The 144,179-nt window shown below is 36.6% G+C and overlaps 8 protein-coding genes and 2 long non-coding RNA genes across 19 annotated transcripts; 3 read left to right on the plus strand and 7 right to left on the minus strand.

The window, feature by feature from the left end:
• The first annotated feature begins 6,811 nt into the window (after positions 1-6,811).
• Positions 6,812-8,747, plus strand: LOC113326543. The gene is made up of 4 exons (XM_026574251.1): positions 6,812-7,327; positions 7,412-7,564; positions 7,668-7,847; positions 7,973-8,747. Exons 2-4 carry the CDS (start codon positions 7,414-7,416, stop codon positions 8,593-8,595), a joined length of 954 nt encoding a protein of 317 aa, XP_026430036.1. The 5' UTR covers positions 6,812-7,327; positions 7,412-7,413; the 3' UTR covers positions 8,596-8,747.
• A 35,767-nt stretch (positions 8,748-44,514) lies between these two features.
• Positions 44,515-47,646, minus strand: LOC113325960 (serine carboxypeptidase-like 26). The gene is made up of 10 exons (XM_026573787.1): positions 47,290-47,646; positions 47,060-47,167; positions 46,716-46,811; positions 46,531-46,623; positions 46,359-46,447; positions 46,005-46,265; positions 45,763-45,902; positions 45,531-45,626; positions 45,215-45,320; positions 44,515-44,904 (listed from the first exon to the last, which is right to left on the minus strand). Exons 1-10 carry the CDS (start codon positions 47,564-47,566, stop codon positions 44,749-44,751), a joined length of 1,422 nt encoding a protein of 473 aa, XP_026429572.1. The 5' UTR covers positions 47,567-47,646; the 3' UTR covers positions 44,515-44,748.
• Positions 47,647-48,370: 724 nt separating this feature from the next.
• Positions 48,371-53,311, minus strand: LOC113325958 (beta-glucosidase-like SFR2, chloroplastic). Of its 2 annotated transcripts, none has more exons than XM_026573786.1 (10): positions 53,045-53,311; positions 51,577-51,940; positions 51,255-51,393; positions 50,995-51,161; positions 50,499-50,720; positions 50,068-50,236; positions 49,742-49,975; positions 49,476-49,625; positions 49,230-49,359; positions 48,371-48,812 (listed from the first exon to the last, which is right to left on the minus strand). In XM_026573786.1, exons 1-10 carry the CDS (start codon positions 53,214-53,216, stop codon positions 48,625-48,627), a joined length of 1,935 nt encoding a protein of 644 aa, XP_026429571.1. In that variant the 5' UTR covers positions 53,217-53,311; the 3' UTR covers positions 48,371-48,624. The 2 variants fall into 2 exon arrangements, with proteins under 2 accessions (XP_026429571.1, XP_026429570.1); XM_026573785.1 differs by having other exon boundaries at positions 50,068-50,239.
• Positions 53,312-73,297: 19,986 nt separating this feature from the next.
• Positions 73,298-77,977, plus strand: LOC113326920. 2 transcript variants are annotated; one of them, XR_003348598.1, is made up of 5 exons: positions 73,298-73,702; positions 74,299-74,484; positions 74,575-74,842; positions 77,187-77,287; positions 77,476-77,977. It is a non-coding gene; the product is annotated as an uncharacterized LOC113326920 (long non-coding RNA). The 2 variants fall into 2 exon arrangements; XR_003348597.1 differs by having other exon boundaries at positions 74,299-74,448.
• A 1,770-nt stretch (positions 77,978-79,747) lies between these two features.
• On the minus strand, positions 79,748-81,285 carry LOC113326727 (dormancy-associated protein homolog 3-like). Of its 2 annotated transcripts, none has more exons than XM_026574392.1 (3): positions 81,064-81,285; positions 80,766-80,972; positions 79,748-80,325 (listed from the first exon to the last, which is right to left on the minus strand). In XM_026574392.1, exons 1-3 carry the CDS (start codon positions 81,179-81,181, stop codon positions 80,189-80,191), a joined length of 462 nt encoding a protein of 153 aa, XP_026430177.1. In that variant the 5' UTR covers positions 81,182-81,285; the 3' UTR covers positions 79,748-80,188. The 2 variants fall into 2 exon arrangements, with proteins under 2 accessions (XP_026430177.1, XP_026430176.1); XM_026574391.1 differs by having other exon boundaries at positions 79,748-80,356; positions 81,064-81,283.
• A 1,431-nt stretch (positions 81,286-82,716) lies between these two features.
• Positions 82,717-88,333, minus strand: LOC113326728. Its single transcript, XR_003348501.1, has 7 exons — positions 87,636-88,333; positions 85,217-86,627; positions 84,920-85,009; positions 84,684-84,829; positions 84,264-84,304; positions 84,084-84,179; positions 82,717-83,946 (listed from the first exon to the last, which is right to left on the minus strand). It is a non-coding gene; the product is annotated as an uncharacterized LOC113326728 (long non-coding RNA).
• Positions 88,334-107,462: 19,129 nt separating this feature from the next.
• On the minus strand, positions 107,463-108,446 carry LOC113326157 (putative glucan endo-1,3-beta-glucosidase GVI; the record flags this gene model as incomplete). Its single annotated transcript, XM_026573933.1, has 1 exon — positions 107,463-108,446. A coding segment is annotated over one exon (984 nt), but the record flags the coding sequence as incomplete, so codon positions are not given.
• A 2,521-nt stretch (positions 108,447-110,967) lies between these two features.
• On the plus strand, positions 110,968-117,760 carry LOC113326818. Of its 7 annotated transcripts, XM_026574491.1 has the most exons (4): positions 110,968-111,656; positions 112,022-112,120; positions 112,558-112,640; positions 112,970-116,230. In XM_026574491.1, the coding sequence occupies exon 4, from the start codon at positions 113,491-113,493 to the stop codon at positions 114,682-114,684; it is 1,194 nt and encodes a 397-aa protein (XP_026430276.1). In that variant the 5' UTR covers positions 110,968-111,656; positions 112,022-112,120; positions 112,558-112,640; positions 112,970-113,490; the 3' UTR covers positions 114,685-116,230. The 7 variants fall into 7 exon arrangements, with proteins under 7 accessions (XP_026430276.1, XP_026430275.1, XP_026430274.1 ...); XM_026574489.1 differs by having other exon boundaries at positions 110,977-111,656; positions 112,558-116,230; XM_026574486.1 differs by having other exon boundaries at positions 110,980-111,656; positions 112,502-116,230.
• Positions 117,761-127,630: 9,870 nt separating this feature from the next.
• On the minus strand, positions 127,631-129,324 carry LOC113326831 (MDIS1-interacting receptor like kinase 2-like). The gene is made up of 2 exons (XM_026574505.1): positions 128,222-129,324; positions 127,631-128,105 (listed from the first exon to the last, which is right to left on the minus strand). The coding sequence occupies exons 1-2, from the start codon at positions 128,484-128,486 to the stop codon at positions 127,705-127,707; spliced, it is 666 nt and encodes a 221-aa protein (XP_026430290.1). The 5' UTR covers positions 128,487-129,324; the 3' UTR covers positions 127,631-127,704.
• LOC113326158 (probable leucine-rich repeat receptor-like protein kinase At1g35710) lies at positions 128,489-130,753 on the minus strand. Its single transcript, XM_026573934.1, has 4 exons — positions 130,494-130,753; positions 129,008-130,377; positions 128,571-128,908; positions 128,489-128,503 (listed from the first exon to the last, which is right to left on the minus strand). The coding sequence occupies exons 1-4, from the start codon at positions 130,751-130,753 to the stop codon at positions 128,489-128,491; spliced, it is 1,983 nt and encodes a 660-aa protein (XP_026429719.1).
• Positions 130,754-144,179: the final 13,426 nt, after the last annotated feature.

The raw sequence follows: 144,179 nt of genomic DNA on the forward strand, positions 1-144,179 counted from the left end.
TATGAATAATCATTTGAAGATATGTAAGTAGAAGCCCAAGGAGGAAAAAGGACAGCAAACTCTTGATTTTCAACCGGCTAGGCTAGGAGAAGAAGGAAAATTGGTTGCGGCAACTTTTAATCAAGATGCATGTACAAAGGCAGTGATTTTATTTGTGATTTTAGATGAGCAGCCGTTTAGAGTGGTTGAAGGAGAAGGGTTCAAGGAACTTTGTAGGGTACTTGAATTCAGATTCAAGATCCCTTCTCGTATGACCATTTCGCGGGGTGTATTAAATTTGTACGAAGCTGAAAAGGAGAAGATGAAGAACTACTTCAAGGAAAACAATGTGAGAGTTTGTCTCACCACTGACACATGAACCTCAAATGCCCAAAATAAAAGCTACATGGTTATAACTGCGAATTTTATTGATAAATATTGGAAGCTGCACAAACTGGTAATCAACTTTTTCCAAATTTTAGGTCATTCATGTGAGGTAATTGGGAAGATGTTAGAGGAATGTTTGTTAGATTGGGAACTTCCTGGGGTTTTTACTATTACGCTTGACAATGTTAGTGCTAATGATTTAGCTATTGATTATCTAAGGGAGGATGGTCATTTAAAGGAGCAAGTGATTAGTTCAAATGGTGTACTGAATACTAAGTTTATGCAAGTTAGATGTGCTGCTCATGTGCTTGCACTTGTTGCGAATGCTGGCTTGGGAGAGTATCACATGGCTATTAAGAGAGTAAGGGCAGTGGTGAAGCATGTGATGAGCTCTCCTTCTAGGTTGAGTAAGTTTATGGATTGTGCTAAACAAGAAAAGATAGATTGCAGAAAAGGTTTAGTTTTAGATGTGGATACAAGATGGAATTCCACTTACATGATGTTGGAAGCTGCTTGTAGATATCAGAAAGCTTTTGAAAGGCTAGCACGGGAAGATAAGGCTTTCAAAAAGAAGTTTTGTTTCAACGAAAGATCCATCCCTCCTGTATTTTCTACTTCTACCGGTGCTAGTTATGATGTTGACATGGAAGAAGCTTGTACTCTTGCTCATAACAAAGGCAAGAAGAAGGCCCCTCCTCCGCCTCCTATACATGCTCCATATATGGAAGATTGGGCCAATGCAAGATCATTTGGAAAAATTTTAAAGGTATTCTATGATTTGACTGTCAAGTGTTCTTACTGTACTCGTGTTATTTCACATGAGTTCTTGTTTAACGTAAGTGTCATTCATAGATCAATGAACACATGGGTAAAAAGTTCAGATCCATTTCTCTCTGGTATGGGCACTAAAATGCTAGACAAGTTTAATAACTATTGGGGAAAATATGAGAAAATGAACACTCTCATGTTCATTGTTGTTTTGCTTGATCCACGTGAGAAAATGAAAGGTTTAAATTTTATTCTTGATACTTTAGATATCACAGGTCCGTCATTACGTAAACACTTATCGACTTATGTGAGAACTCATTTTCAAGAACTTTTAGAAGAGTACAAGTGTCTCTATGCAAATGATGAAAACATGTCTAGTGCCACAAGTGATTGTAATAATGTTACTCAATCTTCTGGGGTTACTGATGATGAATATTCCGCGTATGCTAGTCTAATAGCAGAGAGAGCAAGAGAAGATGAGGAGGATGACAATGTTGAGGGGAAAACTGAGTTGGAGTTATATTTAGAGGAGAAACGTGAATCGAGAATTAGCCCTACCGGTGTTCAGTTTGAAATTTTAGGTTGGTGGAGGACTAATAGTACAAGGTATCCTGTATTATCACACATGGCGAGAGATATACTAGCCATACCAGTCTCTTATGTTGCCTCGGAATCTGCCTTTAGTACTGGAAGGCAAGTTATTGATTCATATCGAAGTTCACTGCTACCTAAGACAGTTGAGGCGTTGATTTGCACGCAAAGCTGGTTACGGACACCGGTTGATCTTGATCCAAACACCTTAGGAACTGATGATGCCGGAGATGTTTCAGGTATTTTCTCTACTCACTTTTGTAAAATTCTGATTTGTTATTTTCTCTACTCATTGTTTCTCACTTATTGATGTAATTTCTTGCAGAATTTTTAGGTTCTCTTGCAACTTCTAAGTTCATCCGCATTGATATAGATGATGAAGAAGAAGAAGATTCAACTTTGTTATCGTGAAGTTGATTATAAATGATTTAATGGGTTAGCGGTAAGTTTTTCTAGTAGCACTATGACACACAACAGTATGATCATCCAAAACACCACTTTATGTTGGGCTTGTGTACTTACTTGTTTTCCATATGCATATTCCTTTTAATGAACCTTAAACTTTATATCCTATGAACTTCATAGTGCCCTAAGATATTGTGAATAGATTTGTCTTTGATTTTTTATATTAAGTTGAGAAATACTTGCCTATAAATGTTGGTTAGCATCAGGTTATAGTTGTTAGTTACCTCAGTTTGACTAATCAGTAGCTGTTAATTGCTTATTCATAGCTTTGACTAGGTAGTAGACTCTTGACATTGTTTTCCTGCGAAATCCCCATTATGCCAATGAGAATGATTTACACCTGGTAGTTCAACTAGGTTGGAAGTTTTGATTCTTGGTAGGCCGTATTATGTACTCTGAGTATGGTTTGGGTTTGGTAGATCAATTAAAAGAGTGAAGAGAAGTGATCAGTCCTTGCTGCGAAAGACTTAGCTTATCGACTGAAAATGATTGGAAATATGTCGACCATGTGCTGCTGATCTTGTTTATTTTGCTTGGGAATGTTGTTATTTGTTATTGTTGTTATTGCTTGGGAATATTGAAAATGATTTGTGAATCCACCATTTGTATGCTCTCTGTTTGTTTATCATTCGCAGGAGTTCCCGTGGAAGGAGGAGAGGTAGCTTGGGAGCCAGCAACTGCACTAGTTTTGTTTCAATTAATATGTAATTAAAATATGTTTGGGGTTTTTCTTAGCTCGATACTGCGAACCTCTATTATTTTTCAATTTCTCATAGCAGAATGAATCTTTTCACACTGATGAATTGTAGTTAATGAATGGTTAGGACTCTTAGGAGGATTATTCGAGTTAAAGCACTGACACATTATTGTTTACAAATCATTCGGTTAACCAAAAACCGTCTGGTTTTTAACAAAACCGAGAGGAAACCGAAACCAAATAAACCGAATAGGCTATACGGTTTCATTGATTTTAATTATTGGAAAACCGAGTACATTGGTTTCGGTTTAGGTTTTGCCAAAAACCGATAAAAACCGAACCATGTGCAGCCCTAGTACCAGGTATGGAGACCCCGGTATAACATGTATCTACGATTTACTATTAATTGATGGGTAATTTCCATCCAATCTATAAGGGCCCAAATCTGACATGATATATGAAGGCAAACAAGTGGGAATGTTATAAATACCCTCCATATTTGTTAACCTTGCACAAATATTTCCGAAGGGTAAAAAATAATTTTTTTGGAGTCAATTTGAGAAAGTTTCTTCCACTTTTCTGGTTGCGTCCACTTCTGAGAGCAACTTGTGCTGGTTGCTTCCACTTTTCAGAAGGTAGGGTATTTTTAAAAATTGAATAAGGGTATATTTTATGGTGCGAATTTTTAGGGGTATTTAAATAATGTTCCCGGCAAACAAATGTGCACGTGTATATGTGTTTATTTTTATTTTCTTTATTTTATTTGTTTTTGGAAAATATGAACTTTTTCATTAACTTTAATACAGGGTTAAATTGGGTTTAAAATAAAAATTTGGAGAATACTAGGTAACAAGAACATGTCATACAAGTACAATACCGATAAATCCGACAAGAAAAAAGAAAATGATTAACGGAAAAAATGATGAATATAAGAATGAATAAGACTGATTAAATCAATGGAGTAATGGTTTTTTTTTCGGAATTAAATTCTAGCCATTTTGTTTGGTTTCCTTCTTAAGAAAGAAATGCTCCTAAAATTGGAGTGATTTGTTCAAGTCTCTTAAAAAATGTGATGAAGCTTCTGTCATCAAAATCACCTTTGGTGAAGACTCCGATGAAGACCTCGTCACCGGATGATTCAAAGATGAAGATTCCGGTGAAAATTTCGCCAATGGATAACACCACTGGTGATCTTAAAACCCATAATAACCAAGAACGACCAATTAAAGCCGAGATGAACCTCTCTAGTAGAGGATAAAAAACCATCATAACAGTGCACAAAACTTACCAAATAAAGCTAGCTAAAACAAAGATATAGTTAAATGCAAAGAAAGGGGATGAAAATTCTGCTCAGATCCGGCCCAAAAACGGACCAAATTTGAGCAGGAAAGAGTTCCGGTGAGTGAGGGTTTTTTCTCTTTATCGGGGAGTGAGATATGGAAGAGGGATTGTTCTAGTGGAACAGAACAAACTATGTCGAGCGAAGACCACCTTCATTCCTATATAAAATGGTGGATGTAAGAATCCACAACAATACTCACTCATGGGGGCTTTTTATTTGTATTCTAGCTCCTGGTTACAATTCGGAGTACGGAAAACATTCGGAACAGGATATGTACGAGTATTATATGGATTCGCAAGAGTCAAAATTCGGTCAAAAACTCGGCCAATGGTTCGTGATTCGACAATAATCTGGAACGGCACACATACGTTTATAATCCGTTTTAGACATTTGAATTCGCAATACAAAATTCGGCATATATTAACATGTAAAAAAATCATCTTTAACATAATTTGTCCTTGGATATTATAATTTAATAATTTTTATGAACTATACATATGACATGTTACAATCAACAAATAACAGGTTCATTGGTGGTATTGGAATTAGGTTGGTGTATTAAGATTTTAAAAGTCAAAAATATAATAAAAAATATAAATTTAGTGGTGATTCGGTAATTCGTAAATACACGGATAATTTGTTTTGGCTTAGAAATTCGTGAAACTAAAGCGGGTGATACGTGCGAATTCCGTCGATACTGATATAATTCGTGAACTTATTGACTAGGAGTTGGAAATAAAACTATTTTGCTTCACAAAAAAACTGAATTTTCTTCCTCTAGAAGTCGTTCTGAAAAATTATTGTCAAATCAATTTCTAATTTCTCGATTTCTAAAAGTCGAGAAGTAACTTCGGAGTGTTCATCCAAATATTGAAGAAATTTTTGTACACTTCCATTATTAGTGGTGAACATAGGACTTTCCAAGGTGCCATAGATTAGTTTATTCTAGTGCCATGAAAAACTGTGCCTTTTGTTTTTTCTTTTTCTTTTTTCCTAAGCATCGTTCCACGTGACGTTTAGTTCACCCAACGTGGATATTCACTCCATTTGGCTTATAATAATCAATGCAACTTTAGACTTAGTTACAGGGGATATAGGGTAATAAATTTTTCTATGGATTAGTTAGTTAAACAAGGATTGAGATCTTGTTAATATGTATACCCGTATATATATTAAAATTCACTAAAATAACAATTTTTTGTATTGGAAACAAGATTTATTTGTTTTATTGCATTGAAAACAATAATTATTTACATTCACTAAATAAATAAAATAATTCTTTATTAAACCTTAACATATATACGGGTATACAGGCTAACAAAAACCATATAAGAATCACACGACCAATTATTAAGCATATTAATGATCGTATCCACATTAGCTGGAATACTCATATCTTTCAAAAGTTTGACTTGAGAAATTTTATATTTAGATCATAAAATACTAAAATCCAGCTGGTTCAACATTCAGAATTCCCTGGATGTTGCGGGGGTATATATTGGATGGATACCCGTAACAGTTGCCATACACCTCTCTCTCTCTCTTAAAAATCACATCCAGCACCATGTCCGCTAAACCATTAGGTGATGCCAGTGATGCTCCATCTCAGAAAGATATAGGTAAGCTGCTTCTGGAATCTCAAGAACTGATGGTTAATAGGCTTGAAGGCCTACTTTCGAACGTGCTCATTGAATCACAGGCGAAACTAGTTGAATCCCTAACTAGAGTTTTAGAGTCTCAATTATCTAAACTATTAGAATCCCAAGCTAAACAGTTAGAATTTCAAGAAAACACTCAACCCCAAGTGTCAGAGATAGTAAGAAGAAGCATCAGCGATACTGCATGGGATGAATACTTGGAGGAAGAAAAAGAAGAAGGTAACCGTACCCTTTTGTTTGATTATATAGCTGGTATTATCTTTTTTTTTTCTTTTTTTTCCTGAGATGGTGTTTCTAAAGCATGTTAAGAGTTAGCTGATTTATTTTATTTTAAACGCAGAAAATGCACAATTTTATTAGAGTATGTTAATTAGAGTTAGCTGACCATACACAATTTTATCAGAGTATGTTAGAGTTAGCTGATCACACACAATTTTCTAGTAACTATTAGTCATATCAATATAGTCGATCTCGATTTCGGCTCTCAGGGGAATTCTGGGTGTTTTCCGGTGCTTGTGTCGAATTTTATTCCTTAACATATATATCGTCTTATATGCGCTTAAATCTCATCACCAGATTCACCGCCAAAAACAAAATGCTTTCTTCTTTGATTAGTTTCTATAAAGAGATTTATGCTTATTCTTCTCTATATTAATTTCACGGATAAGATTAGAACGACAAATTCTCTTCTTCCATCAATCAATCAGGAACTTTTAATTCTTGTTTGTGAATGAAATCTACCTATGAATTACTTTTATCAATTTGACTTTTTTTTTTTTTTTTTTGACATTAGAGATAAGTTATATCTGTAGTCTTAACTTTCTTCGATTTGGTGTAATATGGAAAACTCGATCAAGTTTTAAGCTAGTTCGCCGTGATAATCATTAATTAATCCATGTTTCTTCCTGTCGTGTTATCAAGAAGAGGATGATGGAGTGGCAATATACATCGAGGATGACACCTGTTACGAACTCGTGGATGCAGTGACGAAAAACGACTGGGAAGCAGCTAAAAGGATTTACGAGGCGGATCCTGAAGCTATTAATCGAGGGCTCACAAATATCTCATCTACAATGCTGCATTTAGCTGTAGGTTATAATGCAGGTATGACTTTCGTGGAGGAAGTTGTGAAGCGCATGACACCAACCGCGGTTGCATATAGATCAACCGAGTGTGGTGACACAGCACTTCATACTGCTGGCTTTTACTATGGGCGTACTGAAGCTGCTAAATTGATGGTAAATAAAAATCCTAAGTTGACTCAGATACGTAACAAGGAAGGACTGGCACCACTCGAATATGCTTTGCATTATGTTACAATCGGTTAGAAAGAGATAGTCGAGTATCTTTACTCTGTAACGGAAGATATAGACCCAAATCCGTTCGTGGGCCATGATGGTGCTAGGTTATTATGCACTGCAATTGATGCCAATTTCTATGGTAGGGAAACAAAAAATTTGCTTTATTACTTTTAAAATGGTTTTCCATATCAGATACTAATATACTAACCATTATAAACTGCAGGTATGGCACTATCTCTTGTGGAACGGTTTCCAAAATTAGTTATGGAGAAATCATTAGTACACTGTATGTGTGCATTAGAGTTACTGGCTCAAAGGCCTTTCACATTTCGGAGCGGAGCTAGGCTGACATGGTGGCAGAACTGCATGTATTCAAGTTTGTTAGCAATTTCCCCAACCATATGTTATACATTTGAAATGATATTTTCTTAGGGAAGTGTATTATACATATCTAAATGCAAATACCATATGGGGTGCAGTTATTCAAGTGGATCATGTACGCAACGATGACACGGAAAACGAATGGGACGAAGAGAACCTTTTAGAAAACTCAGGAGGCACCAAAGCAGTTGAAGGGTTAATTAGTTCATCACAGAGAAAAGTTACACGAATAGTAGCCAATTTTTTTTCATCGTGTCTCAAGCCTTGCTTAACACGAGGTATTTATTCCTTGAGATAATAGCTCGGATTTAATTTAATTTTAGGTTGATGTGCCATGCATATTTAACAACGCATATATCATGGCTTCTATTTTAATGCGGCTTGGTTTGACTCTTTATCTCAGCGCTTCCTATCAAGAATCTGCAAAACCAAAAATTGATGCATCAACAAACTACAGCACTGCTTAAACAAATGATCGTGAAAATCCTTAAAGTAACACGCAGCAGGTCGGAGATACTAGATTTTCTGAAAGATAACCCTAATATCATGAAGACAGCTATAAAGCATGGAATCACAGAATTCATGGTGGAGTGTCTAGAACAGTTCAGTTTCTTCTTGACTTACTATAGGTTACCAGAACATAACGTCTTAGAAATGGCTGTTGCGGAACGGAATGAACTGATAGTGAGTCTCACATGTGAAAGCACTAACGACAAAAACGATTTGGTATCTAAAACAGATAATGACGGGAACACAATCTTGCATCACGCTGCCAAGTTAGCGCGTCCCTCTCAACTCAATTCGATCCCAGGTGTAGCTATTCAGATGCAACGGGAATTGCAGTGGTTTAAGGTAAAGGTCACAATTTCCTTTTCCATCTTAAACTTTTTATGGAAGAGTTTAAGCCCAGAGGTTATATTAATAGCTAGGAAAAGAAAGAAAGGAAATAAAAACCCGATAGTGAAGAGTTTTGAGCATAAGGCGCTGGCCACAACGACTTTACCAGAGAACAGTACAAATAATTAGAGTTTTAGGAACAAATACTACAATTAGAGTTTTTAACTACTCCCTCTATCTTTTTAGCAGAGAACTAGTTTTTACTTGTCCGCTTATAGCTTTATTTCCTCGACGACTCTTTCCAATGCCCCTATTTATGGTTACGATGCTTATTTACAAAATTCTCTAAAAATTATGGTTACGGTGGTTATTTACAAAATTCTCTAGAAGCATGACACTTGCATAATTTTCCCATCGTTGTTATGGGGATGGCAATTCGCTTGGCGGCTCCCAATCCAGTAATTCTAGTGGTTAAGATTGTTTTTTTTTACATGGATTTGTTAACCCCAAACAATTTGGTATCCTGTAGGCTGTGACAGTGTTATACTTTTCATGACACCACATAGTTGCAATTTTAAGTTATGTTTGTTTTGGACTTATCATGAAGCACTTTGATAATCTAGTAGTATCATATCATTCAGGGGATAGAAAGCATTATGTCAGAAAATGATAAATTTAAGAGAAACAAAAAAGGGGAAACAGCTCATTTTCTCTTCACTGAAGAACACAAAAAATTGGTCAAAGAAGGTGAAGATTGGATGAAAGATACCTCTGGATCGTGCATGATAGCTACGGCCCTCATTGCTACTGTAGCATTTGCAGCTGCCTTTACCGTACCTGGGGGCAATGTTAGTGACAGTAACAGCACTAAGAACGGTACCCCGGTGTTCTTGGGACATGCCTCATTTACAGTGTTTGTTGTAGCAGACGCCTTAGCCTTAACCTCTTCCGTTACATCAGTACTCATGTTCTTAGCTATATACACTTCAAGATATGCAGAAACAGATTTCCTCAAGTCCCTACCGCGAAAGTTAATTATTGGTCTTGCAACTTTATTCATATCTATGGCTGCGATATTAGTAGCTTTTTGTGCCTCACTCTTCATCGTGGTTAAAGACAAATATCCCCAGGGTCTAATTCCCATAACGTTGTTTGGTTGTGCTCCTGCTGCTTTGTTTGCATGGCTGCAATTACCATTGTTTTATGAAATGGTTCGTTCTACATACTGGGGCGGCGTCCTTGGAAACCATAGATATATGGATCCTAGATTTGAGAAGAAAAACTACAATAAGAAAGAAAATATAGTAAGCCGGGTTAAAAAATTTATTACATCGTTCTGTCGACAACGAAGTTTGCCCTGAAAACTTGGGAGGTGTAACGGAAAAAATTATACCTTTTTCTTTTGATGCAAAACAGGGGATTTTATTAACTTAATAAATCAGTAACAGAAGTATTCATATCTTCCAATATTGCAGCTGCAATAAAACTTGGAGGATAGTTATACCAAGTTCGAATAATACTGTGAATTATAGCATGTTTAGCCAACCTATCTGTTGGCTTATTTATTTTCCTACTAATGTAATTGTATATCCAGAAAGAATGTGTTTCAAGCTTGGATTTTATGTCTTGAATCAACATCTGGTTCTCCCAAGCAGCATCATGAAGACTCCCATTTACTGCCTTGATTACCAACTCTGCATCCATTTCAAAAACCGCAAACTGTATATTTAAATCTTCTGCACACTGCATTGCATACAGAAGTCCCCTGCATTCCGCTTCTTCAGCACTTATGAGTCCATTGGAGTAGCCGCATCTTGCTTGGATAAAATCTCCTGCAAAAGAACGGATAATTAGTCCCCATCCTGAATAAGTTATGTGCTTAACAACACCCCCACACTTATATTTTGCTAGTCCTCGAACAAAACAAAAAAATATATCCGCTCCACAGCTGGATAAAGAGTGATGTCTGCTAAACAGCGAGACTGATCTGTTAAACAACGAGATCGAGAAATGTCTGCTAAACAGAGAGACGAAACCACTAAACAGTGGTAGAATATGTCTGCTAAACAGCAAGAAGAATCCACTAAACAGTGGATAGAGATGTGTCTGCTAAACAACGAGACGGATCCGCTAAACAACAAGATCGAGAGATGTTTGCTAAACAGCTAGACAAAAAGACCTGCTAAACAGCTGGTCATATCATGCAACTTTTTTTTCTTTTTTTTTTCTTTTTCTTTTTAAGACCCGCTAAACAGCTGGTCATATCATTTTTTTTAAAAGTAGAAATTCCTAATGAAAGTACCACACCCCCACATTTAAACATTACATTGTCCTCAATGTAATTGAGTTATCCAACGTAGAAATTAAGATGGGAGATTTAAAAAATAAAAATAAACTATAGAGTAAAGGGAACAAATCTGATGGGTTGACTCCCATGAAGCGAAAGGTGTTTGTTTCCCTGTTTTCCAGCAGCACGTAAGCTGCAAATCATATATGTAAAGTCTGAAAAGTTGGGGATCAATCCAACAAATCAGGTCAGCTGCAAATATGAACCTGCAAACACTATAAACCTCCGAAAAGATATGTAAGTCCATTCTCAATAGAAAACAGTCCTTAGTCGAGATAAGTAAATCACTCACATGGACAATAAATATAGAATGTATATTAGTTTCTATTCGGGAAGCGCATTCTAAATAAGGTTGTAAATCAGCTGAAATACATTCAGTTGACACATTATCTTCACTAGAAATCATAGGAAGCAATGTATTGACAACGTAAAAAGGTATAGGATTATCAAACTGAGCACAATGATCTATGCATGCATCTAATGGTTCAGGTTCATCAAAATCAGTAACTCCTAAATCTGGTTCTAAGTCCGCAGAAATAACTTCCGTGGTTGAGTTACCTTGATTAACCATTGGAGGGTACAATGCATTGACAATGTCAATAATCATAGGATCGTCAGAATCTGCAAAGTGAGCTAAACAAACTGAGATTGGTTCAAAATCAGCAGTTACCTGACCAGTACCAATCGCCTCCACATTCACATCAGCAATCCGGAAATCACAAGATGGGTCGACAAAAAAGGAGCTCAGTGGAGCAACAATATCATGAGTAATCTCCTCATTATTTTCTGCAACTAAGTGACTTATATGACTCTCATTATTCAAATGATTAGAAGGTATCTCATTATGAACGTATATTGTCTCGTCATTAGTCTCAACAATAGTATCTTCTGTATAAACATGTTCTTCTAAATCATCATTATCTGAATAAATATTGTCTCTAATACAACTCTCATCCTTTTGAATCGGCAAATGATCAGTAATATGATCACGAGTTGGATAAGATAAAATAGATTCAGAATTCCTAAAATCACAACCAGTGTCAAGTCCATCATCATTCTCAAAGAAAATTGATTCATCATCTACAACAGTTTCATTATTAGTGCAATCAATATGAGAAAAATCAGAACTTGAATCATCGTATAGATGACGATCCTCTACTGATTTCATAAGTTCAGCAATCATTCTATCAGTTTGAGCACATCTCTCAGCAGTTGCAATCGCAAATAATTCAGTTTGTTTGGTCAATTGTTCCAGGCTAGATACGAGAGACGGGGATAGTTCACCGTACAATCGATTATCTCTTTCATACGGTGACTCTTGTGTGTGGGAAAAATAGTTGGAATCTGTATAATGTGACTCATAACCTGGGTAAGTTTGGTAATGATCATAACCTTCACAAGGTCCGAAATGATCATACCTATGAGAATAATTCCAGTAATTATTTACACACTCGGCTCTAACAGGTTCCTGAAAATTTGAAGGTGCACATGCATACTCCTCAGGTGAAATATCAGATGACTCCCCTGTCTCAACTCTTTTGGTAAGATTCGAAAAAGCTATAAAAGAAGCCAACTCACTGGAAACCATTAATACAAAGTAAAATTTACCCAATAACTCACCTTGCAAAAGCTTTGCGTGAATATCATATACTTACTTTCTAGCCCGTTATTGACTGCAATCGCCGCACCTCAGACTAAGGTACCTAAAAAGAGTCAAACAAACTGCGTAAAAAGGAACTAAAGAAAAACAAAAATAAAATATATACAAAAATAAAATAATTATGTGAAAAAAATTGATATCAACAAGAGAGTATTTTGCAACCACTCCCCGGCAGCGGCGCCAAAAATTGATAGGATCCGTAGATGCCTATATATATAACTGCAATCGCACGGTGTCTAACTAGTAGCCAGAGGCAAGTACAGGTCATTTCCACAGGGAGCGGTGGAAATACCGTAATCAATATCTCTAATAAAACTAACGATGAACAATATTTTTGGATTTTTGGAATTGGAAACGAAATAATAAAGTTAAACCAATAAAATAGATTCAATAAGAAAAATGAACCGGGTTTTATCGTATCCACCACTATTTCTATTCAATTACTGAAATGAAACATAATTATGAGTATATGTTTATCTTTCGTTCTATCGACATCGCCTATTATAATTATTAGAATCGCAAATATCACTGGGATACCCTAAGCATGACACATCAAAAGTTTAAACCAAAGCATGCACCATCAAATTGTATTAGCGAGAAAATAATACGAAACTAAATTTTAGTTCACAAATATTATTTGGCTATACTAAGCATAACCCATCAAAGAAATGAATCCAAACATGGACTATCAAACAATGAGACAAATATAATTGCAAAACTACCGATTATGCGCACAAGGTTTTGAACCCGCGAAGCAACAACTCATGTTTTTAATTAATCGATAAACAATAATCAATAACTAGTCTATTCAAATCATAATAGTCTTTGCTCGATTAATCAATTCGAAATAGCCTACACTCCAAGTGGTTTCCACATAAAACCCTAGTCACAAGAAAAATCTAACAAAACATGGAGATGGGTTTCTTAAAACCCATAAAAATAATTAACAAAATGATAAGAAGATTAAACCGTTAAGTCGTCTTCTTCCCGTTTGTTTTCCACTCCAAGTAACTTCCAAGGACGCCGCACTTCTTCCTCTCTGTCTGTCACTAAAAGAGAATAACAAAAACCTCACTCCAAACCGGCCTCCTCCCCTCTTTCTTCTGTTCTGTCGAGATGAATATAATCTCTCAATTCTCCTAGGTCGAATTTCCGCCTCCAGCAACGCCCAGCCCAGTAACTACCGAATTCCGGCCCACTATCAAAGTCCAACTTCTGTTTAACCCATCAGCTGCAACTTCTGTTCGGACACCAGTTAGCTTCAGCTTGCTCCCATCTTTGCCAATGCATTCCATATAAGAACAGTTTTATATTCACCCCACAGTAACTCTCAAATTAGTCACTACTCATCTCTGCCAGAAGCTTTCTCTACCTCGGCCATTCGAGAAAGCACCAGCTAAGCCACTGCAACCACCATCAGCCTTGCATGCAAATGTTGAGTCGAGCTTCCTCTTCAATCGATTCCAGAGAGCAGGCCACAACACCGTTCTTTCCTCCCAGAATTCCAGTTCAACTCCAACTGCAACTTCAGGTAATTAACAAATCTCATCTCCATCCAAACTGACCACAACAACCAACCCCAGTAATGTTTTATTTTTTGTGTTTGATTATGAATTTTTAATGTGTTTCCTTTGTGACACCGCATTTGCACCCTTGTATCTTTTTTACGGTGGCCATCACGTAAGATAATTATCTAAAATAAAATAAATGGATGAAAAGATAATTATCTAAAATAAGTGGATGAAAAATTTGGAATAACGATTCGTTTCCATTTCCATAATGGTAATGTTTAATTAAATTGGTGAAAAATACAGTCGGTACATCTAAGGCTGCACAACGGGTAGGGTGGGTAGGATATGGCCTATACCCGCCACCCTACCCGTTTACTGGCGGTTAAGAAAAATTTTATCCGCCACCCTATCCGCCATTAAACGGGTAAGATCCTACCCAACTCATTCTCTGGCGGGTCGGGTAGGGTAGGGTGACGGGTATAACCGTTTTTCCCCCTTCTCCATGACTTTCTGAAGTCTGAATTTCAGACTCTGAACAAGAAAAGGGTTGAATGAGAAAGGTGGATCAAGTTCATATGCAATCGTCAAGTACATGGAAAAGAAACACAAAGATGTATTACCTGCAAGTTACAAGAAAACGTTAGGTGTCCAATTGAAGAATTGTGTTACTAATCGGAAATTGATTAAGGTTGAAGCTTCTTCTTTCAGCTCAACAGAAAAAGGGTTGGTAAGATCTGGTAAGAAAAATTTGGATCTTGATTGAAAAAAAAAATTGAAATCTTATTTTGTCCAAACAACAACAACCCACTTCTTCAAACTTGTTGTTCTTCACATACACCTCCACACCAACCCTTTATTCTAAAATCAATCCAAAAAAAAAAACACAAGAATGAAAAATCAATTAAACCAGTTTATCTCTAAACACAAAAAGAAAAGAAAAAAACCCATAAAGAGATCATGAGAAAGAACCTAGGAAAGACAACAAAAGGTATGAATATGGTTTTATTTCTTCACATTAAACTTGGGTTTACCCTGAATCAAAGGAAACCCATTTCAACCTCACCCAACTACTACTGATGTTGTTCCAACTACCTTCAAGAAATCTGAAACTACTACTGCTGCACCTAAGAAGAAGAAAACTGGTGCTCCTGCAAAGAAAGTTGTTGCTACTACTCCTACAAAGAAAGTACAATTTGCAAAATGAAGAACACATGAGAAAATCAAAAAAAATAAAAATTAAGAAAAAATTGTAATAACAATGAGGTTTATACCTGAGGAGATCTTGTTCTTGGGTCTTCATCACCACCAGAAATAACAGCAATAAGAGTATATGATGTCGTCGATGATAGATCTATATCTTAATATCGAATTAAAAATACCAATCAAATCTGATCTAATCAAATAATGATAATCTCAAGTAAAAACTAAATCAAAGTTAAAAATTAGTTCAGTGATCTCTAGTTCAATATCTTCTTCTTCCCAATAATCAAACTAGATTTTGGGTTACAATAAAAAGAGTTTGATTTTGATTTCTGCTGATTCACGAGTTTTGATTTGAGATGGGGTTATGAATAAGCTTCGATTTGTGAGATTAAGGTTTGATTGAATTTGAGATGGGATTATGAATAATCTTCGATTTCTGAGATTGAGATAGAAATTCGATATGTGAGAGAGGGGTTTCATTAGGAAACCAAGAGAGAGCTGAGGCTGTGAGAAAGAGAGAAGTGATGGAAGAGGCAGACCGATAGAAACAATGTAGATAGGATTTGTTTCTAGAAACGAAAACCAACGGCAGAGATTAAACGAAAACCAACGGCAGAGATCAATAGTATAAATAGGCGGGTAGGCTGGTAGGGTAGGATAATTTCGAGCTTTACCCGGCACCCTACCCGTTTATTGGCGGTTAAGAAAATATTCACCCGCCACCCTACCCGCCAAATAGTGGATAGGGTAGGATACGGTTAAAAAACTGGCGGGTAGGATAGGGTTGGCGGGTATGGGTAGGGTATGTGCACCCCTAGGTACATCAATGTAAACCGTATAGCAGATTCTATTAAAAAAAAGTGCAGTTGATATGCAGAAAACTAACTTCATTCTTATTGTACTCTTCACATCAAGGAAACAGGATCGGTTTCACTTGTTGCCTTCACCTTCTTTTTTGATCGGTAAAAAATTTGATGTCGACGAGTTTCGAACATCAAAGAAATAGGGATATCGGTTTCACTTGTTGCCTTCACCTTCTTTTTGATCGATAAAATATTTGATGCTGGCGAGTTTCGAACTCGGATCAATGATATCATCATCCAATAACTTTATCAATGTATTACGGTGACACCGTCTTGGAATCGGTTTCTTTGATACTGCACCACCAGGATCTGGTAGCTCCACTACCTCTTCCAAGTGATCCTAACAATTCCAAGCCGTCCACTCAAGCAATTTTAACAAAAATGCTAATGGGATTTGGACCTTGTCTAATCTGTACATATCTCATCAAATATATAAGTCCTGGTACAATGACATTAAGAGACCCTTTTTGTCGAGTAATACAGAGGCATATATGCACCGTTTTGTATTATTATCACTTTATGTTTAATAGCTAGATAACAAAAGTATAGTTGTACAGAAGTACCTTCCCATATGGTCTGTGATGGTGCCATGTTTCAATCCGTCCAAAACTTTTACCAAAAGCATCAAAAGCAAAATAACTAATTAGTCATCCATATTAACCTGGCGTCATTAGGGGACCGTCCAAAGAATTAAAGGCCGCTTTTTTATTCCCAATCCATAGATACGGTTACGGGATGTCTTAATTTTCGGAGATTACCTAATTGCCCTTCTACAATCGGTCGTTAGTATAGGGGTATTATCTACCGATTGTTAAAGTATAAAACTCGAAATGGAACTTGTGATCATTAGCAATCGGTAGATAGGTGAAGTTCATAAATAACTTCATAAACTGTCGATTACTCTGACCCAATTTCGAAAATTTTGCCAACTTATTAATCGGACGTTTGGTGAAGTTCGTATACTACCGATTTTTGTAGTTTCCAAATTCGAAAAAAATAGAGATTTTGGCAAAAACAAAATTTGGGGAAACTTCATAATCGGAGGTTACGTTACCTTATTAACCTACCGATTATTGTAGTTCCCAAATTCGAAAAATTAGAGATTCCGGCAAAAACAAAATTTGGGGAAACTTTATAATCGGAAGTTAGATTAACTTATTAACCTACCGATTATTGTAGTTCCCAAATATGAAAAATTAGAGATTTCGACAAAAAAAAAGGGGGCAACTTTATAATCGGAAGTTAGGTTAACTTATTAACCTACCGATTATGTAGTCGGTCATCTACAAAATAGAGTCGTTGGTACTCTAAACTATATAAGGATGGTATCCTTTTACCCTCTATGCAACACAAATACATTTAAACTCCCTCCAACATCAAAGAAATCATCTTCAACATAATGGCTCAACCATTCATTAATCCTACAGAGTTCACGATAGAAGAAGATTTATCTTTACGTAGGCGCTATGTTGAATTCTATCCGAGACGAGGAGAAGAACTAGGCAAGGAGGCGTAATGAGTATGAGTTATTTGGGGAGAATTCACGAAAAATTCTGCGCCGACACCGGTAACCCAAATAACCGTCACTCGGCTAATCTTTTTTTGCCGAGTTGGTTCAATAAATGGACACGTCGAGAATTCGTCCATTTAACTTATCTTGTGAATCAATATCGATTTAGAGGTGAAACCAATGATGAGGTTATAGCACGATCTCACGGGGAATCGCGGAGATGGAAAGATCAAGTTTCCGTTATGAAGCTCATTTCAGAATCCTTAAGGAGATGGAGATATTTAATCCGTTTAGGGATCGTCCAACACGTCCACGACGCTAATCACAAGTCATTGTAATAGAATTGTGGAAGTTCAATCAATAGTTATGATTGTAAAATTATTAAGATTTGTAGGTGATATAGTTATGATTTTCAAATTATTTATAACAATCAAAAGTTTTAATTCTTTATCTAACTACCGATTATACTCCACTGACTATTTCGCTCAAAATAAACTAGCCGTGCCTCGAAAACCACACAAATCGGTGAATAATACATATTCATAATCCTCCGATTATAGGTGTTGAATGAAACTGAGAAATTTGTTGACAAAACTGCAACTAATCGACAATACATAACGTCCGATCATAGATAATCGGTAAGAAGTGTTCCATAAAATTTGATGAAAGAATTGAGCCAATTGGATCATCAAAGGATGTGCCAAGAAAATACGTACCACTTTACCATCTTTTTCTTCCTTTCACAACGTGTAGTCATGTAACTCCGCTAACCACTTTGATGGTTGCATAATCGTTCTACCATCTCATTCCATTCTTTTGATCATAGATAGGGCCGACTTGATCGTATCAAAGCAGAAAGGTTCTCGGGGTCGTCCGCCTTTATCTTACTTAAGATCGCCCTCGCTTAACAAATCCTCATAGACCTCACTGTATCCATTTCATGTGGTTTTAACTTCGCAACCATTACATGTCCAATAAGAGTATCCGGATCATCATGGTTGTGAAAGAACGCGCAATTGGGGGATATGAATTACTTCCCCCAACCAATAATGTATGTTAAGGGGTGATTTATGGGGGTAGAAATACTAAAATACCCTTTGGTTAATTCAAAAACATTATGAAAATACTATTATACCCTTCCCACAAAATATAATCAAAATCAAAAACCAAAATTTATCCCTAATTTTCATCTTCAGTTCCGGCACACTCGGTTAGGATTAGGTTTTGGAAAAAAATATCTTCATTTGTTCTTCCTCTTCATCGTTCTTCATCGACGATTAATCGTCGATTCAAAAATTTCTTCGTCGATTAACCTACCTGAATCCATAACCATGCCTTCACGAAAGAAATCAGAAGCCCAATCGAGTCAATATCGATTGCTCAACAAAAATTAGACCAAAGGCTTTCTTTGATTGCTCAAGAGCAATAAGAAGAAGAACAAGAGGCTTCGGACGATCAACCTCTCGTAAACATGGCTTCTATGAGAAGGTAAGTGATTTTGAACTGTTTTATAAGTGTTTGAATCGATTTATAGTAGTGGGTTTAGGTTAAAATCGCGAAACCTAACTCAATCAGTTGAGTTTCAGTAAGTTCCGGCATTGAAATTTGTATGCATACAATGGCGGTACTAAGTTATGGCATTGAATTTTGGATGAAGGCAAAGCCAGTATGGAGTTACGGCATTGATTTTAGTATGAATACTATGCCGGCGACAAAGCTAAAATCACCTGAAACTGAATTTTCTGTCCCGACATTGATTTTAGATGCGATATCATGCTGGTAGTTTGTTACGGCATTGATTTAAATTTATTCGATTATGTCGGCAGTGCACTTTTAATATACAAGAAAACCCCTAGGAATTTGTTATCAGTACCGGCATTGATTTTAGGTTGAATACCATGCCGGTACCTGCTTACGGCATGGATTTGATATTTATTCGACAATACCAGCATTTGGTTACGTCATGGTGTGTTTGTTAAATTACTGTGCTCTTTGTAGGTATCGGCATGGTTGAATTTCATGAACCAATGCCGGTACTGATGATTCTATGTCGTTATTTAGTATATCTATGCCGGTATTAAAAATGAAAGTAAGTTGTCTTATATTTATTTCGTGTTTCTTTTGATATAGGGCTAAAGCCAAGGAAGCTAATAAAGCAAAAGCTAAATATGTTGGCATTAAGAAAAGAAAGAGGAACGATCTTGGTACTCCTCAGTCTCTGCATCCTCGAGGGAAAGAACAAGGTCGCAAAAAGCGTTTGGGGGCAGTCTCTACAAGAGGGAAAATTTGGGAGAATGACCGTAATCGACTCGTAATCCGTGAACCTATAGGAACAGTTGAGCACGATGAGCAAGATGAAGAGGAAAGTGAGGAGAAAGATAATGAGGTTGATCCAAGTCAATTAGCAACCCAAAGCGAAGTTGTAGAGGAAATTGTTAGGCCAACTTAACAATCGACACCAGGTGAAGGTGAGGGGGATAAAGAAAAGAATAAGGTAGTCAAAGTAAAAGTTAAAGGTTCTCACCTTCCTCATCTTGATGACATGATACCTGACCTTGATCGTGGTAGAATTTGGAGTGAAGCTTCGGATCTGAGAATGCTATTTGGCTACAAGGACACATGGGCTCGTACTATCTATCAAACCTATGTAAGAATTTTTATCTTGTGCATATGTATTTTTGTGTATTTATGTAAAATCTCTTAATCGTATTATCTCCTAATTGTATGATCATAAGAAGGTTGTGCGTGTTTGTCGAAACCAAGCCACGTCTCATTGGGATTTTTCTATGGAATGTGAAGAGGTCCAAACATTAGTAAGGGAGTGTGGTCTATATGGTATGGTTGAAAATTATGTGAAGTGTGATTCCATGACAGTCAATTTCTTCGTCGAAAGGTATCATGGTGAAACTGATACCACGCACTTCCCATTTGGGGAGATGACATTGATCTCTGATTATGCTCAGAACATTCTAGGCTTGAGTGTTACCGGAAAATCAGTTGCAAAAGGAGATAAGTGTCCGGACCTAGAATAGTCGAAGTTGCACGCTCACTAATAAGTTGTTGGGTTGGGACTAAAAAAATTCCGTGGAAAGCTTTTATGTATCTAAGAATAGTAGGAAAAATACTATTAAGCTGAAGTTGCTTAAGGAGAAGTTTGAAAACATGCAGGCAAGAAGTTTGAAGGATGGATAGGACCCCGCACAGATTCGTTATACAGCCGTTGCGTACCTGTTATATACTCATCTTGGGCACTAAGGTATTCCCTGACACTAGTGGCAACAAGGTTAGTGCAAACCACCTTCAATATGCTTGGATCCATTGGAATAGGTCTATAACTATTCTTGGGGCACCATGGTAATGGCACATTTGATGGCGGAGATGAGAAGGGACTCTAAGGCTATTACAAACCAATTTGTCAGAAATTTCACTCTACTCCAGGTAATTTTGTTTTTAAACTTATGTTCTTATACATATTATTCACATGTACCCTTATTTTGAACTTAGAAACAAAATTTATTGCTTCTTATATGTATCATTCCACATTGGTATAGGTGTGGGCTTATGAACACTTCCCAACATTGTTCAAGAACTACCCCTTCTTGGAGATCAAAAACCTATCCTAACCCGAGGAGCATAGAGCTAAGATATACGAGTTCAACAATATTCTGAATCCCGGTAACAATCGTCGATTGACAAATATGAGATTGGCTCTGGACGCGGTGACTACCAAAGAGGTTGTGTTCGACCCTTACAAGGAGGATAGAGAGAACCACCAAATTTATATGTATAATAACGTTTCACTCATGCCGACAGTGTCGGTTAAATCTCTGTACAAATTTCCCATATTACCGGCATAGTTTATCTGTAAATAGAGACGCCGGTACTCATGCCAGCAGTGTCGTTTTTTTAACATCCATCCTGGTTTTGATTTCATTCTTTTGTTAAATCTCTGTACAAAATTCCCAGAATACCGGCTTTGTTGTTCAGTTGTTTACTAGCCCGGCACATCTGCCGACACTACTTTATGTATATAACTCAGTTGACATATTGGGACGTAGGCCTAGAGCATCATAAATCAAGAAAGGAAAGGGCAAAGCTGTTGAAGAACGTAAACCTAAGTCTTCTCGGCCTTTACGTAGTCGATCTGATCCGGAACGTGGTAAGGTCATCTTTCGGGATCCTACGGGGGACACAAGCAGCAGTGATGATGAACAGTAGGAAAACTTTCCACCTCCTAAACCAGCCCGAGCAGGTGGCTCATCTTCACAAGGCTTAAGAGAAGCTGCAGTTGAAGTTGAATCCGGTGAGAAAAAAGGAAAAGGAACTCCCATCCCACCTTCCTAGAAGATATGACATGATTCCAGACCGCAATGACGAAAAACAGTGGGGTGAAGCGAGAAACCCGCAACTTTTATTTGACTACACGCACTCTGGGGCTCGTTGGATCTATCAAACTTATGTAAGACATTTGCATCTTGTTATTATATTATTTATCTATGATCAAGTGAATTTAATTTAGTTTGATGTTTTTATAGGACAACAAGAAATCCTTCCGTGTTAGCCGCCATCAATCAATGGATATATGGTCGTTGGATTTTGAGTGTGACGTTGTTCAAGCATTAGTCATATAAGGAACCTCAAGCTCGTCAACGCTATTTGACTGGTCTAGCGATGGTCAAGTGACGAATTAGCCGATAATAATTCGATTAGTTTAACTCGAACGTTAATTATTAGAAATTAATCTAACAATGATCTAGATATGAATCTAGTACCACTAGATAGATCTCGAAAAGTTAGGCGGAATGGGCTACTTGAACGTGTCATACGGATATTGGACGAAGAAGATATCATCACGCTTGTTGAAGGGGCATCTTAACCGACCTGGGCTTCCCATATCGAAGTAATGGGTGCCTTTATAGATTTCTTGGTCTTATCTTCACCCGGTCGAGAAGATAACTCTTATTTCTTCTTTCTCTCATTTCTTTTCTTCTCCTCTGTTCGTGTCCCTGCTGAAGGCGATTGATGTTGTTGAGATGATCTTGTGATGAGAAAGAACAAATTAAGTACAAGGTGTTACTGCTGGTGACGAAGCGGTGATTGAAAAAGAGGATGGTTAGAGATTTAAGTATCAAATCACAGAGCATTGAATTAGGTTTTCACCGTTTTCTTGAGAAAGCGATGAAGATGATTATGAGACTGAAGTTGGGTTATGATCAATTATTAGATATGTTGTTGATTCAGTCGATTATGCAAACTCAAGAAAAGGAAGAAAGGGTAAATTAAGGTTTCTGTAATTCAGTGAAGGTATGATTGAAGGTGATTAAGAAGAAATTATAGGATGGGTGTGATTGATATGAGCAGTTGGATTTATGTTTTGAATACGAATTGGAAAATAGGGGATCGAGAATCAAGTTTAGGGTTTCTAAGAATCAGTGAAGAGGATGAAGATTGATGAGAGTTGGTTGAGTTGAAGTGATGGATTGATAGTGGGTTTGAGGTGATTTGCTGATTCAAGTCGAAGTAAAGAAGAATCTGAATCAGTCGAGTGAACGAAATCATCTCGAGGTAATTTCCTTTCTCCGTAAATTTAGTAAAGTTGTTATTTGAGTTTTGGAGATTGTTAATGAGCTAGGATTGAAATGGTTATGTGTATCTGCAATGGAATTGTAGTTGTAGGTTAGTTTATGTTGTGTTGATGTATGAGCTGAGGATATTGGATCTGAAATGGTGGTAAGTGATTTTGATATATTGGTTTGTGCAACCGAAGATATGGTGATGGTTGTATTTTAAGTTATAGTTGGGAGGTGCGTAGCTGGTAGTGTTTTTTGCTGGTTGTCTGAAATGAGAAGATGGATTGGTTAAGGCCTGATGAATGTATAGGAGGAAAAGTTGCTGGGAAGATAGAAAGAAACTATAGTAAGAGATGATGGTAATGTTTGTGTGTTTGTGGTTTACAAGCAGGGAAGGTGTAACTGATATTGCTTGTGGTGATGGGTTTGTTTATGCCGAAGGTTGAGAATGGATTAGAGATTGTTGGGTTGAGTTATATATCGAAGTGGTAATTTAATGAGTTACAGAGCTATGGAAATGGTGGTCTGCAGCGACAGTGGTGTTGCAGGGGTTATCGTGTTGTTTGCATATTGTTGGTGGGTTATGCTGAAGTTAAATTATAGTTGAGGTGGAACCATAGTGTGTATGGAATTAGTGCAGGGTTGTTGGAGTTACTAGTGGTGCTGGTGGAGGAAATTGTAGGCAATATGAAGTGAGTGTGATCTCAATTGAAGTGCAGATGGAGTCATAGTGTTATGATGGAACTATAATTGGAGATTGTATGGAACAGTGTTTGTGATGAAGTTGTGGTTAGAGTAGAGCTGAAACTGAGTTAAATTGTGCTGGTACTGAAATATATGGAATGTAGTTGAAGAGTGTTAACTGAACTTGGAGGTGGTAATGTAATAGTTGAGGTCTGCTGGTTTGTTTGTTTTGAGAAGCTGATGTTATGTGACTGAATCATAGGAATGAAGGTTTGGTTAGTGTGTGGAGTTGAATCTCTCTTGTAAAATCTTAGAGCTGCAACTACAGGTAATCAAGCTGTGATTGTGTTTGTAATTTGATTATGAAGTTTGCTTAAGATTATATGAGTTAGTTATATTTGAGTTTTGATTTGTGCAAGTCTTAGACTGAGTTCTTTCAGCTTAGCTGACTAGACCTAGTGTTTCTGACTCAGTCTATCTGACTGAGTAAATAATGTGAATCTGATTTACCTGAATCTATTGAAAAGCCAGGACTTCATGGTTCTTATGGACCTAATTCATTGAAATCAGTCTTCTGACTGAGTTGACTCGGTAACCAGGATTTGACCCGATCTGACTTAGTGACCTGACCAGTGGACCATTGACTTGACTTAGACTTTGACTCAGACTTAGACGTTAACCCATGACCGTTAGTTTGACCGTTAGTGACCGTTATTTGACCCATATGGGCCAGGCCTTAGATTAATGGGTCTGATTAGTAGGCTTGGGATTAGAGTCAGATTTCCTATTGAACATGAGTTGGACCTTTGTGGTCTGAATTAGACTTTGGTTTCTTCTACAAACTTGTAGATATTCATTAGATGTAGTTAGTGGACTATAGAACCAACCTAATTGAATTAGTAAACCTTAGATTTGCTAAAGATGGATAAATAAAAGGTGTAGAACCTTAAATGGGCTTAGAACCATTAGATACACTTGTATGATTCTTGTGTGAGCCATTTTGGCTAGATTCTTAGACTTCTTGTGTGACAAACAGTTAGTTATTAACAACGGTCGAATAATAGGATGAACCAGTGGATCGTGGATCTCGAGGTAAGCGTGGCTTGTCATCAAAAGAGGTGGGAATACATTTGACTCTTTTGTAACCATTGTTGTTTCTTTTACAAAAGTCTTTTTTATTAAACTCATGCATTGTCAGTTTGTTCATTCCATGTTTTGTTTAAATTGCATTACGATAATTCTGTTGATTCTGCTAATATTTTCATGGTTTGGAAGGGACCTGTAATGTTTTGTTGTCAGTATGAATTGTTATGGGAAATGAAAATTTCCACGTGTGGTATATAGGATACGCTCCTTCATATTTATATCTACATGAATTCTGCTTTTATGTGTATTATCGGTCAACAGGGGTGATATCAATAGCTATTAGGTGTGTAACTGGTTGACACCATATTATACATTGTTTGAAGAAGGAGTTTGTCCATATACATGTTTGTTTATTTTAGTGACTTGGTCACTTTTAATGTTACGGAAAAACATTATTGTTTTCCAAATCTTGCCATGATTACTTGAAATTTAAGTGTTAGTTCTACTAGGCACCCCTTTTAGGGATGATGTGTTCACCATTTCCACTTTCAGTTTCAGAGACAGATCAGAGTGCGGAGCGAAAGCTTCGAGGAGTTGACTCCGTTAATTAGTTAAATATTGCTATGTTTATTATGTTGTATATTTTATTTGCAAACCAAATGACTATTGTATATGTATCATTTGAGAGGAATTCTTGTATATATATTTCTGAGCGGGGCTAATTTTGGGTTAAGTTTTTGTAACATATTTCTTAATTGAATGTTTAAGTGAATGATTTAGATTTTTAGTCTCTTTATTAGTTAATCTCTTGGATTAGTTAGCTGCTAGCTTTGGGGGCGCTACAAGTTAGAGCGTCTGGGTTGTATCCCGCGGTAGAAAATTGTGTGGCCACTGATCAAATCACGGCGAACTGCTTCTTTGAGAAGTTTTTTGGTGAAATTGATACTATGCATTTTCCTTTTGGCGAGATGACCATTATCCCTAAATATGTCCAAAGAATACTAGGTCTAGAGGTTCTTGGGAAAGCCGTTAAGGAAGGAGATCACTCTAAGGACCTAAAATTGGCCAAGATCTATCAGCTGACTAAAAATTTGTTTGGGTGGGACCAGGAAACGACTATGGAAAATATGTACAAGACAAAGCGTACCAGGAAAAAGACTATCAAATTCGTCGATCTCGTTCGATTGTTTGGGCATACGAAGGGCAGGGAATTGAATCCCGAACAAATTCAGCAAACTGTTGATGCTTATCTGTTGTTCACATTGGGCTCCGTAATATTCCCTGACGCTAATGGTAACAGGGTGCATATGAACAACCTACAATACTTGGATCCCTTGGATAAAGTTTATGAGTATTCATGGGGCACTGCTTTCTTGGCACATTTTTTGGCAGAAATGCGTAGAGCTTCTAAGGCGAATGTCTGTCAATTTAATGGGAATTTCATTGTAATTCAGGTATAGTGAACTAGTTATTTTGTGATCATTGTCATTAATTTTGTTAGTTTTCAATTATTTCTTTTCTTATACATTTCATTGGAACGATCTTTCATCGGCATAGGTGTGGGCTTATGAACACTTCCCAACATTGTTCACGAAGTATAAATCGATGAAGTTAGTACGTGAATATCAAACGCAACAGCCTCTAGCTCAGAAATACTTTTTCAACAGTGCTCCGAAGCCGAATAACAAGAAACGTTTATTCGCCATAGGTTTGTGGGTAGACCTCTATGTAAACCCTCACGAGACTATAATTCGTCCGCTAGGGTCGCCTAGGGGTTTAAGGCTTGATGCATGTGCTAAATGCATCCTACAATAATAATGCAATGAATGAAAATTGGTAATGAAAGGAAACAATCGGTTTATATATGTCATAAGTAAAATCCGATTTCAAAACCGGGTTATCAAACATGTCAAGGTTAACCGATTATGGATGTCCTCTGTTAATTCGTAAACACCAGTCTAGAATCGGTTTACAAGTGAATGAACGTAAACCGATTCTGGGTACTGTTTACAAAAAAACAAATGTTTGATGTTTTGATGAACTCTCTAACATTAGTTAATCTCACATCCAAAACAAAATTAACCCTAATACGATTAATTAGTGCTAATTAATCAAGGGTAAAATAGGTAGTTTGGTAATTATTTTGATAAGGGGTGGTGTAAAGTGATTTCTAATGACCTTTTTTTGTCATCTAGATATAGGCTCCAATTAAGTGGTATAGGCCCCAATTTAGTCAGGATAATAAATCCCTTTTATAAAAGCTAGACTTGTTCCGTGAAAAGTTACAAACAATCTATTGAACTGTAGTTGTTACCTCTCTGTATATATATATATGTATATATATATATATATAGGGTTTTGTTATCTTGTGCACCCATGTACAAGATAAGAGCCAATCATTAGCCTTGGAAATGATAACAAATAAAAAAAAAATTATGAGAGATAATGTATTTGGCATTGGAGAAAGCAAATGTTCATAGATTTTTTGAATTTTTCTGTATAGAAGTGCAAACTTTACCTTCTTCAATGCAAAATACAACATCTCTCATAATTTTTTATTGTTTTTTTATCGTTTCCAAAACCTATGATTGGCTCTTATCTTGTGTATGGGTGCACAAAATAACAAAACCCATATATATATATATATATGCTTTTTGGTAGTAGTGCGGTTTCCTAGCATAAATTGTCTCTCGTTTGAGACTGCAAAACTTTTCATCAGATTTTGCTAGAATTTGTCTCTTGCAGTTTAAATATGCTACTCCCTCCGTACCACATATATACGCGGAGGAACCAATTCTCTTAGATTAAGAAATTTTTTTGATTTCATAATTTTCTATGTTTTTTCCTGTTTTACCCTTAATTATATTCCCAATGTTAGAGACATATACTCAATTGTGATGATTCCCAGGCAAATAAATAGGGGTAATATAATTAAAAAATCGTTTTGAAATTTGGACTCCGCCTATATAGTGGTACAAAGAAAAATGAAAATCCACCTATATAATAGGTATGGAGAGAGTATTAGTTTTTAAATTACCTCCAATTCTTTTTTTTACTTAAACAATTGAAAATTTTATTTTTGGAACAACATTCTTTATATAAAAACAGAGTTTTTTCGAACGTTGTGGTTAATTGGAGCTTCTGTTTGATTCTGGCCCCACCAAATTTTAAGAAAGGAAGTTTTTCACAGGTGTACAAATAGAAAAAGTGTAAAAGCCCCACGTAATCTTTTTTTTGGAAACAAATTTTTTTGTTGCCAATAAAAATTTATTCCGAAGAATAAAATATTACCAAAAATAATTAAGTCATCACGGTTTCGCCCAAGAACTAAATTAATCATGGATCAATCACAAAAGTAATCAGGCAATCAATCGCATCAGAAATTTAAAAAAAAATGTCCAATGTTCAATGTCCTGTTACAATTCTTCGAGTTTCTTTTTTCCTAATTACAACTTCGTTTTATCAGTTAAAATCAAATTGAAGTTAACGAATAAGTTAATCCCGATTATTACACTTCCGATGATGAGAAACTTAAAAAAATGATTAAATTGATCGTGGGTACTAACCTTTCGATCGGACGATATGTCTCTCTTGCGAATGGCATTATTATTGATCCTGTTTGACAAAAAAAATTACGCAATCGTTAGAATTTGAAACAGAAAAATAGAAGCAAATATCGATTAGCATACAAAAATACAGCAAACAAAAAACGGGCTCATACAAAACAAAACCCGAGCAATATTTCCGAATTAGTAAAATTATTTTCATGTTACTTTTCTTAATATTTTTTATCCCATAATTAAAATAAAATATATATAAAATAAAGAAAATTGATAAATGAGGTAGATACTCCCATTTATGGAGTTTATTATATTTGATACTAATAAAAAGGTGGATTTTAAATATTGTTATATCTTGATATGCCCTAGATTTTTTATTCTAAAATGTAAGTATGATGATACGGAGATAACAAAAATATCCAAATTTTAAAGATTTTGGTGGGTATCACGATTTTATTCTTTAAATAAAATATTTTTTACCTATTTCGCGGTTTTGTTTTTATGGAAATTTCGTGCTCATGCCATCTATATAAAGTGCTCCAGCAACATTGGGGTCATGTTGTTTCGGCGGTGAGTTTTTTCCCGGCTAGCGTTTTTTCTTTTTGCTTTTTTGATTCGTATTTTTATTATTGTTAATACTATTAGTAGTTAATATCCAATCTTTATGATGTTGTTTGGTTTTGGTTTGCAGATGTTGGTTGTGCTTCCATTTGCTTTAGGCTTTAGTGCCGATAATTAAATCAATGATGCCGTGTAAAAATGAGGTGATGAGTTTTGTTTTGCAGTGCTACGCATTTTTGTTGTTCCTACGCGTTTTTGTTGTTGTTGTTATTGTTTTTACTGTTATGTGATCTATCAATATTATGAAACGATTTAGTCGTTGTGCAGCTTTTTTTTTTCTTTGAAGCTCTTGGTGCAGTTGTTTGTTTCTTCTTGTGAACATATAAGGTAAGGGATTCTTTTTTCATATTAATATTTGTTACTTCCCTATGGTTTTCTTAGATTTTATTTTTTCGTTCTCAAAGTCAACCTAGATACTATTAAAAATCATGATTCTTCTACTTTTTGCTTGCATGTTATTTATTTGCACGATGTTGTTGTATGATTCTGCTTACCGTACCTGATCACCAATATAACTTAATTATTTAACTATAGGCGTACTTTTTATTTTCCATTCCTCTCAGATATCACAATATGCTACATTGTGGACGTGATGTTATTACTTTTCGAGTGTTTTCTACTTATTTAACACCACCAACTCTTTGACTTCATGTTGGGTTACAATGGTATTGTTTAATGGAAAGCTATATAACATGTGTCAGACATTCGTGGTTCAGAACTTAAGCATTTGCCTGCTTCTTTAATTTGGATAAACCTATTTGTGTTTAATGTGTTTAATAGTTGATCTAAGACTCTATAAGAGTATTAGTTTACATATCGGCATCAGTCGCAACAGCGAGTTACCAAAAGCCACACGAATGAGAGGATTACACGTTCTCTGAATTTAGTTAGTATTTATCTGTTTCATATTTGCTGCCCCACATGCCTATGTGATTAGACACGTATATCCTAGACCAATTCAGTTATACAACTCCTTATGGTGACGGCAGAAGCGGAAATAGGAGTTTTCAGTACCCTTCATTGACAATAACATCCCATCAACAACAGTTCTTGGATGTTGTTTCGAGATAATCTTTTGATTTTGTCGGGTAACATTTGAAGAAAAAAAAATTGTATACAGCGATCAATTGGATTTCAAAGAGTGGGTTCAATTCAATTAATTTCAAAGAGTAATTTATTTTTTCAGTATAATTCTAATAAATAATATGACAACATAATAGATATTTTCCAAAATTGAATCAAAAGATAATACCACATTATCATTTTCGAGTTTTTTTTTGTGTGGTAAATATAAATTTGATTCTAAAAACTCCAATGAACAAGGATATATATAGAAGGAAAAATATTTTTTCTCTTAAAAAAAGAAATTATATTTTTACATATTTTCTTAGTAAATATAAAACATTAATTCCAAATAGAGCACTATCTCCATGTATAAAAACGCTTGGGAAAAACCAAGCCTCATTCTCGCCATCGCTTGAATGCTTTTTTGTTATATTTATGGATGTTTATGTTGAATATTAATCTGATATGTGGATGTCGTTTTTGTTTTGCAGATATATTGGCGATTGTTTCTCTCATTTGAAAACTGCTCGGGTGAGTTTCATTTTCTTATTTCGAATTCTTCATTCAAGTGGGAAATTGCTAAGATTTTATTCTATGATAAAGTTTTAATGATTTGTAAAAAAAAAAAATTGTAAAAAAAATTCCTCTGTGTAGGGTTTATTGATGAATATGCGAGATTTGTGTCTCTTACTGTTTTCCAGGTGTTTATTATCGTCGACGTGTTGGAGTCATGTAACTCAATTTTTTTTCTTGAACGAATTCATACTGATTTTGATATTTTTTTTTTAGATATGGATTTTCAGTGCAAATGTTTTTATTGTGATTTATGATGATTATTGGATTGGGCTTTTTTTCGTTGAAGAAGATTTGGATATCAGTACCACAAGGGTACTTACGATTCTATATTTTCCCGATTGTATTTGATATCGAGCTGATTAACAAGTCCATAGTTTCTAAATTTGTTTTGCGATAAAATTCTTGATTCAGTGTGTGGCTAAACCTCTCATTGCCAATTATCTTAGAAATGGTTCTGGTTCATTGGTTTTCAATAATTAAATTTACCTTCTCTTGAAGCTCTCTTGACAGGGTTTCTTTCATGTTATTTGCATGAATTTTAGAGAATGGAATTAGTGTTCTTATTTTCCAAATTCATAAATATTTTTTTATGAAATAGCAATGGTGAACCCAAAGATGAAGACCTTGGATTTGTGTATGAACCCATAGTGAAGGTATTAATTTTGTTAAGTTTTTACGTTTCAAATTCATCCTATATTGTATTGTTTTGAAAAAATCGCACTCAATTTGCTCCTTGACTCAAAAAGATATATTAATTCTCCATGTATTCGCTTGGTTGATTTTTACCTGTGATTTGATCCAAATTTGCGCTTGATGCAGGAAGCAACTAGCAAACACAAGTCTGTAGCTGAAAAAGGTTAATAATGTGTCTCCAAATCATAGCCGGCCTGAATTTTTGAGCAGGACATCACCTCAGAGGCTGTATGGAAATACCATGTGGAGTAGCCCCAAACAGTCATTTGCTTAGGCCTACTCTCCCACAAAAGGTACTGCTTTAATTTCTACCTCAATATTCTCTCTTTTCTTTATTTTACTTACCCAGAGCTTATGTAGTGGATTCTACTTCAAGATTCTCTCTTTTATTTATTTTACTTACCCAAAGCTTATGTAGTGGATACATGTTTAGTGTATTGGCAGTTGGGTCTTAATTTTTCTATGAATTATTAAGAGGTTGATATATTTATTTTCTTGAAGCTCTTTCACCCGACTGAGATATGATACACCCTCACCATTTAGTATGAAATTTTTTTTATTTGGTTACATTAGGTATACCTTTTAGGCGGAACATTGTAGAACGAATACATATTTTTGCATATGCTCAACACTTCGTGAGGTACCTTTACAGATAACTCTTACATTTTATTACTGTTCTTGCCATCAAAAAGGAGATCAGTAAAAAATAATATGGGTCAGGGATTTATTGTGCTATATTTTTTTTTCTTTCGCTGTTATATGTCACCCCGCGGACTTATCCAAACTACTTTCTCTTGAGAACATGACGGTTGCAAACAGACCAAATTGAAAGTGCTAATACTTTAATGGGTTTTATGGAGTTCGAAAACATGGAAAAGATCTGAATTATGTAAAAAGCGCGCACCAGATTTCGTCTCGCCTGTTCATTTTTATCCATCTGTCTTCTCCACTGCTATTCAACTTGCTAGCATGGGTAAACATAGTAGTGACAAATCTGTTCGTTGTTTCTCCTCATGTTGTATTTTAGTGAACCCTACTCAAATCCTGCATAAAAATTTATGGCTGAAACATAAGCACTCGATTAGACCTCAAAGGTAAGATTTTTCCATACATGATGGTATCAACAAAACGTGAAGTGTGGTAGACAACTCATCAAAGAGTTACAGGGATCGACTAGAATTCACTCTGTAAACAAATGTATATCATCCCCACATTCTAACAAGATCGAACAATATAGGGAAAAACCACGGCCATGTAGATCTAGATTTAACTGACCTTCTTTAGTACCTGGAGGAACTTCATAGTTATTTCCATATTTTGTTCTCATTTGGTTCTCACTTTGTATTTGACAAGAAGCGCGTTTCATTTAAAACCACGAGGACCAACTAAATTTGCGTATATGAACAAAATCGGTGGGAGGGTCTTCTACGACCGCCCGTGGCTCTTCCACCATCGCCCAGTATAATTAGGTTTTCCAAAAATTATATTTACAACTTTTTTACTCACTTTATCCTGTTTTATCTCAAATAAATATAATATTTTATATTTTAACTTTATCCTATAAAATATTTTATATTAAAAAAAGAAAACAGTTGGACCCTAGAAAGCCTTCATTTTGCTTTGATTTTCATGTTTGTCCATCCACGTGGCTTGATAAAAAAAATATATTTGGTACCAAAGGAACTGCCCTAAGATTCTCATTACAATCACAAGCTAAACTCTGAGAAAAGTAAAAATAGAAAATTGTTCGAATTTTACATTTCAAAGCCGAGAACATGCTATAATTATTTGGTCAACCCTATGGTGTATTTTGGTAGCTTTAACTGAACAGGTAGACTTTAAAACTAAGAGTTTCTGATGATTTATTTTATATTATTTAGTAATTTTCAGTGATGTAGTTCTTAAAGTTTCATATTATACCAATCATTTAGTTGTATAAGATGTTAGATGATTTGTGCAAAAGAATTATTTAAATCCGGATGATTTGTACCAATGAATTATTTGAGTCCCGAAGATGTACACTAAACCATAATAACTTTTCTATTGAGAGAATTTTCATCTTACAACATTATATTTTTGTAACAGTTTTCATCTTAAAAGTCCTAATTTTTTGTGCCTTAACAGTTAATAATTCCGATGTAGCTTATTGTCTTCTTATTATCCTTGCTAATTGTCATCTCACATGCATCATTATTTTTCCTCTTATGATTCATACAGGTTATTATCCATATGATTTACAATGCTTATATGAGTTTTTCTGCACAGTTCTTCAATGACCATGACCATGAAAGATGATTTACTTTAATTCTATTTTGTGGATCTTACTAATTGGGATTGTTGATTTCAAAGATTTTTTGCGCGCTTTATTTGTATATGGAGAATAAAATGTTTAAATCGAATGCTCGTGTAATTGTAGTAGGTGTCTGTAAAACTGGTAAGTCATGTTTATAAGTCCCGATGTTAAAGAAAAAAAATCGTGTGGTTGTATATTTTATTATAAGGACTTTATTAGCATTTGAGTTTTTTGATATTTACATTATTAGCATAAAGAATGGTCCTAGGGATGAAATCCGATAAATGTAAATTGATAATGAGACAGCTTACAAACTTTAGGATCGTCGGATATCGTTGATTAGGATGAAATTGGGATGGTCGGATGCAACATTTGTCTCTCAAAATATTATCCGACCGTCCAAAGCTCAAAAATCCCTTCTGTTTTGTATTTGCGATTTTATTGTCTCTATATTATTTAAATTCTAATTTATTCTTAGTTTGATGATTTCCACGTAGAACCATTTTTAGGCAGGAGAGAGAAAACAAAAATCAAGAGAAAACCCATTAAACAACCAAAAAATCTCATTGCTCCCAATTATTTTGCCTTAAAAAATCCTCGCGTTTTTAGGGGCCACTCAAAAGGATTTAGGGGCCATAAATTTATACCCAGCCAAAGACTCTAAGTAAGGGGTACCCTATATGATATTGAAGTTACATAAATACCCTTCTGGTAAAACTGTATAAAAATCAAATCAAAAAAAATTCTACTCATTTCAACTCTTCTTCTTCCAGTTTCATATTATCTTCCGATTGTGGAAGAAAAAAAACTTTCCCTCGTTCAACCGAAACATCGCCGCAAATCGTAAAATCAAAACATCGTCGATTCGTTTATAAAACAATGGATAAGGGAAATGAAACCCACAGACCTAGAACCAAAAATGTTGCTCGGGGTCTCGATCCAAAGATTGGGATTTTAGCAAGAAATAAAGAAATTCTTGCTGCAAATGAAGAAGAACGCGAAGAATAAGTACCCGACAATGTAGTCGGTGGTGGCGATTCCGATAGTCAGACACTTCGTCAACTTCAAATGTCCCCAATTAGGTAAGAATCTATCATTTTTGGGGTTTATTTCGCTTTAATTCGACGAATCGAGAAAAAAAATTCTAGGGTTTTCGGTTATTTATCCAGATTCGGGCGATATTCATGCTTATTTACTTCCGAATGTAGTCGTGTTCTTCATTTCTCAAGAACATCGACAGTATTCGGGAGAAATATTTGTTGGTTATCTGCCGAATATTGTTGGTCATATCTTCCTGGATACAAACTGGTAATAATCGGCAGTTTAATGAATTTTTTTGCTCCCGAATATATTTAAGTAGACACACAGTATTCGGAAGTACACTCACTACTGAATATATATATTGAAAAAATCTCAAAATTTCTGATATAGGAAAAATCTCATTTTGGGGCCAGTATTTATTCGGAGTACAATATAATGTTTTATACCTCCGATTGTGTATGATAAAATTTTAGAGTTTCTGAACTCCAGTTGATGAATATTCGGTTGTAAACATGTTTAGTTATATTCCGATTGTTTTTCATTCGGGAAAAATATGTGTTTTCTTACTTCCGAATTTGTTTATTCGGGTTATAGTTGTGTACTTTGTCTTCCGATTGTGTAGGATGAAAATTTTAGAGCTTCTGAACTCCAATTGATGCATATTCGGTTGTAAATATGTATAGTTAGCTTTCAATTGTTTTATATTCGGGAACAGTATGTGTCTTCTTACTTCCGAATGTGTACATTCGGGTTATATTTCCATACTTTGTCTTCCGATTGTATAGTTTGTAAATATTGTTCCTTTCTTTGTTGTTTAGACAAAGTCGAGAAAGGAGGAAGAAAGTGACAGCTAGTGCTAGGATGGAAGGAGTGCAAAAGATAATTCAAGTGCTCAACAAAGCTTAGAAGAACAAAGCAGTCAACAAGGAGTGCAACCAAGTGCTGAACAAAGTGTAGAACAACAAGGCAGTGAACAAGGGGTGCAACCAAGTGTTGAACAAGCCTCTAAACAAAGTGCAGAACTAACTGCTCCACAAGTTACACCCCACCATGAAATTGAACCAGTTGATCCAGTGCCAAGAGTAGAAGAAGAAGGACAACCAAGTGGTACCCAAAAAGCCAAAAAAGGAAAAGATGGTGTAAAGAAGGATATTTCTAAGAAAGCATCACATCTTGTCCCTCAGCACTTGAAGAAGAAGGGTATTCCAGCAGGCACAATCCTTGGGCTACCAGCGGATGGAGGAAAATTGCTATTTGGATACAAAGACTCATGGGCCAGAGAAATATACGAAACCGAGGTAATAAAATTATTATTTTTTATTAATGTATTGTATATGTGTTATATCGTAATATTTGTATTAAGGATTTTTTTATGTACTTTAATAGGATCATCAAAATGCGGTCCGTCTACTCAAACCTACCACCGCACCAACAAAAATGCTTGCGTGGCCTTTATCCGGTGAATGTGAAAGGTTCAAGTCAATTGTTGCCAACTCGGGGTTAGCTAATGCCGCCGAGAATTCATTGTTGGAATATGATCGTGTGGCCATATCGACGTTCGTGGAGAGAATGTATCCTGAGACCGATACTTTCCATATGTCGTTTGGGGAGATGACGATTACCCTGGATGATGTTGTGCAGATTCTTAACCTTCCCGACCAAGGCACAACTGTGAAATTTAACTACACAAGCAGTTAAGTTGGGCACAACTTTATGCTCTAACTAAAAAGTGCTTAGGTTGGGATGAAGAGACAACAACAACAGAGTTTAATAGGCATGCAAGTTACAGAACAAAACAGATCAACATTACAGCTTTGATGAATATGTTCCGAGGCACCTTGGAGAAGGAAAAGAATGGAACGTTAACTGATGAGCAAGTGAACCACGCTGCCACCGCATATCTCCCTTGTGTATTGGGATGTGTCATATTCCCCAATACTTCTGGCAACCAGATCGACGCCAACCTTATACAACTTTTGGATCCTCTCCATGAAGTCGGTGACTATTCTTGGGGCACGGCATGCCTAGCATTCTTGATGGAAGAGTTGAGAAAGGTTTCGAGGCTAGGAACCTGCCAAGTTGCCGGGAACGTGGCTCTATTGCAGGTTTTTTCTTTAACTCTATAACTCACTCTATAGTTATTCGGTAGACAATACATATGATGCATATTCATAACTCCAAATGACGCATATTCGGTAGGAATGATCCATCTTTTTCCGAATGTTGGTTATTCGGTGGCTAGGTACTTATTTTGTTTCCGATTATATATATCGGAAATATTCTTTTGATATTAGAACCGAATAACAGGCCAGAAAACTATAGGTTACTGAACTCCAAATGACGCATATTCGGTAGGAAATGATCCATCTTTTTCCGAATGTTGGTTATTCGGTGGATAGGTACTAGTTTTTTTCCGATTATATATAATCGGAAATATTCTTTTGATATTAGAACCGAATATACAGGCCAGAAAAACTATAGGTTACTGAACTCCAAATGACGCATATTCGGTAGGAAATGAGCCATCTCTTTTTCCGAATGTTGGTTATTCGGTGGAGGTACTTATTTTGTTTCCGATTATATACGGAAATCATTTGATATTAGAACCGAATATACAGGCCAGAAAAACTATAGGTTACTGAACTCCAAATGACGCATATTCGGTAGGAAATGATCCATCTCTTTTTCCGAATGTTGGTTATTCGGTGGATAGGTACTCAGTTTTATTTCCGATTATATATAATCGGAAATAATGTTTGGAAATTACTACCGAATATACACAATCTATTTACTAAAACTTGGTTTCTTATGTATATAGGCATGGATCTATGACCACTTCCCTATCCTGAAGTTGGCCGGAGAGAACCCGGGGTGGTGCAAAGGTACTCCTAGAGGAACAAAGTATATATTTGAAGACAACCGTTCTAGGACAAAAGAGCAGCAGTTGATTCGCATGAGGAGATTTTGGACCAATTGAAGGCCTCGGACGTATGCTTTGATCCATACAAGGAAGATCGAGCCAGTGGGCATATAAATGTCGGTCGGACTTGTCCCTTTATTTTGGACCATTGTGGCACCCCACAGGATATGTGATGTATAACCCCTCTAGGGTGATGCGACAACACGGGTATATACAACATCAACCTGTGGAGAAAATGGGGGATTACTACAAATTGGAGTTGGAGTTGTGCTCTTCTAGTGGTGATAATCTCACGATTGTTCACACAGGCCCACCTACTGTTCTTGATAACTGGGATAAGAGGAATGACTTCATTATCGACACTGGTAGACGAACCACCCGAGGTGATGAAAATTCTCCAGACTATATGAGTTGGTATAACAAGGTATCACATCCTTTGGTTATCCGTGAAATCAAATCCAACACTACTGCGGCGGGTTCAAGTTATAATTGTATCATCAAAGACAAACCAGCTGGTTATGATAGACTGGTGCGTGTTCTTATATTTTTGTTCATTTTATATTATTCCTATAAATCTTAGGTAATTACCGTTTGATGTTATGTCATTACGTATAAAAAACAGGTGAATAGGTTCAAGCGTGTTTCCAAAATGTTAACTGCATGCCTGAAGAGCGGAGATCCCATGCCAGCTGAGAAGATCAAAGAGGCTATAGATCTAGTTGATAATATGGATAACGAAGATTATGCTGCCCAGTTTGGGGAGAAAGTCACGAAGAGGCATCAGCCCAAGGTGGCAGTATCAAAGACGGGTAAAAGAACTCGAGCTTCATCGAGCGCTGAAGTTGCTCCAACTGAAGCTGCTCCAACTGAAGGTGCTCAAACCCGTGGTCGTGCAGGACTGGGAGGTAGTCACGGTCGTAAAGTAAAGAAGAGAAGATAAATAACAATGATTTGTGTTGTACATTCGGAAGTTTGGGTAACTAAGTTAGACAAGTTCAAATGACAATGATTTGTGTGGTACATTCGAAAATTTTGGTAACTAAGTTAACTTCTGATTATTTCAAGTTCAAAATTTGAAAAGTATCAGTTTTTCCCAAATTCTGATTTTTGGGCCATCGTACATTCGGGACTTTACAAAAAAAATTATCCTCCGAATATTACAAGTTCAAAACAAACCATGTCATGGCTCTAGGTGGTTCCAAGGGCCAATATAGAAGGTTAGACAGCCCAAATTCGGAAGTTTTGGTAACTGAGTTGACTTCCGATTATTTCAAGTTCAAAATTTGAAAAGTATCAGTTTTTCCCAAATTCTGATTTTTGGGCCATCGTACATTCGGGACTTTACAAAAAAAATTATCCTCCGAATATTACAAGTTCAAAACAAACCATGCCATGGCTCTAGGTGGTTCCAAGGGCCAATATAGAAGGTTAGACATCCCATATTCGGAAGTTTTGGTAACTAAGTTAACTTCCGATTATTTCAAGTTCAAAATTTGAAAAGTATCAGTTTTTCCCAAATTCTGATTTTTGGGTCATCGTACATTCGGGACTTTACAAAAAAAATTATCCTTCGAATATTTCAAGTTCAAAACAAACCATGCCATGGCTCTAGGTGGTTCCAAGGGCCAATATAGAAGGTTAGACATCCCATATTCGGAAGTTTTGGTAACTGAGTTGACATCCGATTATTTCAAGTTCAAAATTTGAAAAGTATCAGTTTTTCCCAAATTCTGATTTTTGGGACATCGTACATTCGGGACTTTACAAAAAAATTATCCTCAGAATAATATAGTCGTGTTTAGAAGTACCAACCTAATCGGTAGATAAAAATTTAAGTTCGCTACCGAATGTCTTATTCGGAGGGAATACGTGTATCGTTAGCAACCGATTGTAGTGCATCATTGATACGAAACCTCAACGGCCATATTTTCAGAAACCTCAACGGCCATATTTTCAAAAATTAGAGTCGTTGGAACTCTAATCTATATAAGGAGGGTAACCCCTCTCAGTTATTATTGAGTAAAAAATCAGAATGAAAAACCTTTTCAATGGCAAGTCCATCATCAATCGACAACATACTTCGAAGATGCAAGCGAACAACTACATCAATTGCAGCAATGGAAGAAGAAATACAAAAAAAGGAACAATAACCCTTGGAAAATTATCACCGTTATAAATGGACCTCAACGTCTCCAACATCCAAATGAAACTCACATTGTTCTCATGATCCATTAAACCCCATGCAATCGTAAACGTGTTTTTGTCCGAAGTATGGCAACCAATGTTCAACAACGGCATGTTATACTTGTTTGTCTTATAAGTAGCATCTATCAACAAAATTTGATGAAAGCATTGAGCCAATTGGATCATTTCGGGATGTGCCAAGAAAATACGAACCACTATACCATCCTTTTCTTCCCTTCTCAAGGTGTAGCCGTGTAACTCCGCTAACCACTCCGATTGTTGCATGACCGTTCTACCATCCCATTCAGTCCTTTTGATCGTAGCTAGGGCCGACTTAATTGTAGACAAAGAAGACAAGTTTTCGGGGTCGTCCGCCTTTATTTTACTTAAGATCGCACTCGCTTTTTGGATCCGCATAGACCTCACCGTATGCATTTGATGTGGTTTTAACTTGGCAACCATTACATGTCCAATTAAATCTAACGGATCATCATGGTTGTGACAACCGTTATCAACTTTATACATTTTATACTCTTTACCTTTAATACCATCGGGCTTATAAAAGACAATCTTAAATGGGCATCCTATCTTCTTGGTATTGCTTCGGTATTTCCTATTCGTCTTCCGTACGTACTTACTATTCTTTCCCTCGTGACTCTTTCGCGTCCCACCTCTCTCACAAATCATTTCAAATCGAGTGTCACTAACATGATTATTTTGAACTACCACGCACATGTTATCTTTTGCCTTGTTCATAAGCCATTCCTTTGCCTCCTTCTTACTTCCAAATGTCTAAACGTGCATAAAACAAAACAAATCTAATAAGCATAACCATTTAACATATAAATTTTGAAAAAAAACGAAAAGTAGTAATGAGTATACCAAATCGTTTGCATAGTATAGGGAAGTGTTGGGCCTCAAATAGAAATCATCAACAAACTCTTCAACGGCCTGCATATGAAAGCAACAAAATATTATACAATAATTAGAGGTTATTAAATAAGTAAAACTCCCGAATATACTATATTCGGAATCCTATCGATTACCCAAAACACCCGATTTATGCAAATGAATGTACACAGTTTACTGAGTGCAAAAAAATGATATAACCGGAATCTAAAATATATAGTACAACAGCCGAATATAAATAACCGGGAGATAACTTTAATCGGTAAACATCCGATTTTAAAGTTTTCGGAAATTTTATTTTGAGTCCACTGTTATATTCGGCAGTCAAATAATGTTAAACTATTACCGATTGTAAAGGATAAGAATACTGAGTTTTGAAATTTTTTGAGGAATTCGTTTTTGGGGCCATTCGGAGGTAAATAACTCTACATAACTACCGAATGTAGATTTTTTTGGAAAACCAGTTTGGGGTTTTTTCTCATATTCGGCAGTAAACTACTATCTTGGAACTACCGAATATACATATTTGGTACTCAGTGTGTTATGTTCGTAAGTTTATTCGAGAAATTATCTACCGAATCTGGGTAGTTCATGGCATTCAATGCATGCAATAATCGGTTTTTCTTGTTTACAAACGCATGCAAATCGAGTATTTGAGTTTCTTAACACAATACCTGTGTTTTACATGCATCGTTAGCTTCAATATCAGGCGATTCTCCATTTTCTTCCATGAAAGGGTCGTCTAGGTTTTCCTCTCCACAAAAGTTTGGATCATTCAACATATACCCCAAATCGTCTTCTCTAAACGGTCGTGAACCCTCAACATTTTGTTCTTCGCCATGAGTCTCACCTTCTTCTTCATATCCATCCATTTTTGTAGTGATAAAATGGGTTTTCCCTTTTTTCCTTCACATTCTTCTCTATAACTCTAACAACTCAAAAATGAAAAAGAAATGGAAAAAATGAAACATAAATCATTCTAATACTGCACCGACTACAATCGGAAGTCTGGGTAATATTTTGGCTTCCGATTACAATCGGAGGATAACAATGTTATCATATCCTCCGAATATATAAGGGTAATTTCGCCATTAGGAATTACGCGAGATAAGGGCTGGCTACATTTTCCCTTTGGGTGACCTTTTTTGTTTTATTGTTGGCCCCTAAATCCTTTTGAATGGCCCCTAAAAACGCGAGGTAAAAAATACCCAACACAGTCACATGACTTAATTGAGATTAATGAATATTTAGAAAATCAAGTAACTGGACAATTTTTTTTAGGGATATAATGTATCATAATTTCGATAACGCTTTGGCTGATGAAATAAAAAAATAAATAAATAAATAATTGAGCGGACCAACAGAGATGAGAGTATATAAATGCATGAGCTTTAGAAATTTAAAGAATGTCAATTCAATGAAAGATTGGTACCATAACACTCTTAATCAATTTATGAAACTTGAATAAATACCATATGCTTTGAAGATGTCTAAGGTGTCCTACGAGTCCCATATTACATAAAGGTTTTCATATTTTTCCAAGAATTTTCTGATTTCTCCCTACTCTGAAATCATATACAAACTTAAAACATAATATGAGTTTAATTTTAAATAGTCCATTAGGCTAGAAATTCATATTGGATTCTAGGAATTATAAAACATGAAACTTAAATATCATATGAAGCACTACTATGGTAAACTTTTCGTTTTTTTTTTTTTTTAATTTCGCGTAAAAACTTGTAAACCTTTATTTTAGGAAAAATTCTATTACACTCTTTTTTCTTTTTCTTTTTTTGAAGCAATTATACTACATTCTATTATTTTTTCAATAATATCCTCTTATTTATTTGCATTGATATGAAGTTAAAAAATGATCAAATATTTGACAACCGAAAACCAGACCCGTGCGTAGCACGGGTGACCAACTAGTATAACTTAAAGTTAAAGTGCAACATTGCTAATGGGTCTCCGTCTTCCAGGACAACTTCAAACACTAATGGGCTAATGGGCCCTCTTTCGATGTTGGACGTATAATCGTTCGTTAAGCCTAGCAAAAGTACTCCTCCATCGATGTGTATACGTGTCAGAGACTCGAGAGTAACCAAAACAATAACTCTAATTCACTTCGGAAATCTCCCGAAGTGATCACCGAGTGACACAACATTCCCGGCCCCACTTTATACGGTTCTAATCCCGAAGCTCGAACCATTATCTTACTGCCGCACGATTTGCTTTCGGTGGCTTTCTCAGTGGAAAGCTTCGGTGCGTCTAGCACTACTCAAAACAAAAATGTTAAAAAAATGAGAAATCAATCATGGATTGCCACGTTGATTAATGAAATCCTGCTAATCTATCCGACTCTTAAAGTATATCCACCTCACAACTAATAGCCCAAACTATTTAATTTTAATAGTATGCCTTTCAATCTAGTGATAACTTCTTGTCCACAGACATATCTGCATTGTGTATTTAAAACATCATTAACTATAAATGTTACGATGATAACCGAAATAATCTGATTCAAGAGTTTTCTCATCATCCTAAATACATTTGAGTCATGTATTACCCTAACTATATTGTTTATAGATATACTATCTCTGTTTCTTACGATATATTACCATTTAGTCTGAAGATAGCCAAATTGAAAAGTAGTGGCATCTTTTTTTTAGAAAAAATGGCGAGAGTAGTTTAGTTTAGGTTTATTTTCTTATTAATTTTCTTTTGTATGAAAAAAAAACTATTTTCTTATTAAGACTTAATAGCACTGGATGAATAAACTTAATAGCACCGAGTGAATAACATCCCGTTAAGACGTGTAAAATTTACTGAAAGGAGTAGCACTTGAACTGCTGAATGTATGTATATCCTGTTCCTCGGCTTGTCAGTTGATTTCTGGGCCCCTTCTTAATAGGCGTTGCTGGAATAATTGCCACAGAGGCTTGATAAGGCGGTAGAGGCCCTTTTCGATGGTTTGAAGTTTGGATCGTGAAAACAAAGAGCTTGAAGCTGCATTCAAGTTAGATAATATTATTTTTTTTCTTTTCTCTCACGGGGAGGTTTCTGTGGCCAGGATGGAGTCTGCCACTGCTGCCGTATGATTTAGTATTGTGCATGTAAGGCCAATTAGTCGATACATATATCGAAACTTTTCTTTTGTTGGTCAAAGTTTTATACAAGCTAGACTTTTTCTGTGAAAAGTTGCAAACAATCTATTGAACCATATAGTGATGTAGATGTTACCTGTATATATATATATATATATATATATATATATATATATATATATATATATATATATATATGCTCTTGGGTAGTAGTGCGGTTTCCTAGTATAAATTGTCTCTCGTTTGAGACTGCAAAAAATTTCATCATATTTTGCTAGAATTTGTCTCTTGAAGATTAAATATGATACTCCATTTTTTTTACTCAAAAATTTGAAAATTTTGTTTTTGGAACAACATATCCAAACGCACACTAATGGGCTAATGGGCCCTCTATGATGTTGGACGTATAATCGGTTCGTTAAGCCTACCAAAAGTACTCCTCCATCAATCTGTATACGTGTCAGAGACTCGAGAGTAAACGAAAATGTTAAAAAAATGAGAAATCAATCATGGATTGCCACGAGTCGGACAGATTAGTGAGATCCTGCTAATCTGGGCACTGTCCTGATAATCTTGATTCTTGACATAAAATCCCACATGTTGTCCACTTCCATTGAGCAGACCACGTTTAGTTTTAGGATTAGGAATCATATTAGAAAAGAACAGGACTAATAACAACCCTGATGATAATCTAAGCAAATTTGGCAATTATTCAACATTGCAGCTGAATTGATAAAGACACATTTATCAATAGTATTGCGCCTTTTGGTTAAAAAGACAGATTTATTGAGTAAAGCGCTACATCCAAATTCGCTTTGAGACGCTTTGGGCATGGTGCCGCCCCATGGTCCAAATCTGCTCTTGAACAAGTAGTAGAGCAGAAGTGTCAAATAAGTTACAAAACAATTAAACAATCTGGATGCGAAGACGCAAATTCAACACTTATGTTTCGGTGTTGTCTGGCAGTGGATCACCGGACAAGAAAGAGCGAATGAGAGCGAGAGATTCAGTGGGTTTATTGAGAGGAACCAAGTGACCCGCTCCTTTAACTGTCACAAAACTGAATCCGTTTTCATATTCCACTATTCTTCCTCCGACCTGCCAATTTCCCATCAACCAAAACAACCAAACTTAGAAAATGTGCAAATTGACAGTCACTTTATATCAACAGGTCGACACAATTAACAGTGCCGTCAAGTAATATAACTAAACCGGAGCGAACTCAGCATAACCATCATCGTGTACAGATGATGCACTGCCTTCTTTTAGCGAGCAGCCGGCCAAAATTAGCAAGAAACTTCTGAGTCCTGACAGCCGGTTGGTGGGACCCAAAACCATATCCTAGGTAATATTATTAGCATTTAAAAATTGTGGGACCACAAGTCACACAAGAAAGCAAGCAACTGACCTGATTCTCGTGGTACCAAGTACGCCATGGAGATTTCAAGGATAGACCTAAAGCTTCAGTCCAATACCTTGATCCAATCACGGGAACCCTACCATCTGTGTCACCACTGTTCATTGCCCAGACACAACAAAATACTACTCAAAAGTTATCTGACAAAAATTGATTGGCTGAAACTGAAAGCTTAAACTAAATCACGTGATCTCCCCAACATACACGTGAATTTCAGTCTAACCTCTAGCTAAAAAAATCTCCATATTTTTTCAAGTGGATTCTTTTTATAGACTAATAAAAAAGTTAAGAAAGATAGCAAAGGAACCTGTAAATCCAAATCTTCAAACCAGCTTTGATAAGTTTGGTGTAAATGGGTAGAATTGAAAATACAGTAAAATTGTATGTATACAATATCGAATTACTGCAAAAAAAAAAATACCAACAAAAATTAAAATCAGCATTAACACCCGACGAGTATACCACTCATTAGAGAAGAAAGCAATAAATGATTGTGTATGGAAAAGTATTAGCAATGTGTTTATATAACAATCACTCACTTGCAAACTTTCCATTTTCCTGTTTTAGCATGAAGAGCTGATTGAACATCAGCCGTATTGAAATATTCTTCTGTGTATGTAGAAAAACATGGATCATAACCTCCGAAAATTCTCATTCTACTCAACCCGCTGTGATGTGCCTGAAATCATTTCACAGTGACATAACTAGGGGTTTTTATATACCGTACTAAGAAACCAAAGCTAATTGTAAAGGCGTACGCATGTATATAGTATGTTATTACCTTTTCAACAAGATCCTCGGCCAAGGCAGATGTTTTATTTTTGAGGCACGTTGGGGCGTAAATATTGTATATATCAATCTTTTTGTATTCTTTGAAAACTAAATTCATGGCTTTTTGACAATCAACTGGCCAATCCAGATGCTTGAAGTCGCATGCAATACTTGCTTGGTCATAAACTTGGTTTGATATAACTGCATGACTCCATGCGTATTCCAGTAATCCCCTTGAATCATAGAAGTCATCAGTCTCAGGATTTCCCACCTGCCATTATACCGAGCAATTTGTTATCCCTTGGATGCATAGAACTAATTTAAATTGTAATGATTAAGTTGACTTAAGTTACTGACTACATACTAGGAAGCCTTTCAGATTAACAAGTGGGTAATTCTGTGTATCTGAATTTCGAGTGTAGATGAGATCAGCTAGTTGAGGCACATAATGACCTACCGACAGAAGAAAAACAAGAACAATTTAGAAATTATTATACAGTAACTTAGAGTACTAATTGGCTTTTATTGTTATTTACCTGCATAACTCTCTCCTGATAAGAAAAAATCATGGGACTTAAACTGTGGAAATCTTTCCAGCCAATTGACTACGAAAATATATGCATCCTCGGCTGCATAAAAAAGAACAAATGGAAAAAAATCAACATCAAAAGATCTGGTGAGATGATAAGATGAAAATCAATCGTTAAATCAGAATTATTACCCACAAACTCATCATTCAGTTGAGTGAGATCAGAGGATGTGTTAGTGTAAGAAAATCCAACTCCAACTGGGGACTCAACAAACAGTAAATTAGCCTCTGCAGAAGAGCCAAAACAAGTAGCTGTCAGTGAAAATGAAAGAGATACAAAGATATTTTTATCTCACTTTACAAATAAAAAGATGCCGTTTTCCAGGAGTCAATTGGACTGACCAAGTCAAAATGATACTGATCTTGGCAAAGACAAGGACATTGTTAACTTATTCATTGAATCTATTTCCAAGAACTTGGACTGCAATGCCAGCAACAAAACAAAAACACACTAGAGATAGAAGATAAGATAAAACCTTTGTTCCAAGAAAAGCTATTGAAATCAAGTCCATCTCCCTTTTGATTAACTCTAAGAGGACCTAACTCAATAGCTGCACCATAACCTATGGATGAACAACCAGGACCTGAAATTTTACAACACTAGTTCAATTAAACTTACTCTTTAGCAACGTAATTAACAAATACTCAAAGAAAGTTATGAGCTTCTTCTGTATTAGATTGCAGTAAGCTAAAGACATAAACATACCTCCATTAAGCCAGAGCAGTAGCGGTTTCTCAGAGGGCTGAGTCTGAGCTTCAAAGAACCAGTAGAACAGGGCCCTACCATGATCTTCATTAACAGTTATGTAACCTGAGAAGTGTGATATGTTTGTGCCTGATGATGGTTGGCCTGGTAGAGGATTTATTACTCTATCGGACTCTTGTTGTTGCTGGGATTCAATAAAGCAACTGCAGTATGACAGAAAGAACAGCACTGAAAGTTGAAGAATAACCCAAGCATCTACCTTAATTTTTAAGGTCATGTTTATGATTCACTCATAAATGCTACTCCCACCACCACTATTACTACTACTACTTAAGGATAGACTATATTTATAGGAGAGGGACTGAGTCAAATGAAGTACCTACACTATAGAAACTCCAAGTGTGGAAACTATCTAAGGTTTCGCGAACTACTGTTTGACTTTGTCAATTAAAGTGCCTTTTACCTTGCAATATCTTACACTGTCACTGTCTCGATCATGCACTGAGGTCATCCACAATAACGGGGTGTTTATGTGATGTCAGAGCTACGGCTAGCTCGTATATGGTTAGCACCCACTAGGCCTTATACGGATTCAAGAATGTACTGGGTTCAATATCTATGGTTAACTGCAACGTAAGCTTTGGTTTCACACTTGTGTGGACCTGCATGGACAAGCATCAAAGGTTTATTCATGTGGAGATGTGAAAAAGAAAATAAAATTAATGAAGAGAGAGTGAGAGACATTTTAATTGATATTACATTCTCTAAACCAGCATTTATATTTTCAAATAGCCTCTGCTGAGTCAAAAAGTGTTAAGAGGTGAGAACCAAGCACACACTGCACATGTTCTCCAAAACAAGTACAAAAACACAAGTTTCTACTTTTCAGAGATCATCACGTTTCATTTTAACATAGTAGCTGAATTTGACGGAGAAAGATGCATCCATGTTGTCCACACAAAAAATATAGAGATCAGTGGAACAGATAAACTTCTTAGTTCTATTATTATATACTGAGCGGAAAAAAAAGAACAGTTGAAATTTAAGAGAGGAAACATTGAAATAGTGAACACTAGCAACAGATCCCGCAAATATGAATTCTAGATTAATTTCTTGTTGATTACAGAATGTTTGAGTGCATTCTTACATTTAGCATTTATATATGCAAAAGCTTGTTGACAAGGTACTTCTTCTTTACATGGGGCCTTTATAAATACACGTAGTATTTTATACCTGGGGTTGTGGTAAAAGAGGCAATACTTACTTCCGCAGAAAATGCAGGTATAGAACTAAGAGTAGCAACAGTATTAATGCATAAAGGTTTGCATTAGACATCTACACAAGATGCTCCATAACCAAATCAGCATTATCAGTTTGAGTTTCCTTTCCCTTTTTATGTGAGAAAGGATGCAACAGTAATCTGGAACAACGACTCAGTGGATCCTGAAGACCATCCATCTTGTAATGACCAAATCGCCAGTCCCTTTTAGTATAATGCCTCCAGGTGGGTTTATCAAGGCCGCCTAAATGGAAAAATAATACGATAAATCATGATTATGGTGGCAGTTACATCTGAGTAAATAGATGGCTAGGAAAAACGTTGCACCTCAGTTGTGCAAAGATTTGGAGCCAGTCTATTATTTGGCAATTCTTCCCACTTATGATGTGCCTAGATTATAGCTTCTTTTCAACTTTAGTGGTGTAGAGAATTACCAATTTTATCACGCAAATTCACAATGGATGATATGAAGAACTTGCAGTTTTCACCTAATGAAATCTGTGTTTGTGTAATTGTTCTTTGTTTTATTCTTGTTTCCTTCTCTTTCTGTTAAATGCATGCTTGCATCCCAACGATGTGGTTAATGTTCCTAACATGGATTCTACTAAAGAACTAGATACAATTCAAATTCTGACCGCAAGAGCTGAAGCTGATATAATACCTGCATACATAAGTCCATTTTTATTGACTGCTCTGTAAAATGGTCTCTCCTTTTGCTGCTTTGCAGCACTTTGGAGTTCATTCCAAGCACGTGCTCTGTCTTGGCTTGAAATTTTTCCAGTTTTTGCCACCTAAAATTATAATAAACAGTTATTGGTTCAAACGGAAACCAGAAAGATACATAGAAATAGTGACATTGTACAGTTTAGGTCCTTTAGGGACAGTACAAACTGACCAACATCATTACCTCTGAAAAAAGTTTGTATGAAGGGCGTGGAATGCGAGCAAGATTATTGGCACGGTCAACCGCTACAAGACCAAATTTGGGACCATATCCATCTGCCCACTCCCAGTTATCCGAGATAGTCCAGAAAAGATAACCAAGGACAGGGACACCCTACATTATAATAATCTCAAAAATCTTATAACCACACACTACAAATAGATTTATCCAACAGCCTATTGTACATTTTCTTTTCAATTGACACTAAGCAAACAGGTAAGAGTTAATACCATGAGCATTGCAGCATGTATAGCGAGTAAATGCTCCAACAGGTATGGTCGCCGGATCAAGTCAGTCTCATCAGATACTCCATTTTCAGTTACCATGAAGGGTAGATTTAGGTGTTTGTACCTCTCATGGAACTGAAGCAGCATCCTGAACAAGCCATCAGGGTAGACCCCACGTCCTGACTCACTGTACTCATCATTTTCGACAAGTTTCATCCCAGCTCCACATAAGACTTCCTGATAAATACTTAAATATAACTTTAAATATTAACATGAAACGCAAGGCTCATTCAGATTTACATTGTATATGGGCTAGAGAGATGTAAAACCTGTCCATAGTAGTTTATCCCTATGAAATCCAACTTGTCAGAGACACTGTCCACAAAAGGGTAAAGGGTCATAGAGCTCGCCACTGAAACAGCGGCAATGTCAAAAAGACCATATGGACGCATAAACGAAACATGGTGCGCTACTCCAACCATTTCCTTTGATACAGTACTGCTGCCATTGAAAAACAAAAGTCTCATAAATTAAAAAGATGTTGAATTGTCATAGGAAATCTAAGTTTTTACTGGATAAAAAAATAATTAATGTGCGAGTCACCTATTGGGGTTCTCAACAATAGATTCCAGTTTAGAGAATAAGTAACATTCTGCCCATGTTTCATATATTCTATTCATGTGAAATCCGGCACAGAGTATCTTTTTCTCTAGCAAGCTAGTGAGTACATCCAATTTGAGAAAGTACAAATAGAAAGAACCTTTTTTCATGTATATAGTCATAAGCCTTGGAATGAGCAACTGCAATCCAGTGCATACTTTGCTTGAAAACACCAGTTGGTAGAGCAGACATTGCGACCTCTAGCATGTCAGGATTACCACCAGGCCAAGCACCAGCGCAATAGGTTAACATGCAAAAGACATGTGGCTCATTAAAAGTTACCCAGTAGTCAACCAACTCCGATACACTGTCAACAACAAGTCTGCACAAAGTAAAGAAAATTTTGGTTACCAGACGTCATTAGGCTTGAAAGAATCAGAAAATTAAACGTGAAGTAAGATAAAACCATAAATCTCAGTATTCATTCACACTCTGCCGATGAAAACAAAAATGGAGTAGGAATGACTCATGGCTTATCATGAGACCGTACTCTAAATCAAATTTCCATACGTATTGACTGAGTCGTAATGGCCCTCATATCTGAATATATTTAGGGGTGTCATGCTTCAGTGTCTAAAGACCCAAAAGCAACTAACCTTGTAAAATCCACAAAATAATCGACAGTTTTCTCCAGTTTCCAGCCCCCATAATCTCCGGCCCATGGTGGAAGAGAATGATGGAATAGAGTCAGCATAACCTTCATACCATAGAAACGAACCCTTTGGATGATCCATTTATATCGATCTAAGGCTGCATAATCTACCTGTAATGCCCAAAATATATACATAAAAATCAAATTTCAATGATCTAAGGCTGCATAATAAGCATAATTTACATTAGTTAAAATTAAACATACTGCTTCTTTAAGTCCATTTACTGGCTCCACAGGCATGATCCTTGACCAATCTATTCCCATCCGGAAAACACCGATTCCAGTATCTTTAGCAAGCCTCAACTCGGTATCAGGGTCAGACCAAAATCTTAGCCGCTCCTCCCTGAAATCAGTTTGTACTCGTATTAGTCCAAATTCATCACAACAAAGTGTGTAAAAATATAATAGCCCCATGAAGCTTACGATTACTATGATTTCATAGTTCAGAACCCATATGTGACAAAGGTGAAATACTCGCACTGAACAGAGATTATATAACATGTAAGGATATCGAACTTGTACTTACGGATAAGGCACGTTGTGCCACGCAGCTACATTATGACTGCCTTCTGTGCTAGCCTCAGGTTCCTCTTCTTCCACTTCCACATACTTCTCAAACCCTCTGATCATAGCTTCCATTGATATCTTAAGAGACTTCTTCCTTTTCACCTTCTCAGCCTTTTTGGGAGCTATGGGAGCTTGTTGAGAACCGCCATCTGCAGTCGCTGAAGCCATTAATGCATCTGCTGGCTGTTGTTCTTTAGACTTCCCCTTGTCTTTGTTTTTATCATCAGGGAGTTCCTCCGCAAACTGAAGCCAAGCATCATTAAGCTTGTCTTCAACATGTGCTGGTGCTGTTGCCAATCCAAAAAAGAACCCATTTTCTTCCCCTGCAAAGATTACAGCAAACAACACACTTTTTAAAATGCAAACACCTAATTAACCCATTATAATTTCTAATTTAAGGGGGAAAAAACTACAAATCAGTTAGTTCAATTTCCCCCCAAAACCTGCACTTCCACCAGCTTGGGACCACACTAGCTCCACCATTATCTCCGACTGCCCAAAACCTTCACCACCTCCTCCAACATATCCACCTCATCACCATGTCCTGTATCCATTACCATAATCCATAATTCCACTTTCTGGTACACCACCTAATCTTGGGCAGATTCCACCACCAGCACACCCTCCACCTTTCATCCACCACCACGACGTCCACCACCAATTCCATCACCACCACAGAAGCATCTCATGCCCAGCCCCCTAATCCTCCACTTCCACCAGCATCACCTCCAACTCCTCTACCACCACCAACAACGCAAGACACACCACCAACATCGCCTCCATTTCCAATTCTACAACCAGCACCACCTCCAACTCCACCCCCACTCTCTAATCCACTAACTTCACCAAATCCCACCACTTACACATCCACCAAATCCAGACCCTCACCAATCACACCTCCTCTATCACCAATCAAACAAATCAAGAACTAATCCAACCAAGAACATGCAGTAATTTCAAACATAGTAAAAATTAATCCGGTAAGTTCTAATGTTTCCCAGAATCACTTCCCAATTTTACCAGCACCACCTATACCTCCGCCACCACCTCCTAGTCCACTGCCTCATTACACCTCCTCCAACACAAATTACAATCAAACCTCATTTCTAAACCAACTCCAACTCTTCCATCACAAGTCACAATCACTACCTCCAACTCCTAGTTCATCACTTGTCCCCCTAATTCCGCCACCTTAGTGGTGGTCACTTCCACCACCTTCAGCACCCTACTAATTCCACCTCCTTAGTGGTGGCGCTGTCGGTGTCGGATTCAGACATGATGGACGAGATTGAGCTTGAGTAATTGGTGGAGGTCATTTACACCTCCACCAATTCCACCACTGGATACCTCCAGTTACAATGAAAACCTCATTTCTAAACTATCGAATCAAAATTAAACAAATAAATGGGAGTTAAATAATTAATTACCATTAATATCGAAGACAGCTAGCGTATCAGAAGATTCGTCAATAGGTGAATCAAATGGTAGAAGATTCTTTTTCCGGTACCGTGAAAACGAGAAAGCATTAGCAGCTACTGTGACTGTCACTAAGATTCCGGCGAGTTTAGTTGCTGCAATGAATATTACTGAAAATGCCATTGAATTTTTGTTTCATGAAAATTTGAATGGTTGTTCTTTACTTCTTACTGATGATGCTGAAGAAGAAGAAAGAAGAAAAGTAAAGGATAAAGATAAAGAAGAGAGTGGAAAACTATAGTTACACATCAGCATCTTACATGCGAGTTTTAGTCCTGCATTTGGATGACCGACCCGGCACATGAAAAAAATTCGGGTCATGAGTTTTTAGTCTGGAGGCCCGACTCTCAACACTCTTAGGCCGTTCCTATGCACATAGTTTTTTTTTGAAAGTAAGACTTATATTGAAAGGCAGTTAATCTGCGGATTCAGGCTCTTCAAAGTCCATTTCTTGAAGAATGGATCTTCCAATGGTTGAATCTCTAGGGTTAACATCAGCGAAAGCAGTTACATGGAGATTTATGTTTAAGTTACAAGATGCATATGCTTTTACAGTGTCAAAAGCAATTGAAGGAATTAAAAAACTAGGAGATTCTTCATTCCAGGAAGTTGTATTCTCGGAACCTCTTCCCTTATTTGCTAACAAGCCCGCCACCTTGTTAGCTCTCCTATCTACACACTGAAAACCTAGAAAAGAGACTAAATTCTTAGCTAATAACTTTACTTCTTCTAAGATGGATATACATTGCCATTGGACTGTTGATTCTCTTCCTTGTAGATACTTGATTTTTTCCTGGTTGTCTCCTTCAATCACCAACTGATGTATGTTTTTTGTGACTGCCCATTGAGTTGCTTTGAGGAGAGCTACGACTTCTGCCTCTTTTAATGAGATGGTCCTGCTGCATCCCATTTCTGCTGCTTAGAATGTCCCTGTCCAATTGCGTAAGATAAAACCAGAGTTAGCCATTCATATGCACATAATTAATCACCATATTTGTCACTTTTGCACTCACTATGGGTCTTACAAACTGGCAAACATATATAAACCTTTCAATATTTTTTTAATTCTTCGTTATATGAATTTTGGTTTTAACATGGCCGAGTTCATAGAAAACCAACATGCCGCAGAAAATTAATGATGCGTTAACCGAGTCAATGTACATATTTCAGATACTCCAAGAAAAAAGCGGCCTGTAAAATTTATTGTTGCCGAAGATGAATGCATTTGCATGAATTATGTTTTATCAACGGTGCACAACAATATATAAGGCACGACATTATGGGAAAACATATTTCATAAATTTTATTAACAAACAATGGACCTCAATAATCGTGATGCAAATGTGTTGAGTGGTCTTTTCGTTCAAATCAATCACCAAGTAAGATTGTATTTTGTTGCAGTATTGTAGGCCAATAGATGACGAGGGAATGGTGAAAGCAAGTTGACGATGGAACAGAAGTATCTAGCGAATTGGTTCCAGGTAAAATTTAAATAAAGACTTCCATAAAAATTTCTGAGAGTCTTTGACCTCCTGGTTTTCTTTATTTGAAGAGACTTCAATTCGATGCGCTCTTTAGGAGATTTTCCTTTGTTATTTTGACTAGCATGGTTGACTTTCAAATTTTCTTTCACCTTGCCTTGAATCTACTTTTCCTTTTAGTTGCATGTTTAACTTGGTTAATATCTAAAACTTGAAGACTTCTTTGCATTTCCCTTTTTTTTTTGTATTAACTATCGCTTATCTTTTTAATAGCAGCTTCAAGTCTCCAGAAAAATTAAGTACGGCAAAATAATTATCTCTACCGATTCTCTCAATGTGTAAAAAGAAACAGTGATGAATCTTATGAATGCAAGGAAATAATACCATTAAAAAATCCCAAAAAATATGACCTATTGCATATAAATTATGAATGTAAATATCAGTATCACATTATAAATCAGTGTAGATTTGATTTGAAACATCAAATTGAAATAAAACTCAACTACGGTATCATAAAAATTGAACAACTCCCTAAAATGAAGAAACTGTTGTAGGGCCTATGGCCCATAGATGTGCGGCCCAACTAGGTAGTGAGGGTTTTCACATGGTTATATATAAAGCATACTCTACTATGTAATATGGTTGTTGCTATCAATACAATCCCTCTTGCCATTTCTCTTGTCCTTGGTCTTCTCTTTGTTTTTCCCTTAAAGACGTTATCATGCACGAGTTCTACAGTGAAGCTAAAAGTTGGAATCGATGATTTTCTTTTCTTTGCCATCATTCGCACGAAGCTGTACCCGGCTGGATTTGTTGATTTTTTTTCCATAAAGAATGGTGTCTCAATCAGATCCGTTAAAGAGAACAAGCTTAGCGGGAGTGGTGTCTCAATCAGATCCGTTAAAGAGAACAAGCTCAGCGGCTTCCGCAAAGAAAAAAAAAGGGTTCTATCATTCTTCTTTCAATCAGATCCCTTAAAGAATTAAAAGGGATTGAAACAAGAAAGGAAATCAGGTTCCGTTCAACGCGGCTGATCCTGTCCCGTTCCATCCCGACTGATCCTGTCCCGTTCCTGGTCGGATCCTATACCTGCTGATGTTCGGCCATGTCCTTGTTTTGGATGTTAGGATACGCATGGCCAATGATGTTCCTGTTGTTCCGGTTTTGTATATGCGCCCGGAGAACCAAAAACTTGGTTTTGCATATGTAATGTATAGTGGGAACTTAAGGTCGGCTTGCGACTTGAGGTATGTAACTAATGTTGATATGGGTTTTAATATAGGATATTTGCGGGCTTATTTATTTATTTTAAAAACATGCCTAGTTCTGTTTTTGTTTTCTTAAGATAAATCCATGAATAGTCAATTTAAATTATGAGTGCCGATCTCGATCATTAAGAATTTTGGTCTTAATGCTATTTTATTCTATTGAAAATGATATTGGCTATGATCGAATGATGTTTTTTGTTCAATTGGTTGTACCAATCTAATGTATTCATTCGAGGTTTGAAAGTACTTGAGAACCATTGTTGCATACATGATATTTTCTTCCTAAATTTGAACGTTCCGTTTTAAATAAAATCACATGTATTCTAATCTTTTTGGAAGAATTCACAAAAGGTGATATGAGTCAGAAAATTTCCATTTCTCTACTTCATCCATCATACTAAAGAACCAATATATGTTGAAGTATGACAACAAGAGAATTATCTTTAGTAATATATTCAACCTAAAGTAAGTGGTTGACATGTGTAGTGAGGTTCCCTTGGCCCGTTGAGATAAAGAAATTTCTCAAATTAAGCTAAATGTAGCAAAATTGAAAATGGAAAGAACCCCGAAGTAATGAGGGTTAGACGTAACGACTCATATAAAGCATGTGAAAAGGGGCATATATATCATGAGACAAAGTACATGATAATATTAATTGAACATGACACCAAAGTACATGTATCAATTGAACATGGGATGAAACTAAGATGTAATTCTATCTTTCACCAAAGAGTTGGGAATGGATCTTCTTAGCGGTATTCGTACAAGCAATGTAATGCAGGTATCATAGTAGCAACCAATTTTCACATCAGCTTTAATGGCAACAAGAACTTTTTCTGGCCAATTGACTATCTTATTCAGTTGAACTAGATCTAATGTATGCGTTTTTTGAATGAAAAGTACATCATTCCCACGAGAGATAAATTCTCTAAAGCACTTGAGATATATTTGGATGAAACATAACATATATTCACTCTAAAGTAATTGAGTTGAATCCCACTTTTGTTACGCACTAAGACCATACCACTTATTAAATCTCTCAAGACTCAATCTCTAACTTATAGTGGTTTTTCTCCCACTAATTTAAGGAATATCCACTAGTTTTTTAACTAGTTCTTTATAATGTGACTATGATGATTGGATCATCGAGCGAAGCACTGCTCAAACTTTGTTTCCAAGATGGAACAAAGATTAAAAGTTACAAAATCTCTATATGTACCGAGATCTAAGTACCTTGTTAAATTCCAAAGAGACTCATGCAAGTGGATATCATATGGAAACTCGCAATCATGAGAATGTAATTGATTGCATCTTTTATATCTCTAATGCATGTGGAAGGAAACATATTTTAGAGAAACTAATGAGTCAATCTAGTGAAATGTAAATCACTATAGTGATTGGATTATTGAATCCATATTGACTCCGACAATGAAGTGTTGGAATTGACTCATACAGGCTTTGACATAACCATAAAGGCACCTTGGTTGTGACATGATGTTTCGTTTTGAAAGGAATCATACATACATCACTGTGTATGAGTGGTGAGACAATGGGAAAAATATTGACAGAATGCGAAGTGACGGTATATCTCTCACTAAGTATTTTTTAAAGTACTAGATGCACAACCCTCCCTTCCCATTATGCTTTTAGGTAAGAAAGCATATCACTCATTTTTACAAAGTCTTCAGTAAAACAGGATTGAGACCATCCTAAGATGCAAATGATAAAAATTCCACATTACAAAAGAAAACAAGGTGAAATTTAGAAAAATATTCATGCAGAATGCGGACCATTAAAAGTGACTTATGACTCTGGTGAATGTTTTGATACTTTGGACTAGTTACAATTCCCAAGAAATGTTGCGCTTGAAAAACTACTAGCACATATTATACATGTAAGGGCTTACCACCCCTTGTAAATGCTAGAGAGTATACATCAAAAGTACTTGATGGTTATTGCATGTCTAATAGGATCAATGTAGATAATCATATACCCCATGGTATCGCAGAGGCTACCATCAAAGGTTACATATGGTGCCTAAGTAATAGGTTATGCTTACCAACCTATCTTTTATTGCTTTGGGGATATGCAATATTACACGCATCTTACTTAATTCGTTTTTTGAACCCAAAATTAGTCAACCTTTTCTGCGTACCAGTTGGTAACTGGATTTAAGCCTGACACTCGTGTTCTTACACATTTTTGGTTGCACTACATATGTGACATTATAACTCCACATCGTACTATGGGTCTTCAAAATTGTTAAGTAGTTATGTTGGAAATGAGTTCCCAAAAATTATCCGCATTTTAAAACTTTTGGCAGGAGATCTCTTACCGCTAGATTTGCGGGTTATCACTTTAATAAGACAGTCTTCCCGTAGTTAGGGGGGATAAGAAAAAGTATTTTCTAAGGGAACGACGGGAATTGTCATGGTGTGTTCCCACTGTGTCTCATATTTATTCTTGTACTCCATAAATGTAAATGTGAAGTGATAAAGAATATTCGATTTTCAGAATGTACATTGATGTTGTTAAAGTGATGACATCACACATACCAGCTACAAAACTACCTGCAAAGTTACAAATCCTCAATACGAGATATACACCATAGATTAAGGTGTTGCAACTACACCCAGTGGAAGTGTGGTTGAGGCTGTGGATCCATAAAGGAAGTTGGAGAGACCACTTGGTTCGATCAATCCTCACCTAGAAAGGAAGTAGGTGAATAAGGCACAACTTATTTATATCGTCAGAAATCATCTCATAAGATTGTCTCTGAATATGTCCATGAATCAAACTGGAGGACGCTCCGAAGTTTTAAATGATTTTAGAGAACAATGAAATCCTGACGGATTATGAGAATGCATATGAGTCAATGGAAGGATCATGTGTGCACAATGATGATATAATTCATAAATAGTTGCTTCATAAGTAGAGCACAATGAGATCGAACCATGCTTTATTTTGATTAAATTCAAATAAATAGCATATTTGGCCTACGCAATCCAGACAGAACTTAGTTCTTTGACAAATATACGGGTATTTGGTGTGGTAGTGCTAACCAACCTAGTGTAAAGCCTGCGGGACATATGTGGTTATTTGTCATAAAGTGTAGTGAGAAGAATGAGGTCTTAAAGTATAAAGAATCACCTTGTGGTGCGAGGTTTCTCACAAACCCCTGGATCGCTTACTCTTTTGAACATCACAATGTTCAGTTAATTAATTTTCTTGGTAGTTTCAAAAGAACTTGAAACATAGTATATGTGGTTATATCTATGGAGATTTAGACTCAAAGATATTTGTAAAAGTGCATGATGGACTTTTGCTTCCCAAGTCGAACGACTCTAAACCACAGAGTGTGTTTGCAGGGAAGGGATAAACAATCAGGCGGATGTGGTATACCCGTCTAAGTGACTATTTGATTGGGAAGGGATAAACAAGTAAGGTTTCGTGCCATGTGTATTAAATAAGTTCCTAATTCTGAATTATAGCTATTTATGTCGACGGTATGGACATGATAAGTACTCTTAATGGAATAAGAGATCTTACAAGCTATTTAAAATCTGAATTTGAGATGAAAATCCTGGGAAATATCGATCTTATCTATGTTCTAAACTAGAAGACCGAGATTTTGGTATATTATTCCACCAGTTTTCATATGTCCATTGTCAGGAAATTTAACAAGGACGTGCATGCTGCTAGCACTCCCATGATTAGTCGAGTTTCAAATGTACATAAATGACCAATTCGTCTAAAGGAAGATCACGAAGTTGGGTCGGGAGATGAACTTTCCTTATCTAAGTATAATAGACGCATTATTGTACTTAGCATAATGTACTCGACCAAATGTTACATCCTCAATGAACTTGTTAGCTAGATATAGCTCGGAACCAACACAACATCATTGGAATGGTATAGTGAACATAATCATATACTTAAAAGTAACCATTGACATGAGTTTGTTTTACCCCTGCAAAGACATAAAAAGGAATGCTAATGAAAGTGCAATCCAAAAAGTTGTTGATTATGAAGGAACAATAATATCTTCTCTAGCGAAAGTAATCAGGGGGAGATATGGTAGACTATTTTCAGGTCATTACCGATATTCAATTTCTAAAAGTACATGGTTAAAGGAACTGTCTGGAACAACTCTGCAAGTAATCAGGGGGAGATGCCGACATCAGGGGGAGGATCCAAGGATATGATGTCGACATATTTTACTTCGAAATTGAAGCCGTGCTGTACTCTTTTTCCCTTTGATCGAGAATAGTTTTTCCCAAAGGGTTTTGTTACTCGACAAGGTTTTTAGCGAGATAACACTAAAAACATCAAGTATATTGAACGTTGAAGACATAAAGATCGTTGTTGATATTACTGAAAATGTCTGAATCAAAGAAATGAAATGCGATAGTATGTTAAGCAATGTAACTTCCAGAATCAAGAACATGGTTTTATAAACATTTAAGTCACCAAAGTAAAGTGTGATAAACTCCTTTTGATTGCATTAGACTAATGAAAATTGTCTGACATCAAGGGGAGCATTTAATGGTTTGTTGAACTATTTTCCTTTACCGAGGTTGTTTTTTCCCACAGGGTTTTGTTACTCGGCAACGTTTTTAATAAGACAATAACAAACACCGGGAATGTAATTTCCCATCTAAGGATATTGTCTTTCCCACGAGAGTTTTCTGCCTTAAGAGTTGTGAAGCAATTAGTCAATTTCAACGGATCAAAGTGATCATCTGCAACGGATCACCTTTACTTGCATGTGTCAAGTTGTACTCTTTTCCCTTCGTCAAGGTTTTGTCCCACTGGGTTTTTCCTTGTCAAGGTTTTAATGAGGCAACATATTCAAGTCCAACTATGTTCTAAGTTTGCTTAATATTGTACTCCTTTTATTTAGTTCAGGTTTTGTCCCTCTGGGTTTTCCTGGTGAAGTTTTAACGAGACAATTGACTTAGACTAGTCGGTCCTTGAAGATCGTACAACATGTGAAGTACTACATGTAAAATACGAGATAATATGTGAAGTACTACATGTGAAGAGCTGTATCAAGGTTTTGTTCCACTAGGTTTTTTTCCTTGTCAAAGTTTTAATGAGGCAATTGATTTCGACATAAGTCATCAAGGAGAGGATGCCATTTGAAGAACTAAATTCGAAGCACTATATGTGAAGCACTGCGTATGAATTTCTATTAGACCGCACAAGGGGGATTGTTGTAGGGCCTACGGACCATAGATGTGCGGCCCAACTAGGTAGTGAGGGTTTTCCCATGGTTATATATAAAGCATACTCTGCTATGTAATATGGTTGTTGATATCAATACAATCCCTCTTGTCGTTTCTCTTGTCCTTGGTCTTCTCTTTGTTTTTCCCTTAAAGAGAAACCCAAATTTAAAAAAAATAAAAAATAAAAATACAGAACAAAAACATAAAAGAGCATAAAAGACATGGATTAAAACCCTGAAAACACATAAGAAAAGATGAAATCAGCATATGTATACATACCTTAACCAAACGTATTAAACAGACAAGAAGAAGAAATGGAGAATCACAAAACCCAAATAACCGCAAGTGTAAAAATTCACTCCAATTTTCTATTGGAAACTCTAGTTTGTTGGCTTAGAAGGAGCAGGGGCTACTAAGGAGTAAAAAAGTTGGATATTAGGATGGTCAAGGTAAACTATTCATAGATGATTCAGAAATCATTGGGAAATTCCCCCTCCACCGGGGCTTTTCCTTTATTCCCTCTCCACCGGGGCTTTTCCTTTTCCCACCAAATTTACCATAGTGTTTGCCCAATTTCTTGATGTTTTTGTTTTACTTTTTTACTGCTTGCATGCTAATTTGTACTAGAGTCGCTAAAAATAAAACCAACCAAATTATCATGGCTGCTAATGAGGGTTTCGATTTACTTGGGGGTGTACTAATCCCTCGTCAATTATTTTGTAACATGTGCTAGCAAACTGGTACCCGTAGCAACGTTGCAAGTTATATCCATAGGCACTTCAGAGATTTTGGCAATTCTCACGACAGTGCTCAAAACTTCGCCATCTATAGAATTACAGGATCGAGCTTGGTCATCTCAGGTTAGGCACGGCCACTATCGATTGCCCCAGTATTTCAGGCCCATTTCAATGAAAAATGTAATAATATATTGTATCAAGAATATTGTGCTTGGCTGTCTCACTTGTAAGTGAGCTCAACCCTTAGTTTTAGTCTCATAGTTCACTTTTCTTTATTGAGGATTAAGGATGGGTAAAATAAAAAAGAATTTAAAATTACAAAAGCTAATCTTTTAGTGTTGTTGGTGGAATGAAGCTCGAGGATGATAACTAGTCCAAAGCTTGTGCAAAACTTTCCTTTTCTTCAAGGAAATAAAGAGTGGTTTAAATGGTTGCATAGATGTGATGCTTGAAGCTGGTGGTGATGTTAAAGCTGTAGACGCAGATGATTGTCGACATGCCTTAAAGTAGCGGGTTAGTGAAGAAATATTCTAGTTATGGCGTTGAGATGGTGTTGTTTTTTGTTTGTGACCGAAAATCTATATAAATATAACTCGTTTAAATTGAAGTTTTACTGCTTAGCAGGTTAAAGAATTATGGTGCCACCTTTGTTGAAATTTCCAATAGTAATTTCTTAGAATTTTTCTTGGTAAGTTTTTCTGGTTGATTTTAGGTTTTGTTAGGATTTTGGTATATGGCCGACAGGATATGAATTACGGGTATAAATTTGGATGTCCTTCTATCCTTTTATATGGGATTTTCTATTTTGGCCTCAATCGTAGGTATTTCAATTTCAGGCCTTCAATTAGTTGAGATGTGTGCTTTATGTGAGAGATTGTATTTATATGGGTCGCGTGGATTTCTTTTTATCGAGGGCTACATATAAAATAAAATAAAAATACTAGGTGTAACAATTTTTATTTTATTTTTGTGTTTATCCTATTTTAGAAAAAAAAATCACGTTCATCTATAAAAGAATAATGCAGTAAAACATATATGGGAAGCTATTACTTTTATTAAATATTTAATCATGATCCCTTGCTTAATTTAAGTTTTTATAAATTTTTATTAGCATCTTATTGGCGAAACATTCCAAACTTTTCCCAAGGTCTTATAAATATATGTTTTTATAAGCATCTTACTGGCGAAACTTTCTAAATTTTTGCCCAAAGTTTTATAAATTTCAAGGGAGACCCTAAAGATCAACATCGAGTATCCATTACTACAAGTTAGTATTACTCTCGTACTAGTTAAACTTTTTAGCTATTCACTATTTATAATGAAATGACTCTCCTCTATAACGCGTGTTAATTGGCCTAAACTGCCATCGTATTGTTTAGGTAGTGTTCAAAGCTACCTTGTACATATTAATACCCAGATATATATAAGCTTACAAGATTCACATGTTTGTAGCAAAACCTAATAGTGTGATGGTTTTTTATTCGAAAGTGAATCAAAATCTTGCATTCGTTAATTAATATAATAATATGTGTAAAATGAATCTAATTTTTGTTATGACGTTGTGACGAATTCTTGAATAATCAACTACATAAATTCTGCATGTATTTTTGACAATTTTACTTTAGCCATTCTTTTGAAAGCAACAAGCAAATCAAAGAGGTCGGGTTCATAAATATACTAAATGCATATATTTAATTTTGGTTTAAAAATTTGTAAAAGTTGGAAGTTACTCATATTACATTCTTCAAATTAGTATTTATGCATAGAATATTTTAAATGTGTGTTTACCAAATTAAGTTAATATTAAATACATAAATATTTTGGATTTTGACTTTTTGTAATTTAGTTTTTCAACTTTATCATTCCCGTAAGAGATTAACAATAAATTATATTCATATTTGAATTTGAAAAAGCTTGTAGAAACAATTAGTTTCTATTAACATATTCTAATTACTTGAATAGCCTAGCTAGTTTGCAACAAATGAAATATAGTTTTTAACCTCTCAAAAACTCGGTCAGTAATACCTATTCTGAAATAAGCAAACCTGAAAGATCAGATAGCAATAATGGAAAATTACTAACCAACTTCTTTTTCTTCTGAATATAAGAAAATGGAGGAATCAGTTAATAAGTAAAAAAAAGACTTTGTTTTTCACATATTGAAAAATTTAATGCTTAAATTCTAATTAATATTTAAATATCTAATATGAATAAACACCTATAATCCTAAAATTAAATAGTCTTTGCTTAGTAATATTCGTTTCCTAATGGTCAATTTTGAGCATTCACTTAGTTAGTTAAGGTAAATGATTATCACCGCCAAATAATCTTGATAATAAAGTCTAAATTGAAGCATTCAATCAAATACCACTATAGGATTTCAGCGCTTTCGATTCACATAAAACAACATATGGACATGGTGCCAATAATATCCAAGAGACCATCATTGGGATGGCGCGGGAGCAACATTGTGAATCTGTTCGAGTCAGATTCACAGTCTAGTAGTAGAGTCGAAGGGGTTAAAGAACATGCGCAAGCAAGGTATCTTCACACCAAGCCATCTCTATCTGCGAGGATCCTATTTCCTAAAGGGGACGACGACTTACTAGATAATTGTCACGAACATGACTTGGTGGTTTAATCGGATCGTTATTTTCCGATTATCCCATTCATTATTGTGAATGGTGGTTGGGGAATAGGTACTGGTTGGAATACCTGCATCCCGTGTTACAATAACCAAACACGTGTTTCAATATACTGTGAAATATATTCGTTAAGTTCGTCAAAATAAAAAATAGTAACATCATTAAAGATGTTAACCTCCGGTTTTTATGGATGCTCATGATGGTATCACTATGATATATCCTTTTTTCCGTATTTTGAATAGGAAAACTTTTCTTCACATAATATAAATTTCGGTCGTTGCAGGTTATAACATGAGGAACAGTATATTCATTAATTACAGTATCTCCTAACAACATAAAAAACTTTTTTTCGACTAGTGTGAACTGGTCAATCACACTCTTAAGCCCAAGTGAAATGTTAAATACCATCCCTAGCTATGCTACCATCTCATTACTGGGATTCACATTGGACATTGAATCATAAATCTGGATACCGATTCCTGATCCAGCAGACCTGTCAAATACGGAAAAAGCTCATAATCATGTAATTTAGCCGTGTATATCTTTCTAATAGACCTTTCTCATCTTAATCCCTGATTTTAAACCTCCTCTTGTCGTGCAGAAGGTGATACAAAATATGTCCTAGACAACTATGAACAATAATCATCATACGATGATCAGATGTCACATATTACTACACTTAAGACACATAGAACATAATATAATCATTGCTCACTGCATTAGGTCTTAGATCAAACTCATTTTGGATAACAGGAGGATAACATATGTTAACCCTCTCGTTCTTCGGTTCATCAACTTTCCTCGAGTCTAGTATGGTTTCTGGAATTCTCTTTAGTAATACAAAATTCAAACCAATGTGTGGTTTTAAATAATATACTTAGAACTCGTGCCACATATCAATCAGTAACTTTATGGTTCCGTATATACATTGTTAAATATGCACATCCCCTTTATTTTTCAGTGTGAATAATTCTAAAATTTCTTTAGTTATATCACTGTATTGTAAATATATGAGTCTCCTTCCCACATATGAACTAATCAAAACATACATATGCACATTTGAGATGATAAAAAATTACGTTTAACAGTTGTTTTTTTCTATCCTTAATATCTTTAGTTACTTTACACTTAACAGGATATAAAAACATATGATTGAAAATATTTTTGCTTTCCATATATATTGTAACTTCAGATTTCTCAAAATATATATCAACTTCACTTAATAGTGTTTATTATCTTCTTCTTTATTTTAAAAGTTTCACTGCAAAGTACTGATCATCAATATTTTCTCCTTTTTTAAAGTTTTACAGTGAATATTTAAGATCATCATCTTCTTCTTCATCTTGAGAGTGTTGGTTATATATATTTCTTTTTATTCGGAACTTTATTGTTCATATATCTTGAAAATAGATTTCCAACACTAACACAAACTGACAATGTTGGTACTAGTAGTGTTCCGTTTTGTATTTTTTTTGGCTTGTTTAACCATTAATATATATTTCTTCAGAGAAACCATATTTAAAAAAAAAAACTCAATATAACATTTTGTTACCAATAAAAACATAAACTTTCTAAGTTCACAGTAATTTCATTGTAGAAGATCTGTTCATGATGTGTCCCTATGTTTATGTTTCAAGATTGAATATTGTTATCTAATGAAGTGACTGGCATTTTTATATAAAATGATGTTTCCTAGAAAATATATTAATCATATTTTGTGTGAAATAAATACTAAAGTTTTAAGATTCAAGAAAATAGCAAAAAATAGTTTTGGATTCTTAAATTATATATTATAAACATAGTTCTTCCAAATAAACTCACCATAAAAGCTCGTAATATATGAAATTATTCAGAAATTAATTCACAAATCTTTGAGAAATCTTTTCTAAAAAGGTTTATTTATAGACCATGACTCCGTTAAACATAACCAATTTATTTATGAACCCCATTTTTTTTACACTGTTCATTCCCATTTCAAATTCAGCTCATACCTATTTAAAATCAAATGCGAGCCACATTTTAAGAATAAAACCTAGAAACAAAGAGATCAAATTATTGGATTTTATGTCATTATCGTATCCTTAATCTAATATTCATGTTGGATATTTTCAATATTATAGAAAATAAAATGATTTTTGTTTTTGGTTTGCCTCTACGACTGGAGAGCTTCATGTGCTTAATAGATGTAAAGGATGTTCGTTGGAAATGAAAAGGAATCTCTACAAGGTGTAAACGGTCCCTCTTTCATCCATTGATTGATTCTCAGTTGATCATCTATTGATCAAAAATAGGGTTTTGAACCTAATGTTCTTTCTAGCATAATTCTGAACAGGTTCAAACACCAATATTTTTAATATTGATCCAGCAATCAATATTTTAATTAATTATGTAATATTCGGTCCAGCTACCGGTATTTTTGATTAATATTTTATTTGGTCATAGGACCAAATAAAATATTAAGAAGACAATAAAAGAAAAACTATCGATTAAGAAAACAATAAAAGAAATATCTTAATTAACTAAAGATAACCCAGGAGAATCGATAGATTCAGAAATTTTAATCAAAGTCAATCCTTGAGTGATTAATCGATTAAGTTTAAATATTTATTGAAATCGAAGAGTCACGGAAGAATTGCTTGAATCAATTTTGTTGATGAGTTTTTCTGCAGCTGAATCTCAAAGTGGATTTGATGATTTTCCGGTGAAATCGATGGCGGCTGCATGGATAAACCGTGAAGTCGGTGAGATGTGAAATACATGGAGGTGAAAGATAAGATGTAGTAATGCCTCAAACGTTTTGTTATCGACACATTAAATTATTTATTTACCTTACAACTGATTCTTATTCTAATTTTCAAACATATTAAATGAAAAACTAATTTCAGTTGATTTTAGGTCTGTTTTCTGATTTTGATTTTCTGTTCTGATTTTCGGTAGTTAAAATGAAAAATTTATAATGGGAAAAACTGTTGGAGAAAAAAACGAGAATCGTTGGGAGGCTGGGTATCCCTTGGGTGTGAGAAGAAATTAGGGGCTGATAGTAGTAATAGAGGCGCTAATAGTGGTAATGGAGGGTAACAAGGTAACCTGGAATGTTAAGTCGAGGATAGAAAGGTAATTGCACACAACCCTCCCGAAGCTCTGTAAAAAATACCAATTATTGCAAAGATTATCCAATATTACAAAGTTACGAACGCCGATACGACATTACAAAATAAATAACCGTTAGAAAATCGGGCGTTATAAATTCCTCAATTTTGTGTAGTGTATTTTGTTATATTAAAAAACGTTGTTAATCATTTTAATTACTTTACGTGGGAATTGAACCCATGAGTGAACATAAATGGTCTTACATCTCATCAAAATCACATATACGTACTTGCACATTAGTATTAATTATATTATTAATCATCTAAGTGGTAAACTTATTGTTAATTAAGCAGGACCACGCCTCACGTTATATCTCTCGCTAAAAATGATAAGAAATATGTTAGTTTTTTATGAGCTAATTTGGAGGTTATCATCTGAATCTTGAAATTTCATCCAATTTCAATTTTGAATCCAGAGTTGTCCTTAACTTTAGATGACAGATAAATAGTCGGATTAGACTATTTTGTAACATTTGTTCATCCATCAAATTGTTCACAATCCTTTTCAAACTATTTGTTTAATTTTTGAATTCCAACCAATTTCAAACTTAATCCAAGATTAGCCCATAACTCTAAATGTTATACCAATAGTCGAATTCGACTAGTAGATGACACCCTTTCATGCTTAGAATTATACTCAAATTCTTTGCAACCGTATCCGAGGTTGGTTTCAATTCTAGTGATTGAGTCTATCGTCGACCTAGACTTTAGATGATCTCTATCATATTTAGGATTCCCCTTAACCCTTTATTATCATGAAAAACTTGGAGTTGAAGTAGACTCTTAGTATTTTCAACACATTAGGAGTTGACTTAAGCCCTCTAAACACCTGAACTGTTGAAAGTTGACATAAACTTTTGATGTCTAAATCCTTAGTCGAAGCTTCTCTAAGATTTTCGTTATGCTTTGGTTATATATACCTCAAACATGAACTTTTATTCTTAAGTATTATATTCCATGTCCTTAATCACAAACATGCATATATACATTTTGATAAATAAATTGTTAGAGCACTGCTCGGTCGAACTCGCATGCGTTGCTATCTCAACCATGTTTGTCAATGTTAGTGATCAAAACTATAAGTCTTGATTTCTATTCTACTTATAGCTAAATCTCGGATTAGGATAGAAAGTGTAGTTGAGCTCAAGACTCCATGGCGATCATCATACAAAGACGAAGAACTACTCAAGGAACTGGTGGAACTTCATAGATTAAAAGGTATGTGGAGACTTGTACTTATGTTTCACTCAAAAGTCTATCTACTCTATCTCCTATCTTGATACAAAAGTCGTTTTGCTATATAGACTTTGATTATACACATTTGCTATTTCGAGCCGAGTTTATCTCGCTTATCTATTTCTCGAAATATGTGTTGGTAAGCTTTCTCTTTGGCCAAGTTCATCTTTACTAGTGACGAAAGTCATATTAAGTTTCAATTACTTGAAAATTGCTTTGACGAAAAATAGTGTGTGAACAACAACTATATAACGTCCTCTAAGAATGTTTCAATGATTGAAATGAGAGTTTAGATTATATAACCATGGTTGGATATAAGCGTTGTGTGTTAACTCATACATGTATAAGTCCTTATTCCTTGAACCAAAGTATGTGTACTTTGCTGCACAGGAAAACCGGAACTAGAGTTCGCGTACCAAGTCCGCGTACTGTCGGAAGTTCTCATCCCGAGAATTTCTGATGGAGATTGTGAACTGAAAACAAACTTATTCCGGGTACTTAAGTCCGCGTACTTAAGTTGGTTATTTTCTAAAAACGATTATTCGTGAACTTAAACTTATATTAACTAAGGAATGCAAGTTTACATACCGTGGCTATAAAGTTCATGAATCGATTCGAGTGAATCAAATCGTTTTTTGCTTCGATTATGTCTTGTATACTTCTATAAGATCTAAGCAATTGAACAACTCTCTAACTATTTCATTTGAGTCATTTGAACTAGTTATGGTAAAGAAGAATATGGTTGATATGAAAGTGCTCATATGGCTAACCATTTGGTTAACTACTGTTGAACCAACTAGATGTACATGTTTGGGTACGGTTACACAAACCTAAATAAACGTGCATTTCGTTTGTGTGTAACAAGCTAAGTTTCGATCTAACGGTTGAAAGATATTAGCTTGAATCTAATCAGGTTTTCATCTAACGGTGAATATTGGATGCTTTGTTACTAAGCTAACATTAATTGCAAACCCTGATTTGAAAGACTATCTAAGGGAGAACTCTAGCAACTGGGAAACCTAATCCCCACACCTTCTGTGTGATACTAGTTGTATTAGCTAGAGTCGATTCTCCTTTAACCTTATGTTTCTACCGAGACCCTATAGGTTAACGACTTGAATACTTCATTGGGATTGTGAAGCCAGATCAGTACTACTTTTCTTGTACTTGTGTGATCTAATCTTGCTGTTTCTATCGTACTAAGTACAATCGTAAGTTTGGCTTGAGATTGATTTCTCCGATAGGCAAGATGTAAAAGAAGTCACAAACATCTTCGTTTCATCGTTTGTGATTCTACAATATCTTCTTTCGCTAGTCGATTAAGATTATTGTGAGGTGATTGATAATACTGAGTTGTTCTTCGGGAATATAAGTCTAGTTTATCAATTGGTTCCTGTTCACCTTGATTTATCAAAAAACGGAACAAAAACCCGTAGGTATTTCTGTGGAATACAAATTTATCTATTAACGTAGACTCTTCTGTGTGATACAAATTTGTTTATTAAAGTCTTTGACTTTGGGTCGTATAAACTCTTAGTTGTGGGTGGGATCAGCTAAGGGAATCAAATGTGTAGTATCATGCTGGGATCAGAGACGTAAGGAGCACAACTGTACCTTGGATCAGTGTGAGATTGATTGGGGTTCTACTATAGTCCAGACTGAAGTTAGTTTGTAGTAGGCTAGTGTCTGTAGCGGCTTAATACAGTGTGTGTTCAATCTGGACTAGGTCCCGGGGTTTTTCTGCATTTGCGGTTTCCTCGTTAACAAAACTTCTGGTGTCTGCGTTATTTCTTTTCTGCATTATATTTTGTTATATAATTGAAATATCACAGGTTGTGCGTTAAATCAATCAATTGGAAAATCCAACCTTTGGTTATTGATTGAAATTTATTGATACTTGAACGTTGGTCTTTGGTACCATTCAATTTTTTCTCTTGTATTCAATTAGACTCGCAGATTTCTATTTGCTTGAGTAAGTATTGAATCGAGAAAGAGAGATACAACTCTTTGGTATACTTTTATTAAGATTGAGCCTGACTGTTTAGTTGATTCTCTTAAAAGTATATTGGAGTTAGTCTATACATATTGCTAATCGAAATATTGGATGTGGTTGTTAGACCCCGGCTTTTTCATAAATTATAAACATTTTTCCTTTAATCATAAAACATGTGCTTAACCTATTCTTATCCCGTATTAGGATCTCCACATTTAGACTTTTTGATAGAAGACCATGAAATTGTAAATCACAACTAAACATCTATTTTCCTGCAAGAATTCAAATTAATTAGTTAAAAGGGTGCCGAATCCTTTTAGTTAGGTGACGACTTCAATACACATCTCTCTTATTCGAAGAATTAGCACTTATTAACAAACTATTAATAAGTTACCTCTGTACGATATGTGCAATAAACATTCACGAATGAATGAGCACATCGTACACACGCTTAACCCCTTGACTATGCCACACTGTAAATATAAAACTTGACTCCGAAGTCTCTTGTTAAAAACCTAAAAAAATAATTTCTTGCATTTTCCAGACTTAGTCTTTACTATTTTTTACCATGAAGGGATAGTCGACGGGACACTGACCAGGTCTAACATTAGTTACTTATAATCTGTTTGGATGTCACTCCAGATTTCTGAAAGCAAAAAAATAAATCAATAGTTAGCTTATGTATACAATTTCAGAATGACTTCTGAAAATAAGAAATTTAACTTTTTTTACGAAGCAAAAACATTTTGTTTCTGGCTTCTGCTTTTGGTATCCAAACAAGCAATTGGTGAAAATAAAAAAAAAAAATTGTTGTGAACTTCTACTTATGGTATCCAAAGAAGCTTTTGGTATCCAAACAAGCTACTACCTTCGCTCCTAAAAAAGTGTTACTATAGCTTTTTCAATTTGGACTAAAAATAGGCAAAATTGAAAAAGCTATAGTTACACTTTTTTAGGGAGGGAAGGAGTATTAGGGTGGGTTTGGTAATGCTTTTATTTTCCAAAAGCGCTTTCAAAACCTATATATATGTTAATAATTTTCGAAATTAGTGTTTGGTAAAAAAAACATTAAATTTCCTTTTATACAAAGCACTTCCCAAATTCCTTAACTTTTAAAAGTTGGGGAGGAGGAGTTTTTAAAAGCTACAAAAGCATAAGCTTTGGTCCCATCTAAAATTAATGTTAGATTTATCTTTTTAATCCCTATTTTACTTTATAAAATGACAAAAATTACCCTTAAATTTATATACAACGATTTTTTTTAATATTTTACATTTTATTCTTTAATTATTATTATTTTTCATTTTCAAAATATTTTATATATCATTTCATTTAATTTGTCAAGAATAAAAATAAAAACAAATTACTTAATTTTGGCTTGATTTTTGTTTAAAAATTATACATATATTAAAAAGTGGTTAAGTAAAATAATGTTTTTCAACAATCATAATGATAGTAACAATTAATAAAATTTAATATTATATATATTTATATTTGTGTAGGGATCCCCTCACACCTTTATTCTCACACGTTGGACGTGATTTTGTGATTAAAAACTAAACCGTAACGAATTTGAAGCTAATATTTTGGGAATATGTTCCCCTCTTACCAAAAATGAGCACATTCCGAAACGTATAACATCACCATCTAGTGCTTTGAAAATGAGCCGTCGAGAATCAATAAATTTCCAGCCATTGAAATTAAAACCGATAAATTGTGAAGTTTTATATTTCGGAATGTGCGCATTTTTCGTAGGCATGTATAACTTGGTAAGAGGAACATATCCCAAAATATTAGCTTCGAATCCATTCCAGTTTAGTTTTTAATCACTAAAATCACGCCCAACGTGTGAGAATAAAAGTGTGAACGGATCCTTCCTGTTTGTATTTTATCGTAGAAAATTAATTATTTTTAAACCCAATAAAATTGAATAAAACTATTTTCAGAGATACATCTGTTTTTGTCCATTTGCTACAACAATGGGTGAATATGATATTTTATAAAACACTTTAATTGTTTTTTAATCAATTTTAATTTTAATTGATATTTTACTAAATGTCTAGTTGTTTTCTACTCACAGCTAAGTACAACACAGCTAAAAAGTGCTGCAGCAGTACCAAAATAAACCTTAACAATTCTCGCCTGGATGTTCAACCTTTGGTCCAAAAAAAAAAGAAATTCCTCCTAGCAGTATCGGCGCAGACAAGACAAGAGTCCTGGACCTGGATATTGTTAATCTGCCAGTCCTAGCTACTCCTCCTTGTAGCCGCATTTAATTTCGTTCTTTTCTTATAAAAATCACTGATGCTACACATAATTCACCGACATTCACAGTTCCGGGGATGGGTTTTTGTTTTCAGTGGGTCTTTTTATGTCTTGCCGGATATCACCGTGAAAAAATCACGGTAAATCTAGACTTATTGTATAAAAATTGACAAGACCACATTGCGTGGCGTGGTGTATTTCTTTGTGAAATTAGTGTCACCACCTCTCACTCTCACCCCTTCCTCTGTATAGAATATATTTTCATCTCATTTCACTTCTAGGGTTTCCAATACATTTTGGATCTGGTAGTGAAGAACACAAATGGGTTACAGTAAATGGAATTCTGGTTTTGTATGGGAACCCGGTGGAACAACAATCATCATCTTCTTCCGATCACACTATGATTTTTCCTCTCACCACTAAATAAAAGCTTCAACTCACTTCTCCGCTAAAGCAAAGTTTTGTCCTCACCTCTACCACGGCATGAAACACACAGCTAGAGTTGGTAAAGTTTGGACCAAAACCACAGGACCTGTGACTGGAAGCTTGCGGCCTGAAGAGGTCCTTTCTACCATGTTCCTGATGACAGATTTCACCCAAATAATTGGTAATTTGTTTTGTAGATCTATTGTTGTTTTAGGATTTTGGTAGATTTTGAATGAATCGGGTTGGTAGAATTTTTAATTTCACTCTTTAGGTTCACAACTTTGGGTTTATTTTTTAGATTTTTGCCCTAAATCTTTTGGTCAGGGTTTAATTGTTAAGATTTTAGGGCTTATTTGTTTCTGGCTGCTGTGTATATTTTGTTGTAGTGGAATTGTTACAGTTCTATATCAATCTTGGTTCATGGTTGTTAAATTGATATTTTACTTGCTTTCCTTTTGTTTGATTTTGCTTTTTCAACCATGCAAGTGGCTAAGATAATGAACTTTGCCAAAATTTGGGAAGCTTTGCACAATTGATGGTCTTTATGAAGGCATCAGCACTAGTTGAACCTATGTTCTGTCATATATTGCTTAGTTCAGACATATGAGCTTCTTTACCACCTTACACAATCCCAATTTGCCTATGTTCGGCCAAAGTGTCGGTCAAAAAGATAAAATTCATGATTGGAGGTTCTTGTTTCAAATTAATTTTAGAGTGATTTCACAATTGATTCTGTCTACTTATGATTGGTGCTTGACATTTAATTCTCTCTCTCAGGAGAATTCAAAATGTTTGGGTGACAAGAAAAGGAAACTGTTGCATTTAGTGGATAATGGCTTTTCAGTCGATGAAGTTTCAGCAGCCATTGACTCAAAGGGTGTGCATCCATCTGTATGCAGCATAAATTTATTTGTGCTTTCTTTATTGGTGAGCATGGGTAGAGCTGAAATGAAAGTCTCGATGGTGATGGTCATTATGTAGTTCCATTAAGATTGCGCATAATTCAAATTTAATACAGTCCGGGGAGGTTCACTGTGGGCTGTTTGTGTTTAGGGTTGCTTGCAAGGACTGGATATCGATGAAACATTCAGTTTCTGTTGGAATTGAGGTTCTGCCACATCGGAACTCAGCTAATATTGAAGGGGCTCTCCGCTGTGGGCAACTTGGTGAAACTAGAAATGTAGGTGAGGAATGTGAAGGTAGCTTTGAAAAGTCTGTCTAACCCCATGATACACGCTGTTTTCAACTCCATAAAGATTTGAGATTTCCTAAAATGCAATTGGCCAAAGTGTACATCAAAAAGATGATGAAGACCACAATGGTAAAGTTTTGAATCTCTTTTTATTATGTGTAAAGTAAATTCAACATCAAAGCATGTGGTTTATTCCAACAACTCATGTTGTGCATGTTTTGGCATGAAAGGTTAAAGAACTCGATGTGATGCATGTTCTTGCATTTTGTTTTACTCATTACTGCATTCATTTCTTATCTAGATACAACTACCATGGAATGCACATTGTGGTGAGCAGTTGTTTCTAAATTTCTGTTCTGCGCTACCATGTTTGAGTTGTTTTATATCTAGTTAGGCTTAAAGGCCAAAATCCAATGTCATTTAGTTTTGAAGGCATATGAGTTTTGCCTTTGGAATGAAATTCGACATCATACAATCTATTATGCACACTTCAGTCTGCGTACTCTGCTTCTAGTATGAGTGTATAGTAGTAATAGGGAAGTTTTATAGGAACAAGGCACACTATGGCTAAGTTTTTTGTTTTCGTTAAACTATGCCATTATGGTGACTTGTTTTGGATATAAGGTATAATTTTAGGGGGTTTCCGTTCATGATTATGATCTTTGATATATATGTGAATGTACTTCGGTTTGTTAGTTGCAGTTTATTTTGTTTCTTTAGTTAGAATCCTACTTGTTTTAAGAGACATGAGCTATGTGTTATCTCACTTTATAAATTATAGACTATGTTGATCAGATACTATTTGTTAAAAACCTTGCAAATGGACAACTCAGCCAAAGAAGTATTATGAGATTCGATGTGGCTGGACTTGGTGTGTTAGTGCTATATTGATGTTTTTCAGTTTATGTGAGCTCAGGTCTGTCTAGCCTATGTTGATCAACTAGAATTAAAATATTTATTAGTTTCCTATAGGTTTCAGTTTCACTTTTGTGTTTCTGCACAAAGTTCTCCAAGGTATTCAGGTTCATGTTTTTTGTTTGTGATAGCTTTAATCCGTTTTCCCCCTCTCGAGGAAATCACTTTAGTCTATCAGTTAATCATTTTAGCTTTGTGTGTAAGTGCACCTATATCATGAGCCACATGAAAAACTTAGAACGGTTGGACCTTAGTCAACTGGTTCTTAGTTTGTATGTGTGTCGAATTCTCATTGCATTACATTTAGCTGTAGAGTTTGACAAATTAGAAGTGTATTATTTTACATTTAATTTCAAATGAGTTCAGCTGCTGTAGTTGTGACTTTTTTCATTTAGGTGATTATGTTTGTACAGTTTTCATGTTCAATATGCTCTAGTTATCAACTGGAAAGTTTTAAATCTCTTTTTATATTGTGTTAAGTAAATTCAACTGGAAAGCATGTGAATCACTCCAACAACTCATGCTGTGCACGATACAAACGGCATTGATTCCCTTTTAGTTGCAAATTAGCGCTGAACTTCACATTGCAATGAACGACTGTTTTCTTAATTTTGTTCTGCACTACCAACTTCGAGTTGTTCTTTTATAGTTAATTAGGCTAAAGGGCCAAAATTCAGTGTCATATAGTTTGGAAGGCACATAAAGTTTCGCTTTAGGGGGAAGGACCACATCATGCAATCTTATATGCACATTTTAATGTGCGTACTCAGATCGAAATTTTGCACACAGTAGTAATAGAGCCGTTTTTGGTCCCAAGAAACCCTTCTTCATCATGCAACCCTTTGTTTAAAAGAGGAGTAACAGTAATAATAACAGAAGAGACAGATCGAGAGTAAATTGAATTGAAATTTCTCTTTTTCTAGGGTTTCAAGGAGAAAGAAAGATGATTTTTTCTCGCTCTTTACTTTAGTCTCCAAAATCTCCAAAATCATCTATATTTCTCCTTCAAACCCTAGAAAAAGAGAAATTTCAATTCAATTTACTCTCGATCTGTTGACTTATCTTTTAAACAAAGGGTTTCATGATGAAGAAGGGTTTCCTGACGAAGGAGGGATTTAACAATCTACCTCTACTAGTGTGTCAATCTTATATGCACATTTTAATATGCTCTGTCATTGCAACAGTTTTTGTATTCACTGATCTATGTGGTTTGGTTTCCCGGGTTTGTGGCTATCTGAACATTTCAGAGTGGATTCTACATTTTATGAAGAAAACAATGTTTCTAATTTTTCTTATCTTTTTAGGTTTGTACCTTTGGTCAGGGTTAGTTTGGGGAGATTTTAGTGTTTTTTTTTTCCCTGATGTGTTAAGTTTGCTGTTGATGTAGTAGAATTGTTACATTTTTCTTCTAGATGTGATGTGTTTTGGATATAACTTTGGAATTTTCGGCTATGGTTTGGATTTTTGCTAGTTTTGTGAATGTACTTCAGTTTGTTAGATGTTGACTCTGGCTACAATATGTTATGCTGGTGCTTGACATTTACATTCGTTCTCACAGGAGAACTCAGAATATCTGTGTGACAAGAAAAGGAAACTGTTGCTTTTAGTGGATAGGGGGCTTCCCAGTTGACGAAGTTTCAGCAGCCATCGACTCATAAGGTTTGTATCAGACTAATGTCTTATGAGGTTCACCTACACATTTTAAATATACACACAAACACTTACGCCTATACATATCCATGGAGGGTGATATCCCTGTATCTCTGACTTAACTCTTCTGTCTTCATTGCTTTCAGTAACTACAATTTTTTGATTCTAATTACCTGATTTTTCTTGTTGTTATGTAGAGATTGAGGGAATGAAAGGGTGGTTAGCTAAATTGTTACTTAGCGAAGATGTCTTGTTCTGAGAAATGGATTTGTTTAGTTCTCAGTTAAGCTGTTGAGGTAGTTTTCAGTCGGTGTTTTTCGGAGGAGAAACAGGTCTTGTGAGACTCCGTTCACAACAAGACTAATGCCATTGGGTTTCTTTCAACTGAAATGTTAATCTGTATGGAAAGCCGTGGACTACTGATAAGCTTGATTGTATTTTGAATTTCTTTCCAGATTCACTTCAATCTGATCAGGAGTCTCTCTGCTGTGCAGAAAGTAAGTGCAATTTAGTCGTGAGTTTTTCATATTAGAAGATATATTAGTAGTGTGTTCCATTGGCAGCCTATCGATATACAGTAGCATTTGGTTTGATGGCTGCTACTTTGAAATGTCATTGATCTGTAACTGAAATGAGCCTTGAGCAGTGATCACTGGTTGATCTATAAAATGAGCCTTGAGCAGTGATCACTGGTTAATCTATATCAACCATTCACTGTTCCCGAATCCCTGCAATGATTGTAGGGTATGTGTCCGGACTTCGTGTTGGTTAAATACACTTTTGACCACTAGCTGGTTTTAGAAGGCTGTAGGGTGGGAAAGGGCAATGCCGTTCCTTGGGTCAGTAAAAGCTCAGATTGATTTCTGTTCTCTCCCATATTCATTGCCCAGAAGGACTAGTGGGGTCTCACTGCAACATATGATCGATTTGGTGGGCCTTGATAACTTATCCTCATGTTCCTTTTTATATGGGGGCATCTGCTCCACAGAATAAAAAAAGAGATTCGGCCATGCGGAAAAACTAATTGAAAAAATAAAAAACTAAGCTTATGAAGATTCCACTGATAAATGGGATTTTATTAGACAAATTAGGTTGGCAACTAGTCTTCTTCAATGACCAAAAGTAGCAGTAATTGGTAAGCAATGAGCATACACAAGGCGAAAGGCCACTGAAGGGATCCCAACTCGGCACAACTCAAATAAAATAGCTAAGATAAACCTGTTTCCTGCAATTCTCTCCAGGTTCCATGAATATGAATATTATAAATTATTTGGACGATACCAAAGCTTTGGACAGAACTGTCTCCTGCTTGCCTCACAAGGTCAAGCACCCATCACTCCATGCCCTACATACAACTCTCTCAATAAATCCACCAACAAGAAGTTAGGAAGCCGTCCACATCCCATACACAACCCGCCTCAGTAATCGATACTGGTTAATCTAGAATAACGAACCCCATTCCCAACATTTAATGGTTGCAGGTAGTCCATACATAAGCATACGCTAAATACATGCTTATCTAGCACTACCATATTACTTGCTGTATAACAAAGCCTACACCAACAAAAAAAGAAAGCCATTTCTCAGTTCCACCATCTTGCTAGCATTATAAATCCTTTTCACAATCGCAACTCTCGTCAGTTTTTGCTTTTTCTTTTATCACTGAGAAATATTATGCAAACTCATGTCTTCGAAAAGAAAAAAGGGATTCTGCCATGCGGAAACCTAATTTAGAATATTAGAATAACCAAGATTGTGAAGATTCCACTAATAAATGGGATTTTGTTAGACAAATTAGGTTGGCAACCAGTCGTCTTCAATGACCAAAAGTAGCAGTAATTGGTAAGCATACATTTCCATTCCTCAATGAGAAAGGCCATTCAAGGGATCCGAACTCGTCGCAACTCCAATTAAATAGCTAGGTAAACCTGTTTCCTGCTTGTGTCACCACTTACCAGGTTCCATGAATATGAATACTATAAATTATTTGGACCATAGCAAGGCTTTTGGACAAAACTGTCTCCTGCTTGCATCACAAGGGCAAGCACCCATGACTCCTTGGCCTACAACCCTCCCCCAATAAATCACCAACAAGAAGTTAGTGAGCAGTCCACATCTAGAATAAACGTCGACCCGCCTCAGTTGTCGATTCTCTTTGCCAATTTAAAACTTGATTCGACCCACTGGTTCATCCCAGAAATGGTTGTAGGGTATGTCTGCGTACTTGGCATCTGTTATTACATGCTTTGATCACTAAATGGGTGATGAAGGGCATATGTGGTTCCTTTCATGACCATAGCCCATAGAGACCGGCGTTTCATTGCAACATATGATAGATAGGTTGGGAGGTCTCCTATCTGTGGGGCAAATAATCAATTCTAGTGTTCCCTCTTTTCACATGGGAGGCTTTATTTGTCAAGTTTTTTCAGAGCCTTCAAATCATAATAAGGATGCATTGAAAATCAGAAATACAGCTCGAACAAGAAGTGAAAGCCTTCAAATTCCAAATTTACTTGCATAAAAACCACACAGCTCTCTGAAGCTAGTTTTACATGGTTTTACTAAACATCACATCCTCACTAGAAAAAGCATAACAAAAAACAAAAAAAAACTCGGCTCTTCAAACTCCATTGCACATCCACTGAGGCAATCAACCACCGTAAATGGTGGCCGGAGGTAGTGACTTCATACATTATATACATAGGGAAACAACATACGCTAAATACATGCTTATCTAGCACTACCATATAACTATATAACAAAACCTAAACCAACAAAAAGAAACAAAGCCATTTCTCAGTTCCATTATCTTGCTAGTATTTCGATTCGATCTTGTATCCTCGTCTGATATAAAAAGTAGTAGTACTGCTAAGTAAAAGTCGCCGGTCAGGTGAAAGAAACTAGCACTGGTCACATTTCACACGTTGTAAGTAGGAGGTGTGCACCTGGATCCATCCCCCATTGCTGTTGTTGCTGCTGCTGCTCGGATAGGGACTGCTGTTGGAGCCGAGGAAGCCGCTCCTCTCTCGTAAACATCCGACGATAATCTGCCACGAAAACGATTTGATTCTCTACCACCTGATTTTTGGATAATATGCCGTAAACCAAAAATAATAACAACAAAAAATAATCAAACCTTCCCTTCTTTGTAAACATTTTTCCGAGAAAAACCAAACAGAAATTACACCCGCAAATGCACACTTTAACCAAACCAGACATTATTCTACATCGATAACGAAAATCAACGGGTTGTATTTAGGGTTCATATACACACTTTAACTAGTGGGACAAAATCAACCAAACCCAAAACAACACTACCTATCATCATCTACCTAAATGGAGACATTGTGGAGCCACAGAGATGCAGACATCTTGACTAATTGGCAACATTATGTGGGACCCACACTGGTGCACACAATCTTTATCCATTATGGTGAAAAAGAAAGAGTAATTAAAGGCTTTTTTGATAACGAGTTACCGGGCTTACCAGAGAATGGTGATCCTGATGGAGTGAATGGTGATACAGGAGGTGTAGATCCGGCCGGTGAAGCTGGTGCTGATGATCCACCACCATCATTACCGTTAATCGTCAGATTTCCTGGTCTCGGTTTTAGGATCATTATACTGCGAGTCACATTTCTGTGCACTTCGTCAGACAAATCTTCACTGTTAGATCTCGCAACTGATTCTACTTCTACATAACAAACATCAATTAGTTAAATACAATTCAATATAATACATTTAAAAAAATCTAATTAGAGGCGCCTGTTAGCACAATAACATACCTTTATTGCCGGAATTTGACCGGAAAGAAAAGGTGGAATGTTTCCTTAGCTTTCCGAGACCAGTATCAGGTGTTGGTCCGGCAACTGTATCATCCCAAAGTTGGTCTAATAAACCCATGAGGATCAAGTAAGTTCAGAGAAATGAAGAAGATGAAAGTCTTAATTTTATAACAGAATTTTAATTTAGTAGGTTGCTTAACTCAAAGTTCAATTCCCCACAATGCAGGGAGATATTTAAAGACGGAATTCGGCGTTAAACATCGAACAACTCTTCCGTGATTATCAACCGTTGATTTATATTGAAAGGATTTCGATCGTTGATGAGATAAAGTTGATTGGGATAAGATCGACGTGACAAGGCATGGGGTTTCGAGTAGGGATAACACGTGTTTATCTGTTAAGAGAGTTGTCACGTGACAGATCCCTATTTAGCGGACGTACTGACGAGAATACCCTTGTGGTGGAGTGTGATTTACGAGATGGAGCTGCTTGATAACGCCGCCAGCCACCACCACCGTGTAGCGTAATGAGTAGGTTTTTATTCTGAGAGGTACACGGTGTACCTGCTTTTCAACACTACTCCCCATTACCTACCGAACACGTGGTGATTCTGGATACGGACAAAATTGACTATGGGCCTAGAATGACATATATTGATGTGGGCTTAAACCAGTGATGAACCCACCATTTTATCACCATCAAAGTCCGACTCATCAGCATGGGTAGATTTTGGTGGCTGTTACTCTGCAACTCCCTCTCATGAACTGAAGCAGCATCCTGAACAAGGCATTAGGGTAGATCCCATGTAATCATTTTCGACAAAGTTTCATCCTAGCTTACCATAACGCAAACTCTTATCGTCGTCAAAGTTTGACTTCACATCCATGTCGGCTTGAATTGGAGACTAACTCTAATGGTTTTAGTTGAATCAACTTAATTTCGCCTAATGGTTTGGCACAAATGTCCACTAAACATTTTGGCGCCTTAGACTTGCTTCAACCATCAGTTCAAGCATTTTTGCTTGATAAACAACTTGAATGATGACTTCAGGCAGCGCCTTTTGCAACTTGAATATTGAAGTTGGAGGAGCATAAGAAAGCCTTCTATTTTAGTATTTAAGTTGGAAAACCGTTGCCTTAAACCCAACATCATGTTGCGGATCAAGCAAATGCTTGAAGTGAAAGTTGAATCAAGTTCTCTGCACTAAATGGGAGCACAGAAATTACACTGTTGCACCCAACCACTTTAAGCAGAGAAATCTAAGATGGAGAAATTTACTTGAATCAAAGTAAAACCATAAGAGCTAGCCTCTAATTCAAGCCGATGTAGATGGAAAGTTGAACTTGAATTTGACATCTATAAGATTTAGCCTAGGACTGAAAATTTTAACTATATATGCTAAAATGAAATACAACGCTCCTTCAGATTTACACTCTATAGGTTAGAGAGATGCAGAACCTGTTCATAATAGTGTTATATCCCTACAAAGTCCAACCCGTCAGAGACGGTGTCGTAGAGCTCACCACCAACACAGCGGCAAAGTCAAAACAACCATAGGGACGCATAGATGAAACATGGTGAGCTACTCCATGTCAGACCATTTCCTTTAATAAGGTACCGCTGCCACTGAAAAACAAAAGTCCCAAAGTAAAAAGATGCTGAATTATTATAGGAGATCAATTATTAGTGTGCGAGCCGGTTATTGGTGGTTCTCAATAACTGCTTCCAATTTAGAGAATTAAGTTACATTTTTTTCCACGAATCATATATTTTATTCCTGTAAAATCCCCAAAGCTAGTGAGCACATCCAATTTGAGAAAGTGGAGACAGAAAGAACCTTTTTTGATTTTTCATGTATACAGTAGGCCTTGGAACGGGGAACTGCAATCCAGTGCATACTTAACTTAAAAACACCAGTTGGTAGAGCAGATATTGCAACCTCTAACATGTCAGGATTACCACCAGGCCAAGCACCAATGCAGTAGGTTAACATGCAAAAGACGTGTGGCTCATCGAAAGTTTCATCCTAGCTTACCATAAGGCAAACTCTTATGGTCATCAAAGTTAACTTCACATCCACGCCAGCTTGAACAGGAGACTAATTTTACTAGTTTTAGTTGAATCAACTTAATTTCGCCCAATGGTTTGGCACACCTTAGCCCAGTTGTTGGGCATAATGAATAATGTCCACTAACCATTTGGTGCCTCAAACTTGCTTCAACCTTCGGTTCAAACATTTGCTTGATCAACAGCTTGAATGATGACTTCAGGCAACACCTTTGCAACTTGACTGTCAAAGTTGGAGGACCATAAGAAAGCCTCCGATTTCAATATTCAAGTTGGAAAACCGTTACCCAAACCAATATTAGGTTGTGGATCAAGCAATGCTTGAAGTGAAAGTTGAATCAAGTTCTCTGCTCTAAATGGGCACACAGAAATTACACTGTTGCGCCCAACCATTTGACCCAGAGAAATCTGAGATGGAGAAATTTACTGAATCAAGTAAAACCATAAGAACTAGCTTCAAATTCAAGCTGATGTAGATGGAAAGTTGAAACTTCAATTTGACATCCATAAGAGTTGACCTAAGACTTGTACATACTGAAAATTTTAACTTTATATGTTAAAATGAAATGCAAGGCTCCTTCAGATTTACCCTCTATATAGGTCGGAGATATTTAGAAACTGTAGATTTACACTCTATATAGGTTAGAGAGATGTGGAACCTGTTCATAGTAGTGTTATATCCCTATGTAATCCAACTCGTCAGAGACGGTCATAGAGATCGCCACCAAAACAACAGCAATGTCAAAAAGACCATACGGACGCATAGATGAAACATGGTGAGCTACTCCTTGTCAGACCATTCCCTTTGATAAGCTACTGCTGCCATTGAAAAAAAAGAGTCTCAAATTAAAAAAAATGCTGAATTATTATAGGAAATCTAAGTGGATAAATAAATAATTAGTGTGTGAGCCGAGTGAGTACATCCAATTTGAGAAAGTGGACACAGAACAAACCTTTTTTGATTTTCATGTATACAGTAGGCCTTGGAATGGGGCAATCCAGTGCATACTTAGCTTAAACACACCAGTTGGTAGAGCAGATACTGCAACCTGTAACATGTCAGGATTACCACCAGGCCAAGTACCAGCGCAATAGGTTAACATGCAAAAGACATGTGGCTCATTAAAAGTTACCCCAGTAGTCAACCACCTCCGACACACTGTCAACAACAAGTCTGCACAAAGTAAAGAAAATTTTGGTAAATGGAAAATACCCAGCAGCCGCAGAAGACAACAAACACACATTTAGCAATTTACCAGACGTGATTAGGCTTGGTAAAATTAAAAAATTAAACACGAAGTCAGACAGAATGATAAATCCCAATATTGACACTAGGGTGCCAACCGAAACAATATGGTACGGGAGTGACTCGAGGCTTAAAATGAGACTGTACAAAGACCTGCAGGTCAAAGGGAGTATAAATTCGAGTTCCCTATGCAATGGCCGAGTCATAATGGCCCTCATATAGAGATATTTTCATACAGAATCTAAACATATTTCAACATATTTAAGGGTGTCATGCTTCAGTTTCCAAAGATCTAAAATCAACTAACCTTGTGAAATCCATGAAATAATCGACAGTTCCAGGTTCCAGCCCAAGGCGAAAGAGAATGATGCAATAGAGTCAGCGCTACCTCCATTCCATATAAAAGAATCTTTGGATGATCCATTTATATCGAGCTAAGGATGCATAATCTACCTGTAATACCCAAAATAAATACATAAAAGTCAAATTTCAATGATACAGGTGCAAGGCACGATAAGAAATAATGAAACAACCGTAATTTACATCAAACATGCCGTTCATTTTAAGTCCATTTACTGGCTCCACCAGCATGATCCTTGACCAATCAATTCTCAAAATCTTGGCCGCTCCTCCCTGAAATCATTTAGTGCTCATATTAGTCCAAATACACCATTAGACACAAAAATCCCTCCAAAACAATCACAATAAGGTCTGTAAACATGTCATAGCCCAATGAAATTTACGAGCACAAAGCTTTCAGAGTCAAGAACCCAAATGTGACAAAGGCAAAACATTCCCACTAGATCACGTATCACGTAAGGATGTAGAACTTGTACTTACGGGTAAGGCACGCTTGCCACGCATATGACTGCATTGTGTGGAAACCTCGGGTTCTTCTTCTTCTTCTTCCACTACCACATACTTCACAAACTGTCTGATCATAGTTTCCATCGATATCTTAAGAGAGACTTCTTCCTTGTCAACTTCTCTGGCTTTTTTGGAGCTACAGAAGATTTTGAGAACCACCATCCGCAGTGGCTGAAGCCACTAATGCATCTGCTGGCTGTTGTTCACTACACTCCCCCTAGTCTTTCTTTTTATCATCAGGGTGTTCCTCCAGAAACCGAAGCGACGCATCATTAAGCTTGTCTTCAATTTCCCTCCAAAAGCTGCACTTCCACCAACCAGGGACCCCCACTACCTCCACCAGCATACCTCCACCTGCCAAAAATCTTCACCACCTTCTCCTACAAATCCACCTCCACCACCAAGTTCTGTACTACTACTACCATAATCCAATCCCACCACAAGCACCTCCTCCACCTCTCGTCCACCACCTCCACCTCCACCAATTCCACCACCACCACAGAGGGCTTTCAGGCTTGACAGCATCACCTCCCACTCCTTGGCCACCACCAAGTCCACCAACAACATCGCCTCCAACTCCAATTCCACAACCAGCACCACTTCTAACTTCACCCACACACCCTAATCCACCAACTTTATCAATCCCACCACTTACACATCCACCAGCTCCAGGCCCCACCAATTACAATCAAACAACGCAAGAGCTAATCCAACCCAGAACATGCAACAATTTCAAGCACATCCAAGAATCACTTCCAAATTCTACCAATTCAACCAATTGCCAGCATCACATATACCTCTGCCATCACTTCCTAGCCACTGCCTCCAATTCCATCACCTACACCTCCTCCAGCACCAATTACAACCAAACCTCATTTCTAAACCAACTCCAACAACGCCACAACCACCATCTGCACCGACAGTTCACCACCTCCAATTCCTAGTTCATCACTTGTCCCCCCCAATTCCAGCACCTAGCTTCAACCACCTTCAGCAGCCCTACTAATTCCACATCCTAGGTAGGCGGTGGCGGAGTTGAGGATTTTGGTATTGGCTCTGGAGCTGGTCATGGTGGTGGAGGTGGAGTCTGTGAAAATGAGAAAGCACCGTAAGAGTCACTAACATACCGGCGTGTTTTCTCCAGCTTCCAGCCCCCATAATCCCCATCCCATGGTGGAAGATGGAATAGAGTCGGCATTACCCTTCATTACATCGAAACACATGCTTTGAATGATCCATCCACATGGATCTAAAGCTGCATAATCTACCTATATTCTGGATTTTCGAAGCTAGATTCTGACATTTAATCAGGGTCAGATTGCCAAGGTTCTCATTGATACTTCTCAAAAAAATTGCCAATGCAACTCTATATTCTTTCTTCGATCTACATTAACATATATATATAACACAATATGAGACTTAGCAAAACATAAACAACAACTAATAAAAGTCTATATTCTGTCTTTGATCCGCATTAACATATATATAACACAATGAGACTTCGCACAACATAAACACCAAAAACTAATAAAACCACAATAGGTTTAACTTCAAAACCTTAGCAAGTGAACCCAGTCTTTCTCCATCACGGGAAGACCGCAGTTCAACCTAGCCAGCATAAATAGCAAACCACGCAAGTTTCACATCAGCATAAGACATGCATGTGACTTTTCATTTATCAAATACATCCATAAGATAGAACAGCAAAACCACACAGGTTTCATAACAGCATTTGATTTGACATTCACAAAAGATAAGATTACGAAGGACAACAAAAGCACACATTATAAGAAACCAATAATATGACTTTCAGGGTATATTGCTCCTAATGCCTTACTTCTATCCATGATTATGGTCATAAGAGCAGCAACTAACATGTTAAGGTCCACTAGGAACAGCTGGTTCGAATATAAGGAGTTTCCTTGCTCGATAGAGTAGAAAAACCTTTTTTTTTTTTTTTGTGATAAAAGTAGAGTAGAAAAACCACTTAACAACAAGTAGAAGACACTATCTGATTACTTGCTCTAACATCATACAAACCAAATTGAATGGATTGGAAAGAACCGAAAAGTTCAGTTAGTAAATTTCTCTGATTCTTAATTTCCAAAACATAATTGCAGTTGATTGACAATGCAATTTAAAAATTATTTCAATAAACTAGCTATATGAGTACAAATGCTAGAATTCAACACATAAGAGCAGGCAATTGTTATTTGACGAGAAAAGTCACTAAACACAGACATATTAATCAGCCAAATTAAGACAACATTTCTTCATATCTTATGCAAGATTATAAACATGAAATGTTTCAAAGTTTCAGCTCGAAAATAGCACAGTTCTGATAGAATTCTGTAAAAGCAAAACAAACGCAATGAGACAGAACAATTCGAACCTCATGAATCAAGTAAGACTCATGCTCATTTGAGCCAATAGATAAAGCTTTAATTTTCCCTTGCTTGTATTCCTTTATTCCTTGCAGCTCTGCTTGGTAAGCAATAATTCCCAATGTTTAATTTCAGTTTTCCATACTAAACAAAACCCCATTGTTCTAAGACCAAATCCCTAATTTTTTCTTGAGAAAATGGGAAAAAATGACCATGAATCCAACCCGAATGGAGACAATGACGAAAATGCTCTACTCTTTCAATGAAAAATAAGAATACAAATCAGAATTTGGAAGAAAACACTTACTGCACAAACTCATCAAAATGGGGGTTTTCAAATCAGACGAGACAATGACCATCTACAGAGAGATTGATTGAGAAAAACCACATAAGAAAAAAAAATCCAGAAAGAAGGGATTTCGAGGAGAGAGACGAGGAATAGTTACTATACCGTTGACTCAAGGCCGGAGAAAAAAAGAGGATTTCTCAGGTATTGCTAGACCTAAGCTAAGGCATCGACATAAACGTTTGTACGTGCATTCGAAATTGATCATTTCAGATTGAAGGGAAAAATAATGAAAGGTTTTGTTTTTTTTGGTCCTGTGCTAGATAGAAAAGTCAAAGAAGAAATCTTTGATTATTTCTCGTCTGCAAAGATCCAAATTTTTATGGAGTTGTAGCATTCTCATAACCATCCAGCTATAGAATATGATGTTCAACAGGTAAACTTGAAACACTTTTTAGTATCATACTTGAAAGAGCCATGGCAAGTAATATCCAAACCTCGCAAAAGATCACAATTTGCATAATGTCCGTCTAACCAAACCGATAACTTACTACCCCTGAGTGACTTGAGCTAAAAACTGACATAAAATTAAGACAATGTGAAACATCATTGTGTACACATATATCTCACTATCAGACACGTGTATATAAAAAGATACGTGGAAAGCATGCAGGCCAAGACATCAAAACATGATGCGCTGCGAAACACCGAATAAACCCCGAGGAGTTACTTTATCTTATCCCCAAAAGAAGCTAAGATCAACGGTGGAGAGAAAGTTAGCTGACACGGACGTGACAGGGGCAGAAGACACTTGTCTGACACGAGCAGACCTCTCAACTACCCGCATTAAACACTCTGAGCAGTGTACGTGTCGATCAACCTGTGGAACGAGCGAGGATATATCTGCGGGATCAAGGGGAAAACGCAGACCTCTGCGTGATAGACGCAAGAACACAAGAAGATAAGGTTTCAACGACCTTCAGAGATGGGTCCCACATTCTAACCTTATAAATACCCCTTCTCCACCAAGAGGAAAGGGGATCGGAAAAATCAGAAAGGGAAGGAGAGAGAGAGATTGCAAGTGTAAGTTAATCCTTTAGAAGAGAGAAACATGTAAACCCAAAAATCATTCGACTACTCGTGTAACCGTGAAGAATATAGTAAAACAACAAACCCCGTGGACGTAGGCCTTAGTGCTGAACCACGTAAACCTCGGTCTTGTTTACATTTCAGCACTTTATATTTGTCTAACCCCATGGATCTTTACTTATACGTTTCGCTTTCTTTGTTTTTACCCATATCCCGTGCGCAAACGCCTCGCAGTGAGTTGTTAGATGAGGCTATGATAAACCCGAAAGTTTTGAGCCAAGGAATCAACACTAGGATATCATCATCACAAATCTCTCTAGATTACGATGATTGGTTGTGAGCATTCGGATGCCTTCGTGATTTGTGTGTTCACAATCATTGATCCAGAACATTGACAACAACATAAAGGCTGTCGAATGACTCCTACAATTGTGTTATCCTTCCACAATCAAAGTGGTCACGGATGCGCCAAGTTGGAACCCTTGGGGACAGGGACACCTTTGTAGGAAATACGACGATGTGATTGATTGTACAAAGATGAGATCTGTCCATGAAAGATCTTCAATGTTAACACCTGGACACACATAGGCGTAAGGTATCGGGACCTTCTCTTCCGACCATTCAATCCTCCCACCTTTAAATGCATGACATATCCATAAAGAAGAAGTTGTTTCTTGATCTGATATACTCTTTAGTATAGCTACTTTCCCATCGAATTCCATCATCATCGACGGTACATGTTTTGAGGAATCCATGAACTCTTGAATGAGAAATCTAGAAATTGGAATATCAAAGAAGGCTTCCCTTTCAATATCAAACATAAGAATATATTAATATCTTCTCTCATAATGACATCGCCAATGTATCTTACCATCCAAATAGAGAGGACCATCTTCAAACACAAGCCTCTCTGCGTCTTCGAAGGCGCGTGGAGCAAACTTCAATTTTCTCCAATGGTGTTCACCAGTCCCCCACGTACCACCGCAACCAGAAACTCATTTTCAGTTTCAGGATCAGATTTTTTCTTCACATTACTTGATATGCATATCACTTTATGTTTCCAGCTTTCTGAATCGAATCCTAAAGCGATGGACTCCACTTTGCGCCTAGGCGCTTTTCCTTTCCAAGTGACGGTAGTTTCAATCCAAGGAGATGTTTCACCAGTGGTGGGATTATACAAGAGAAATGCATCATTGGTGGTAATACATACCACATCATGCACTACTTGTCTTGGTAATCCATACGGACCAGGACGCTGTAATGCTAATCTCCTAACACTAGTTACACCTCTGTAAGGTGAAGCGACTGCGAATTTAATAATTTCTTCTCCTCCAGACCCATGGTGGTGCTGGATAGATAATAGGAATTTTTGATGACAATTTTTCAACCCTGCATGACTGCGTAATAAATCTCTCAATTGTGTCTATGCCTCTTGTAAGAGTATCTGCTCCTCCTCTTCCAATTTTTTACTCCACAACTCCTTGATGGGTTTCATATAACTGACCAATTTATCGTTTGAGTCGATGAACATCTCGTCTTCTTCACGGTCCTTGTAAAACTTTTGGGGCAGTTGGAGGAATTTCAAACCAGTTTTCTCGATCTTTTTAAGAGTTTTCTTCTTCCACGCATCATCAGAAACCACTGCTGCTGCCGTTTTACCTTATTATTAACATCTTTTTCTCCTCTATCTTCTGTTGTTTTGGTTTCATCTACCGCAGTTGTACTATATGCTTTTACCACTTCAGAACCAGGTATAATAGTAGTTGTTCTATCTATTCCAGGGGATGCAAGAACACGAATCATAGATAGTGCTTGAGGATTCACATATATCTTTGTCACGATTGCTACTGCCGCCATCTCTTTCTCTTCAATCAGCGGCTAATTAACGGAAGAACCCTAACCCCCAATCTGACTCATTGACATGTTGTTGCGTTCTCTCTCTCTCTCTCTCTCTCTCGTTCTATGCCAATCCTAATCCCAAAATCTCTCTCGCGAGAGTTTCGTCATGCACACTGGAGGTGCACACATAAGTTATGTACATGGTTCAGGGTTCTGAATACTCACACCCTGTTTGTTTGTATCTGACTCGGGATCTGAATTCCACTCATCCTGAGTCCGTTGTAAGATTGTTTATTTTTTACTTTTTCTGACGTCTAAGTCGAGGTTCGAATTGGATCATGCATTTGATTCAGAACTATTCGAATCAGGTACTGTGTTGTGCTTGACTCATTGTGCATAAATATAACTCTACTAGTTTCTCGCCCGTGCGTTGCAAGGTGTTAAGTTAATTGAATTATTATATGTGCTGAAAATGTAATGAAGGGCTTTTATACTTGCATAGAGATCACAGAGTATTAGCAGCTCGGGTAGTTGTACCCCTAACTAAAACAACTGAGGCAAAAATTCGGTCCAAGTTGATTGGACAATTACTTGAGCTGAAATTGTAAACATGGCAGAGTATTAGTATATCAGCATGCCTGTTTGAGACGATCTTTTGCCGATCGACACTCCTGTAAATTTTGCGGAGTATTATTATATGAATGTGAGCGTTGGTTCGACACTCCTTTGCCGGTCCAGGACATTAAGGATCCCTTTTAAACCCGTGCATGTGCCATTTTCTATTATCTGTTGTATTTAGTAGCTGGAATGATCAAGAAAACTTTCAGCAAAAATATCGAGTCAATCTTTTTATTTTCAATTGAGAAAACAAAACAGTATCATTACCAATAAAATATCACTACTTATTTATTTTTTTGGTATACAGAAAGAAAAAGAAAAGTTAATTATGTGCTACATTCCAGAGAGAAACTATGTTAGCTGGGATATCAGAGTTCGTCCTTCTAGCTTGGACTTCGTTGGAGAGTGCATGAGTAGCAAGAGATTGAGCTGCAGTATTGTCCATCTTTGGCAGAAACCCAAATGCACTGTTGTTGAAGTTTCCTAATAAACTCTTTATGTCATCTCTGAGTTTCCAGGGAGTAGTTCTCGCAGTTCCACACATTACTGCCAGTTTTTTTCACCTAGTAACTCTGAAACTGTACAAAGTCCAAAGAGAAATTGTTACTTTTGTCTAACCCAAAAAGGCAACAAACTCTTTGTCAGAGGTGACCCGTTCGTAAATTGCAATCAAGTTTAGTACACTGAGTTCAAAACTATATAATCTCTGTGAAAGTACACATACACTACAAAACAGAAGGCCTCTAGGGACGGTCAGAAAAACGTCCCAACAACCGGAAAGCCGTCCCAAAAAGATATTAGGGATGTTTGTTGCTGCGTCCCCAGATCCACCGTCACTGATACTATTAGGGACGGATTTTCCTTCTAGGGACGGTTCTGAGTGACCGTCAGTAGTACTAATAGGGACGGCTTCATCTTCTAGGGACGTTTTTTCTTGGCCGCCACTAATACTTCTAGGGACGGCTTCATCTTCTAGGGACGGTTTTGAAACGGCCGGAAAAACAAGTTAAAACCGCCCCTAGTGCATCATAGGGATGGTTTAACAAAACCGTCCCTAGTATAAACTGGAACAATGGGGACGGTTAATAAACCGTCCCTAATATCTGAATATTACTGAAGCTCCATTTCCCTGCTTTAATTGGCAGAATGCCATCCCTCATACATTCACATACCAGGATTAGATGCCATACATCCACAAAACAGAGACAGATAGAATGCCATACATCCACAGAATAGAGAATCATAGACGAATTCATAGAAGATTATTTTTCAATAGATACTCAAAAACCATGTTATTTGTTTACAAAAGAGACCTCCCATTCTCAAAAAACAAGCAAAAATTTAGGTTCATATACTCTCTACAGTAAATGGTGTCTCTGTTTATCATCTGTTAACTACAATCAGTGGCCTGCGGCGTTTGAGTGCTATTTTATCATCTGTTAATATCTGGAAACTAACCCTTCCTGCACCTTTCCATATCACATATCCTGCAACAAACAGAAATCTACTCAATAGATAATCGATAGTTACATTCTTCTCAGTCAGGAAAAAAGAAAAAAAGCTCAACACATTCACAATCAGTTCTGCAGTAATGAACATCTCCGGTTCATTAAAGTGAAATTACCATTTGTTAGTTGGTACATATAGGATGTCAACAGTGGTGCATTGGGAGTGAACGAGTACTAGATAAAGCAGATTACTGTATACAAGTCACATTTAAACTGCACCTGGGAAGAGTTATCAAACTTATAAGTAACCTACATGGGACAAAAACCTATACTCTCCTTGGCTTAAGACATAGTTAATTAGATAACACGGAAGCTCATGCATACCTAAATAACCACTGGGTCTAAGATTAATCTTATCAATTCACAATGACTCAAATTCTAAGTAAAAAAAAAGTGAATGATGCACGATACCTCAAGTCCTTCATTTTTCTGGTTTGGTGGTAATACTGCAACTTGAGCCTCCAATTCTGCAACCCTTCGTTTGAGCATTGCATTTTCCTCTTTCAATTGAACAACTCTACTTGATGATGATGACTCGCCCCAAAACTGTTTCGGCTTCACAGTGCTGCCAAAGCAACGAATCCGACCACGTCTATCTGGTCCCATAACAGCTGCAAATGCATCATTTCATCCACCTAAAACGACTCAAGATCCAGGTTGGTTAGCCTGGTTGTGTATTTCCACCATTCGATCCTACAAGTAAATCAATCTCGAAAGTTAGGTCAATTCGAACTACAAATGCAAAAAACAGATGACCCGAAAGAAAACTTAAAAAGTATAAAGGTATACGTATTGTTCAGAAGCAACAGGATCCATCACTTCTTCATTTGGATCTGGTCCTAAGAAATACTTCATGCCGTTCAGGGAATCTTCCTGTTTCGGCTAGCATCTGTAAAATGAAATTTTGTGCTGTTGGTTGCATATAACATACGAAACATCCTCACCAAGATCAAATTAAACAGAAGCTTTACCTCTTTTGCATATTCCATGTGGCTTGGAACCACCAGTGTGTTGAATTGTTTGTTTGGACCTATTTAGTTTATTTTTAGCCGCCAACTCCTGTTTCAAAAGAAAATAATAACAAACGATGCTTGTTGTGAGCCTTGCGCTAGTGGGTAAATGATAAAAGGGATAATAAGAGCATGGATGACAGAAAATACGTACTTTATCTTTCTTGGTATTCCACACACAGCTCGCAACATGCCCAAAAGGTCATCCCCTGGTCCATCATTATTGTTATTTCCGACCTCAAAACATGTATCCTGTGGTGCGATACTTGATGAGACCGTTGAGCTTAAACTCTCACCATGATGAAACCATGTAGTATAATTTCTCATCATACCGTGCAATATCAAGTCACTGAATATTTCACTTCTAACTTTGTAATTAACATTATTGCACTTTCTGCAAGGACATTTCATTTTGTTATCTTCAGTAACAACCCCTTCCTTGAATGCATGGTCCAAGAACATCCTCAAACCATCTTCATACTCTTTACCCGACCGATCCTTGTGAACCCAACTCTTATCCATGGTTTCTACAAACTGACTAAGGAATAAACTTACGATTAACGGAAACCACTAGTCACACATGCACACAAAAGTCCCATACACAACAGAAAGAGGAAAAAACGCAGAACATACCAAAATTAGTAATGAATTACTTGGTGATAGTTACATAAAACTTGACAAATTTAACAATACCATTACTTTATAAGTTAGTAGCGATCGATGATTATGAGCATGCAAGCCAGCGAATGATCCTGCGATGATATGAACCTAATCGCCAACACCAGCAATATGCACCTGGCGGAACACACCTTAAGTCAGTGAGTACATTGATAGAAATAAAATAAAATAAGTACAGGCTAGATATGAAGATAGATGTAGTACATTGGACATAGATATAATATAGTCGATAGAGCATCGTTAAGAAAAATAAGGTAACGCTAAGGAATCTAGCAGCATATGCTAACTCAGACAAGTGGTACAGTCCATGTGAATACGTGATACTACAATATAACAAGCTAAACAGACATGATAAACAGTAAAGAATATGATAAACACTTTCCTTTTTTCCTAATTTTATCAAATGCGTTCAATGCCCCAGGCAGCACCAACCTAAGAACGGTATCATATCACTAAAGCTATTCATCTCTGCCATTCTTAATTCTTATGATCCAACATAAACATGAGTTTAACACTATACCAAGCAGCAGGAATCAGGATGAACTCAAAAGCTGGCAAATTAAGCAGGCACAATAAAATTAGTGATGAACTACCACCACTAAAGGAATTAGGATGAACTACCATACAGATAAACCTATGCAATCTTTAAAAAATCACAATGAACTCAACCAAATTAAGCAGAGACAATACAACTAGTGGTGGGTCAGCAACACAATTAGTTGATGGGTCAGCTGCTTTTAATCAAATAGCAATTCATGTAATCATCACACTCGAAACTGAAATAACAATACTAATAGTTCAACTAAACAAACAATCAATTAGGGCAAACCAAAATTACAATAGAGAGAATTCGATATGCACAAAAAAAAATTACAGAAATAAACCCAACGCAAATCGAGAGAATTAGGTTAAATTTTGAATCCAAAAACATCAAAGATGAAATCGTGCAAATTAATCAAATACCAAACCAGATAAATTACAGAGATTCTTACCCTAAGTTTGCATGATGGGCATCTGCTAGATTTGACAGACTTATAGCAGAAGAAAGTGAAGATTTCGCTTCTGATGAGTATCACGAAGGAGATGGAGAAGAAAGTGATGACGAATCGCACGAAGGAGAGTTTTAGGGTTTTAGTAGAGTCGATGAAAACATGAACAGAATAGGCGATGAAAACTTGAGAGGAAAAATGAAATAGATTAGTTTCACTATGTTCTAGGGAGTACAGAAGTTAAGTTACCGACGATATAATCACCAGCATTGGATGATTCTACTTACTGGGACGGCTAGAAGCTTTTAGGGACGCACAAAAAAATCCGTCCCTATTAGTACACCAGTAGTGACACTCGGATATAGTTCGTCCCTAATAATGGACCAGTTGGGATGGTTTTTTTGGCACCGTCTCAAATACACATCGCCAAGGACGGCTAGACGGGTCGTCCCAACTTCTGCATTCTGGGGACGGTTTTTTGAGAATGGGCCGTCCCTAGAAGCCTTCTGTTTTGTAGTGAAAATAATTAAATTATTGATGACTCAATCGCAACTGTCAAAAATCTATCTATTGGGGACGGCTAAAAATAATGTGTCCCTATTAGTGGACCAATAGTGACGGCCAGACAGGGACGTCCCAAATGGACAGTTCTAGGGACGGTTAAAGTGGAGGGTCCCAACAACTAACCTCTAGGGACGGTTTTTTTAGAAGTGATCATCCCTAGAAGCCTTCTTTGTTGTAGTGATAACATCAACTGTATAATACTTTTGATTCAAGCAACATCAACTGGATTCTTCTAGTTTTAGTGCATCTCGAGAACGCCATACAGAACTTAATATGGTTGAAAAGGGTAACTAATTTATCGAACCAAAAAGCTATACAATATTAACAAAGTAAGAGGTAAATGCAAAATTCATAAGAGATTGAATATTAAATCATCCCAAATCCATTAGACTAAGTACGAACTCTTAAACCAAAGTCTTTGCAAGTCCATTTTGAACTCCTTACTATTCCAAACCAAAAAGTGTTTCTCATGTTAACTAATCTGAAAATAATCCAAATGTCAGATGTTGCAGAATATGCCGCCAAAGTGATATTATCAACTGTTGAGTTTAATGTCAGCGGCAAAAATGTTACCACGTTTGACTAATCGGAAGGGGAATGCAATATTGCATAATGCATTCAAGATTTCGAATTGTGGAGACGGCTATGTTAATCTTAGAGAATGAATTATCTGGTGGAGGAGACCAAGGAACGAAATCTCTTAACTTAAACACCCATATACTTCGGAATAACTAATGCCTGCTAGTAGCAGAAGAATAAGTACCACAGCCACATCAATGGTTGTCCCGTTAAATAACGACTGATTGCTTAACAATATGCCGTTCTTGCAATAGTAACAAACAATATTCATATGTTGTGCTAAGTACTGGCTTTCACATACAAAAATAGCTAATTAGAGAATTCTAAGGTGTCATAGAGTGTACACTATATGTAATGTCAGCAGTATATAACTTTAATACATCAACCTTCTCCACATTACCGATCAATGTGGCATCACCCAAAAAAGAAAAAGAAAAAACTAAAAGAACATCCATTGTAATCAGGACATGAACACCCTACAGCTCATCTTAACTAATATACAACGCTACAGCTACTTGGTAGGTTGTCATTAAAGGTCTTTGGATATAAGATAAAAATCTTTGATATATTAATTAGTCGAATTGGCATATGTTAAAGATCTTGGAAAAATATACTTACTGTTATATGAGTAGCATCTCTCTCCTTCACCACATGAGTTGCAACCTTGCGTTCATGATACACTTGGGTTTGAAGCAAGGATCTCTGCTAGCAGGCTCCAGTGCTTGACACATAAAAACGTTGTTTGGATTTTTTTTCATATGTAGAGTCTGCCAGCATCCCCAAAGGGTAAATCAGGGAGTCAATCCCATTAAGGCACATGGTGTACCTACACAGACATTACCAAGCAAAGGAACAACAATCAAGTTCATGAAAAGTCAACACGTTGAAACTGAAACATAACTGTCCATGTCAAGATGCAGTTGCTTACCATTGCGCCAACTACACTTACCGAAAATCGAGCAATAATATCAAACATTCTTACAAAAAATGCTTCTTTGTATTTCATTCCTTGCGGAATAAAACTTTTCAACCCATACAAAATATATTATTATAATACTTGTTCTTGTTTTAGATTTTGAAATCTTTCCAAAAACACAAACCATATTGGTTTTTATCTGTAGCTAATACAGTAGTTAATTTTCGATGATTTCAAATCTGCAAAATAAACAGAGAGAATGGAGAAGAAACGGTGCTGAGAAGAAAGAGCGAGGAGGCGGGTTTGGAAAACGTGGTATTGAGAAGAAAAACAAAAAAAATGGGGCTGAAAAAAAGATTGGTGCTGGGTATGAAAAAACCAAAGGTTTCTATTGGTCTAAATATTTTCGATGGGGCCAGAAGCTCTATGAAGAGAGTTTGATTCCGCTTTTAACCACAACATCGAAAATTCACCTGAAATCATATTATTATTGTTTAATTTTTGAGTCAGATTCAGATAAGTCATATTCAAAAGTTGATTCAGAAAGATAAACAACTCATAAGTTCTTTGTTTTTGCGTTTTTGAGTCAGAATTAGATTCATATAAGTCATATTCAAAGTTGATTAAGAAAAAATCGATAACCATCATTTTTTTTTGAATAAATTATTAACCGTTCATCTCAAAAACATAAGTGTTACTCAATGTAGCTAACTGAAAGTATCTTTAGCCTTTTCCAAATAAAAGAAAAGATTTCTAAAGGGCAGTGGAAAATACACTCTAAGAAATCGCTCTACAAAAACCGGGAAAACCCCAAGAGAAATCCTGTAAATCTTTCGGGTACATGGCATTAATCTGACATGAAAGCGCGCTATGGGATTGTGGAGTTAAATAACGTAGACTTCTGTCATGTTTGGGTAGTAAAGCCCGAAATTCCTCTCAGTTCCAACAGCCTTGAGATTTTCGTTAAATAATGCGAATATATATGTCTCCAAGTTATTTCGGGGTCGTCTTGGTGTTCCTGGTGAAAATGCTAAATGAGCAATAAGATTTCTGTTATACATCCGAGCATTATCGATAGTTGCCACCATACCATCACCTCCAGCTGAAGGCCAACCAGTTTCTCAAACAACAATCCTAACAGTAGGACCCCCGGCTTTCTCTAAAGCTGCATACACTGCATCAACCATAGCAACAAAGAGATTCGTGTATTCGAGTTCACCGTCTCTAACAACAACTTCGTTAGAGTTGAACAATGCATAATCCAAACTTATGTCCTTAGGGTTACCTATATAGGCGAAATATGGGTATACGTTAACAAGTAAAGGGTATGATTCTGCTGCCAAAAATGCTATGATGGGTTCCATTATAGGAGCCGTCACATTTGAAAATTCCCCAGCAGAAGGCGGATATGATATCCCCAAAACATTCGAGCGCACAGTTGTACTTACTGGGATTTGTTGGAACAAAGGAGAATATTTGGTTTCTCTATTTATGATTGGCTTACACTGCAAGAAGATATTCTCTAGATATGTTGCTATCTATACGAATATGTGGCATGTATAGGATATATATATACACTTCTTGTAAAACCTCCATTGAAAATAAGAAACCCTAATCATTCTTCTCTCGTGGACGTAGGCTATAGCCGAACCACGTTAAACTGTGTTTCTTCTTTAATCTGTTTTAGTTAACTGCATAACATCTTATGCAGATCCAATATTGACTGCATAACATCTTATGCATACTGCATAACATCTTATGCATACCAACATGGTATCAGGGGATCGTTAACGATCCTGGCCGTTTCTCTGTAATCAAGTTTTTGTTTCTCTGTGTGTTTACTATGGCACAATCAGATCATAATACTAGTTTGCGTTTAACCTCTGTCTTGCTGAATGATGTCAATTATGTAAGCTGGTCTAGGGCTGCTGCTCTTGCTCTTGGGGGTAAAAGAAAATCTGGGTATATTGGTGAGAATAGTACCTGTCCAGATGCTAAGGATCCAAAGTATGAAGATTGGATTGCTGATGATCAACTTGTTCGCACTTGGATTCTTCAGTCGATGGAACCACATATTTCGGAAATCTTCTCGTTCTCAGAATCTGCAAAGGATTTGCGGAAGTCTGTTGCTAGTCTGTATGGCTTACGGAATAATGTTGCTCGGGTGTTTGAGCTGAAACGTGAGATTGCTGAGGCTGAACAAGGTACGAAAAGTTTTACTGAGCATTTTGGTTATTTAAAAAAGAAGTGGGATGAACTGGATACATATCGTCCTCATACAACTGATGCCAAAATTCTCTTGAAGAGGGTTGAGGAGGATAAAATCTTTGATGTGCTCAGTAGCCTCAAACCAGAGTATGAATCTCTTAGAAGCACTATTCTCATGAGTGCTGTGGCGATTGTGCAGCGTGAAGAGACGCGTAAGAAAGTTATGAATCCTAATTCTAAAAGCATTGTAGACCTGGATGCAGCTGAATCAAGTGCTCTTATGAGCTCCAAAGATGATAAACGACGATCCATGCCATTTGATAAGGACAAGAATTCTCGTGCTAAGGGTAAGAGAGAAGTTTTTCACTGTGATCATTGTAATAAAACTGGTCACACCAAGGATCGCTGTTGGGATATTTATCCTCATCTTAAAGCTACTTTTGACAAAAATAAGCTTGCTCGAGCTGCTGTAGCTGACAATTCATCCTTTACCATAGACCAATTGAAGGATTTCTTTAACCAGTTGGGTAATAAGACTGAGCGCAAGGCCAACCATACTTCAGGTAACCTACTAGCCTTTCTTACTACGCCTGTTTCCAACCGCCAAGTTTGGATTATTGATTCAGAAGCTACAGATCATATGGAAAATGATCCTTCGTCAGTTCATGCATTTATTCACAGCTCTCATAAAAATGTGTCAGTTTCTAATGGCTCTACTGCTCCTGTGATGGGCAGTGGGAAAGTGCATTTTTTTTCCAGATTATCCGCCATCTAATGCACTTGTTGTTCCATCGTTTCCTACTCAGTTGTTATCTGTTGGTCAAATCACTAATTCTCTGAATTGTGATGTTACATTTACCCCTACCTCGGTCATCTTTCAGGATCGAAAGATGAAGAAGACGATTGGTAGAGGCATCTTTTCTCATGGATTGTACCTGTTACGTTCTAGTGACATGGCATGTCTCACTCAAAGATCTACTCCGCAGTTCCTTTATCATAAAAGACTTGGACATCCTTCTAGTCGTGTTTTGTCTAGGATTTTTCCCACATTTTCTGTCCAGACTCAAGTCTGTGATGTTTGTCAGTTTTCTAAACAATCTCGTTTTCCATTTCCTAATTCTGTGACTCGTGCTATAATGCCTTTTGAATTAATTCATTCTGATTTATGGGGCCCTGCTCCAATTGATGCTTATGATGGGTATAAGTATTTTGTTATCTTTATAGATGATTGGTCACGTGCTACATGGATCTATTTACTCAAATCCAAAACTGAAGTTTCATCTGTATTTGCGGATTTTCATTGTATGATACGCAACCAATTTGATGCACAGGTTAAAATCTGTAGATCAGATAATGGCACTGAGTTTGTCAAAGGCACTCTTCCAGGTTATTTGCATAGTCATGGTATTATCCATCAAACTAGCTGTGTTGGTACTTCACAGCAAAATGGTGTTGCTGAACGGAAACTACGTCATATTCTGGAAACTACTCGTGCTCTTATGATTCAGATGCATGTTCCAAAGAAATTCTGGTCTCATGGTTCTCTGACGGCCACTTATTTGATCAATCGTATGCATAGTCGTGTGCTTGAGTTCAAATCTCCATTAGAGGTTTTGAAACGTCATCAGCCTGGCATTTCTCATCTCAGAGTTTTCGGTTGTGTCTGTTACGTACATTTACAGGCAAAGCATCGTGATAAACTGGATTCACGGGCAACTAAATGTGTGTTCTTTGGTTATTCATCTACAAAGAAAGGTTATATTTTTTATCATCCACCCACTAGAAAGCTACATATTTCTCGTGATGTTGTGTTTGATGAAGCAGTGGCTTACTTTCAGTGTGATTCTGGCAGTCGGTCTCAGGGGGAGTGTTACACAGACTTGGCACCACTTCCAGTTATCACTGAGATACCTACTGCAACAGATTCCCACAGAGATAATGGTGGTGGGGTAGAGTTGGTGGACTTACCTAATGCAGTGTTGGATGTGCATAATGAAGCAGTTCATGAAGAAGCTTCAGACAACAATGTTAGTGTTACTGATGATAATACAGGATTACAAGATGTGCCGCATCAAGTTCCAGAATCTGAGGTTATGGTTCCACAAGATCATCAACCAGTAATACCAATTGTCAGAACCTCAAGTCGTGAGAAGAAGGCTCCAGAGAAATACAAAGACTTCTTTACATATCATTCCGCTGCGTATCCTATACAAGCACATTTAACTTATGATCATGTAGGTTCTTCACACTCTGCATTTCTAAGTGCTATATCTAGTCATCAAGAACCTAGAAACTACAATGAAGCAAAGTCTAATCCAAAATGGAGGGCACCAATGGAGAATGAGTTACGGGCCTTAGATGTGAATAATACATACAGTATTGTAAAGTTGCCTCCCGGGAAGAAGACTGTTGGATGTAGGTGGGTGTACAAAATTAAATACAGAAGTGATGGAACTGTTGAGCGTTATAAGGCAAGATTAGTGGCAAGAGGTTTTACTCAGAGATATGGAGAAGACTACACAGAAACCTTTGCACCAGTTGCAAATATGAATACTTTTCGTGTTCTCATGTCTCTTGCAGTTAATAAAGATTGGAAATTGTTTCAAATGGATGTGAAGAATGCATTCTTACAAGGTGATCTAGAAGAAGAGGTATATATGAGTATACCACCTGGACACCCTCGAGAAGGAGAGAGAAATATGGTTTGCAAGCTTAAGAAGGCAATATATGGTTTAAAGCAATCACCACGTGCATGGTATGAAAATCTAAGTTCAGTACTCATCCAGAATAAGTTCAAAAGGAGCTCTGCCGATTCTTCCTTGTTTATTAAAAGAAGTAATCTTGGTATAACTATAGTTCTAGTGTATGTTGATGACCTTGTGATTACAGGAGACAATCAACAAGAAATTAGAAATCTTAAAGCAATGCTTCATTCCAGATTTGACATCAAGGATTTAGGGATACTGAAGTATTTCCTGGGATTAGAAGTTGCTTACTCAAAGAAGGGTATTTTTCTGAATCAAAGAAAATATGTGTTGGACCTGCTGAAGGCTACAGGAAAAATGGGAGTAAAGCCTTGTGATACTCCTACAGAAATTGGCAACAAACTTGATAATGATGGTGATGTGTTAAGTGATATTGGGTCATATCAAAGGTTAGTAGGCAAGTTAATTTATCTCACTGTTACCAGACCTGACATAGCACATGCAGTAAGCTTAGTCAGTCGTTATATGCATACACCTCGTGTTAAACATCTAAATGCAGTAACTAGGATTCTACAGTATTTAAAAGGATCACCAGGAAGAGGAGTTTTGATGACAAAGAATGAAGCCTATTCAATTTCTAGCTACTGTATAACAGCATATTCAGATGCTGATTATGCTGGATGTCCAGTTGATCGTAAATCAACAACATGATACTGCATATTCTTTGGTGGTAATCTGGTCACATGGAGAAGCAAGAAACAAAATGTTGTTTCTCGATCAAGTGCTGAAGCAGAATACAGAGCCATGGATTCAACAACTTGTGAGATTGTTTGGCTGCGAGCATTACTTAAAGATTTGGGTTTTCTGTCACCTCAGCCAGCTAAGATGTTTTGTGACAATCAAGCAGCGATACAAATCGCATCAAATCCCACCTTTCATGAGCGTACAAAGCACATAGAAGTGGATTGTCATTTTGTTAGAGAGAAGGTATTGGCCAAAGTAATATGCACTCCCTTCGTTCGTAGTCATCAACAACTGGCAGATGTTTTTACTAAGGGTTTACCTGTCAAGCAATTCAATAGAATTCTATCCAAGTTGGGCTCCATTGATATCTTCGCACCAACTTGAGGGGGAGTGTTGGAACAAAGGAGAATATTTGGTTTCTCTATTTATGATTGGCTTACACTGCAAGAAAATATTCTCTAGATATGTTGCTATCTATACGAATATGTGGCATGTATAGGATATATATATACACTTCTTGTGAAACCTCCATTGATAATAAGAAACCCTAATCATTCTTCTCCCGTGGACGTAGGCTATAGCCGAACCACGTTAAACTGTGTTTCTTCTTTAATCTGTTTTAGTTAACTGCATAATATCTTATGCAGATCCAATATTGAATGCATAACATCTTATGCATACCAACAGGATTTTCAGACCGACAGCTTTGAGAGCAGCATCCAGATTTTTCATTGCAAGTAGTACATAGTTTGCAAGATCGCTAGGTATAACTTCATTACCCAACGATATACATTTAAAGAACGTAGTATTTGCGTGTGGCATTACATGGGTCTCTACCCATGTTTCTGCATATGATGCGTCTGCCGCTAGTTTTGGAAGATCTTCATTTCGCGTACCGAGAATAACTTCGATCCCGGATGATGATAGAGCTGCTAAAGCGGCTGGATTCGGTTCGAATAAGCGAAGTCTCTGGATACTCCTTGATGTGCACATTGATATGACTTGGCCTGGTGGTGGAATATTGTCACTCACCATCCCGTAGTTCATACCAATACGATATGCTCCTGTACGCAATAATGAGTTTTTTTTAGACAAGAAAAGGGCAAATTTTATAAAGAAACAATAGACGTCACCAAAGCAGTGACATCTGGAGAGGCAGTAAACAAAGAAAACTAGCTGTTGTCACTGGTGTCATGTACGCAATAATGAGTTGATGATGATAAAACTAAGGCAAAAAAAAAAATGTACGCAATAATGAAAACCAGTAACTTATAAAAAAACAAAAGAACAAAAGCTAAGTGGAGTGTGATTAGAAGTTTTATAATAACATGCCTGTATAAGCAATGGAGATCGCTACAACATAAGCAAAAACCAAGAACCAAAGTTTTACTGAAAGAATGCAACTCATGTTTGAAAGCAAATGGCAGTATCCCACAACAATGATTCTTTTTGGTTTTTGAAATGTGCAAGGCATTAGGTTTTCATTTTAAAGTGTTAAGGTTTCCAAAAGTCTTTTAGAAAATTGTAATTCGTTATGTTGTAATTCATTATGCTAGATTATTTTTTGTACATATATAAATCTGTTAAGTTCCATTTTGGGAGGATATTTTATATTTTCTACACTAACCAACATATATGGAGTAATTCTATGTTGACATCTCTATATATCTGCCTCAATTGATTTCACATTATTAGCACACAATTACAAAATGGAGATGGACATCACTTTTTTTCTTAAAAATTCCCACCATTTTTTTTTCCTAAGAACTTTTCTAAAGATGTTTATATTTCTGCACTACCAATACGTAGTCGTAGACGCTTAGCTTCGGCTGCTCGTGCATTACTTTTGGGCTCTTGCCAATGGCGCCTAAATAATACTTACAGTGATTCAAGTAATTACATGACTTGCGAGCTAACATGTTACAATCTCAGTAGTTGGTGTAACATGTTAGAATCTCAGTAGCTGGGTAAGAATTTCTCCTCAAATCATACATATGTATGGTTATGTGTTGGGAGTCAAAGGTTGTTCAACTCCCATTTGACTCATTGGAAAAGAGAGCAAAAATTCAGATGAACAACACCTTCCAAACAATGAATTCTGGCAAGAATTACATGAACTAAATTCACTTTTAAAATCATTCCTTTGAGTACTCAACTGTTTAATATGTTTCGTGTGAACAAGCTGCTAACAACTTAATTACATATATGGGTTGGGATTTGAGAGTTCATTTGAAGCTTATTTTTCTGAAAACATAATCCCATGGCTTCAATAATTTTGTTCTTGGAAGCTCTACTGAGCCAATATGACCGGCGGCTTCTGATTCTGGAGGGGTTTATGGAGGAGGAGAAAAAAGGTTCTTATCACGAAAAGAAACAAACCGATAAACTCCGTAGAAATATGGTCGGAGAGAGGAAAATGATGTCTACAAGTTACCATGACCGCCGGCGTAACAACAAGAGCGTTGATGTAAGTTTGCTGGTTCATAGCAGGGAGGATTCATCACGGGCATGGAAGCTTCCTGACTGCTGCATTTGGCCTTAATTAGGGATGGCCATTTGCCCCATCCAAACCCATTCCCGTGGGTACCCGTCCCGTTCGGGTAGGGTTTTACCCGCACAAATGGAGATGGGATCGGGTATAGATAATACCCGAAAACTAAACTACGGGGATGGGGTTGGGATGGGATTCAAGGTCCCTGCCCCATACCCGCCCCGTATCTTTCACAAGTTAGGGGTTTAGACTTTTATGCAACAATGTGTATAATTTTTATACTTCCACTACTTAGTCGAGCTTTCTTTCATTTATCATATTCTCGATCGTTCTTGTACATTCATCACTTTCGTTCTTTTTTTTTGTGATCAAACACATTCTCTAAAAGTCAAAATAGGAAAATGAAGCAGATAATGAAATGGTTAACGTGGACGAAGATAGAACGGGACAGGAAAAAACAGAAAAACTAATAAGTCATTAACAGATTCTTTTGTTCACTTTAAGATAAATTACTAAATTTAAGATTCCAGAATGCGTCGTTCTTACGTTATTATTTTTGTTTGAATCATATTTAAGTTTTGATTATAATCAAATTTATGTATTAACTCAGTGCTACGGGTAACTCATAAAACCCGCCCCATATGAGTATTCCCCATACCTGCCCCGCCCCAATTCATATGGGTAACGGGGCAGGGATGCGTATTTTTTTTACGAACGGGACAGTGACCGGGATTGACACTACCCGCCCCATACCCGCCCCATGACCATCCCTAGCCTTAATTCTGGGTTTGCACTATTTTAACCCAGTTTTCTTTTGTATTTCACTCTGTTTTAGAACATCCTTTCCATTAATTAATCATTAACAAACCCGTTATATGCAGTGATTAGTATTTTATGCTTCACTATACAACAATATAACCTACTTTCATCCAGGCATACATGTATAGACGTTAAGACTCGACTACAACTGTGTCGGTGCTGTCTTAAGACCCATGAGCCCATGACGATTGTTCTCATGCACCCAATATTGTGATCCGATTATACGAATGGCATAATAGTTCTGATAGTCACTACTTTGGTGGCTTGGAACTTTTCTTAAATAGTTTTGACTAATTCTTTTGAAACATATTTGAAACAAGAACAAAATGGAAGTTGATTGTTTCAAAGGGCTTTCTAAAAGATGGCCTCCTCCGTGCGATTACGTACCCAGAGCTCTACCAAAGCTTTGCAAGTTGGCCGAGTACTTGGATCGCCATATATGCATGAAAATCCTAGTTTCAGAATATCCGTTGGTGCTCTAGTGCATGGGTCTAAGATGTCTTGCAACCTTATGTTCTGCCAAGCGGTACTAATTGAAGGCGAAGGCGATGATGATGATTAAACGAGGGAATAGGAGAGAGAAGCATGATAATTTCAGATGGATACCAAAGCTATAAACATCACATTTTTTTGTTAACTTCATTGTGTATGCGAGATTTGTCAAATTTAAATTATATAATATTAAATTACAAAAATACCCTTTTAATAAATTTATATTGTGACCCTAATTTAATCACTTTTATATTATTTCAAATTAAAACTACGTTTCATATTTTTCCCTCTCCTTCCCTATTAGCCGAACGCCCGAGAAAAAGGGCCCTTTAAGCTAACGCCATAGACTTCTGTCATGTTCGGGTAGAAAAGCCCAAAATTCCTCTCGGTACCAACAGCCTTGAGATCTTCATTAAATAATGCAAATATATATGTCTCCAAATCTTGTCTGGGTCGTCTCGGTGTCCCTGGTGACAACGCTAAATGAGAAATAAGATTTCTGTTATACGTTTGAGCATTATTGATGGTTGCCACCAATCCATCACCTCCGGCTGAAGGCCAACCAGTTTCTGAAAGAACAATTCTAACAGTAGAACCGCCGGCTTTCTCTAGAGCTGCATAAACTGCATCGACCATAGCATCAAAAAGATTCTTGTACCCGAGTGCACCATCTCTAACAACAACTTTCTCAGAATTGAACAATGCATAATCCAAACTTATGTCCTTGGGGTTACCTATATAGGCGAAATATGGGTATATATTGACAAGTAGAGGGTATGATTCTGATGCCAAAAATGCTACGATGGGTTCCATTACAGGAGCCGTCACGGGTGAAAATTTCCCAGCAGAAGGTGGATATGATATCCCCAAAACATTCGAAGGTACAGTTGTACTTACTGGGATTTTTCGACCCACAGCTTTAAGAGCCGCATCCAGATTTTTCATTGCAGGTAATACATAGTTTGCAAGCTCACCAGGTATAACCTCATTGCCTGCCGATATGTATTTAAAGAGCGTAGTATCTATGTGTGGCATTACATGCGTCTCTACCCATGTTTTTGCATATGATGGGTCTACCGCTAGTTTTGGAAGATCTTCATTTCGAGTACCGAGAATAACTTCGATCCCAGAAAATGATAGAGCTGCTAAAGCGCCTGGATTTGGCTCGAATAAGCGAAGTCTTTGGATATTCCTTGATTTGCACATTGTTATGACTTGGTCTGGTGGTGGAATATTGTCACTCACCATCCCGTAGTTCACACCAACACGATATGCTCCTGTATGCAATAATGAAAACGATCAGTAACTTATTCAAGAAAAAACAAAAGAAAAAAACATAAGACATTTGCAGGGTGATTAAAAGTTTTTTAACTACATGCCTGTATAAGCAATGGAGATCGCAACAACATAAGCAAAAACCGTGAACCCAAGTACTGAAAGAATGCAACTCATCTTTGAAAGCTTTGCCAAATTTCCACGAAAATGAAATGAAATTGTCTCTATTTTTTCTTTCTTTATTGTTCTTTTATCTTTAAGTTTGAGTGACAATGGTGTAAGGATTTTATACTAATTTTTCTCCAAAGGTGTTAGGGTTTTCTATAAATTTACAGCTTTATATATATAGTTATTTACCATAATAATAAAATTTAGATTTGCAAGATCATTTTTGTACATATAAATCTTTTAAATTCCATTATAGAGGTTATTTTCTATTATTATATAAAATTTATTTTTTTATGATAATTATGTATTTTTTTTATAGAACCATAATAACAATTTACGGTGCATGCATGCATGGATATTCGGATGATTTCCACACAATCTTGCTAAGTGACCAGCCGAGTAACAGCTAGTTAACCGCTAAATCTGATGTGGCAAAATAAGTGGTTATTCATCTCAACCACGTCATCAAATCAGAAAACAAATAAGTTGAGATAAATTTTTGAAAGAAATTTTCTTTTATCCTTCCCAGGATCTGAGAAGCCCTTGTATAAGGTATACTCTTGAAATAATTTGATTGATTTAGGAAACAGATCTAAGATTAATCATATAGACAGACACAATAATCATATATTTAAAAGATTTAATTCAATCATCAAATAAGAGGAAGATTGTTCTTCTTCGGTGATTAGAAATTCTATTGTTTTTCAATGGAAGATTCCATAAGAAATTTCGAACAAATCCTGATGATAACGATCATGCTTGAATTTCAAATCCGAAGACATTTCTACAGCCCATAAATTTTCCAACCATTTTAAGCTGATTATATGTCTCTCTAAAATTTCAAACTCCCCATGCCTCCTCTTGTTCCTTCCAAGGATCTCTACCTTCATCCATATGCGAACTTTCTTCTCTTAGATTTCTTAATTTAGGATATAATAACCTAACAGGAACGCTACCAGCTTGTATCACCAGGCATTGAAACCTTGCGTACTTCGTTTATTGGTAGTTAAACCCCATGCCACGGCGTTTTAATTTTCTTACTGCAGTCTTGTAAGTTGTAACCGGGAGATGAAGAGAAGATCATTTGGTGCCACATCACTATGCGGTCATTCAGCTGTTAGAATAAGCTGTTCATATAGCAACTGCATAACACACACACAAAAAAAAAGAAGCTTAGCCGCTTGATTAGATGGGTCTTAGTCTAAAGTCCGTAGACCAGTTTAATTTCGCTTTGCTATTTTGGGACAGGAATCCAAAAACTCGAAGTCGATCATTTTGGGACTTTATTTTGCTAGATTAGTCGTTTTAATGGAATCCAAACACCAAATCTTACTGTAAATCAATTAGAAAACTACATTTACTGGGCACATGCCCATGGCGCCTAAAGATATACCAAAGTGATTCAAGTAGCCGTTGGCGCATCACTTGTAAGCTAACAAATGCTCAATGGTTGAGTAAGAAATTCTCGTCAAGCCATATATACATATGCACATGGTAACGTGATGGAGTCAAACGTTGTTCAACTTCCATTTGACTGATTGGAAAAGAGAGTCATTAATTCAGATGAACAACAATGAATTACGGCAAGAATTACATGAACTAAACTTCACTTTTAAATCATTTCTTTGAGTACTCAAATGTTTAATATGTTTCGTGTGAACAAGCTGCTAACAACTTTTTATATATATGGTGCGAGGATTCATTGGCTTATTCCTCTACAAACACAATCCCATGGATTCAATATTTTTGTTCTTGGAAGCTCCACATAACCAACACGAGAGCCGGCTTCTAATTCTGGAGGGCTTTACAGATCAGGAGAAAATAGGTTCTATTGACGAAAAGAAACAAACCGATAAACTCAATGGAAAGATGTTTGTAGCAAAGAAAATGATGTCTGCATATCATGTCGGGAGGCATAACAACAAGAACCATGATGTAAGTTTGCTGCACAGCAGGGAGGATTCATCACAGGCATGGAAGCTTCCTCACTGCTGCATTTGACCTTAATTCTAGTTTTGCACTAATATTTTTACCCAGTTTTCTTGTGTTTTCACTCTGTTTTAGAACATCTTTTCCATTAATCAACTATTAATAAACCCATTATAGCAGTGATCTGTATTTTTATTTACTATAATCTACTTTCACAAATACATAGACGTTAAGACTCGACTACAACTGTGTCTGTGCTATCTTAATTAAGACCCATGAGGGCCATGACATTTGCTCTCATTCACTCAATATTGTAATCCGAATATATGGAAAATAGTTCGTGCTATATGCCATACGTTGTTAAGTTTTAGCCAAATTCTTTTTACGCTTTGTAAATGAATAATTAATTAATGGATCTCTCATACATAATCATGCGATTTAAAAGTGATACTACTTCGGCTTGGAACAGTTCATAAATAGTTTTGACTAATTCTCTTAAAAAATATATGTAACAAGAACAAAACAAAACGGAAGTTGATTTAATGTAATACAATCTTCTATTATTCTTAACTGGATGTTACTAATATAAAGAAAACACCTATTTTTGGTACAACCCTTTTTTTGGTCCGGACACCCCTAATTTACCAATTTGACCTTTAACTAAAAATCGAGTCCACCCGTTGAACTCCAGTAAATTCCAGAAAATCCAGGGGTAAGCAACAACTTCTTCGACTTCGTTTCTCTTTTCTTTTTTCCTACTGTTCATCATCTCCCTCTGAGAATCTTATTGGAACAACATCAATTGAATAAATTAAACACTCTACATCTATCGACAACCTCATTAGGGTTTTTTTTTTCAATTCCTTCTTCTCTCTTTCTTCTTCGTACAGATTACAGATCGATTAGAACAATTGAATTTCAAACTCCATTCGTTACAACCAAGATCGATTTGGTTAATTTGATTAGTAAGATTGATTTATCTAATTTCGGAGTTATTTTTCGATTGGAGAAATATGAGGTTAAACAAAGGAAATTAATTCGTATTAGGTTAGGGTGATAGACAATGAACCAGTTGTCCAACACGATTGGAAATTCTCAACTTTTGGTGAAGAAGTTCACAAGGTAAGTCTTTCTTACCGGATCCGATTTAAAATTTGGGTTTGATTTGGATTTTGCATCTTAAGTTTTTTTTTTTATTGATTTTGGATCTGCTCTGATTTTGGGAAAAAAAAAGAAAAAGAAAAGAGATTTGTATGTGGAAAGTTTTTGGTTGGGTTAGTAATATATAGATTTTGGACTTTAGAACTGAATTTGTTTCAATTACATGTAGAAAACAATGGGGTTTTAGTTTTTTTTTTTTTGCAACAGTATATGCACCTAATAGGTACCAGAGGCAATCAACAACATCTGAGTTATTTGGTACTTATTAGGGTAGTTTTAGTTTAATTCTGCTGAGTTTGGGTTTTTGTTAATGTCAATACGCTTAGCAATCTGTACTCTGTGGGAAATGTTCTCAAGTTTCTCAAACTCATGAGGTTGACAAGGGATGCCATTTCAGCATCCATTTGGACATCTCAACACCTAAGGTATAAAATCTCAGTATAAGGCAATGCTAATTTATTTTATAATAACTCGATTTACAAACATGCTTAATGTCGTGATGCAACCGCAGTACCTGCAACATCGATTGTGTCTTTAAGATACAGTTAACACACTTAATGTCAGTAGTGGGGTTCCAATTAGAGTTAAAATGATATGTGCAGACATATTTATCCTTTAACCTATTGCTTATCCGAAAAATATATTTAGATATAGTGGCCATTGTGTGAAGATCACCCTTTGTGGTGACTTATATTTTGAGCTCAGTCGTAGTTTTGGAGACCATGGAACCACCCATTGTCGTTTTTGTCTCCGAAAATGGACCAGGTTTACCATTTTTAATGTTTATTGAATTGTTTATCTGACAGTTTTGCTCTTTACTGTTATGTCTCCCGTTACTAACACCTCGCCCATATCATCAAAGTTGGTCTCTCATTGTCCTCGACTAATGCGACCGAAATCTACTTCAACATGGTTGTTGCTCTTGCGATTGAATGCATGCTTAAGGTAATGTTGTGCTCCTTCTGATTAGTTGTTACTATAAGTATTGCTTCCCTGGCTTGTATCAAGATTTAAACTTCCATATACAAAGCATTTCCATACGTTGTGTATTACTCTTTAATAATTTGGCATAGGTGCCTGATCATTCTTGAAGTAAGACATCATAGTTGTCCATTTTTTCTTTCTTCGGTGAAAGCTTACATTATTTTGGTGGAAGAGGTCAGGCACAATTTTATACCCATATTCACAGCCCTTAATTTATTTTTAATTTCATGCATCGTGGCATCATTACTCCGACACTGAATATGGGATACCATGTTTTTTCTTTTGAGGAGGTTTCTATTATGGATGTTGGTACCTCAATGGATAATAGCCAAAATTTGTTGGGACTGAAAAATACAAGTGTCATCGTCTCAATGACCAATTGCCCCTTCCTTACCCCTTCAGGGGCAGAATCCTCTATACGTTGCTGCAACTATCTGTTACGACTCCAATTTGGCTGCTACTAGCTTTTCTCTGCCTGCCTTAATCCTCAACAATCATTTTACCAATCATTATCTACCTATCCGTTTTTTACAGTTGTTATATTTACTGTCGTGTGGTTGGAATACACGCGTCGAGTTGTAATAAGCTAGGTCTTTTTGTTTGGGTTTCCCTTCTGAGTATTTAAGACTAAACGATTGTGTAAGCGAGATAAGAAATAGAACTTGAATTTTGAGGCTGCACTCTTGAGTGTAGATGTGTCTATGATAGTTGTGTCCTTCTCTGTTACACTGCAATCTCTTCATAGTCCTGTCAAGATCAATCACGTTCTTGAAAATTGGTATCACCCAGAAGATATTTCCTGTACTGTGCAATGACTGGAGGTCCTTCAATTAAAGTGGTGGATGCTACCACCAAGGAACTGACAACGATGATGCAAACTTTAACAGATCTACATAAAGAAGAAAGTACAGCTCGTGCTGCTGCTGCAAGAGAGCAACAAGATTCGTTGAACTCACTCATAGCTTTATCCAAAGAGAGTCACCCTCAGTTCACAGCTTTACTCACTCATCTTCAAAGAGATACACCACCTCCACCTGATAACTCTGGTGCTTCTCCTTCATACACTCCAGATCCAGTACTCGATCCAACAATCAAAACCCCTAAAATCGATTTTCCTACCTTTGACGGTGACAATCCTAGAAGATGGATTCGGCGTTGTGAACGATTCTTTCAGCTCAAATCGGTGCCGCTACGACAACGAACTCAGTTTGCCTCTATTCACCTGGTCGGAAAGGCTGAGTCATGGTTCCATGATTTTCAAAATGGTAAAGACTTTATTGCTTGGTCTGATTTTTATTCTTCTATTTGTGAGTGTTTTGAAGATCTAGCCAATGAAAACTTCGTAGGCTGTTTCAATAAATTACCTCAAATTAATTCTGTGGAGGAATACTATGAAAAAATTGAGCCACTCAAAGCTCTAATGCTTCAGCATAACCCTTTTTACACGGAAGACTATTTTGTGATGAGCTTTTTGAGTGGATTAAAGGTGATTATTCGTCTAGATGTAGAAATGCACAAACCTACTACCTTATCCCAAGCATATTACCTATCCAGACTTCGAGAGGGTGCTTTAGCTTCTCAGCAACAACAAATTACTAAGAGTACTCCATATAAACAACCCACCACCGCTACCTACTATAATAAGTACTCTCAAACCCCACCAATTTCCACACCCAGACCACCTACTTCTTCCCTTACTGTCACTTCCCCACCACCAAATACTCAACCAACAAAATCTTTGTATGTTCCACCTCCCATCAGGCGCCTCTCCAGAGAAGAACAAGATAAGAGAAGGGCTCAAGGCCTCTGTTATAACTGTGATGACAAATACACCCCTGATCACAGATGCAAGCCTCAACGTCTATTTATGACTCTTACTGATGATGAGACAGAAAACACAGAACCACCACCATTCGATGATGCTTCCACGGATTCCTTAGTCGAATCCGACATGGAAATCTCACTACATGCGCTTACAGGTACAATGAGTGCTTGCACTATTTGAATTCCAGGTTTCATTAAAAACAAAGCTGTCACAATTCTGGTTGACACCGGAAGAACTCACAGCTTCATTGACTCAGCACTTGCTAATCAAATAGCTTGTGAAGTTCAGCCCACAACACACATGTTAGTTACAGTAGCCAATGGAGCAAGAACTACAAGCATTGGGGTATGCAAGCAATTACAGTGGCATATGCAAGGCCATGATTTTGTTGGTGACTTAAGGTTGCTTCCATTAGGGGGATGTGACATTGTTTTGGGTGCAGATTGGCTGAGTACATTGGGAGATGTGACATTTAATTTGTCCAAACTCTCCATTTCCTTCTTACACCATGATAACCTCATTAAATTACAGAGCTCTACTTCTAAACCATCATTACTGCTCATGAGTGGTAATGCCATGAAGAAATTTATTAAGAAAAACACCTGCCTTGGTTGGCAAATTTTTTCACATAGATTCAACCCCAATACCAGATCAAATACCCACTCAAGTTCAACCCCTTCTTGATGAGTACAAAGATGTTTTTTCAGAGCCTACCACCTTACCTCCTACCAGAAGTTTGGATCATAAAATCCAGTTAAAACCCAATACACAACCCCTCTCATTAAGGCCATACAAATGTCCATACATTCACAAGTCAGTGGTTGAATCTTTGGTGAAGGAAATGTTACAGGCAAGGATAATTCAAGATAGTCAGAGCCCATTTGCTTCTCCCATTCTGCTGGTAAAGAAGAAGGACAACACTTGGATATTTTGTGTTGATTACATGCAAATCAATGACATCACAATCAAAGATAAGTTTCCTATACCCATTATTGATTAATTGCTAGATGAATTACATGGTGCCACAGTTTTTACTAAGCTAGACTTAAGGTCGGGATATTATCAAATAAGAGTCAATGAAGATGACATCCAAAAAACTTCCTTTAGGACACACCATGGACACTATGAATTCAAAGTAATGCCATTTGCCTTAACAAATGCCCCTGCCACTTTTCAAGCCTTAATGAATTCAATCTTTGGTCCTCATTTAAGAAAATTTATCCTTGTCTTCTTTGATGACATTCTCATTTATAGTGCCAACCTTCAAGACCATCTCCTTTACCTTTCTACAGCTCTCACACTATTAATACAACACAACCTATTTGCCAAACTTTCTAAATGTACTTTTGCTCAGTCATCCCTACAATACTTAGGTCATATCATTACTGCCCAAGGGGTGGAAGCTGACCTTGAGAAGCTTAAATGTATGCAAGATTGGCCAATCCCAACAACTCTGAAGCAACTCCGAGGATTCTTAGGCTTGACTGGTTACTATAGGAAATTTATTCAAGGATATGGAACCATATGTAAGCCACTCACTAACTTACTGAAGAAGAATTCTTTTCATTGGTCCACATCAGGTTTGAATGCTTTCAATTCACTTAAAAGTTCTATGTGCAATCCACCAGTCCTGGCTTTACCAGATTTCTCAAAACCCTTTGTAGTGGAGTCAGATGCTTTCTTTCAAGGTGTTGGAGCTGTACTTATGCAAGATGGAAGGGCTATAACTTTCTTCAGCAAGCCATTGAGTCCTAAGAATATGGGATTGTCCACTTATGAGAAGGAGTTGTTAGCAGTGTTCATGGAAGTTACAAGATGGAGACATTACTTATTTGGCCATCATTTTTTCATCAACAAAGACCAACAAAGCATTAAATACTTCATGGAGCAGAAAATCACAACTGTTTTACAACAAATATGGCTCATGAAGCTTTTGGGGTATGATTATACAATACAGTATAAGAAGGGAATTGATAACAAAGCTGCTGATGCACTTTCAAGGCTTCATTCAGATGAACATTCAGCTAGCTGCAACTTTGTGACCCTCTCAACACCTAACTGGGTCTAAGAAGTCATCCAAAGTTATGAAAATGATCAGTCTGCCACTGCCTTAATTCCCCAGCTCTTAGTCAACTCAGATGTTGTTCCCCACTACTCTTACAATGAGGGCATCATTAGATACAAGGGAAGACTCTATGTTGGTGAAGGCCATCAATTAAGGAAGAAGATTATGGAATCTATCCACTCCTCTGCAGTGGGTGGTCACTCAAGAATTCATGACAGCTATCAAAGGGCCAAGAGTTATTTTTATTGTAAGGGTCTTAAAAAGGATATCACCATGTTTTTCAGCCACTGTGACACTTGCCAAAGAAACAAATGGGAGCATGTTCAATCACCAGGCCTTATACAACCACTTCCAATTCCTTCTCAAGCTTGGCAGCACATCTCCATGGACTTCATTGAAGGCCTCCCTCAGTCCAACAAGAAAGATGTCATCATGGTAATTGTTGACAGGTTCACAAAATATGCACACTTCATTGCATTATCTCATCCTTACACTGCCATAACTGTAGATCAGGAATTTCTCCATCATATATTCAAGCTGCATGGTCTTCTTGTGTCAATTGTCTTTGATAGAGACAAGGTTTTCACTAGCCTATTTTGGCAGGAACTCTTTAAGAATTTAGGCACCAAATTGCATATGAGCACTGCTTACCACCCACAGTCAGATGGGCAGACTGAGAGGGTAATTGCATGATTAAAGGATACTTGAGATGTATGTCAGGTCATAAGCCAAAACTCGTGTACAGCAATTGGAATTTCGCATCAGGGTACTTCTTCCTGTAGTCAATAAGTATGCCAACCAAGGAGATTCTTTAGTGCCTTCCAAGGTTCTGCGTAGATAGCTAAGGTCTGGAGTACAGGTTTGTGGGTATATCTCTGGTAAGCCCTCCCGAGACTATAACTCGGCCACCTAGGGGTTTAAAGGCTTATTGCATACGCTAAATGCAATCGACGATGCCTGCGACAGTGAGTTATGATTTTATTTTGTAGTTTTGATTTGCTCGGGACTAGCAAATAATAAGTTTGGGGGTATTTGATAGACGCATTTATGTGTCTAATATAGCCCAATTGTATATTGTGTTAGTACCCATTTCTGTACTTATTATGGCTTTTTATGTCCTTGTAGGTATTTCTGGAGAAATAAGCTTTTGCGGCGAAATTGGCTAAAAAAGTGGTTTTTGCGCTCGTGGGAGAAAATTACTATACAGACTCTCACTTTGGACAAGGGGTGACCCATTTCCAGGCAGCTGCTAAAGGGACACCAGAACTGGATAGGGGGAGGTCTTCTTCAAATTTCAAATAATGGTTTTTGGCGGGAAAATGCATGCAGCGAGGAGCAGATTTGGAGATCGAATTTCTACGTGATTTTAGGAGATTCAATGGCCTAAATCGGTTTATATGGACTGTAGAAGATCACTCAAGCCCAGTACAATCAATTGGATCCGGCCAATTGGGCTGGAATGGCCGAGAGAGGGTTTCAAAGTCTCAACAGAGAGACGTGTTCTGTTTCGAGTTTAGAAGATTTTTGAGAGATTTCTGGAGGACTTTGACGCTGGATTAACATGTACATGGTCTTATTCAAGTCTAGGGAAGAGTTTGGTAGCTATTTTATAGTTAACAACACGTGAAAAAGCTCAACAGAAGCGATTATTCTCTCAACAGCGCAGAGAAGAAAAAGAAAAGAAAAAGTCGGAATTTATACGAGATATTTGGGGTCTGTGGGATATATAAGAGTGGTTTCAAGTCATAAAAAGGGTGAGAAAAGTTTAGAGAGAAGGAGGAGAGAGTTCAGAGCCGAAACAAGGAAGATACCATTGATTGATGCTGCTGCTGCTGCGAGGAGGAAGAACGTGAAGAACAGACTCTCCAAGGCCGTCGTTTATCAACAGTGATATCGACTGTCATTTGTGGGTCGTAGTTCTTCAACGACAACATCACTTCAGCTTTGTCGTTGATTCTGGACGCCTTCTGTGGGTCGCAAAATTCTGTTTTACATCATTTGCTTGTCTTTCTCTTCATTGTAAAACACTTTTGAGCATCAATGGAATATTTTGAGAGGTTTTTCAACATGATGAGCAGCTAAATTCTTGGTGATTGAGGCAATGGAGGATCTATTCACTCATGTTTGATTGGTAAATTCTTTTTATAAATTCTTAATTATTTATTTTATTTAATTCACTTGGATCAATAAAAAAAGAGATAAAAATGGTTTTCTTAATTAGTTGTGAATCAGTTTGATGTTTTATGCTTAGAATTAATTCTTTGATAAATCATGCTTAAGGATTACAATTTAATATTTGGACACCTTATAGATTAAGAAGTGATTTAATGGAAAAAGAGCTAGATAATAATTATGAAATATTTTTGTAACCAATCAACTTGAAGTAATAGTGAATCCGGAGCCTTAGTCCATTTTAAATCTTGACATCACTCTTTGAAAATTAATTTGCTTTATTTTTTTAAAAAAAAAAGTTACCTTCACAAGTTCGAAAAGAACCCCTTTTACCACTACAACTACAATCACTATTTGAAAACATCAAATTTTTGGCGCCGCCGACGCGGATTTGTGTTTAGTAGCATTTTTTTTAGATTTTTTTTTTTATTATTTTTGTTCTTCTTTACGTTTTTGTTTTTTTTTTTGTTTCCTTGCAGATTTTTGAAGTTGGAGCGAAGATAATTTGCCAAAGCTTGTGGTGATTTACTTAAAGTTTGGGAGCGAAAAGCAAAGCTAAAGGAGCGAAAGAAGAAGATTTTCTTTATTTTGTAAAAGAGAGAAAAAAAAAAGAGACATTTTTATTTTTGTAATTTTTTTTTAGACTTTCTTTTCTTTTGTTTTTTTTTATGGACTTTGGACATTAATTTTGGGACATTTTTATTTTTATTTTTAAACCCTACGGAAGGGTACCCTTAAATATAAACTGTTTGCAGGGAAGGACGACGATTACAATATCGTCTCGGCCCCTCGGGTTCGCACACGACATAGGAGTCGTGGCCCGAGTCGACTTCAGCGGTTCTTCGCCCGTCTGGTACGGGAGGTAAAATTCTAAACACCCGCGAATCTCCTGCAAGCGGGTTACTGGACTCCTTAAGGTGAATATATGCTGAGGACTTGAATATGGACTGTTTTTAAATTCCTAGTAAAGGGCAAGGACTGGACCATATAAGATAAGGGTTCGGATTTCATCACCGCTCCCTTCTTGCCCGCCTTAGGAAAACGAAACCTAAAGCGAACCTAAGCCTAAAATTTGGACTAGAAAGAGACCTATAGGGTATCGAGCTTAACAGGACAATCATTCGAAAAATATTGGTTACTCTTTTAAGCACACCTCGAAGTTCTTGACGGTTTCTGCGAGTTGAATGCGTGACTGCGCCGCATTGGATCGGTGAGGTTTTGGGTATCAAAGCTCCACTGAGCTTCCCTCGCCTCGATTCAACTTGCTTTAACTCGGATTGATTCCAGAGGGGTTTGCTCAAATTGTAACGAATTCCCTTTCGAAGGATTAGAAGCTGGTCTAGAAACAATCTAAGTGGAGCCATCATGCTTGTTGTTTGCTAGAAATCTTTAGGTTTGCTGTGGTAAAGTCGAGTCAGCCTGCTGTGTGATTGCTAGAACCTTCCTGTTAGGATTTTTTTTTTTTCTTTTTGAATTCTTTTTAGTGTATGCCCGATTTTGTTAGGGCTTGGAAAAGAGATACTCTAGGTCGATTGATTAGCGAAAAACCTAGTAGTTCTTCTGATTTAAGCAGGGAGCTCGAAGACTCTTCTTTGGAGAGCCCTGTTTTTGGAAACTTCAGTTTTGAGAATTTATCTCTGAGTGACAAAAGTACCCCTAGTACTCTTTGGCCAACGATGGCAACTTTGAAAGATTACATGTTCCCAACTAGGACCAACCGAGCTTCATGCATTAAATTGCCAGCCACTACGGCTAATTTTGAGATAAAACCTAGTATTCTTCAATGATCCCTATATTCTTAGGAAAAGATGATGAGAACCCTTATTTTCATATTAGGGACTTTGAGGAAATCTGTGGGACAATTAGATAAAGACCTTACTGATGAAGTCTTGAAACTTAAGATGTTTCCCTTTTCTTGAGAGATAAAGCCAAGACCTGGCTTAACAACCTACCGTCTGAATCTAGAAACATGGCAGGAACTTATCGCTGCCTTCTATATGAAATTCTACCCTAAGCATAAAACTGCAGCTGTTAGGCAGAAAATTAGTGCTAGTGTGCAACAAGAGGGAGAGTCTCTTTATAGGTTTTTAGAGCGATTCAATGATCTCCTATCTCAGTGTCCTCACCATGGATTTGATAATATGAAACTTGTACAGATTATTTATGATGGTTTAGACTATTCGACCAAAGCCATGGTTGAGTCTATGTGCGCTGGTGAGTTCACTAGTAAAAATGCTGATGATGCTTTTACCTTCTTAGGAGCTATCGCTGAAAAATCCCAACAGTGGGAATCTTGTGTTGAACCCCCTAAAAGACTCTTGGTCAATAGAAGTAGCACCAATATGGTAGATACGAGTTTTGCGTCAGATGCTAAGTTTGCTGCTTTGTCCAGAAGGTTAGAAGCTTTAGAAATGGGTCAGTCTAAAAATAGGTCCCTTGTTGAACCTAATAGAGCCTCTCAAGTCTCTAGTTGTGGAATAGAGCCCGATAATTCATTTTGGGAAGGTCAGTTAGTGAAGAACAAGCCCATGCTGTCTATAACAACTCTAGGTTTGAGAACCGTCAGAAGTTTGACCCATACTCAGAAACCTACAACCCTGGTTGGAGAAACCATCCTAATTTCTCTTGGTCTAAGGGCCAGAATCAAGGCCAGTCTAGCAATTCTCAGCCTCCCCCAGGTTTTGGTTTTAAGAACTCTTCAGGTCAAACCCAGTTTCAGAACACTTCCGAGAAAAAGATCTCTACCTTAGAGGAACTCTCACTATGTTAGCAAATAACCATGAATGCTAACAAAGAACCACATGAGCTTTCAACAAGAAACTAGGCAGAATTGAAGAATAATTCCCAGAGTCTTGCCAAATTAGAACTTCAAGTAGGACAAATAGCTAAGTTATAAGTGAGAGAGAGATGGAAGGTTCCCTAGTCATACTGATCCTAACCCAGAGGAGAGAAATCGTACAATCATGTGAATGCTGTCACAACCCTAAGAGTGGAAAGAAAGTTGACAACAAGGTCGCCATGCCTGATAGTGAACATGCTGTAGTTCACCCTGCTGAGCCAGAAAATGAGGAGACTGATAGAGTCTCCAAAGAGACCAATGAGGGTCCTGTTGAGCCTCACTTTGTTCCCAGAGCCCCGTTTCCCAGCTGCTAGTTCCGACTAAGAGGGAGTCCAACTTTAATGATATATTGGAGGTTTTTAAGCAGGTTAATATCAACCTTCCATTATTAGATGCAATTAGGCAGATTCCCTCTTATGCCAAGTTCCTTAAGGACTTGTGTACGCGAAAGCGTAAGCTCAGTGTCCAGAAGAAAGCCTTCATAGCTAGTCATGTGAGTTCTATTATTCAGAATACCACTACTCCTAAGTATAAAGACCCAGGGTCCCCTACCATTTCTTGTACAATAGGTAAGTACCGTGTTGAGAAAGCGTTGCTTGACTTAGGAGCCAGTGTGAACTTACTGCCATACCATGTGTACCTTAAGCTAGGACTTGGTGAGATGAAACCTACCCAGATAACACTCCAGTTAGCTGATAGGTCCGTTAAAATCCCTCGTGGTGTGATCGAGGATGTTCTTATTGAGGTCGACAAGTTTATTTATCCAGTGGATTTCGTGGTCCTAGATACCCAACCTGTCCCCGACCCAGAGAACCAAATACCTGTGATTTTAGGTCGCCCATTCTTAGCTACGTCTAATGCGATCATAAACTGTCGAAATGGTATTATGAATCTATCTTTTGGTAATATGACTATTGAGCTGAATATTTTTAATGTAAACAAGCTACATTCTGAGCTAGATAGCACATGTATTGAAGAGGTGAACATGATAGGAACCTTAGTTCAGGAGTCATTACCAAACATCGTACCGGAAAATACATTGGAGAGTTGTTTATCCCATTTTAGCCTGGATTTCGACGATGATAGTAACATTGAACAAGTAAATGCTCTGTTGGATTCTGTTCCTATGTTAGATATTGATATATGGAAAGATAGGTTCGAACCATTACTAGCTTCTGAGTCTATCTTAATACCTTATTTAAAAGAGCCTCCTGAGTTGGAGTCTAATTATACATTTTTAGGCCCACCCGAGTCTTTCCCTGTGATTATAGCCTCCGATTTGGATAGTGATCAGGAAAGTAGTCCAGAGACCGTGCTTCAAGAAAATAAGGAAGCCTTAGAGTGGACCATAGAAGATATGAAGCAAGCTGAGGATGAACCACCTGATTATGACTTAGAGAAAGCAATTGACCTTTTTCAAGAACCCGATGGTCTAGAAATTAGGAACATTGTGACTAGTCATTGTAGAGGCACCCAAAATTCTAAGTTTGGGGGTAGAGATTGTCAATTATCCCCAATAGAAGTCCCTAACTTGGGACTCAAGCCTAGTGCATCTGAGGTATCGCTTGAGTGTATTCAGACTCCACAACCTGATCCGCCTGATAATGTCCAGGAGAAAATCCATATGTTAGAGACCCGTTTTTCGGATGAATCTGTTTGCCGAGACACTCATATGAAGCCCAAGTGGGCACCTCAGATAAATCCAGTTGTCTTGCGAGAAACTTTAGATCAGGTTGTGCTCTATCTGCTCATTTTTCTGATCTTGAGCATTTGTCTCCTATTCGTGGCAGTTCTATTTGGTCTTATGGACCCACAATTATTTCGACTATTGGTATACGACTTTGGAAGGTGAAAATTCTTTTTGAGGTATTTGATGTCTAGCTAATGACTATAAATTTAGCATTTACTGGGAGGCTCCCGCGTTCATGTGATACGGTAATATCCTTCCTTATTTCTTTTCCCTCCAGTGGTAATAGTTTCTCCTTGTTCATGCTTTTATTTCATCCTTAGAACATTGAGGACAATGTAAGATTTAAGTTTGGGGGTGGGGAAGAAACACTTTTTGTCTTTTTGCAATAAATAAACTCCAGAGCCTAGAAATTTATGCCTATTGAGGATTGCACTAACTAATCTAAGTGGATGGAAGCATTTTGATTGTAGGAGTTTGAGGAACCAATCTGATTAGATGGAAACATCTAAAGAGTCTATTCATAAAAGCACAGAGCTCAGGTGTTAGAAATAACATGATAGTTTCACCATATCTCGTTGAGTCCTTTTCACTTCTATTTTTATTTTATTTTGTTTTTAAACTATGTTTCTCTAAGTGATAGGTGGGGCCCACGATTCAAGTTGTTACCAATGCTAGGGTGAATTAGAGTGATTGAGATACCATGAAAAAAAAAAGTTGAAAAAGAAAAAGAGATGAAAAAAAAAAAAAAAAAAAGATGAAAAAAAAAAGAAAAAAAAAAAAAAAAAAAAAAGAAAGAAAGAAATTGAGACCAGACCATTTGACCAAAAGGAATAAATTCAATAAAGTCGACCACTGGTACCCTTGTATATGCCAGTTGTGTTGACCTAGAGTTAGGTTATCGACCACTGGTACCCTTGTATATGCCAGTGTGTTGATATTAGTCAGACTGGTATCTCAATCCATTAGGATAGGTTCATTTTGGCGGAGGCCTTCAGACAGATATGGGAAACGTCGTTCACTTAGTAAACATCAAAACCATCTATGTTTTTCTATATCCATCTTCTTGATCTATCCATGTGATTAGTTTTGACTCCGAATATGATGTCCATAGTGCAACTATCTGAGTAGAGCTCTGTCACTTTATATGAATTTTAGTATGCTTGAGTGCAAACTCGTGTACAGCAATTGGAATTTCGCATCAGGGTACTTCTTCCTGTAGTCAATAAGTATGCCAACCAAGGAGATTCTTTAGTGCCTTCCAAGGTTCTGCGTAGATAGCTAAGGTCTGGAGTACAGGTTTGTTGGTATATCTCTGGTAAGCCCTCCCGAGACTATAACTCGGCCACTAGGGCCACCTAGGGGTTTAAAGGCTTATTGCATACGCTAAATGCAATCGACGATGCCTGCGACAGTGAGTTATGATTTTATTTTGTAGTTTTGATTTGCTCGGGACTAGCAAATAATAAGTTTGGGGGTATTTGATAGACGCATTTATGTGTCTAATATAGCCCAATTGTATATTGTGTTAGTACCCATTTCTGTACTTATTATGGCTTTTTATGTCCCTATAGGTATTTCTGGAGAAATAAGCTTTTGCGGCGAAATTGGCTAAAAAAGTGGTTTTTGCGCTCGTGGGAGAAAATTACTATACGGACTCTCACTTTGGATAAGGGGTGACCCATTTCCAGGCAGCTGCTAAAGGGACACCAGAACTGGATAGGGGGAGGTCTTCTTCAAATTTCAAATAATGGTTTTTGGCGGGAAAATGCATGCAGCGAGGAGCAGATTTGGAGATCGAATTTCAACGTGATTTTAGGAGATTCAATGGCCTAAATCGGTTTATATGGACTGTAGAAGATCACTCAAGCCCAGTACAATCAATTGGATCCGGCCAATTGGGCTGGAATGGCCGAGAGAGGGTTTCAAAGTCTCAACAGAGAGACGTGTTCTGTTTCGAGTTTAGAAGATTTTTGAGAGATTTCTGGAGGACTTTGACGCTGGATTAACATGTACATGGTCTTATTCAAGTCTAGGGAAGAGTTTGGTAGCTATTTTATAGTTAACAGCACGTGAAAAAGCTCAACAGAAGCGATTATTCTCTCAACAGCGCAGAGAAGAAAAAGAAAAGAAAAAGTCGGAATTTATACGAGATATTTGGGGTCTGTGGGATATATAAGAGTGGTTTCAAGTCATAAAAAGGGTGAGAAAAGTTTAGAGAGAAGGAGGAGAGAGTTCAGAGCCGAAACAAGGAAGATACCATTGATTGATGCTGCTGCTGCTGCGAGGAGGAAGAACGTGAAGAACAGACTCTCCAAGGCCGTCGTTTATCAACAGTGACATCGACTGTCATTTGTGGGTCGTAGTTCTTCAACGACAACAGCACTTCAGCTTTGTCGTTGATTCTGGACGCCTTCTGTGGGTCGCAAAATTCTGTTTTACATCATTTGCTTGTCTTTCTCTTCATTGTAAAACACTTTTGAGCATCAATGAAATATTTTGAGAGGTTTTTCAACATGATGAGCAGCTAAATTCTTGGTGATTGAGGCAATGGAGGATCTATTCACTCATGTTTGATTGGTAAATTCTTTTTATAAATTCTTAATTATTTATTTTATTTAATTCACTTGGATCAATAAAAAAAGAGATAAAAATGGTTTTCTTAATTAGTTGTGAATCAGTTTGATGTTTTATGCTTAGAATTAATTCTTTGATAAATCATGCTTAAGGATTACAATTTAATATTTGGACACCTTATAGATTAAGAAGTGATTTAATGGAAAAAGATCTAGATAATAATTATGAAATATTTTTGTAACCAATCAACTTGAAGTAATAGTGAATCCGGAGCCTTAGTCCATTTTAAATCTTGACATCACTCTTTGAAAATTAATTTGCTTTATTTTTATTAAAAAAAAAAAAGTTACCTTCACAAGTTCGAAAAGAACCCCTTTTACCACTACAACTACAATCACTATTTGAAATACATCGGATGAAGGTATTTGCTGACAAAAAGCGGACTGACAGGTCTTTTGAGGTAGGTGACTATGTCTTTCTCAAGATGCAACCCTATAGACAGTCTTCCATGGCTATCAGGAGCAATCTTAAACTTTCAGCTCGTTATTATGTACCATTTCAAGTGACTCATCGCATTGGTAAGGTAGCTTATAAGTTGGCTCTCCCTGCTACACCAAAAATCCACCCTGTGTTTCATGTGTCACAGCTGAAGAAAAAGCTTGGCCTCTCTGCAACTACTTTACCTACTCTGCCTCTGACTGGTGCTGAAGGTGAAATTGTCCTCAAGCCTGTTGCAGCTCTAAACTTTCGACAAGATTTTAGACATGGTTCAATGGTGCCTCAAGTGGTAATCCAATGGTCTCACACATCACTTGAAGATGCAACATGGGAGGATGTTGCTAATGTCACTGCTCATTTCCCAAAGTTCAATCTTTGAGGAAAAAGATTGTCTTAAGAGGAGGGTATTGTCACGACTCCAATTTGACTGCTACTAGCTTTTCTCTGCCTTCCTTAATCCTCAGCAATCATTTTACCAATCATTATCTACCTATCCGTTTTTTACAGTTGTTATATTTAAGCTAGGTCTTTTTGTTGGGGTTTCCCTTCTGAGTATTTAAGACTAAATGATTGTGTAAACGAGATAAGAAATAGAAATTGAAGTTTGAGGCTGCACTCTTGAGTGTAGATGTGTCTATGATAGCTGTGTCCTTCTCTGTTACATTGCAATCTCTTCATAGTCCTGTCAAGATCAATCATGTTCTTGACACTATCACTCGCAATGCTCTTTAAGACTTCGCAGAAGACAAACTGGAGGAGTGGAGTATCCCGACAGGCATTGTGGTGGTCCCTTCTTCGTTAAACAGAATGAAGATGGGACTATTAATAATTTATGAGCTTTCTCTGTTGGTTCTATGAACCTTATTTATTGAACTAAATGTTGTTTCTGTAGCATCTTAATTGTGACATTGGCTTTTCAAAATTTTTTTCCTGCATAATATTTTGAGGTAATACGCAATAGAAATAGACATTCGTTTAAATAAGACTTCTCAATTTTCTTGGGTATAACTTTGTTCAAGTCTAATACAATTTTCCTATGCTATCCACGAAAGGGTAGACTTAGCTTTGCATAAGACTTCTCAGTGTTTCCTTTGTTGCAATCGTTCGCCCAACAGAAGTCTACTGACTTTTTTTTTTCTTTTTTCCGGATTCATGACAGTTAAATCTCGGTAAGCAGCATGCTATTAATTTACTGAAGTCTTAATTTATGGATGAAATAATAGGCAATTAATTCTAAACTGATAAGATTGTCGAATTCAACAAAAAGGTAGGCGCATCGTGCATGCGTGCTATACTAGTAATAATAGAAGAAACAAGTGAAGTGGATGTCTGGAATCTGGATGATTTAGTTGCACATCATTCTTAGGAATCCCCCATTAGCAGTATGTCTCCCATTGTAATGGTTTCAAAGGGCTTCCCAAAAGATGGCCTACTCCGAGATGATACTGAGAGCTCGGTCGACACTTCTTGCATAGTTGGCCGAGTACATGGATCACCACATATGCATGAAAATCCAACCTTCGTAAAGTGCATTATTTCTTTTTTTAGAACATCCGTTGGTGCTCCAATGCATGGGTCTAAAATGTCTTGCAACCTTATATTTTCCCCCACGGTACTTGAAGTAGAAGACGACGTCTCGATGAGAATAGGAGAGAGTAGCATGATAATTTCAGATGGATACCTCCCCATTAGCACTTCTAACAAGACAATACCAAAGCTATAAACATCACATTTTTCTGTTACCTTCATTGTGTATGCGAGCTCTGCCACAATACGCATTATCAATAACAGGAATATAGAAAAATTTATTTACTAAATAGGAAGTGTATTCAAAGAAGGTTGACAGAAAAATGTATTAGATTATCAGTGCGAATTGTACCTGGAGCAACAACATATCCATATGTTCCAGCTAGTGAAGTCCAGTTGGATGAATCCGGCTTCAACATCCTAGCAGTACCAAAATCAGAAACTCGAGCTTCGTAATCAGCATCCAACAAAACGTTGTTGCTAGATATGTCCCTATGAACTAGCTCTGGTACGCAATCATGGTGCATGTATGCAAGAGCATTAGCTGTTCCCTTGATGAACCTTATCCTGTTTATCCAATCAAACTTCACTGCTTGTTCCCCGTCACGTAAAATCATTTTCAAGCTTCCCCTCTCTACAAACTCGTAAACCAAAAATGAGATTTGTCGTTCTGGACTAGAACAGAACCCGAAGAGCTTCACGATGTTCCGATGCCGAATTTCCGTCAATGCATGAACTTCACTTTCGAAAGATTTCAGATCAAATATTTCCGAATCTTCGTCTGATGAGTGCAGTTTCTTCACAGCAACGACCTGGCTTGTTGGTAGCTCTGCTTTGTAAACAGTTCCATACCCTCCCGTTCTAATGCAGTATTTGGTGTCAAAATCTTCCGTTGCTTCAATTATATCTTCAAAGACTAGTTTCCCATCAAAATTCCATATTGAGAATAAATTCTTCCTGGTATCCTTGGCTTTAGTTTGATCCAACTGCTTGCCATTTCTACCTAGTCTTTTTCGAAAGCCAAAAAGAATAGCGAGAACTACAAACAAAAGAAACAATGAACCAAACAGAGGAACTAGGACGATTACTACAAGTTTAGATTTTGCCACTTATCTTGTATTTGTAACCAAGGAATTACATGGTGTAAGACCTCCAGAGTGATCACCACATAAGCCTTTGTTGTTCTTCAGCGCATCAAAAGGAGCATCTTTAAACGCCTTCATATTTGGAATAGGACCACTCAATTCATTATAAGAAATATCAACAGTGGTCAAGCTAACCATTTCTTCAAATGAAAGTGGGATTGAACCAGAAAGCTTGTTATGAGACAAATTCAAGCTTTCCAGTTTGTTCAAATTCCCGAGATCAGACGGTATCTTTCCAGTGAGCTCATTTTGACTAAGATCCAACAAGAGTGACAACGAACTTAAGGTTCCAATCTGAGATGGAATACTTTCATTAAAACTGTTCGTACTCAAGTTCAAAAAGAATAAGTTCGAACAATCTCCAAGTTGTGTGAGGATCGGTCCGGTAAGCTTATTGTCTGATAAGTCTAGACACTCCAAGTTGGATACCATTCCATTTGTCGAATTACATAAAGAAGTAGGGATTGTATCAACTAGATTATTTGCATATAATCTTAAGTCAAGAAGAGACCTTAGCCTCCCTAATTCTTGAGGAATGGTACCAGAAAGTTGATTCCCGACAAGGATAAGTCTGTTTAGTTTCCTCAAGTTACATATAGAGTTGGGGATCGGGCCAACGAGGTTATTATAATACAATACAAAGTCAGTAAGAGATTTTAGTCTTCCGATTTCTTGAGGAATGCTACCAGAAAGTTGATTTTCATAAGCGAACAAAAGGAACATGTTGCTGAGATTACATACAGATGTAGGAATTGGACCACTGAGATTGTTTCTGGACAATTGAAGTACATTAAGATTCCTTAGCTTCCCGATATCTCGAGGAATGGTACCAGAGAGATGATTTTGGAAAAGAAGTAGGTGTGTTAAATTAGTGGAGTTGCACAATGAAATAGGAACTGAACCAGTAATTTTGTTTCTTGCTAATACTATTTTAGTAATGGACCTTAGGCTTCCGATTTCTTGAGGAATGGAACCAGAGAGTTGATTTTCATGAAGATATAAACCGAATAGGTTGCTCAGATTACTTACGGAAGTAGGGATTGGACCAGTGAGACTGTTGTTGGAGAAATCAAGGTTAGTAAGAGACCTTAGAGTTCCGATTTCTTGAGGAATAGTACCAGAGAGGATATTTTGATCAAAGTATAAAGTGTCTAGGTTGCTCAGGTTACATATAGAATTAGGGACTGAACCACTGATATGATTTTGATGAATGTCTAATACATGCAAACTTGTGAGGGATCCTATTTCAGGTGGAATATGCCCGGAAAGCTTATTCATAGAAAGATCAAGGTGGGTAAGTTTTGAAAGATTACCAATTTGAGGGGGAATGGATCCGAAGAGTTTGTTGTCATAAAAGTCAAGGCTAACAAGTTCGGAGAAACATGAGAATTAAAACTATGGAGTGTACCTTGCAAAAGTAAACCTGTTATATTCAATTTTGTGACGCTTCCCTCGTTGTTACAAGTGATTCCATACCACCTGCATGGACTTATTACACTACCAGTAGAGCTTGTCTTCCAAGAATGGAGGAGAGAGCCACTTTGGTTAACAAGAGTTGATTTCCATTTCAAAAGAGATTCCACTTCTTCAACTACTGCATCTGCATGTGACTGTTTTTTATGAGCTACTGAAGAAGCAGAAGAGTAATTAAAAGCAAAAACATCAACGTTGTAAAATGAGACCAAAAGTAAAGCCACCATTAGCAAAGTAGCACAAGCAAATTTTGGAACTGGTAACATTTTTGAATTTTTTTCGTTTCTAGAAAGACAGTTTTAGTTTCGAGATGAGTTTGATCCTTCAACTTGGTGCACACTCAATTATGTAATAATATTGTAGTGGTTTAATGAAAGTCTTCAAATGGAGTCAATTCTATATTTCTAATTTCGTCAACAATGCTGTTGCTGTCTTGTGGCTGAGTGTGACTACGATCTTACTTACCCTTGTCCACAAGCAGGATATTTATACAAAAAACATTTTCAGATTCCCCTGTTTGTACGTTGGTTGAAAAGCAAAAGAACGAGCATGATCACTGAAAAATCATGCACTACTTAAAGGTATTCCTCCGAAAAAGACAGAATGAAGACTTTTTTTCTTTTTTTTTTTCTCCAAATATGGGATAGAGAATGAATTTGGTCAACAACGGTCCTTTTCCGTTACAGAAGAGGCTTCATTTCTTCTTCGACTACTGCGTCTAACTTTTATGAGTTGTTGAAGAAGAAAAGAGAACAAGACTAAAAAAAAGAATCTTGTTCTTGTCTTAGTATATGAATTTTTGAACTTGGGTGGGACTTTTAATGAATTTGATGGTTCACTTAGTGGGGAATTCTGGGATGGTATCCATATATGCATGCATGAAGATGCTTTTTGCGTAGGGATTTTATGCATTTGGTAAACCGTAAGCTTCACTTTTTCTCAAAGATTCCCAAAACGTTTATTTTCCCCAAAAACCTCTTAGAATTTTCAAAAAAATTGATTTTCTAAAGACTCCAAAATAAAAAAATAAAAAATAAAAAAAAAGAATTATACAACAAAATATTTTTTAATTTGCTAACCATGAATATCATGAGGTTTTTCTTCACTTTCCACATTGACCTGTAAAAATCAAATAGATCTTTCCATAGGCGTTTATAGAATTGATTATTAACATGAGTTTAGTTTATCAAAAATTAGAAAGCAAAATTAAAACCCTTTCAAATAAATCAATCCTGATACGTTGTTTCTTAGTTCTGACCAGAGTCGTCCTCTAAATACTTAAGTTCTCTAGAAAACCTTTATTCAGTTATGACTTTTTGAAGTCTTCACTAAGGGATTCAGCCCGTTTAGACTATCTGGAATCTTATCTTAATTATTGTAGTTCTTATTTATTATAAGGTACATCTCTTCTGTTATACAGTCATTCAAATATGAACTTTTCACCTGATAGTTGATATCTGGAATCTTATCTTAATCATCGCAGTTCTTGTTTATTATAAGGTATATCTCTTATGTTATACAGTCATTTAGGAACTATTGATGGACGAATAAGATTTATATAAATAACAAAGTGGTACTTTTTATCTCAGACTTTGTAATTCCTCAAGATTGAAAGCTATTCTGAGATTGATCTTGTGAGGTGGAATCAATTATCATCTCTATAACCTTTTGAAGAGAGTAATCTATCCTAATTGTTGAATTTTTTTTATATCTTCTTTACGCTAAAAGATCCCTCACAGACCAACAGATTTCCATTACCTTAATTGAATATATTTCCGAAGAAAATCAACATGCTATCTGTTAAAGACAAATTATTTAAATTATAGACTTCGGTTTGAAGAAACAGCTAGCCTTTTAAAGGATGTCAGCTAGGGGAACCAAGTGCATGGGGTCTTGCGAGATCCAAAAAAACAACGAAGGAGCATGACTGGAACTGAATTCTTTAGAGGGATCATTCGGTCTCAACTACATTTTAGCATGAGGTCTGATAGTATAATAGTTTTTATAAGCACATTAGCCATTAACAAACATAAATAGATAAGTTTTTGAAATTACTTCAAAATAATAATATTTTAACTTATCAGGTAGACCTCAAATAATTTAAGTAGACCTTAACTAGTCGGGCAAAAATAGAAACTAATTAAGGAGGTTTGAACTCATGTCCTTCTATATTACTATATGACTTAGATTACCTTAAATCATTCATCATATATTTAGCTTTCTCATTGCATTTTTTATTTTATTACATTTCATGATATAGTATGTAAAATATAAAAGTTTCAAACTACGAATCTTCAATTCACGAATTGGTTCTTAAAAAATAAAACATGAGTTACGATTTGACTCACGATTTAAAAACCATGCTTGTGGCAATAAGAAATCACATTCATAATAGTTGTGGATAAGGGTGAGCATGGGTTGTCCAACCCACCGACCGACCCCAATCCCTTCGACGGGTGGTCATGCAACCCGCTCATGGATGGATTGTTCATGTTCTTGAAAATCCATTAAATATTGGATCATGGGAGGGTATTTATCTAGAAATCCATTGAACACTCGAACGCGTTAGGTTAAGTATTTTTAGAACAATGAGAAGTATGAAAGTAATTTTAGTAATTTATGCCCTATAATATTCTACTTCGTATTATTCATTTATAAAAGTTTAAGATTTACACGATACCAATAGAGAGGCGGAGAGGGCTTAATTAAACATGTAAAGCTAATGAGGATTTAGGATGTCACAAATCATTAGTTAAGTAACATTTTGATGAATTCTGTTTTCATCTTACTTAAATAAAAATTTTAATATTAAATCCACAAATCCACCTGTCTACCTGTCTATCTACAAATATTAAACCAGCGGGTGATGGATGGGATACGGAGGAAAATTTAGCACCCGCCATTTTGATGGATTAGACGTAGATGGCACGAAAAAATAAAACAGAGGCTCATGATCTCAAACCCGAAAGAGATGTCTCTTCACTCAGGATCAACTCTAACGCACTACGTTCCTGTTAATTCTAAGCCGTTACATTCCGAAGATCTTACCCGTTGCTGAGCCATGGGTGTGGGTGTAAGTGGATTTTTTTTAAACGATATTTAAGGGACCAGTCTTTTTTTGGGAGACCATTATTTTATTAGGCCACATGCTCTACAGTTATAAGAGGTGTCCTAAACAATGGAAATTACTAATTTACCCTTTTCCCAAATTTAACCTAATAACCACCTAAATATACATCTAATTCATTACCCAAAAAAATCAAAAACCAATCTTATCTTTAACCTAGCCATAACCAGAGAGGAATTTTTTTCCATCTTCGTCCCTATTTCAACCATTGTTCGTTATCATTTAATCGTCGATTCAAAAAATTTCCATCGTTGATTAATCAATCGGGTATAAAAATGGCGCTTCGAAAAAAAACTCCTAGAATCAAGGGTGTAAGTCAGAATCTATCACATCTAGCAAATCTCTCAAATCAAATTGGAAAATAAGTGAAACCTCAAGGTGAAGCCTGAATCGAGTTATATCAAAGACGCAAGAAGAACCCTGATTCTAGCAATATTCAAATCCGCAGGTATTTTTCCACAAACTCATTAATTTTAGTTAGATTTTAATTTGTTAAATTGAGTAGAAATCATCAAAATTGGGTTGAAATAGAAGTTACAGTGAGTTGTTCGGTTAGGAGTAGTTTAACAAAAAACCGAACTTTTGTAACCGAACTTTCTGAGGGGAAGAACACGAAGAAAATGTCGGTTAAAATGAAATTTTGTTTCTGTAACAGAACTTAGAGTTCTATTGTTTTGACATTTTTTTTTTGTTTGTAACCGAACTCGACCACTATTGCAATTACGTTATGTTCGGTTGGTTCTCAAATTTTTTGATACATCTGGGTAATTGAACTTTACCCTTATTTCAATTGTGTATAGTTCGACTTGTTCACAAAACTTTGTTGCAAACCAAACTCTTCTCTGAGAAAAAATATCTGGATTTCGGTTATTTCTCAAAAAATGATTTTCTAACCGAACTCCTCTTTGTAAACCAAAAATTAAAGTTCAGTTTAGTCGAGAATTTTTAATACTAACCGAAATTTACTCTCAGAAATCCTATGAACATTTATCGGTTAAGCTAAATATTCTATTTTTTGTTTTTTATTAGGGGAAATTAAAGGAGGTAAAAAAGCTAAGCAACCTTTACCCGAAGATTTGAGATTAACTCCCACTCCTCGGGGCAAAGTACACTATGATGCTAGTCATCATGGAACCAAAAATGCTAAGTATGGAGGTGGATCGTTGCCAGGAGTTGTCATCCAAGATGATGCCGATAGAGATAATGTTGAAAATGTAATCCAACAAGTCAATAAAAAGATTGTGGAGGATATATGGGTAGTCGTGTCAATGAAGAATATAACCAAGGTGGAGAAGTATAAGCAACGAAAGAAGGAAATAATGATGGAGAAAATGAAGTGAACAAGATGAGGAAGAAGAGGGAAAATGAAATAATGATGTAGAAAATGAAGATGAAGAAGATGATGAAGTAGAGGAAGAAGGAGATAAGGATGGAGAAAATGAAAATGAAGAAGAGGAGGAAGAATCAGAGGAAGAAGTTCAAGATAGCATAAAACTTAACTGGGTTAAAGTTTTCTCTTACTTAATTAGGATTATCATAAAACAGTTTAGCAAGGATATTGTTTGTTTTTCCATCAAATCTCTTATGGGTGTATGTTATATTTTGTTTGTCTAATAACTAATTTTACTATAAAACGGTTGATTTACCTATTATTAATTTTATTATAACATAAGTTTGTAAAGAGAAAATATAGAAAAATTAAAAAATAAATGTGGAAATGGGTCAAGTGAAAAAAATTAGGATAATTACCAATTTTAAACGCAAAGTAACTGATCATTCTAGGTTAGGATTTTGGTATCCTAGATATTTGAGGGAATAGCGAAACCTTGATTTTTTAGCCTACTAAAACTAAGGAGGGTTATGCTATCCCTATCCAAACTTAGAATAAAAAGAAGACAAACATGTTTTGACGGTTGTTTTGGTGATAACCCAATCCAGGATGAGATATCAAAGGTGCCAAACGCGACTAAAAATCCTTGTGCTAGATATTCATACATTCCTCATAAGGATCTGTATTTACCGCCAAAGAACCCAACATATGGTATTCCAAAGGACAAAGAGGAGGTATTGTTTGGCTACAAAAACTCATGGGCCTCTAAGATCTTTGATACAAAGGTATTGCATCTTAACCATCAAGATTTTTAGCGATTGTGTTTGACATATATTTTCTTATGCATTAGTATATAAGATAAGATCTTGTTTTTGTAGGATCACAATAATGTGGTTCGTTGTTTGAGATGTTAAAAGAACAAGATATGGGATATAACAAGTGAGTGTGATGAGGTGAGGCTTAAGGTATATGATTGTGCACTGTGGAATGCGATAAAGCATGTGCACACTAAGCATTTGATAGTGTCATTGTTTCTGAATGTGACGAGAGGTTCTATCCAAAGACGGATACCTTTCATCTACCATTTGGCGAGATGGAAATAACCCCTGATGATTGTAAAAGAATCGCAGGGCTACCATTGGTGGTAAAATTTATTCGAGAAGGCTACGATCAGTCTATGAGTTATTAATCTCTTAAACCATTGGTTGAAAAGTGTCTAGGATGGGGCAAGTCCAAGGCAAATTGTGAGTTTAATTAGACGCTCTGTTAAATATGAAAAAGCGGGGGTATAACAACCACACCGAATATTTCTCTTAGCAATCTGTATGGACTAACTGCAATATACATTCAAGAGAATCAACTAGATAGTCAGACTCAATCTTAAGAAAAGTATATCCAAGAGTTGTATCTCAATTTCTCAATTCAATCCGCGATCAAACAAATAGGAATTTGCGAGCCCGATTGAATAGAAGAAATAACTTGGACGGTATCAAGGTGAACAGGAACCAATTGATACACAAAACTTATATTCCCGAAGAAAATCCTAATAATATCAATCACCTCACAATAATCTTAATCATATGGTAGCGAAAAAAGATATTGTGGAATCACAAACGATGAGACGAAGATGTTTGTGACTACTTTTTATCTACCTATGGGAGATTAAATTTCGAGCAAATCTTAAAAAATATAGTACTCAATCACGATAGAAAACAACAAGATCAGAACATGCAACTACAGAGAAAATAATTGGGTCTGGATTCATAATCCCAATGAAGTCTTCAAGTCGTTAACCTACAGGGTTTTGGAAAAACCTAAGTTTAAAAGAGAATCGACTCTAGTCGTAACTAGTATCACACATGAGGTGTGGGGATTAGGTTTCCCAGTTGCTAGAGTTCTCCCTTATATAGTCTTCAAATCAGGGTTTGCAATCAATACTAACTTGGTAACAAAGCATTCAATATTCACCGTTAGATGAAAACCTGATTAGACTCAAGCTAATATCTTTCAACCATTAGATTGAACTTAGCTTGTTACACACAAATGAAAAGTGAATTCATTTAGATATGAATAATCGTACCTAAACTTGTGCACCTCGTTGGCTCAACAATAGTTAAACGAAGTTAGCCATATGAACACTTTCATATCAACCATATTCATCTTAACCATAACCAGTTCTAATGACTCAAATGAAACTATTTCTAGAGTTTGTTCAATTGTTTATATTCTCATAGATGTATACAAGACACAATTGAAGCAAAATCAATTTCGATTCACTTGAATCAATTCATGAACATTATAGCCACGGTTTGCAAAAGATTGTGTTCCATATTATATAAATGTATTAGTTCATGAACAAACCGATTTTAGAACATAACCTACTCAAGTATGCAAACGGGTACACATATCTAAGTGGATGGACTACGTTTGGGTTCACCAGTATGCGAACGGGTACGCATACCTCCAAGCTCAGTTGAATCCCAGAACTTGAACCTCACGCCAGTACGCATACCTGTATGCATACTAAGTTCCCGTGTTTTCATTAACCAACCAATACGCATACGGGTATGCATACTATGGTTCCCGTACATGGAATAACTTGCAACAGTTAGCATACAAGTACGCATACTTTGATATATCTAATCATGGTTAATTGTTCTAAACTCTTATTTCAGTCATTGAAACATTCTTGGAAGACGTCAGTAGCTGTCTCACACAAACTATTAGCTTCAAAGAAATTTTCAAGTGATCGAATGATCAATATGAAACATTTTGAGTCTACATCAAATGATTGTCTCACAAAAATCATGTAAGATGTTACAAGTCGATTTTCACATGATCATCTTTTGACTTTCGTCAAGAATATAAGATAAACTTGGTTAAAGCGAAAGCTCACCAACACATATTTCGTGAAATATGTAAGAGAGTTAAACTCAGCTCGAAATATCAAATGTGTATAATCGAAGTCTATATAGCTATACGACTTTTGTCTCAAATACGAGATACAGTAGATAGACTTTTGAGTGATAGATGAGTTCAAGTCTCCACATACCTTTTGTTGATGAAGTTCCACAAGCTCCTCTTAGTAGTTCTCCGTCTTCAATCGATGAACGCCGTGAAGTCTAATGCTCAACTACACTTTCTATCCTAATCCGAGACTTAGCTATAAGTAGACTAGAAATCAAGACTTATAGTTTTGGCAAATAAACTTGACAAACAAGATTGAGATAGCAACGCTTGCGATTTCAACCAAGCAGTACTCTGACAAAATATCCCAAGAAAGGTCAAGAGTATAATGAGCGTGAGGCAGGCGGCTCGTGGAAGAAGAAGTTGGAAAGTTCAAGATGGTTATTTTGCAGAAGGAGTTTGAAGGGACAAGAAGCTTGGTTAATGAAGGAAAGTTGGTGATGACACTGGAGAAGATTAAGCACCATGCGACTCCTTATTTTTTATATCAAGTAGGAACCATTTTCTTCCCTGACACTTCTGGGAAATTGGTAAATGCCCATTACTTGCATCTTTTGGAGGATCTTAATAAGTTGAACAACTACTCTTGGGGCATGGAGGTTCTAGCCTTCATTCAAGAGGAGCTTAGAAAAGCTTTGAGGCTTAAGACTTGTCAAACTGGAGGCTTATTCACTGTCATTAATCACGTAACCCTTACACTATCCTCTCACTTGTTCAAACACAGTTTGAATATATACAGACAATTGTTCGGTTGAGTCATGAAATAATTAGGTAACCGAACTTTAGAGTTCGGTTTAGAAGATAGATTTGTAACCAAACCGAACTCTATTTTTTTAACTGAATTTTTATTTTTGTAGCCTAACTATTGTGTTTTGTTACTAATCAAAATTTTAACCTAACAATTGTGGCCCCTAAGATGAAATTAGCTCATGCTAAGGACCCTTGGATTTATGGAAAGCCCACAGCTGGTAAATACCAATTTTGGAATCACATAAGAAGGAAAAAGAAATTTAGTTGTTGAGGTTGAGGGATTTTTGGAGTTTTATTTTTTGGATTAGTTGTGATGATTCTTATGAAATTGATTTTTGTGTGATTTTCTGATTTTAATCATGTTATTATGAAATTTTTACTATTTATGAAACATCATTATAATCAATAAACCAAAACAAAGGAAATTACACAGAGTTGTTTGAAAGAGTTGAGATCCTAGCAACAGTCTGCGATACAGTAATTAGAAGTAGTTGTAGAACTTGAACATTCGGAGAATATATTAGCTTAGACCTAGATTCATATAGTAAGACTAAAAATTGGATTCCAAACTAACATTTGTGGCTCCTTCTCATAGGTTTGGGTGTACGACCACTTCCCTAAGATGTAATTAACTCATGCTAAGGACCCTTGTATTTACGGGAAGCCTACAACTGGCAAATACCAACTTTTGGACTCACATGAGAAGGAAAAATAAATTCAGTTGTTGAGTTGAGGGACAGACTGGATAATATGCTAGTTGAAGATGTGGTTTTCCACCCATACACTATTTTCTCTGATAAAGACGAAGAAGTCGAGGTGGAGGATTTCTTACCTTTCGCGGGTTACTTTACACCGTTGTTTCGTCCTAGCGGTTGGTTAATGTTTAATCCTCAAAGAATATTAAGAAAACTTTCTTGTTTGCAAACTATACCACAATTGCAGGTAGAAAACTTCAAATTGAAGAATAGGGGAACAAAGAATATCGCAAAATATTTTGCATGATTTAGAATATATTGTTTATTAATTCCTCATTTGCATCCGCTATTTCATCTTCTGGTAGCTTACTAATCTATTCAAATGCTTTCCTTTTTGGGGGGAAAATTTGATGCTTGCACCTATTCATCACATTACACCATATATGGAATGTACAAATCATATTATATGCTAATGGGAACACTTTCTTTATTGCGTTCATTAATGCTACTTCATTGTACGTCACTATAACACTGGGATATCATCATCTCGGTAGATCGCCTTCACTTGTTGTAGATCCCAAGTGTAACTTGGTTCTTGCTCGTCCTTTAGAAGAAAAAAACAATGGTAAATGGTGAATTCGTCGACGTACGACCAACAATGGCATATCGTACTTGTTAGTGTTGTAATTGCAATCCATTATGAGAACTTTATGAAATCATTGAGCCAATTGAACATCCTTCGGCTGTGAAATGAAGAGATGTGTGATGTCGTCACCGGGACCTACCTTATTTTGAACCGCGTAGGCTTTCTCTTGAGCAAAAAAATAAAAAAAAATTGTTGCATCACTTGTTTATCTCTTCATTAATTCCTTTTAATTGTCTCAATTGCATTGTAAATGGTGGACAAAGATGATAGATTATCCTTGTTATCATCCTTTAGTAAAAGAAGCATATTAAGTGGTAAAATACCTATTTTCCTAAATTTAGCTATTTTCTCCATTTCTTGAGGAGTGAGCCTTGCGGCCATGTAATGTCCTTCCAGATGTTTCGGACGAGCGTTGTTATGAAGACCTTCCACAACCTTGGATAGAACCCATCCATTCACTTTTTTTCTCTTGTTAAATACTAGCTTGAATGGGCAATTAATTTTCTTTGGGAATAATATAAAATTATCGAGCAAACCGAACACCAATTGCAATCACAAATAAGTAATACAAATGAGTTCGATAATAAGATAAAATTATCGAGCAAACTGAACACATATATAGTTCGATTAGGAAAGCAATTTTGTGAAGCAAGCGAAGTTAACACTTGGGTTTTAAATTAATTTTCCAAGTAAAGTTCGGCTAAAAACTTAGTTTGCGTGAATTTTGTGAACCAACCAAACATTTAGCTCCTGAGTTCGGCGAGGAGTTAACTGAACCAAAGATAACTCTGTATATCCTGTAAAAACAGTTCAGCTACATGTTGTTGAATTTGTTGACCGAACTACACAAAACCTCCATTAACAGTGAGGTCGGCTACCCGCGTCTTTGGAAAAAGTAGCTGAAATACACTTCCAGATATGTTCGGCTACCTGTTCTTCACATAAGGCCAGCAGAACTTCCTTGACCTAGTCGAAATCTACTTAAAAATTTTATTTTAGGAAATTTTGGACAAATTCAACCAACATTATCTAAGATTGAAGCATATCTGAGTAACCAAATACTCTTCCTCCGGTTGTGGTTGGTAAAATCCATCATTTTTGTTCGTACCCAAAATAAATTATAGACACAAAACACGATGATTTGATGATGATTAAATAAATTTAGGATTATGAAATAAATTGAAGTAAAACAAAGAGACACAAGAATTTAACGTGGTTCGGCAAGTTGTGCCTACGTCCACGGATGGAACCCCGTAGGGAGATATTTTATTGACATGATGATTACAATAGTTGCGTGTGGTTTGCAAAACTAGAATTCCCTCTCTTGAGTTGGATTTTTGGCTTCTATTTATAGGAAAAACCCCTAATATGGTTCCATAATAACTCTAGATTTGTAGTTATCCAAAATAACCACCTGGATTTGTACTTATCCTTTAATTTTTGTATCTATCCATAATGATCTATGTATATCTTAAAAGATCCTTATATATCTTCATAAGATTTGTATCTATCTTGGAAGATTCTTATCTATCTCCCGAGATTTGTGTCTATCTCAAAATGACTTCCAAAATAAGTCATTTGGGCTTATACAATAAGCTGGACCTGGCTTCCTCAATAAGCTCTGTAGGTTTTCATAATAAACCCACAGTCTGGTTTCCACAATAAACCTCCGGACTTCCTCAATAAGTCCGGTCTGGCTTCCACAATAAGCCCTGTGGGTCTCCACAATAAACCCACAGTCTGGTTTCCACAATAAACCTTCGGACTTCTTCAATAAGTCCGGCCTGGCTTCCATAATAAGCCCTGTGGGTCTCCACAATAAACCCACAATCTGGTTTCCATAATAAACCTCCGGACTTCCTCAATAAGTCTGACCTGGCTTCCTCAATAAACCCTGTGGGTTTCCACAATAAACCTTGTGGGTTTCCTCAATAAACCCACGTATTACCGATATCAAATAGCTTGTGAGGTTCGCACGTACACTATTTTAATAGGGTACAAACATCGCCCCCTCTTAATTCTCAACTTGTTGAAGAGTTAAGAAGAGTATAATCCCGACTGTCCGTCGCAGTGTGCCTACGATGACCCCGTTACTATTACGATCATCTTGCTGCGAATTTAGCTTTGCTAACTTTTCGGAGTGCGCCCGGGTTTATGTCAACACTTCCAAGTATAGCAATTATACTTTAAAATTTCCATGCACCCTCATACTGCAGCTACCTAGCACACTGGAAACACATTCAAAGTACCAATAATGTACTAAAAAATTTCTTATATAAATTTACGCACGTACCGGCATGTGAGGCTTGACGTGTAGATGTGCTCTCTGTTAGCACTTTCTTGTCTTATCCTGGAGTTAGTGACCATCCCCTTTGCTGTTTCTCTTTCATAGAATAACATTTTATTTATCTGTTTTCCACTTGTTCGAATGCAGGCACCTCCAGTAGCTAACCAGGCACATTACTTTATTTATCTGTTTTCCCAGCTACTTCGGTCTTGCTTTGGCACATTTTTCTCCATCTCTTTGGTAAGATATTGCCAGAACTCACTCGAATGCAGGCTGTTACCGTAACTTGTTAGGCACAGTGATTGCCTACATGCTCTCGTACTACGTAGAATTTGCTGACTTAAACCTCTTGTGCCTTCGAATAACGAATGTACGACAATCTCCGGTGTACAGGTTGGCCGGTTACAGATTTTTGTCATATTTCCTTTTGCTTCATCTTTTATTAAAACATTTTACTCTTATTCTTGAAGTACTTCTCTCAAAATACTTCGTCTTTGTTTTTCTCTTTTCTAGAAAAACATTGCAACTATTTCCTTGAAAGGTAAAAAACTTCGTTTTTGTTTTTTCTCTTTAATAGAAAAACAATGCAAGTATTTCTTTAATAAATACATGCGAAAGTTCCCTAAATCGTGACTATAAACTTGGTTTGTAATGTAACAATTGGTGAGGACTTACCTCCCTAGGTGTTCGTTCCTTCAACCCTAGCCGCCCCCAATATCTGTAGAAATATTCTCAATAGAAAAGACGCCCCCATGTGAAGCAGGAACTAGATCAATTATATTCGTTCCTCACTTGATAGACGACTCTGGGCTTATGCATTTGAGATGGACTCCAGCGTGCCCCATTTACAGGTCCTCAATGGTAGTACTTTGGTGTAATATCGCAGACCGTGCAAAATCCTTGTAATCAAGCTTGTTCAGGATGCCAGTTCTACGGCTTGGTGGCTGGTGTTGTTGGCTCTTTATAGCTCTTAGGATATAATGGTTCCCCACTCTGCTGCCCATCCTTACTGTCATTTCGGAGTATGTTAAGTATGATATCACAATCTTAGCGATTAGCGAGAATGAACATGTTCTGCACTGAGATACTGTGACAGGAGTGTATGGCCACACCCTGAATTGGTGCTCGCGGTGCTTGATGCAGGTGGAAAGTTTTGCTGCTCACGGAAAGGGATAGGCTTTTTTTTTGAAGTCAAGGTGCGAACATGGAACTTACAGCTCAGAGAGGCTTCACGCAGACTTGGTACTTTTTGGCTATAAATATACCCCCTTTCTTTTTTGCTGCTTCTGGTTTTATTCTACCGTAGTAGCTACTCCTAAAATAAAGCGTTTGAATATCCGTTACGAGTATCCATATGCTTCTTGTGAAAATCTTTGTACACAATTCATCCGGCATCTGTGTTTTTCTCTTCATCAGTGCGTAGACATTTAGCTACATTAGTCTGTTTGGCATGGGATAGTCATATTGACTACTCTCTTCAAATGCGACTAATCATACTGTCCTCAGCTTGATACGTTGTTATTCCGCGGATGTGTGTAGTGGACCAGGAGGTCCAACTCATGTGCAAGATGACTATTTCCACCCTGACGTCTTAACTGGTCAGTAATTAATTAACAAGATATGCTGATTACTTGCTTCGTGATTCCTTGATGCTGGCGAGCTTGTTTGGCTCTTTGTTCTTTTTTTTTTGAAAATTTTGGATCAGCAAATCAGGCTACCTCTTAATAATGAACGGATCTCGTGGGTCTTGACTTTTCCATGATCCGAATTCCTTGGTGTGAAGCTGCAAAATACCAGTTGCCCCGGTGCAGCCACACTTTCAGGCATATGTATGCAAATTGATGAGTCTACAAATGCATAAATATTTCATTTGCATACAGACTTGGCGTT

Source organism: Papaver somniferum, unplaced genomic scaffold (genome assembly GCF_003573695.1).
Source record: "Papaver somniferum cultivar HN1 unplaced genomic scaffold, ASM357369v1 unplaced-scaffold_10, whole genome shotgun sequence".
NCBI classification, from domain to species: domain Eukaryota; kingdom Viridiplantae; phylum Streptophyta; class Magnoliopsida; order Ranunculales; family Papaveraceae; genus Papaver; species Papaver somniferum.

Excerpts from the sequence above, each read along its gene's own strand:
- LOC113326543 (XM_026574251.1), top strand. The coding sequence starts at position 7,414 with ATGGCACTATCTCTTGTGGAACGGTTTCCAAAATTAGTTATGGAGAAA. Across the intron at positions 7,565-7,667 it reads GCAGAACTGCATGTATTCAA|TTATTCAAGTGGATCATGTA; the intron begins GTTTGTTAGCAA and ends TATGGGGTGCAG. Across the intron at positions 7,848-7,972 it reads CAAGCCTTGCTTAACACGAG|CGCTTCCTATCAAGAATCTG; the intron begins GTATTTATTCCT and ends TCTTTATCTCAG.
- LOC113326158 (XM_026573934.1), bottom strand. The coding sequence starts at position 130,753 with ATGTTACCAGTTCCAAAATTTGCTTGTGCTACTTTGCTAATGGTGGCT. Across the intron at positions 130,378-130,493 it reads AGTGTAATAAGTCCATGCAG|CCTTGACTTTTATGACAACA; the intron begins GTGGTATGGAAT and ends CGAACTTGTTAG. Across the intron at positions 128,909-129,007 it reads CTCTGGAGGTCTTACACCAT|TTCTCGCTATTCTTTTTGGC; the intron begins GTAATTCCTTGG and ends TTTTGTTTGTAG.
- LOC113325960 (XM_026573787.1), bottom strand. The coding sequence starts at position 47,566 with ATGACCTTAAAAATTAAGGTAGATGCTTGGGTTATTCTTCAACTTTCA. Across the intron at positions 45,903-46,004 it reads CCGAGGATCTTGTTGAAAAG|GCACATCACAGCGGGTTGAG; the intron begins GTAATAACATAC and ends AAATGATTTCAG. Across the intron at positions 44,905-45,214 it reads CTTGGTACCACGAGAATCAG|GTCGGAGGAAGAATAGTGGA; the intron begins GTCAGTTGCTTG and ends GGAAATTGGCAG.
- LOC113326831 (XM_026574505.1), bottom strand. The coding sequence starts at position 128,486 with ATGATTTTACGTGACGGGGAACAAGCAGTGAAGTTTGATTGGATAAAC. Across the intron at positions 128,106-128,221 it reads TGGATATGTTGTTGCTCCAG|AGCTCGCATACACAATGAAG; the intron begins GTACAATTCGCA and ends GTATTGTGGCAG.
- LOC113326818 (XM_026574491.1), top strand. The coding sequence starts at position 113,491 with ATGACTGGAGGTCCTTCAATTAAAGTGGTGGATGCTACCACCAAGGAA.
- LOC113326727 (XM_026574391.1), bottom strand. The coding sequence starts at position 81,181 with ATGGGTTTATTAGACCAACTTTGGGATGATACAGTTGCCGGACCAACA. Across the intron at positions 80,973-81,063 it reads GTCAAATTCCGGCAATAAAG|AAGTAGAATCAGTTGCGAGA; the intron begins GTATGTTATTGT and ends TTTGTTATGTAG. Across the intron at positions 80,357-80,765 it reads ATCAGGATCACCATTCTCTG|GTGGTAGAGAATCAAATCGT; the intron begins GTAAGCCCGGTA and ends TCCAAAAATCAG.
- LOC113325958 (XM_026573785.1), bottom strand. The coding sequence starts at position 53,216 with ATGGCATTTTCAGTAATATTCATTGCAGCAACTAAACTCGCCGGAATC. Across the intron at positions 50,721-50,994 it reads TATTTTGTGGATTTTACAAG|ACTTGTTGTTGACAGTGTAT; the intron begins GTTAGTTGCTTT and ends TACTTTGTGCAG. Across the intron at positions 48,813-49,229 it reads AAATGGACTTATGTATGCAG|GCGGCCTTGATAAACCCACC; the intron begins GTATTATATCAG and ends TTTTCCATTTAG.